This window comes from Pieris rapae, chromosome 9 (genome assembly GCF_905147795.1).
Source record: "Pieris rapae chromosome 9, ilPieRapa1.1, whole genome shotgun sequence".
NCBI lineage: Eukaryota > Metazoa > Arthropoda > Insecta > Lepidoptera > Pieridae > Pieris > Pieris rapae.
Genome location: NC_059517.1, coordinates 10,072,895 through 10,217,073, shown reverse-complemented (window position 1 = coordinate 10,217,073; position 144,179 = coordinate 10,072,895). Strand labels below are relative to the sequence as shown.

The window sequence follows — 144,179 nt, the reverse complement described above, 5'->3', positions numbered from 1 at the left end:
AATTGCTATGACCTTAAATGACAAATAATGGCAAAAACCCTCCCGCGTACTGTATGTTCAGATAATTATTTCCGAGTTGATTTTGTGTAGAGCAGTGTTGGCCTAGTGGCTCCAGCGTGCGACTCTCTTACCCGAGGCCGTAAGTTCGATCCCCGGATGTGCACCAATGGGCTTTCTTTCTATGTGCGCATTTACCATTTGCTCGAACCGTGAAGGAAAACATCGTGAGGAAACCGACATGTCTTAGACCCAAAAAGTCGATGACGTGTGTTAGGCACTGGAAGCGATCACCTACTTGCTTATTAGATTTAAAAAACGTTCATGAAACAAACTGGAAGAACTAAAGAAGTAAAACTGGAAGTATAATAATGTTTTTATCGTATTTTTATTTTTGGTAACATTTCTTATATTTATGATCATTTTCAAGAAGAAGCTTCTAACATTATAAAGTAAATATAATGTACTTTAACAAACAAAAAGAACGTTATTTATAATACTTATAACTATTTACGTTAAATATTCGAAATACAAAATAAAAATCTCCTAACTACTCTGAAACTTCAGAACATGAGAACGACACCAACTGTTTAAAAAAAAGGAGCATTCCTCCCCCAAAACCTGGCAACGCTCCCACTAAAATGGGTGTCCATGGGCTACGACTCCCCTTTTTGGGCGACCTATAGGCTCGTTTGCACCGCTATACTATAAGAAATGTCACTGAATTGCCGTTCACATACCATAGAGTTTATTGCCGGTTCTTCTCTTCCGTTCTACGCCCTTGATTTAAGAACTGTCTGTTAATGTAAAATTAGAAGTATTTTATGTATTTTTTTTTTGACGTTCATATTTCATCATTTATTCATATAGGTATCACAATGTAGTGTACATTGAATATATGAATAAATGATTTTTGACTTTGAGAAGTGTGGCATAGAAAATGGCTAATTCCAACTTCCTAGCTACTCTTTATATTTATTATACATCTAAACTTAAATTAACTCGTCGTTCACGTCTTCAGATGCTAAACGAGAATAGGAAGAATCCCCTATAAGCGTAAGAGCATTGAATATATCGTAACAAGGTCTGAACCTTGACCGGAATAGACTCGGTCCTACAAACATAATCTATGACTACTAACTACCTTTATTCATGCAATAGATTTTATACCATTGCTATGTACTTCTATACTTCACGGCTAATGGCTTATTGAAGATTCGCTTTACAGGGAATAAATTTTATCTAGGTATCTATACTTTTTATGTATTTTGTTAATAGCCAATGTTTAGGTTTTTTCAATCTATTATATTATATCTTGTGGTAGAGTCTGCATAACCCAACGTCAGCTGCACCAATTGAGATGTTGTGCTGTCTGCAAAATAGCGTGAGAAAACCGGTGTAAACAAAAATGGACGGCTGGTTTTACAGGGCTGATGATGTACTGGACAACGAAACTGATAGCAATGCTTTGTTAAACAAACAAAACAACATTGTCTAATCATTAATAAGTTTATCATATTTAAAAAATATATTTCTGATTTTTTAAGAAATCATTACTTAATATCATACGTATGATAAGCTTAATTAATGAAGTCATTTGTACTCCTGCTAATTTAATATCCTGTCCTCGATATTCAATTTTATCGATATGACCAAAGGTCGAACCTATCGAATCAAATTATATTGATTTTTGACCTACTATGTACGTAATAAGTAAACTATTATTCTACAATTAAGTATCAAAATTAATTCAACACAAGATATCATAACAGACCTTCCACGTAATTATTGAAAGAATTCACTATGATTCTGTTAAAAAAAATATGTTTAATATGGAACATAAGATAGACAGGTATCTCTTATTCCACGTCATTAAATTTGAACCTGTAGGCATCCCTACTCATCGCAAAGAAGACAGAGGGTGTAGGCCGAGAGAAAAAGCCGACGTAAAAAACTCTCGGTACTCCTTTAAAAAAGCAAATTTTCAAACAATACTTATTTTAAAACAAATATAGCAAATTAATTATAAGTAGTCTGCCCAGCACTAGTCCCAGGCCCTTTTACCAACTAGATTATCGCTAACTTTATAGTAAGCCTTTTTACACAGCTTTTAAAAATAAACTAGTACACGAATGGCGTTACGCGTTTCGCGAGATACGAGAACTTGGCTACATTGGTAATATTTTTATTTACAATATTTATGGGAGAGCCGGGCGCAATTTCTTTCGAGACCCGTTCTTTTAGTTATGTTTGCCGCATTTATATATTTAATATTTTTTTCACAGAACCGTTCCAGGCACGGTCTGTGCTTTGTTAACATGTCCCTATAGGCCGTTACGGTCTGCAGTCATCTGGATTTGTTGCTCCAGGTCGTGCCTGGACGGTAGGGAAGGGAATACAGGGCAATGTATAGGATGTTCTTTTCAATTGTTTATTCGCAATACTGCAGGCACATTTTATTCTTTGAGAAATAAAGTATCTTTGAACCGAACTGAGGTCAGACCATACGAGACTTCATAGTAGAAACTCTTTTTTTAGTAGTTCTACTGATTTATCATATTAGGAAACGAAAATTGTATTTTTAATTCTAAATAGCCCGATACAGCTAACAATTATTTAGTACTAAAATTAACTCTTACAATATAGAAATTAGAAATACCTGATTACTTACCAACCTTCCCGGAAATGCATTAGAGACAGCAGAATAATAATAATAATAAGTCTTTATTCATTTAAGTTGGTACATCTTTCTTTTCATAGTGTAAGATTTGGGAACCCTTTTAAGTAAATATACGTGTAAGTAATATACCCTTTTAAGTATATATAGAATAAGAGTGAACTTTTTTATTAGTAAAATTAAGGCTCATTGTCTATATAAAAATTTATGGTAATCCGATAAAAGCTCTCCGATGCGTAAAAACGGTAACGTTCATTTAAACATATTGTTTATATCTACAATATATTCTAAATCGTTTGTATAATCTGTAACTTCTTGTATAATGTATCAGTTTACATGAGATATTATAAAATAACGTTATCAATTACCAAATTATTTTAATTAAATTAATATGTATAATAGCAGGTTGATTTGCTAGCAACGATTTTTTTATTAATCTTCCTTCGTTTACACATAATAAATTTCTGAACGCACGCAATATTTTGACCACAAAATATATTGTATATGTATTTTATTCTTTTTAAATGACTGACATTTAAAAAATCTAAAATACGCCTTCAACTTAATATTGTGGATATATCTTGTCGATTTGCAACCTTTATTTAAATATGTTCTGAAGGGAGAGTTTACCGTATCAACGGGATGAACATAAAACGTTCGACAATTCAGAAACCCATGAACATTACGTATAGACTCTTTTCTTTTTCGTTAATTTTCTGTTTTTAGGTTCTCGAGTTATAATATAATTAATTAACTTTGACATAATTTAAACACTTATAAAATGGTATCCCATCGGTCCAGCTGTTCTCGAACTATGAGTATTAGAACAAACCTGACTTTGTTATAACACATACTAAAATTATTTTAATCAATTAAGTATTACAATTTTGATTAAAATTATTTTAATTTGCAGGTATTCGGAATAAGTCCATACATTTCTCGTAACATAAATTTTTTTTTTTTAAATAATTCTAAAACGAATGACACAGTGGTACAAACATTGACATACAAGCAATAACTAAATTACTATTTGCAACTAACAGCGAAAGTTACGAAACTACTATGTATACGGGAGAAAACAGGTTGATTAACCGTAGTTTATCACATTCAGGTTAACGGCATCCGTGATTAAAATTAATCTATTTTTTCTCTCCAAATGTCAAATTTTCAACCAGAAACCAAATTTATATATTTAGTAAACATTTACGGTGTACGGATCTGCATAATCAAAATTCAAAGAAAATATGTACTTATAAAATGTATGTTAGACAAATAAGCTTATATTATAATATCAAAAGTAGTTACACCGTCGAGTTAAACCCAACAGTAACTAATAACTGTATTAGTGCAAAAATACTGGCGAAAAGGCTTGTATCGAATTGTTTCACAAGCTGCCGAAGCTTCCCTTTTTTAAATTCGAACGTATTAATGAAAGAGATAGTAATAGTTTCTTAGCTACTTTTCTCATTTCGACACGCTCTTACCTGGTCTATCCCTTTCTGCACTATGTATGAGCAATATCGCTGTCTCGTTTTGTTTACTTCGATGGTACGCTTATAAAGTAGTACAAGGAAAAGTTTAAGATGTTCAAAATATTTATGAAAGTTGCATTTTATAATTGTGATTTACAAACTCAATTTTTCTAGTTTAGTCCTAAAAAATAGGTGTTTTTTTATAGTCATCAAGTATTTTTTTATCATAGTGTTAATTATTTCTGGCTACGATTTTAATTCACCGTCGCAAAAACAAAGTATAAGAATATTGGCAGAATGTTTTAAATAATATATTATGTACTACATGCATTACTAAATTGTACAAACTTTTATTTAAAATAGCGCTAAAGTTACAGTCTAGTCTATAGTTTTTATTTTTCTGTTAATTTTGTTAAATCATATTATAAAGTTGGATAATAATGGGAATTCCCAGAGCTTTATATTATTTAACAAAATTAAATAATCTTTGCAATTATAACTAACTAAATTACACCCTAAGTTTTCGTCCTACGATTTCTTCTTTATTTTATTAGATAAAACGATGTTACAATTTTTTGGAAGTCGGTCAATAAGTGACATTGACATGTGGTACATCCGAAAATCTTACATATACTATGTGTCCTCGTAAATCGTAGCGTAGAGGGGGCAGCACCTCTCGGCTCTCGCACGGTTTCTATTTTGCGTTTCTCGAATTCAATTCAGTTTTGGTCGCGCTGTGTGCTCTGTTGTCCGCGCGATTTTTTTTTTAGTTTATTGTTCACTAGTGGTTAGGGTAGATTTTTTAGAAGACAAACAGATTTAGACATAGTGAAAGCTTTTAACGAATTCTGTGAAGTGTCAAACGAAATTTGTGCAGTGCCGCTGCAACTGGATATCCGAAACGATAATAAGTGGCTGTGATTTTTGGAGAGATTTTGTGACAGTTGAATCAAAACGGGAGCTAGTGATTTACCGTAACAATCGCGTAGGTTCGTTAATATACTTGGTGAATTAGTGGGGAATGATATTTTTATTTGGTCGGGTAATGCATCAAAGCGCCCTCTAACGACTATTTATACTCGATGATTTGAGTATGATTGCAATTTGTTCTTGTTTACTTGAGCTTGATACAAAATAATATATAAAACTAAGAGGTTACGTGCCTTTATGTTATCATAGTCATGGCGACAGCCGAAATGAATCTGCCGGATAAAAAGCCTGAGCACGAATCGGGATATTACGAAGGAAGCGATCAGGAAGGCAGCATGGACTGTGCTTGCCCTTCACCCATTAGCTCAAGGAATTCATCGCATTCAGCAAAGCTCAAACACAGGCACAGTGCACATAATCATAAGAAAACACCTGTCAAAAAGTCCAGAATTGAACCAGTTAATGGTCATGCAAAAGACAAGAGTGTTGAAATTGTTGAGGTCTCAGTAAATAAAGTTGAGGAACCGGTACCTGGTCCAAGTAAGCGTAGCAGCTCTGTGGAGCTCATTGGTGGAGTTGTACCACCACCAGCGAGGGATTCAATTGATTGGAATTTAGTGGAGGCTAGTAAAATTAGGAAAAAGAATAAAGGTGAGTAAACTTAAAATTTCTGAAATAAGTATGTTAGAAATGCCAGAAGTCTAATAGGTACATTATATTTTAGGTATAATGGTAAGCTTGTATGCATAGAACATACAAGTTTGCCAATTTTGTTTCAGTGTGCCAATGGTAGTAATCATTACTTAGGACTTTGGCTTATATACTTTATCATATTCCTCGTGTATTAACACTACCCCTAAACTTATATTTGGAAATAATTTTATGTGAGTTTCAATACCAGGTCATATGATCAAGTTGTAATATTAGTCAAATGTAATTAAATAGCCTAGATAAAAGCCAAATTGGTTTTTACTAAGAATTAACATGCATATAGTTTGAGCAAACATGTTCTATACATCTGTAGGGGACTTTATTAGGTCAACAACAACTTTTCATTTTTGTTAGGTAGTAAAATGCTTTTATATTTATCAAGTTTAAATAATCATTATGTTTATAAATTTCATAAAATTTTGAGTGAATTGAGTTTTAAAATTATCATGTAATTACATAATAATGAGTGACAAGTTAAGACAGGACACCTGTTACAAAGAAAAAATTAAACCGCATGAAGAATGAAAAAAATGAAACCAAAAGTATTTTTATGTATACTGTATATTAACACAACTGGCTAGTGAACTATTGGTCTAATAATTTATCTTGTATGAGTCACACTAAGTCATTGTTACCTTTTAATTTGAGGTCAAAGATGTCAAAGGTTTATTGTTGTTATTTATATTGTTTCTTTTAATATTTCTCATTAATAAATCTATTATACAAAGGTAATCTTGACTCTATCATAATTATTGTATATATCTTGTTATAACTTGAATGTTTGTTTTGCTTATAGATATATGAAAATTATGAAATCTTTTAATATATATCTCTATCTTAAGTAATATGCCTACATATGCATCTTTCAAAATGAATATCAAAATTGAACAAGCATAATAATTTGGTTTCATAGAGTTTTTAATAATATACTGATTTATTAAAATAGGAGACGATGAATTATTTGATACCATTTTATTTTATTTAATCTAAGCGCAATGGTTTTCCATTAAAATAAATAAACATAGTAAAAAATTGAAGTGATTGACTCTTACATTAGTATCTATGATAATAAAAAGTAGTTGTATAATAATTATAATATTAATTAAATCTACATTTAAATGTATACATTAGTGTTCCCATTTTGTTTTATTTTCTGACTTAGTCTGATGAAATAATATGTTTAATAATTAGTGTAAACATAGCAATTATGTTCCTAAGTCTTTATCAAAATAGGAAGTAATGATAACTTATGTTTGTATGTACTGAATATGATAATTGACAAATTCTTGCAGTAAAAACTAGGCCCTATATTAGAAAACAAATGGTTTAAAAAGGGCTTATATTGAAAATAAAATTACTTCCTAACCTTCCTGTCTTTATAACATTGTAATGTGTTTTATATTTAAATAAATAAAAATCCTTTGTTTTGTTTAGTTACTACAGATTTACAATCATTGGTTTTTTGTCTTCATGCTAATATGTTATCACTGCCTGATAGTGGTAATGACAAAGCAATTAATTGTCATATTGTCTATATTACTAAAAAATTAACCTAGGTAGATAAATTTATAAATTACAAGTTGATTTTCAAAAAAATTAATAAATGAAATAATTAAAATTACTTAATGAATGTAAAGTCATTAGGAATAGAGTATCAGTAGACTTAAATATAAAATTAAAAAAAAACAATCAATAAAGACAAGTATTATATAAAGAACCTAAATAATCTCCAAAAACTCCACTTAAGAAATATATCTTGGTACATACAAAGATATATATAATTATCTAGTGTGCCAATAGCATTCATCTTGCTATCTATAAAGCATAGTGATATGTTTTTCTAATAAATCTCAGTTTGTGAAATTTCAAGGATTTTATGTTAAGTAAGTGAAAGCTATACATTAACGATATTGATCAAATCACTCTCGATAATTTGGACACACGATTGACCTCAAACATGTACGTATTTTCTACTTAATAATAATGAGGTTTTACTTAGTGGGTTATTTGCCCTTGGCTAAATGGAGTAGCGTATTCTATTACTTTAATAATTTGCTTATATCGTTGTTAGTATAAGACTGGGTTATCATTTAATAAGCCTATTAATAGAGTTAAATTGATATAGTTTAAAACAATCTTTGAACTTACCGAAACTTTGTTTATCATATATACGTATGCTCTTAATGCGGTTTAAGTTTATATTATATACCCAGATTTGGTTATAATTATTATTTGTATATATACATATATATTTTTGTCGTTATTTGTTATTTTTTTCCTTTGGTAGCTGCTTGCTTATGATATAATATAGAACTTATAAATAAATAAAGTAATTTAAATTAATTTAACTCGAGAAGATAAAAATTGAAACAATAGACGTAAAATGAAAAATATCAAATAAATATGGTTTCGTAATTTCAAACATTTATTGTTTATCCCGGTGATACTGCAAGAACTCCTTAAATTACAGAACGTATGTATTTAATTTACAAGATATATATATACATACATATATCAACTATATTCGGATAATATCATATTTAAGATATTTTAAAACTAAATATAAACTCACAATAAAAATTTGTTGTCAAATTTTTTTTTGTGCGTTCAGAAATGTATGTTTTTGTAAACAAAGAAAAATAAATTAATCTACTTAAGTAAACATATATGTTACAACATATAAAGTCATACTGTAATATGAGAAATTCGGTAACAATATTGAATTTAATATTTATTCTGTCTGCATCGTAGTACTTTTTTGAAATCATAAATTATTTTAATAGTTGAACTTATCAACTAATCTGTAACACGACTTTAATTGACTTACGCGGTACGAAGTTCGCCGGGTCAGCCAGTAAATCTATATTTTCTAAATAAGTATAGTTATCTTTAGGCGAGTTTGACATATTTAAAGTTTCTTTGACGGATGTAACCACAATCTCTGTATATATATATATATAAAGTTCTCGTTTCACATTATTCGTTTGCATACTCCTCCGAAAAAGCTCGACCGATTCTTATGAATTTTTTTACATATTCAGTAAATCTGATAATCGGCTGCTATCAATCTTTCGAACCCCTGAGTAATAAGGGTTGTCCACCCCAAAATATATTATTTTTATTTATTGGACATTTTTTTTGTTTTTATTTTTTTATGTTACAACATACAAAAATAGATACAGCTCTTAATTTTTACCCCTTTTCGAGTAAGTTTTTTTTCGTAATGCCTATTCTTATTTGTAAATTAGGAACTTGCAACTTGAACTCTATATTGAGAAAAATCTAAAAAGTTTTCATTCTTGAAAACCGAACAGTCTCTGGGGTGGCATAGCAATATGTTCCATCTCGGTATGTACTAAAAAGAAACGAAGTTAGCGGGGGCAGCTAGTAATAATATATATTTCGTTGACAATGGCTTGGAACGTCGAGATGTGTAAATAATAAATTATAAATACATCCGATAAAGATATATTTAAAATTCCTACATTCATGTAATGAAATTGGGCGGCTTACGAGTCCAAAAATAACTTCAATTACATCCATTGTTTTGAGATCATTGCGATAAACTAGGCCTTGTTTTTTGCAATTTTGTAATTTCTATTGGCTTATTGAATTGGGTATTGTCGGTAAAACAAAAGGGGTTTTGATTTGAGCTTTAGAAATAGGAATGCGTCTCATTCCAAGCCTGTTAGTTGAAGGTGTAACGTCACAACGTTTTCATTTAATACGTTTTATCTTTTACTCAATAATGGAAGTTAATAAACCGAAGTTCTACGCGTGTGGTAATAACTTTATTATTTCCTTGCGTCTCGTACGTAATGCAAACGTCATAGCTATTTACTACAGACCTTTTGACGTATAAAGTTCCTGCTTTATCTTTAGATTTGCGTATGTTTATCATAGCTTATGATTTTTTAAGTTAATTGAGTAAGTGAAAGGTTTTTGTTTTATGATCCTTGCAGTACTTTTGTGCGATACGGAAGGCGTCTAGGTTGTGTGTGGTTGTGTTGTATTGGAAAGGATTTTCAGTCAAAACGGTTTACAACATCGTTTAGAACAACATGCTGGTTGTATTGACCAAAATCAAAGGTTGAATTCCTCTTGTATTTGGTACTTAATAACAACGACATCGGCTGTAACGACTATCGGTTTTCACGATCGGAATATGATAAAGTCCCTTTGATGAGAATTTCGAATTGAAATTGTTTTTCATATAGATATTATTCATGGGAATGTACGCACGAAGATTTTTCATTCAGTTTTGCGTGAATATTATTCAGATATTCTACTCGTAAGTGAGATGTTATTATCATTGAGTTTATTAAATATTTTAGGAATTCGTCAAGATCAGTTGGTTTTTGTTACAGAATAAAAAATAACATTGAGTCGACTTACAAATAGTCCTAACGAGTTCAAGGGACCGTTGACTTTGTCGTTGTATAAATACTATTATTATGTAAATATTTACATATTTCTGTTTTGTAAATTACTTTGGAGATAGATTTTTGTGTCACGTTGGCCGATGCTGCATTTAATAAATGTTAACTAAACCAAATATATATATTAAAGTAAAGAAATCATACATTTAAATAAAAAATTGAATAGGTACAAAATAAAATATTTATTATTTACTTTTGGGTTGACTTAGAGTCCCATATCTCACAAGTGGGGCAGAGGGCATCTAGCGGGCATCTAAAGATACGATAATGTCAAAACGAATTAAGGCCCTATCCCAGCACGAATTGCTGTGTCAATGTCTCAGGGTGGACTGCGCTGCGCAATGGAGAGTAATAACAATTAGTTTTCTGAAATGGATATTATTCATGGGTTTTACTTGGGTTGCGATAAAATGTATCGTATAAATTTCAAAATCATGTTCTTTATAAATTTTCGTCATAAAATTAATTCTAAGTTTGAAAAATTTACTATGTTTTCGATTTGTTTTTTATCTTAAGCAAATGATTAAAAATAACCAAACTTATTTAAATCGTGTTTCAATCTTTCAAAATGGATACATAAACTACTCAACTGCACATAATATTATATATTTTCCATTCGCTCTACTTTAAGAATCAATGACAGAAATTGGAAAGAAATAATGTAGTTTTTTGGAGTTTGAAGGGATAGGTCCTTAAGTTCGTATCTTAAAATCAAAGCAGTTTTGATTTTTAGAAGGCTTTATATGCTGTTTAAAAAAAACATATTTTTATATTTGTTTTGTTTGTTGCAGTTAATCTTAACGGTGCTTCAAAAGTGGACATATCACACTTCGATCTTCTCAAAGTACTCGGCACTGGAGGTGAGTTTATATGTATTTAGTTTTATTGACATATGACATACAAAATGTATCATAATAATATTCATTAACATTTAATATGGTCTTTATTACTTAGCAAATAAATAAACGAGACATTTATTTAACATGTAGTGGGTTTTTGAATGATTACATTTATTTTTCGTCATGAAATATTTACAAGTGTTAAATGTCATTATTACCCTGTATAATGATCGTTTATCGAAACATCTACAGAAAGTTTTTATAAATTATTTATTAAAAGTATTCAAATCTGATGATTTATGTATGACAAAAATTTACATGTGATTTCTTATGAAATATCCCATCATGTAACGAAAGAGATACAATTACTGTAGTTAAAAACCGTTCCCCACTATCCCTATAAAGCGATATGGGTTTAATGACTACCACGTGGTGGGTCAGTGACCGAACCATCTGCACTCCACAATGCACATCGCCCCATTTTGAACTTAACCTAGCATTAACATTTCTAACCTATGTTCGTCATACAGTGCATATATGTGTGACACCTGGTGTTTCAACTGGGTTCGATTCCCGGCAACATTACAAGTTCAAAGACCAGTCTATGAAGGAAGAAGGATTAATTTAAATTTAGAATTGTCTACGCCCTATACCAAAATATTTACTCATGGTACATGGTTAGCGTATCTACAAGATCCGGAAGTCCCAGGTTCGAAATTTTGAATTTTAAGTTGACAAGATACTTAACATATTTAAAACAAATAATGTATCCGTCCTTGATAACGTCCTACGTTTATTCAACTGAATTTTCCGATTCTGTGAAATTTTCTGTTTTATATATATTTACAAGAATTTATCCTCGTAAAATGAATGGAAATCATTTTCGAACTTTTCTTGTTTAGACTATTTCTTAACTCTTGTTCGTAGGCTTTCCCTAACGTGCGTTGGGATCACGTTTTATATCTGAAAGCTTATAAATAGAAATATAATTGCTTTGTTGCGAACACGAAAAATTACGAAAATTTCCTTACAACGTTTATAATTTTAGATTGTTTTCACAATACAACAGTGCAATCAGAAAACTATAAACAACCTACTACAACTACGACTTTATATATAATATTATTTATCAGATAATATTATAGAAGAAAACACGTCGAAACAACACAAAGTCAAAACATAGACATTGATAAACAAAATATGTATATGAAACAGACAACTTAAGTAAATTAAGTACATAAATAGATAAAAGAGAGTTGAAATTAATAACGACCACTTAATATTTTAAAGACCTCTAGATAGTCAAAGTCCTCTCGCTTCTGAAATTTTTTCCTTATATCTAATTTGGTATGGTGGAAAATGTCATAAATAGTGTTATACGATATTGTATAGGAACAATTGTAAATATATTCTAGTGCAGGACAATGCGTCGAAAGTATTTATATTTAGAAACTGTCTCTGTCATTTTCTATTACAAGTATAGTTCCAGTCACGATGCTTGTTCATACATTACGTACGTATGCTAACGTAAAACGTGGTCATACACGTTCTTGTTAAATCCTACGCTAGACCGCATCACGTTAGATCGTAATGTGAGGCGATATTGATATAGATATTTCGAGCTTCTAGCCTGATTCTAGCTTAGTTTCTATTTAACCCTCTATTGCGAAATTTTTTATCAATAATTTTTTCACCTACATTGCAATGATAACATAAAAATAGATCAGTAGATCTACAACCTTTTTAGGTCACGGCCTTAGATTCCTATAACTGTTTCATCATAATTTGTAAATCTAATTGGCATGTCAGCCTCCTGTGCCTGACTCACGCGGTCGTCTTTTTGGGTCTAAGGCAAGCGGGTTTCCTCACGATGTTTTCCTTCGTCGTTCGATCGAAAGCTAAATGCGCACATAGAAAGAAAGTCAATTGGTGCACAGCTAGGGACCGAACCTACGCTCTCAGGGATGAAGCCACTAATCCAACACTGCTCGAAATTATAACATTAGATATAGCTCAAAGTATCCAGCTATGGAATTCCTTACCATTTGATATCAGATGAGCTCAGTCTTTAAATTTATTTAAAAATCTCCTCTTTGATCATTTTTATTTTGCCTCGTAATTAGCTTCTACTTATATATTATATTAATTGTGACTCACTTGGACAAGCTTTTACATTTTTGTTTATACATATTATTACTTACATATTTATATTTTTTCTTAGATTTATTTAATTTTTTAGTTATAGTTACATGTTTTTTTTAGTTTCTTTTAAAGTTAATTAATTATGCACTTCTTGTACTTTACCCTCTGTAAAGTACACTGATGTAAATTCATTTTTTTGTAATAATATGTAAATAGGTAAATAAAAGTGTATATTAAAATATTTTACGAATTTGTCGTGTTTGCCTTGTTAGTTTTTTTCGTAGAGTTGGCTGCTTTATTAATCTATTACCTATGCGTGGTTGCAATCATAACAGTAAATAACGATTGCAAAAAGGCGTGCGTAATTATCATAGTGAAATAGTTCCGCTGTGAAGGGTTATAAGCGAATAACCATAAGGGTACTTATTATGTGTGAACAACGGGCGATTCTTTGTTACAATGTACTATTATATTTGATATTTTGCCGTTTTTATAAACCAATTGTCTGTTGTCCAATTGTAGTATATGATTTGAGGTTCCGAATATGTCTTAGAGATTTTTAAAGGAACTGATTCATACCTAAAAGTACGTGTAAAATAGCTGATGTCGAGAATTAATATTTTTTTAAATAGAAATACCTGATAAATAGTAATTAATTCGAACTAGCGAGTAGTAGAGCACACCCTCACTGTCACACCACAGACAATAGCCGAATTAGGTATTACATAAATATGTATGTAATTTTGTGAGCTTTTTAGTAAATATAATGTATTACATAATTCTTTAGTTTAATTGATTTTTGTTGTATATGTTAACTGTACGATTACAAATAATTGAATAATAATTTAAAATGTCTCAGTTACGCAATATTAATTAATAATAAAATTAATGACAATAACAGAGAATTTAAAAGCAAATAAGCGTGGCGATTACTAGACCGGGCGCTGGATGGAGTTGAGTATGCAAAATGTGAGGACCGCATTCGGTTTATGGTTTTGAACTCAGAAAAGCATGCAAATTATGATTTCGAATGTTGCCAGGAGTTGTATTGGTCCAATTTTTTTTTACACCCCACCCCCTTAGACATCAAGTAAATGGACTGAACATATGCTTTGGTATCATTAAAATAATTGTATTAACGGCAATATCAATTTTTTTTTATAATTAAAGATACTTATAGCTAGTCAAGTGGAAAAAGAACAGAAAAATTAATAAAAAAAACAATAATTATTGTTAAAAAAATTATTTAATACAAAAAAGCAAATTCAAACATATCATAAAAATAAGTATAATCATCAATCTTTTTTATTTTGACAATCGTTATTTATGCATTTGCATAACGCAATACAATCAATCTGTAATTTTTTACAAGAGCAAGCCATTGTTTTACAATTGGATGTACATTTACAGGGTTGAATCAACAATTCCGGCAGTAGTTGCTTAGTCATTTGTCGTGGGTATAATTTATCATCTTTCCTTTCATAGCTATTTGATTGAGCTAAAGCTATATGCTTTGGAGTGTGTTTCTCAGTAATCGTGAAATACATATCATAAAACACTGATAACGCTCGTCGATTATAATTCTCACTTAATTTGTTATTCTTTGAACTGAACAATGCTTGCATAAACATTAGCCAGTTATTCGGTAATTGACCTTTTTGTAAAAACTGTTCAATTAAAATTTCATCACATAAATACCCATCTGGCATTACTTTGGTATTTAGTATTTCTTTTCGAAGTTGTTTAGCTACTTGAACAGTGTAGTTTGTTGAATTTACGGTACGAATATGTTCAATGACTTCATCCAGTGGTATATTGCCCATAAACACCAATGATGATTTTGATCTATCGCTCGGATATGAAAATAAAACATTTTCACCATACTTATCAATGAGCAGTGATTTCATAACGCGATTTTCTACAATTGCATCTTCTATTTCAGTGAGTTCAGCTAGTCGCTTGCCCAAGAATGACACTTCAAAAGAGTGAGATGTTAATTTATCTTTCATTTCATCGATTAGTTTTTCAAATGCCTCCATAAGGATGCCATGTGGTATTTGACTTGAAGGTCTGCCTGCTGGATTTTCAGAGTTTCTTGGTTGCCGTAGATAATCACGATAACAATGTTTATGATACCTCACTTCCATTGCAAATAAATCAGCTGGATGTTCGCAAATGCTAATTTTAGTGAAAACATAATCTTGTTTTTTTCGAGCAATATTTAAAATTTGTTCCGCTGCTGAAATTTTAGAACATAAAAGAAGAGTTTTGTTCTTATTTCTTGATTGTTTACCACAAATTAAACATTTATTACTTGTATCAATTTTTAATTCACTTCTTGATGACCGACGAACACTTTGGCTACCTGAAACATTTGCTTCTGTAGAGGAAGTGGGAACAGAGGCATTCTCCTGCTTTAGTAATGCTAATTCTCGACGCCTGATTTTCTCTTCACTAATATAAGTTGCAATACAAGCTCGATGCCAAGAACAATTGTGGGCAATAAAGTCTGTATCACTTTCTAATTTCTTACTAATGTCATCTTTTCTGCGATCTGCTGCTCTTTGAATAGTAGTAAACGTTTGTAATTTTGGATTTTTCACTAAATCACCCGTTTTATCACAAAACAAACACGACAATTCACTTACTTTTCGCTTCTTTAGATTTATCACTTGTAGTGACATTTTCCGCCCTTTTATTTAAATAAAACACACTAATAAGACACTCAACTGCAAAAAAACTTAAATAATATTACTTAGATACGTAAAAATAAACCGTTATGGGCTACGAATTCTCTTTTACTGACGTTTCCGAGTGCTATGACTCAGCAAGGCGCCGAGAGGAGAGAGGGGTGGGGAAAAGGGAAAAGGACCAGTACAGCTGCCGGCAACATGTGATTTTCTATTATTTATGGTCTCAGGTAAAAGAATTTGAGCATAGTTGCCGGTCCTCACATTTTGCATACTCAACTACCTTTGGCGCCTGGACTATACTTCCTTTTCACTTAAACGTCAGATTGCGTAACCGTTTCAATAATTGCATTTAGCTTGCGGAAGTGCAATCATTTGTGCAGTTTTGTACCTTATTAAAAAGGCGTTCGGTTTATATTGCAGTGTTATAAGCGGCAACTGTAGTTCTAGACTAGTTTTTTTAAACTTGATGTAAAGGTCATATTTTATTGTGTTCCTGTAAACATCTATGCAGGTACGTTACTGAGTAAAATCCTAAGAAATCTAGTTTTTAATACGGCCAAAAATATTTTGCTATTTCTTATTCTTCTAGTAAAATTTTTCTTATTTTTTATTTAACACACAAATCTTCCAACACTTTTTTACTGTTAGATTATTTTTCTTGTTTTTCGTCTGAGCCGCAAACTAACTGTTGTGGTCTCTGGCAGAATGATCAGCGGAGTGGTAGACATCTGTTCCACAGCATGATGCTGAACCGGGGCCAGTGACAACCATATCACACCCAAAATGTTCTCCGCCCCATAAAAAAAATATGTTATTTTTCTTTCGTTTTTGATAATTCTTGTTTGTGCTCCGTTAGAAATTACCACTTGCTAATAATGTTTCTTCATTAATTACATTTATTAAGACCGTAATGTCATCAATTACGTCCCTCTCACGTAGTACAATCGCACTATCGCTGGGCAAACGTGACCCAAGTCTCGCACGTGCGCAGCCGCATTCACTGAACGTTTCACAAGTGATATTGAACGTTTGAAAAACAGGTATTTTATGTTTGCTTAAAGATATTTCACCATTTGAATGCAGTGTTTTGTTTTTGGTTATACACCCTTGTGTCTAATCTCAGGTATGGTTTTCGTTTTAAACTAATACCAATTTAAATGAAGATAAGCGTTCGATATTTGCTATAAGGTTATACCCCATTCTTGACTAAGAATAATGAAATTAAAATTGCGATACAAAATTATTAGATGAAAATCTTACATTAAACACAGCTGGAGATGGAGACAATAAGAGTCATTATAGGCGCAATATTCTGTTGAAAATATAAGTTAATCGCTGATTTTTTGTTAAAAAGTTACGTTGATTAAGATGTTTGTGTTTTATCCAAATCATTATTTCTCTTAGTTACGTAGTAAGTTTTTCGTAATGTATTAAATTATTACGTCAAACGCGTACGTGCAGTGGTTTCTGGATTACGTGAATGCGAAAACTATCGATTTTATACAATACTACGGCATTCTGCGTCAGAAGGCGCGTATAATCGTAATATTACATTGACTTAACAATCTTTTTAATATACGACATAATGTTTGAGACACACTGTAAATTCACTTATGTACTTATTAAATAAAGTGAGATTCAACTGCCTAAACTATGTATGGCCAAATTTCATATAAAAAATGTAATAAAGTTAAACTATAAAAAACCTTATTCTATCCATTAATCTTTTCTAAGTACATTTTTTAATCATAGTACAATACCGCCATAGGCTTCACAAATAGGTCGCTCACTGGCGTACAGCCGAGACAGTTATTAAGCTGCGGGACTAAGCGGGAAATGGGAGCTCGATGACGCTTATGCATCAATAAATATTAATAGTCGTAATATTCGTACAAGTAAACGAAAAAAACGTTACAATTTACATTTATTTATACTATATGTAACTAATTTTGTAACAAGATTTCAGCTGTTTTTACGTTAATAAGAGCTAAGAATAAAGAGCTTTTTAAGTTCTCTTTACAACCTTGCAGAATCTGACAAATGTGCAATGGTTACCCATAATTTATTTGGGTTATTTGATCGATGAAGATACATTTTTGGATACAATGACAATACGTTTAGGTCATAATATATGATGTATAAATTCAAAAGAAATCACTATTTTACATAAATTCATTATACGGTAAAATATTTAAAACTAATATATTCTCTATATCAATACGTTATGTACATTTTAAATAACACCAAAAATAAAACAGTTCAGGCCCAAATTAACTCTCAGTCTCAAGAATTTGGATATGATGTTGATTTTTTTGCGAATAAAAAGCGTGGCCAAAGTACCAGGTGGACATAAGGTCGCGAGCAGTGTAAGGACGGGCGGGTAACGACCGGGCACCGCTACGCGCCAGTTTTCGGGGGTCGCTGACCCGGCGCGACGGCCGTCCTGTCAAATCTCCTACATTACCATCGTGCCCTGGTACCCCGATCGGATAGCATTCATATTGAGCTTTATTGGATTTGAGCTTTTTCTTGAACTTTGATTGTTGTACTTTATATTGAAAAAAGGTGTGTGTAGGCAGATAGATAAACATAGTTTTTAATATATATATGCGTTGCTTTTTAACTATGTAAGCAGAAAAAGATTTTTTGATGTGCGCACACCACAATTTAACTATGAAATGCGTTCTTGATAATTCGATACTGTATGTATATACATATATTGTGCCGCTATATTTTTTATTTAGGCGCAATGACCTCTAGTTTATTTCTATTATTCACCGTTTTAACTTATTAGAAAACACGATTTTATTATAAAAACTATGCTACATTGTCAAGACTAGACGCAGCCCTGTAATTAAATTCGGCTAAAGTATTTTGAGTCGCCGTATTAACTGTTATTCGTTTGACCTACAATAACCGGAAAGAGTATACATACGTACGTGGACGATTTTATTAATATCCTGTTCTGATTTTAAAAACCAGACCCGTTTTTGTTCAGTATAAAATTAATTGGCTGGAATATTGATTATACACTGTATATACTAATAGTATAACCTTCACAACAATTGTTGTTGTATGGTTGTTTTAATATACAAGGGTAATTCTGTTATCATTATAAATGTCTAACAATATTGCATTTTTTATGATAAGTAATGAGTTCTAACTTGATTTGTGGTCGTCATTAAGTTGCTTATTACCGGGGCAATTAAGTAACGGAAAATATTATTCAAACTTTTAACTATATAACCGGATACCTAATTGTAGTCTGTTAGATAAATATCCTGGCGCGAGACGTTTTTTATATTTACAAAGTATGGAAGCGATTTTCATACGTAATTAAATTAGTTGATAACAAGGTTGTTAACAAATTTTAATAGTGGATGTATAGTTACCCATTTCTGTGGCTTACAGATGTATGTGGATTGAACCAGTAATTCCTGTTGAAATGGTTTTATAGTGTGCACAAAAGCCTTAAATAATTAATAAAACAGATGCAAACCTGTCTCTGTCAAACTCCTAATATAAGCTTTATGTAGGATGAATTTTTCTCAGTAGTTTTTGATATAGGTAAACTTTAGCTTTGATATTTCAATAGCATATAGCTTGTTAAGACCACCGTTGACGGATTGGAATAACTTTGAGCTGTATCGAGTTACTGAGGGCGTAGCGATGACACGAGATGACACGGCCCACCCAAAACGGGATAACTATAGATTGGATATTTATAGATTTTTTAAAAGGGCTCAGTAATTGTCATATTGTTTTGGATAAGTATATATTAATTGATTACCAATAATAATAATAGATTTTACTTACTCTTCACAATACTGCAGGTACCATGCTTGTAAGAAGCCATCCGTGGCGGACAGAAAATATACAAAAACATAATTACATAGTATGACTAAAGTAACAAAATAAAACTGAATAAAAAGTTTCTGTAAGAATTAAATCAATTAAAAATTGCAAATTGTCTTTTGCATGGTAAGCAATATCAAGAAAGCTTACAAATTTAGAAACATATATTTTAATTTATTTTTATTTTGGCTGTAAATAATTAAGGGAATATATAATATGTATATATATGGGAATATGGAAGCGACGTTTAGAAATCGAAGGAAATATAGTTAAGCTACTATGATGCTTGTAATTTGCTCTGCTAGTTTTGCCAAGTATAAAATAACCAAGCCATGAGGTTACATGTGGACGTACTGGATTGTATAAACGAAATAAATCTACAATTACTTAAGCAATAAATTAACACAATAGAATTACAACCTTATTGAAGTTGGAAAACTACCTGGCTTTTGACCATTCACAAAGTTAATCCCGGCCTAAATTCAAGAACAAGAAATCCTAACTGCAAAGACGCCATCTGCGAAAGTGGTCATATAGCACATCCGTTGCGTGCGTACCTGAATTAGGCGGACACCTGCTCGAGATGCGCTTGTGGCAAGCGTTGCCTGTTGTCAAGCGCGGTAATTCTAAATTCAAATATTTTTGAATTTGGAATTTGATATAAAACCTTTTCGCGGCAGTTAGTAGTTAATAGTAGGCAGCTTTCATAAAAAAAATTTAATTAAACTGAATTCATTATCTCGTTAATTGTATGGCGCTTTTAATACTGAAAAGACTAAAACTTTGCAAATCCCATAAGTAATGAAATAGTAGTATTTTCTCTTCCGCTTTACTGAACCTATAAGCCTATAACCCATTCGTTACGGCCTTATGACATTTGTTTGACATTTGTGATTATTGAAACGTTCAGCCTATAGAGGTCGTGCACCGAGGTCCTTGCCTCTGGTTTTGTGAGAGCAACGCTCTTTTAAGGTTAAGGGTAGATTTACCCTCGGTTACCGATACATGATAGATTTATGTAACAGCTTCCGTCTGCGTGGGGATTTCTCTATCGTTACAATTTGTAGTTATTATTTGAGTAGTTTTAAAAGATATTATCTTATTTATATTCAGTTATTTCCAATTTTTATTATGAATTTTAAGTCCATGGGCGGCGGCATTACTGTGGTGAGCCATTTGCCCATCTGCCCCGTTATATAAAAAAATCATACCTATAGTATTATTTCCATGAAAAATCTACAAGCCGAATGGCTCGCAATACAAGTAATTTAATCTTAATTTTACTTTCTAATCATACAGCGAATGCAGTAAAAAGTAGTCAAACTATTAATTAAAATGTTTGCTATGAATCTTCATATTTATCGGCCATAAAGCACTGGACCCGCACGCCCCGCGTTGCGAACAGGATGCCGGCTCAAGTAACGTTTGTCGCTCAGCCAGGTGTAACGATTTTTTTTTATCCAGACAGCTGTTAGCCCGGGGTTACTTACCTCGCGTTTTATAGTTGTCGATATGGGAGAGGTTTAGTGTAAATATGGGATATATATCACATTTAGTATAATATTGGTTATTCTAATACTGTACTTTGTATATATGTTAGAAATTTGTGCTGCAAACTGATTTTTTTGTCTATGTATATTGGGTTTTGTTTTTATTTATTAAAGTTTACCACATCATACATAGTACTAAATCTACGGCATATTTAACAAAATCTTCCATCTAAAATGTATTACAAACAATATATATAAAATTGGGTTTGATTAATTAGTGAGCCGGAATATTCAAATTATCATTCTATTCATAGCAGACTATTTTAATGGACTATATGCGAGATACATTATATATGTAATCGGAGCACCGTATAAATAGTTTATTATATATATGTGAAGTGGGCGTATAAATAAACCAGTATTATATTGTATAAATGCGATCAATAACATATTGTTGGAACATAAAATATGTACCCAAAAGTAAAAGTTCAACCCCCAAATGTCTAGAGCCTATGAGGGCGAATACTCGAAGGGTTACGTGCGGTTCGTTCATCTCCACAAGGTCGTCTAGGCCCGTGAAAAGTTTAGGGTCATAGGCTCGGGAATATACGAGAAATAATTATATTACGATTAAACCTTGTTTGATTTTCAATTCTCAAGAGTATCCATAGGTAACCTTTGTTTTTGTATTTGTTGACCTCGACGCATACATTCCGAGAAATTGCTTCCGTACGTTTCTCTGGAATTGGCTTCAATGATTTTTGTTATGACATTTCCTTGATTTTCAGAGTGGAATGGCGGTTTTGACGCACGTTATTTTTATGAGTCTTCAGTTATGTACGAATTCAGGTGTTAAAAAAATTAGAAAATGTTTGATAAATTACTAAATTCCTTATACTTCAGTAGCTTTTCCTCGCGTTTGAAACATATTTTCATATCAAATATCAAGTATCCTGTCCGAATTTGTCTAAATCAATGCGATAAACTACCGAGCCACATATAGATTTCACCAATATATACAATATGCATATATAGTAAAAATTATTAGTCTAAGAACGTTACACGAAATGCGATTATGCTTCGGGTGGGAGCTAGGCTTTAATATAAAAGTAATTTTATAAGGATTTTTGGTTTCAACATAATATTGTTAACGTTAGACTGATATCGTTTCCACTCATTGTTAAGTGTCAACGCACTCTGTCAGGCCATTTGCATATTATCGTTCACCACTAATTCGGTTTATTACCTATATACGTTTTTAATTAAGCTTTGTGGTTGCTTCTAATTCTGCTATTTTAATATGTTATATATAAATCAAGAGGAACAAAGGCTCGCTTATCAATCAAGGAAAATGATATGGAAAAACATAATTGGTGGGTAGGCAACTTAGTAAACAATATGATATAAAATTGATAGATAGATAGATTGATGATCTGAGCCATCGAACTAAATCATGTACCTTGTTAAGAAAATTCAAATTCCAATGGATAATCATTTTTTTTATATAGGTAACACAATGGACACTAATGATCTTCAAAAATAATATACATTAAATGCTTCTAATTTTACATTTACTGCCAGTTCTCAAAACAAGGGCGTAGAACGGAAGAGAAGAACTGGCAATAGACTCTCCACCAAGTTTTATTTTGTTTTACACAATGTTTGTAAGATGCGCAACCATTATACCATGTTCCACATGAAATCTTAAGTAATTAATAATAATAAAATTAATTAAAAACAAAGATTTGTCCTCTATCATCAGGAGGAATGCCAAAACAACTACATATATCTTAATAGTCATTTAATTAGTTAATAATATTATATTACATTTTTTTTGATTGTAAGATTACGGCTAAACAAAGTAAATGTGAGACATATATATGTCAAGTAATACACGCTGGGATCCAAGAGAAAAACACAGTGTTTATGGAAAAGTGTGAAAATAAGAAAGCTGTGGCAACGTTCAATGCACCCAAAATTCACAATACTGTTTCCGGCCAGGTTTTGATCTAGCAAGGACGGTCGATGATCTCGTGTCGTTGACTTCTAACTCTGAGAAGTTATTCACTCCTGGTATAAGGACCTTCGCCAATGATAAAGCTTACGTTTTAGTAACATTTTTTATGCATATCCTAGTGGTAAAAGTGTACATTATATATATATATATATATATTAAAAAATATATTGTGTTCACGGTGAAGAAAAGCTTAGTGTAACAAATTTTCATAAAGAACACAAAATAATTATGAAATGAAATAAGTTTATATGTTTTCTGTTGATTGATTGATACCTTTATAATAATTGTAAGGTGATTAAATATGCGATTATTAAAGTAATTTTTAGCGTCACAATTTGCGTGTTATGCAATGAAAAATACTGTGTGTCCTTTTGTCGGGTCGTTGCTCTGCCCCAATGACAAATACGTTATCTAAATAAAGATATGAGGTAATGTTATTTATAACTATTGTGATGACTTTTGATTGTTCTTTCGTTCTAACCTGTGTTTCAAAAGTATGTATATATTTTTTTATTTAATGTTGTCCAATATTGAACTTACGGCGATGGACTTTAGACACATTTTCGATGTGGTAAATTTTTAATTTCTTCCAATTATAATTGCTTAGTACATATATGATTTATATAATTAATAAAAATCTAAAGATATTAGTGGCGCTACAAACATTTAGGACTGGAGCTCAGATTTCTGTATATTATGTTTCATTATCATTTGCCAATCTAATAGGCAAATAAATATCCGTCGAATTTTTGAATCTGAAGCAAGCCTCTTTTACGATGTTTTCTTTAACCGTTCGAACGAAACGACGACCTCAGGATTGAGAGTCGTACGTTAATGCCACTAGGCCAATAGTAAATAATAAATAGTGCACATTAATTTTTATATAATAGCTTTACTTTTTATTCTACCTTTAACGACACTACGAAGTACGATAGCTCGTTGACGTTGATAATACTAAATATAGATTTCCTTGAATTTATGTATTGCATAGTGATACAGGAAAATATTTTATGCTCTTAAATAGATTTTCATTTAATTCACTGTTTAAGGATAGAATTGAGTTTTGGTTTTCATTTGTTAAGCTGGTTATCTTTTGTTGTTTATCGCTTTAACAAACGAAGAAGGATTCTATAGTCTGGTTTAAGAGATGTACTACTACGCCTCTCGCGAGACTCGCCGAATGTTAAGTGATACCGCCACTATGGACATAGTCAATGCCAGAGGGCTCGCGAGTGTGTTGCAGGCCTTCTAAGAATGGCTGCGCTCTTTTCTTGAAGGATCCGAAATCGAATTCGAATCGAATTAGTTCGAATCGGTGAAGAAACCGATTGGTGTGGTGGAAACACAAACTGGACACAGTTTTTCTGTCCAACAGAACGTTGAACAGATTTTAATAATTAACTTATATACTAAAGCCAGTGATGATCAAACTCAGCTGCAGGTACCTGCTAGATACCACTCCTCTGAACACTCTCCATCTTCTAAAAATTTAGCCCTTCTCGTGTTTAACAGATAAGCAAATCTGTGTTTCTATTTCCCCTTGAGCTATGGTATTTTTAACGTCACATGTCAATGATTTGCCCGTGTAAACAATTTATCTGCGACCTTCCTACGTCTTCGTACGTTGAATCACTCGTGACGCATTATATCGCATCGTGTTGCTATCATATATCGGCTACGGGATGTGTATGAATTATACAACTGTGGTATATTTTTCAAGAAATATATTCAGGCAGGTTGTTGACATGTTCCACATTACCTTATCAATGAGGCTGTGAGGACTTTGACTACAGACGATAGCAGTGTTAAAAATTTAGTGTATCCTTTGAAATATTAGATGGTTTTTGATTAATGTTTAATTTCAGTTTTCTTCTATCTATTAATGCACTTAATTAATTTTGCACGTGAGGTTTTCTGTTTCATATACTTTGTTTATGAATATAATCTGTTTTGGCTATGTGTATTGTATATGCGTTTTCTTTTCTAAGTGTGAATAAAATATAACTTACTTTCTTTACGTCATTATAAAAATATGCGGAAATGAGTTAGTTCCCATCTTCTTGATATGATAACATTGAATGTTCCTGCCAGAACTCTACGCTCGCACAGAACCTTTCGACTTCACAGGATGTGTTCTACTTTGAATTGTGCCACTAATATCGACCCTCTTTCGCACTCCTTAGCCTTGTATCTTTCTTCTTTAATATCTACTATGTATTATGTTTGTCGTATTCCTATATTTTTAATTTTGCGCTGTCATATTTTGCTTTGCTTTTTATTATATTTTTTATCAGCGAAACTTTTGGATGTCTAATGTATTGATTTTATGTTTTAAATTTTTTTTTTGCAGGATAGAGATGTATGGGTTTATTTTCCTTAATTAATACATAAATAAGTGAACAGCTAGTTCTTAATAAATAAGTGTATGAACATATATCTGTACCATGGTAAACATTTCAAAACATAATTATATTGAGGTTAAATCGTAGACATATTACATTATACACATTGTATGTTGACACCTCACGAAGAGAACTACATATAACAATATTGTTTCATTATTACTTTGTGACTTGTAACGGCTATGTGTAAGGGTGTTTCATATTGGTTAGGTTACAAATGTTTTAATTTTAAGTACATATACAAACGCCGCGCCGGTTGACACGGTCGATATTTGTATATATGTATTTTTTTAAATAAAGGCCGATTTGAGTGTATCCTTGAAACAATATAGATTCGACTACGTAATTAATCATCATCGGCATCTAATTATTTAATATATCTTACGATGTACGATGTACGATGTCCAATTGTGTAATCTAACTAAGCGTGCGACATTATACTCCGAGGTCGTAGATTCGATCCCCATCATTTTTCAGAAACGTGAGAAAATCGGCTTCTCTTAGACTCAAAAAGTCGTCGTTTCATGTCAGGCACAAGTGACTATTGACAAATGATCACGAAACAGATACAGACATCCAGATCTAAAAGGCGACACTGATTTAATAATTTTTAATTATCTTAGAATGAAGTAAACATCCGTTCGCTGATCTGAGAAGTTTTCAAAAACAAACATTATCGAAAAGAATAATTTGCTACTGTGTGCGCGACCTTGCCTACAAGGTCTGTGATCTTTCGAGTAGGTCGTGAATAGGTGAACGGCTTTTTATCCCAAAAGTAGTTATGTTTAAGGAACTGATTGATATGTTGATTCATTGTAATATTTAATAGCATTCAATCATCGCTCAAATGCATATAAGTAAAATTTTCGCATACTTACTAATTACCTCATGTCTCGTTTCCTATATGAACATAATTATATTATGTTACGGAAATATGCCAATAGATACATCTAACGCCACGGACCAACTAGGCTCCAGAAGATTATTCACTCCTTATAAGGAAATTGTTATTCATTTTTACAAAAACTCTCCAGAGAATTATCACTGAATAAACTCAAAACTCTCATTAAACATAAATTAATAAGTGAAGATTTTTTATTTTATAAATTTGATGATAATTTAAATGATCATAGTCTTTGGGATTGATTTTCTCCAGTTCAAACAATTTGTATGTCTCAAAACTTGGCGATTAAAATGAGTGGAGGAGAGTTTGTTGAGTTACCTGTATAAATAAAGTTATTTTGAGTTTGAGTTAGGTATTACTATATAATTGTTTGTCTAGAGATTAAAAATGTTTGAAGCCGGATTTTGAAATTGATATTTGTTTGATTACCGGCCGATTTGTGGTTTATGGACGGATGTACGAAACAGCTGTAGGCCTGACGGTTCTAGTCCATAACAGGAGGTCTCTTATTTTAGCAGAGCCCTTGGTGCTGGAAAACACGGATTATTTTTTTTTTTAAATTTTAATTATTTTATCTACTTTTTACTACGCACAATATAAGGTAGTTTTGGCATAGGACATACAGCGTTGCATGGAACTTAGTCTTCTAGAGTACAACATACATATATATTTCGTAAAATACAAAATAAATATGTATGTGAACAGTCGGGTTACGGGTGCGTAAAAAATTATTATTCTATGGAATATGGATTAGAATTGAGTACGTTATGTTAGAGCTGGGAACTGTGACAGACTAGAGGTGTTTTATCCTGCATGCATAGATATAATTATAAAAATTATAACATTATAAAATATTTGATAAATTACATCGTATCTGATTTGCTTTGCAGATGCACATACAAATGTGTTTTATGATAGTAATTTATTTAATTCTATTGTTACAGCGTATGGCAAAGTGTTCCTAGTAAAGAAGAGGTGTGGAGTGGACGAGGGCAAATTGTACGCGATGAAATTGCTCAAGAAGGCGTCGATTGTACAGAAGTTAAAGACTGCGGAACATACGAGGACCGAGCGGCAGGTAGATTCACTTAATTATTTATTATTTAATAACTTCGTTGCAGAAACAATTGACAAAATTAAATTAACTGGCGGCCCTATCGCTTTCGAGCGATCTCTTCCAGTCAACCACTTATTGTTTTTTTACTTTACGTTCTAATCTAACTTAAAACTAATAAGTTATGTGAAACTAAAAAACTTCACTTCTCCCAATTTGAATTCATTAAGCCCGTGATAAATCGGAGAAAATATTATCTTAACCTTAAAACATCTTTGTCCTCTTGTGGCCTATTTTCTTTACGATAACAATATTTTCCTTACATAAGTTACACAGTACACATAAGCTTGGTATTACGCGTTGTGTTACTGTGTTATCCAATTAACGGCGTAATCTGCTCTGTGTCAACATTAAGCCTTTTACTTCCGATGTAACGTTCTAATTAGTAAAAATCAAATATTAGCAGTGATATGAGACTGGTGCAGTTGTGACCATGAATTTGGTTATATTCTGATGTCACCATATCCTTTTCCATTCCATCAAAAGGTTTAATTATTGTTCCTCTGTAACTAGGTTATTGTGAGACACGTCAGATCTCCGGATATGTATATCGTCAAGTTAGGTGGGAAATGTAGTTCAAACGTCTGAAATATATTTAGAACGCCATACCAAATAGGCTAAGAACACACAAAAAATATCTATGCTCTCTTAAAATATGGTGCTGCAAGTGCTCACCAGATACTTCAAGTGAGATAAATGTGTTTAACTAACCTATTTGTATCATTCATAGAAATACAATGACGTACGTAGTACACCTACGCTCTACAACGACAATTAAATAATAGAAAATACTTTTTAAGGTTTTATTATTTAAAACTGCGGAGCAGTGTACGTTATTTTGTCGCTTTATTGTCTTTGCCCGTAATAAACTCGACTATAGGCATCATACGTACCGAAGAAATCCGTTCTTTTGTTTACGTATTGGTTGGTTTATCGAATAATATTACAAGATATGAATAAAATTAGTAAAATGTGCAACATTTCTGGTACCGCAAAAGACGCCAGGCAAAAATTACAGGCTATATATATACGCAATAGCGTTCAAATAAGAATTTTGTTTTATGTCAATACTAACACTTGTCTGTAGTAAACCTTTTCTAATACAGATGTTTTCTCCATTTAACGACAAAATATGCACAGTTGTTTCAGGGTCGTTTTATACAGTTAACACAGTATAACCAAATATAGTTTAAATTTCCTGTTATATTTACTAGTATTTTTAGCCAGCTTAACATAAACCATTTTTACAGGTCTTAGAGGCTGTAAGGGCGTGCCCCTTCCTTGTGACATTGCATTACGCGTTCCAGACTGAAACAAAACTTCACCTTATTTTAGGTAAGTTGGAAAATATCGATATGTGTCTGAAACCTTATTTATCATATAAGAGTGTCTCCTTTTAATCTGGTCACCTATTGAATATTTATGCAAACTTATGTTTGCATAAATATTCACTAGGGTATAATAAAAAATGTAGTGAAAATAAATAAATAAAAGTTGTGTAACCTAAATTATATACCTATATTAAAAAAATGTAAAAAGCGCATACCAAATTATCGCATATTTGAAGCCAAAAGTTCTTTAATTTTTCACACACTCCTAATTTGTAATAATATAACATTCTCGTTCCCGATAAGTCCCAAAAATACTACACATATAGGTATTCTTTGTAGGTATATAACAGAAGTGTCATTTAGATTTAAGTACTCGTCAGTAAGTCAAGTTGGTTTTTGTTAATACAAGTCGCACTACCCCTTATTTTATGGTAGGTAAGCTCATGGTTTATAGAATTAAAGCCAGTTGAAAAACAGGTTTAAAGAAAGATTTTAATTTAGTATACATCCAAAACGTCTCCGAACATAACTCGTGGTATATAAAATATAACAGATATTTTCGCCAAAATAATAGGCTCTGTGAAGAAAAAGGCATATTCTCAAATTTTGTATTAGAATATCGTCTTAGTTCTAGAATAACTTAATGTTTGATAGTTAACGCAGCTTAGTTATTTCGACAGTATTTGCGTGTTCTTCTCACGAGAATGTAAGTGCGTGCTCCTATTTCACCAAGCCTACTGCTAATGGAAGACTATTAAACTATTTGTTTTTTGGTTTATATACATTTTATTAGTTAGGTTAATTATAAAACCAGAAAACTTGGCGACTCAAAAGAGTGGCAGAATGTTTGCCAGTTCTTCTCGTCCGTTCTACGCTCTTGATTTGAAAACTGGTAGTAAATGTAAAATTAGAAGCATTGAATATGTATTCTTTATTGACGTTCATAAGTGTACATTGTGACACCTAAATGTATAAATGATTTTGAATTCAGCATCATAATCAAAGAGGCTACAGGAACTGTAGAAATAGTATACGTCCCCATTCAATGCCAATGTTACCGTTATTTTATCTCAGATATGCGGGATTGTTGTCATTACCAAGATTCTCAGAATGTGTTTATATACTGTGCCGTCGCCTCTATTTGAAATTGTTTCTCAACGTTATCTGTAAGAACTATGACCACTGCCCGGTCTGATAGTTTCTGTGTTCTCACTAATAAATATTACATGTTTTAAATTGCACCTAGCTTTGCCATTTTTAAAGTAGCTCACCAGACATTTATATACCTGTCTCAGGCTTAAAATAACCTACAATATTACGTCTAAAACTATATTATAAATGAATTACAAGAATGGGTAGGAAACAAATCAAAAGCCGTTCACGTAAGAGTGACCTTAATCACCTGTATGTATGTTAATATATATCTACACGATATCTCTAGTCCAGGAATATTATTTTATGTATTATCTTTGTATAGATTCGGGAATCTATACAAAACCTTTATCCCACAAAACTTCATTAACTTACAAACGAATAAAATCTAAATTTGAATAAATCAGAAATACAACTGAAAATATTAAAAACTAAATACGGTTATACTGTTTAAATGCGCTCTGCTTTTTGATTTTTCTATAAAACAATTATACAGCACTAGTGACTAATCACTATGTTAGCAGCTGTCGTAAGACAGACTCGACACTATATAATTACGACCATACGACATATTTAGCGCTATGAGAGATATGTTTCCTGTTATCCTAGAACACATTTCAAAATAATATATATTTACTATTAAATATTATTATATGTATTGTGGTTTATTATCATTTGTTCGCTATTTTAAAATTTGATAACGTTTTGTCTATAAAGACACTTCCTCGTTTCATTATCACCGTAATGATATCATCCCGTCACAAGAATCTGGTAAATTCAATATTGTTTTCATATAAATAATCTTGCCTTAATGAATTATGAAGATATTTTAACCTGTTTGTTTCCAGGCTGATATAGGTGCATAGTCAATGTATTTGTGAAGCCTTGTTTTATGTACAAAAAATATAATCGATTTTAAAACAAATATTGTCTTTCACCGATATAATAATAGAAACAGAACGAATATAATCGTACGACCAACCAGGGTCCAGAAGATAAACCACTCCTTATATGGAAATTGTATTGGTTTTTACAAACTGCCAAGCGAAACTATAAAATTATCACTGAATAAATTTAAAATTACCGTTAAACGTAAATTGAATCAATGAAGTATTTTTTATAAATTTGACGATTATTAAAATGAGTCTAATCCCTGGGATTGACTTGCTCCAGTTCAAACAATAGGTATGACTCAAAATTTAGCGATAAAAAGAGAGTGAAGGAGAGTTTATTGCCAGTTCTTCTTGCCCGCTCTACACCCTTGACTTGAGAACTGGTGAAACAATTTAAAATATTTTCTGTTGACGTTTATAAGTCTACTTGTTTGTACAGTTATTTTGATTTTGACTTTGTGGTAGATCAGAAAATAGAAGTTTATATTACGTCTATTTTTAGGTTCACATATCAGATGTAAAATAGGCATTGTAAACGTTTTGAGCGATTAGATTCAGCGCACGGCTACTGGGTCAAGGCATATGGAATGTGGGTTAAAGATTTTGCGACGATCCAGTCAGCTGTTCGCTTTAGAAGTGAATTTTAAGAGCTTTAAGCTGTGTTAGTTGATTTCCAAATACCTGGCAAATTTGTTAGTAAATAAAAGCACATTTAAAACATATGCCTATAAATGTTTCATTTATTTTTTTAATCGAAGTGTGTAATAGAAATAGAGTTTTTGATGTTGTTCATGTTTGTCCATGTTTTGATAAAACAAAAAAAAAGTTAGTACATTAATCCCCCCTATAACGCGATTTCCGTCACCCATATACCGTATTATTTCTCCCCTGTAATGAGACCAAGAGATATTTCTGTAGTGTGAACCTGTTTCAACTGTGTTAAAAATTATATTAAATTGGTGTTCGGTTTTTGACCTAAAACGCGATTTCCTATAACGAACGCCGCGACTACTGCGTTACGAGAGGTATTGTATTTCACTGATGCGCGAGAAGAATAGTTTGACTCGTGGAAACCGTGATTTTCGGTCTGTTTTTTGCATTACGGTATTCAGGTAAACATTAGAGAGCTCGAACAATAAGATCCGACATTGCCAGTGGGCCAAGGCTGGCCAATGTGGGTCGCTGGTTTTGCCACTCGTTGCCCAATCATGAGTTTTTTAATGCTCAACTGTTTATATGTACAAAGGCTTTTTTTTTTTTTTTTTGTTATTCGAGGTGGAAATGTACAAAGGCTTGATATGAACATTTTAGTTACAGTCTTTGAGTTGGATAATTTTCATAAATTGCATAATTGTTTTTATTTATCGTTAAATATTTTATAAATAATTTTTTGTGTTAAAAATTTAGAGCGGTATATATAAGTTCTAAATAGCTAAGGTTGAAGATTTAATTACAAAATGTTTAATATATTAAAATTAATTGCGTGTTTTGCAATAAATAATAAATTGACTTATCGCAATTTTAAATTTATTTTTTTCTGTGATTATGAAAGGCTAATCCTTGGCCCATTATTGCTGAGAATTTTCAGTACATAATTAAAATTATTTGACGAATTACTTGTATTTTTATTGATAATTTAAATATTATAAATTAAAACGACGTATAGTACCTACAAAATTTCGATTTGGGTATATCATGTAAATAGGAAAAAGATATTAATTAAACGCAGTTTTTCAAAAAATTATATGTTATTTAATTGCTATACATACCTAATAGTTAACTAGAACAACACAATATTCTAATGAGAACAATTAAACGTTGCTAATCGGCGCGGGCGCTCCAAATTTGAGTAGCCTAGAAAGAAACTGGTCCCGATATTGATATATTCGATCCTTGACCTGATATGGGAAAAAAAAGCCTAATTATAATCGAAAATAATTTTATTTATTTAACAAAGTTGGCTACTGTGACAGAATACTCCAATGCGGTAACTTATACATGATATAAAACAACCCTACATTACAAATAGTAATACATAAAAAGAGTGGCGGTGAGTTTATTGCCAGTTCTTCTCTTCCGTTCTACGCCATTAATTACGAAAACGTGCAGTAAATGTAAAATTAAAAGCATTTATTATATATTTCTTTTCTGACTTGAGGTTCATAATACTGTGTTACCTAAATGAATAAATGATTTTGATTTTTAAAATATTTACAAAAATACTAAATATTACGTATAGGAACTGAAATGAAGCAGACCTGTTGTCAGTTCACTCAACGGACAATTAAAAAATGTCTGTTAATCTATGCAGTTCATTAAGATAACATTAATTATTATCATACATTGCGTCATGTGTTAAACCAATTTTTTAATGTTTTACTATAAAGATAAAAGTAATTTAAAACAAAAGACAGTCGTATTTCCGACTTTTTTGTATACTAACTGAAGGATGTCATTTGAGTTCATATTGTTGTGATGTTGTAAGTGCAGTAGCATGCGTTATGTACCCGTAGGATTACGATATCGTGAATTATCGTCCTTTTGAAATAAAAGTGAACTGTAAACACAATGTACTGTGGGCTTTTTTCAACTAGCCATGTATTGTTCGTGTCGTTGCACGTGTATTTACACCGGTGCTGGTGTGAATTGTAAGAAAAGGCGTATGAAATTTTCTTAATATGGTTATATTCAATATAGCCTATTAATTTCGACACTCCATTATATTTCAGAGTTTGGGGTGCCTCCTCTTACCCTTTCCACTGTTCTCTATCTTTTTTTTGAGCGATGCTATATATTTATGCTATGTTTTTTTGAAAGGGTACAAAGTATGTTTTACCGTAGTTAAATATGACACACGAATCTTATGACAGATGCCAATTTATATATAGTTTAAGATTTCAATGTATTTAAAATAAAATAACATAAAAAATATCAATTTAGAATATAAGATACTGTTATCACTTATTCCACGTCATTAAATTTGAATGGGCATTCTAACTTATCGGCAAAGAAGACAGAAAACAAAAAACCGGCGTAAAAACTCTCGGTATTCTTGACTTGCACCATCCCACTGTTTGCTACTAGTTGATAGTTTGTGTAATAGCCGTAGGGGAACGGAAACTTTGAGCGGTATTGTTTTACACTCTTAAAACTCCATGATATACAATTACCCTTTGAGGAGTTCTACGTTCTATTGAAAATTAGAATAAACCCGTAGACAATATACTACATATAATAGATACTCACTAAGTACCAACTGAGCGTTTTTAAGGTAGTTGTTTCCGCGCACCACTATGTGGAACCAGCTGCCCACTGAAGTTTTTCCTACAAGAAAAGAGCCAATTCTTAAAAGGCTGGTAACGCACTAGCGATCTATGTGGGTTAACATCAGGTGAGCCACCTGCCCGTTTGTTTGACTTTTGTTTTTGTCTTGTTGGGTACCACATACATCTATATTATAATATATTATGTACAACAGTCCTCGTGAAATAAAAATATATTTCTCGTGGATAACATTTATTCGAAAAGACATTGTTCATTGCTTAAACAATTGTCTTTCGAAGACACTTTTGCCAATTATAAATTGAGAAAGTTTTCGTAAAATTTCTGCAACTTTTCGTTCCGCAATTTAATTTCCAATCTCCTTTAAGATGTCAAAAACTTTCTAAACCACACGGCGAGTATCCGTTTTTATTTTAATTTTATTACTTTAGATGTAGGTCGTTCGTTTAGGCTTTGTATATCTAGATTATGGCTAAATATAATTAAGTTACAAAAAAATTCATTATAACGTATGAGCGTTGGCCTAGTGGCTGCTGCCTGCGACTCTCAGCCCTGGAACGTAGGTTCCATCCTGGGCTGTGCATTAAGAAATTTTCTTTCTTTATGTGCATTTAACATTCACTCGAAAGGTGAAGGAAAACATCGTGATGGCAAACCGACATATCTTAGACCCAAAAAATCGACGGCGTCTGTCAGGAACTAGAAGCTTTGCCTATTAGATTGAAAAATAATCATGAAACAGATTCAGAAATCTGAGGCCCAGGTTGTAGCGCCACTGATATTTTTTATTACGTGTAAGGTTTGGGAATCCTTAAGTAAAAACATCTGTAACGCCTCTTCAATAACAAAGTGAATATGTATACATATATTTTAGCTTTACAACAAAAGAAAATTCTTCACCTAATTTTTAACAACATACGTGACGCGTAACACGTAAGTGCATCAGTGTGTGTGTGTGCTTGAACGTGTGAATGTAAAGTCTATGTGATGCATAGGTTACTATATCTTAGGTATCATGTTAACTTATCTAACTCTTCGTAAGGTGTGTTCATAAGACGGCCCTTTAATAGTTTTTTGTTTAATTGAAGACTTTAATTAGTTTAATTATTGTAGATGTAGTCTATTGACATTTAATGTCTTACATTTCTCACAGAGATTGATAGTTTATATGCATTGTTAAACTGCAATTGATTCTCTAAATTATCATCAATCATAATCTCATTAGCTAATCTGTTTTAAGGGGAAGAAACACGTAATTATTAATGTTGTATCGATTGAAAGCCGAGGTATTTGGGTAGGAATGCTGGTGAAAGTTATATTATGCATTGTTACATACAGTATGTTTGTGGAAGACGTGTTTCGCTTGCTGATAGACATGCAGTACAGATAATCATCATTATTCATTATGTGTTTACAGACGTGGCTTCAGACGTATGATAGTTAGATGAAAACTATATCTTAATAATAAGGTTTTTGTTAAGTAAGAATGTATGCAAATCTTTTGAGAGTTAAATAATATTAATTAAATTTTTGGCACTATTTTTAATTGATTCTGGAGGACGGTTTGGAAATCATTTGTTTATTTTATGAATTATATTACAGATTACGTGGCTGGTGGAGAACTTTTCACTCATTTATATCAAAGGGAACATTTTAATGAAGATGAAGTTAGAATATACATAGCTGAAATTATACTAGCGTTGGAACAATTACATAAGGTAGGTTAAGTACAGTTTAGAAATAACATTGTATTACTCAAATGTGCAGGGGCTGTTTCAGCACAGAGGAATCAGTCACCCACGTAGTCCTGGAATTCGAGGCTGTGGCTAAACAACGTACAGAAATCCTGCGAAGAGCTTCTGTGCTTTTGGAAGGAGTTAGGCTGACTTAGTTAGCCAGGACTTCACGTATAACGGACCTATTAAGAGTCTAAGTGGGAAAACAGAGTCCACATACCATACCATACTCCAATTTAATAAGACATCATGGACAGATCTTGTTTAATTAGTTTCATAATCGGACGTCAAGGCAATATACCATCCGTATCACTTCGACCTCCGCCGTTCCACAACTGAGCGTTTTTTAAGGCAGTTTTTGCTGCACACCACCATGTGGAACCAGTTGTCAAATGAAATACGTATTTCCGGACCAATTTGATATAGGGTCTTCTTAAAGGCAATTCCAGCAATGTGAGTGCCCATGAGCGGCCGTATCATTTGACATCAGTTGAGCCTTCAGCCCGTTTGCCTCCTAACAGTTACATAAAAAATTAAACCCATAAATAAATGGGTGTAAAAATGTTTATATATAAATAAACCAATTAATAGTTAGTAAAAAAATCAGCAGCGCTACTCTGTAAAAGCAAGAAGATTTATCACCGTAAACCAATTTTGATACCTTTTATATCAGTGAATGTTGCCTAGTAATCCTGCTGTATTTAAATTGAAATATCAACACTAAAGTTGCCACCCATTCCACAGCTTGGAATTATCTACCGGGATATCAAGCTGGAAAATATTCTCCTCGATGCAGAAGGTCACATCGTCCTCACGGATTTTGGTCTCTCGAAGGAGTTCTGCGGCAATGAGAAGAGAGCATACAGCTTCTGTGGCACCATAGAATATATGGCGCCCGAGGTGGTGCGCTGTGGCAGCCAGGGGCACGATATTGTAAGTACCAAATTACACCTTAGCTTTTTTTATTAAAGTAATCCTACAGCTGCTAGTTAAACAATATTCAAACAATTATTTTAATCACAAAAGCCAAAAACAGAATACACATTCAAACAGTTTTACCTATTTATACAAATATAAAACAAAGTACAAATTCATACTAAATTATATGTTCTAAGTTCTAAGATGCATTGATCATTATAATAAATATTTAATATAAAGGAAGAATAACCAAGCCATTATTAATAAAAGATACCAGTTTTTTTAAATAATTTTTAAACAATTTTAGTAACATTTTTATTTTTATTTTTTTAATTTGTGTTGTAATCTGAAGGTATACGATACATAACTGAGTTAAGTAAATAGTTGGTTAAGAAGGCTCCAAAATTCAGATTCTAATTTGTGTAGTTATCTGGATATAAGTTAGTTTTAATATATCGCTAATTCATATGAATGTTGTTTAAAAATATTCTTAAAGAAGCGTTATGTTTTTTTATGAAAGCAACTATTTGCAATCGATATAACGGAGGTAATGTAATCAAGAAACCTTCACGGCGTATGGCATAGATATAGTATTATCGTAAATAGTTTTAATGTTCCGTAGAGTGCGATATTTATATGCGAACTGGTATAACTTTGACGAACACAAATTGTGTTCTTCAAAGCTGTTTTAGCTGATTTAAAAACTGGTGGTATTTGACAGATGCCAGAATGTTCCCCCTAGGACCAAGGTCAAATACACAAGTTTTAATTGTACACTCGGTTTGAGAGCTGATTTCAAAAATACATTCAAGTGATATACAATTTCGATTATGGCGTATCTCTGTCTTGAGTAATGTGGGGTCAGTCTGTATCTTCCACTGCTTTTACCACAGAGAATGTTTGGAGGAGTTGTTCGGGTTAATACCTGCTGCAGCTGAGTTTCAACCTGCCCATTAAAGTAGTCGAACCAATTCGACTTAGGGTCTTTCAAGGAAAGAGCAAATCAATTTCTAAAAGGCCGGCAACGCACTTGCGAGCTGTCTGGAATTGAATGTCCATGAGTAGCACCTAAAAACCTACCCGTTCTAATAGAATGAACTTGCGTTAAATGATCAATACTGGCACAGTATTTAAAATTATATAGAATGTGGAAGTCTTAAAGAAATCGGATACTTTGACCGGATTTTCTAACGCTGTCAAACAGTGGACATTTCTGGTGGGCCCTTTGTTCTATTTAAGTTGATGACATCTAGCATTAACGAAGCCAAAGACAAATGACTATCTTTATTTTTAACAATTATCTGAAGTATTTTTGTGACGGTTTTATATTTTGCTAGAAGAAAATTAACGAATTTAATGTTGCAATGTTCTGTCTTTATTTTTATCATAATTATATATTAGGGATACTATTTTTATATGTAAAAGGTGGTGGCAGGATAGGAGGCTCACCTGGTGTAAAGTAATACCACTAAATGACACTCACATTGCCCGAAGGCTTTTACGCACGCTCTTGAAGCATCGAATTGGTTCGGAAATACATACTTCAGTGGGCAGAATGTTCCACATAGCTGGTGCTCGGCAGAAATTGCCTTTACCAACGCTTAGTTGTAGACGTGGTGCTGTGGATGCTCTTTAGAATTCTGCTTTGACGTCCTATGATGAAACTCAGCTGAGGGTATTTGTTATGACATGTTCGAACAACTTCTCTGACCACTCCGTTGTAAATGCGGTAGAACATGCAGAGAGATTCTGAATGATGAATGCGGGTTGAGACATTCTCGGGAATTTAATTTGGAATTTTTAAGTATGTTTTTGTTTGGTTAGGAATCGAACGTTAACACCGGAAACTTTTTGTATAGTAAAATCTGCTTGCCTCATGTCGTGATTATAAGAATGTTAACCAACCGTCACAGTGAAAATGACTACTTTCACCTCGGACACAGTCATTGAGCGAACAGCTGAGTTTTACTAAGCAATTGTTTATTTTTGGTACAATACAGAGCAGTGGCTATTTCAGTAGAGGAATTATATGTTATATGATAATTATATGTTGTATAATGTATGACGAGGTGACTGCCAACCTCCAGTAATCGAGAGGCACTTCAAGAAGATGTTATCATAGAATAATAAAGTTTATTTGCCTCTGCATATTGCATTTTAAGGGTTTATATGCTGCTGATCCAATTGCCTTTGTGAAAGACTGGTGCCTTTAATAGGACTGTAGAAATACAGACCATCATAGACAGGAATTATACAAAATCATGACTACATACTATGACTAAAGCAAGAGTGGTTGTAGGTGTGTGAATATGTGTAAGGGGTGAAAGTTAAACGTGTGTGAAATAATATAATTTAATGTCTTCCTCAAATGGCCGTCGATAAAAAATAATTTTGTTGATTCAATCAAGTCCTTTTAGTAATTGAGACACAGTTTTTAAATGTGTATATAAATATATAATATTTAACTGTCGTTAAACATTTTTTATACCGCCCTCAATTATATAAGAAAAATAATAAACAGGACAAAAATTACATCTAAATAATGCATTGAGAGAAAAAATGACTTATTAATAATTATTACTTACGACCTTATTTTTATATGGATGAATTAATAATGCTCTTATAATAATAGTAATTTTTTTAATATAAATAACTGGATGAAGATGACAGCATTGGCTATACGGGGATGTTGAAAAAAATACATAATGATAAAAATAAAATGTGCAATATTCAAATCTCGACACAAATATAACAACAAATAAAAACTAATATCACTGCAAAAGTGCTCATTATTATTAGGTTTGCAAAAGCTATTTATAATAACAATATTGTTTATTATTGATCCTTAATATTTTACTAATAGATGGCGCTTTCCAATTTCGGGATATTGACGATGCTGTAACAGTTGAAAGTAATGTGGAGTATTTCTTGTGCTCTGCTTCGTTCCAGTTCTAAAACAACACTATATTATGAAGGAAAATAATTGGAAAATTTGACATTAAACTTTTATCACTCACTCCGTCTCGGTCTAACATATGGACACCAACTGTAGGCTGTCTCGCTCGGCCGTGACCCACTTGCCACGTACTAATTCGTTACGATTACAATATTTGTTCGTGTATTGTTCAATTTCATACCTTTGTCCTTGTTTGTATTACTCAAAATTTGGCAAAAATTGAATGGAAGAATATATATGTATATTTTTTCAGATTTACAGTGATTTTTATAAGTGAGTTGATGAGTATTAAAGCGGCAAGAAAAAAGTTTTACAATTTTAAACATTTTCGTAATATTCCCAAGACAAGAGCTCGGCTATTATGTAAAAGCAAATCAGCGTACAAAGAACGTATAAAGCAATGTAGACACAGTTATATGTCTGGAACTCAGACTCATTGTCTGCGGAGCTAAACGCCGAGTTTAAATTCAAGCGCTTCACTGGTTTAGTACTTTTAAAGTATTTTTATCATCAGTTTCTTAATCTTATGTAAAGATTATTTAGATATTTACACTAGAAAGTTATGCGTTTATATTTTTAAGTTTCAAATACCACAGATTACTTGATTTTACAGTCTAAGGGCTATAGTTGATATAGTTAATTCGATTTTCAAATTTCAAGTTTTGAGTGTTTTATGTAGTCTGTGTAAAGTAGGATTCATAGAAAGGTTATATATAACTTCCTATTTCGAATCATATTAAATAGCCATAGAATATTCATACTCGTGAAACGGTTTCCACAAACAATTAACCAACATTTCAGAAATACATTTGTGTCACCTTGTCTGAAAATAGAGCGAGACGCTATAATTAGATTGCCCGAGTGCGAGTGAGATGGATATGTTTGATTGCGTGGGTGAGATGGCTGGTTTGTTCAGTTAATAATTTATCGTTATTTTTCTTTAATTGGGACATTTAGACGGAATCATAATGTCTAGGGGGTTTCTAGGCAGTAATTTTGAGATTTTTTTAAACGCACGCTCCCAAACATGAAACTTAACCGAATATATATTCCAAGTATGGCAATAACTGACAATAAATAATCATTTAAGATAGAAATAACAGCTATTTTATACTATTGTATAGTTGATGCGTATTTGAAAATTACATATTAAAGTGTACAACTAAATGGTAGGGGTTCGTTCAACATTCTGTAGGAGATGGCAACACTGAATTGGAGTTACTATGAGATATATCGAAAGTCAAAGTTGACAATAATATTTTATATTGTAAAATCAGTCTCTTTTGGGTTAAAATCAATTCTATTTAACAAAACCTTGAAGCGGGTCAAATTAGCGGTTTCAAAATTATTTTCCTGTATTGTATCAGGCGTGTGGGATAATGTTTTTATATTAAACAAGTTATTTATAAAACTTATCTGCTATGTTAAGAAGACCAAACGATGGACTGGCTCACACGTCGCACACGTCGAAATTATAGGTCAAATAAACAGTCGTAAATTGTTAAATATGTTATGTTGTATTTATATAAAACCATCAACAACATTTCGATACGAATTCTAGTTATAGATAACTCCAATATTTCTAGGTTAGATATAATCTACAAATACCATTGATAACAAAGTTGTGGGCAATAAATTTTCAGTCCAAGTTTGAATTTCGAATGTTCTCACAAGTCATATAAAACTTTTGAGTAACGGGAACCTTCATGTTATTCTTCGACCCTGGTAAAATTCAATTTTGTAATTCTCTGGATAATTAATCGTGTGTATATTAATAATAATATTTTACATATTTGACGAGAATGTTTATGTTATTGTTGGCTATCCAGCTCGTGTCATCTAATTTATTTTTTCCAAGCGCTTGCGCCGGCAAAATGGCGGCCGGTATCAAGTATGCGGCTATGTAGGTCACGGCACTCGAATTTACGAAATTATTCAACACGACGGCTCTCTTTCAATGCGGATTTTTATGATACAATTAGTTTAAATTTGGGTAAACATACTGTTGACTAGGTTTAATAATGACTTATTTAACAAATCAATGATAAAATTGTACAAATTTCTAACCGTCAATATAAACTATAGTATTAAGTATATATAATAAATATATTGATAAGCCAGTGAAATTCTCAATGTTTCCGTAAAATCGTGTTGAATCAAAGGTATTTAGAACAGTTACACGTTTAAAAACGTGATTGTAATACAAACATTGAAAACACGTGAAAACATAATTACATAATTGCATTGTCAATTGCTGATAACTCAGCTATTTTCAATTACACAATGTTATAATAACACCAAACTAGTTATTTACCATTAATACAAATCATATTTCTAGTTCTTGTAGCGCTTTTAAATAATCTTTTATTTTTCTTATTCTTATATTCTCTTCCATAATCTATCCATATCTTGTTTTCTTATATTTCGGTCCAGAGATTCAGTTCTCTATTTGTTGTCTATTGAAAGCTTCTTATTGTGGTGCTTCTGCGAAATCTTCTCTTTGATTAGTCTTATCACTTTCCTCACCTAATTATATTGTATATTCTCATACATAATCTATCAATATGTTGGATTCTTTTTTACCCATCTTTTTATTATTTTTGTCACTAATTGTTATTGTTTTCGTCTATCTGGTAAACAAATGTAGCTTAACAATGGTCTTATCAAACCCACATAACACTAATGTGTGTTTATTGTAAAACCACGGGGAGTAGTGTTTATATTTTAGCATTGATATTGTTATCTGCTTTTAGTTAAAAGTCGAAAGTTTGTTTCCGGTGTTTTGCTTGCATATCTCGCAAAAGATTAGAAACTATTTTGGTAGAGCAACATCTGATAAAGATTAATGTTAATATTTATTAAAATGAGAACGGATTGAATATAAATAAGAGTTTGGTATGTATTTTTTTCTTTATGGAAAAATGTTGCTTGTAAAATATCCTCACAGTGAAGGCTTTAAACGTGCGAAGCCTATAAGCAAATTGTCATTGCAGAAACAGTTACTTGTTCCGGTCTGTTTAATAAATAATTTGGGCAGCTTTCACTTCTTATTGAACGGATTTTGGACGCTGTGAGAATAATGTTAATGAATTATTTTTAACAAGACAAAAAATGTTTACACGCTCTCGCCATAAAATATATCTCATTGAATAGCAACACTTGTTTTTCTATCACTTGGTTAACAAATTGTGGAATATATAAAAGGGCACAAAAATGATAACTTTCTGGTATTTTCTCAACTGTGACCTTTCTCGCGTTAAAGAAGCTTGTTTTTTTTTTACTAGTATTTCAAAGAATGAACTCAGTTACTCAGTTATAAAGCCTTTTTAGTATTTCTCCTTAGAGTAGGTAGTAAAGATATATTGTTCATTAAAAATAGATAACTCTTATTACTGTTTTTAAAAGAACTTGTGTTACGCTGCGTAGAAAAGAGACTGAAGGCAGATTTTACTAACAACTAAAGCAATGTTCTTGTAACAACAGTGTCAAGATAATCACTGAAAGTGTGAAGTGAAGACAAATAGTTTTGATCAATGTTGGCGTGAAACATGCTGTTATTCTAAGCATAAAGTATATAATGTAATGATTTTAATAAGGCATCTAAAAGGCGAATGCATAAATGTATTCACTTTCACCGATGTGAATTCCTTTACACTTTCGGATTTAAGCTAAGTCGTGAAAGTATCACGATTTAAACTTATGTCCTTTATCGTAAAATTATCTATTGTTTGGACTTTATTAGAAAGAGTAATGTCTACTCTAGGGAACGTTCCAACCCCGAGTGACCAGACTAATGCATCTAAATTGGTATCATTTTCATCATTTTTTGTAATACTCAACGAAGGCATCTGACCTAATTGCGGAAGTGGTAACTGGTACGCGAAGAATATTTGAGCTACCGATTCATACCTGATGTTGCAATATCGAACTTTAACATTTTTATAATACATAACTGTCATTAAAGCGTGCTTGAGGTGTGATTTGAATTGTAGCATTCTATATTTAAATTAATTATATTTGCAATAGTCCGATCTCTTGCGAAGTCGCTAACGGAATGAGGTCGACGCGTTCCAATTTTGAATTTCAACCAACAGAGCCGAGTACTTTCACTCTTTTTTTTGTACGTTATTGGCAGTTGATCTATTGTGATCGACTTCCGGTTACGATAATATCTACGTAACGCCGTGTTAATCTCTCGAAGGCAAGTTTATTAACTTTCATTAGTTCCTTGAATGGAACTGGTATAAGCTAGATTTGGTTCATTTACATTTTACGTAATTTTACTAACGGATTCTAATACTCTCGATAATTATTAACTCCAGAGGTTAATTTAAAATTACTAAGAGTTTAAAATATCAAGCAGTTAAAGAACAACGAGGGAGAGGAAGAGTAAATAAGAGTTTGATCACTAAATTCGTGGCTTATTATTTCATTATCTAAATATTTATTTAAAAATATTTATTAATAATAAACACATCAAATTCTATAGAGTAGAGAAGCCCATACTTCGATCCATCGCATGTTGGCAAGCAAACTACTATTCCTTCACCATCTAATTAGCGAGGAGACCAATTAACATTGATTTTATTGAATTTATATTAGAGTATATTTCAAGGGACAAAAAAATACAAATAGGTACGTTATTAGAAATGGCGTCGACGAAACAATTAAAAACTAGGAACACGAATTGGCTCTTGGCTTTTATCAGATTTGAGGTACACAGGGGCAGTTAGGAAGCGCAAATTAAACAATTTTTTCACTCCCTCCGTAACACTCCGTAGATTGTCAAAAAACCTGCGGCAAGTTTCGCCCTCCTGTCAAACCTGAGACTAGATCTGGAGCACTTGAATACTTCTAAAAGAAACGCTGTTTAAGTTATTATCTCTTTCTAATATAACAAAGAGCCAAGCCGAGCCAAATACGACACGTGCAAAATATGAGTAACATTAAAACAGTAAAAAGTAATTAGCGCGATACGCCCAAACTGACTTTGATGTTTAATTATATATGTACATGAAGAGGAGTACAGAAGTTTATGTATCCTTTGTTTGTTAAACCACTGACACTGAAGTATTTCCGAACCAATTCGACTTAGGGTCTTCAAAGCGTACCAATTTTTAGAGGATACTTGCGAACCATCTGGCATTGTCTAGGGCTGGTGTCACTTAACATCAGGTGAGCCTTCTGAAAAAAATAAATTAGTTGCTTTTATATCATTATGGAAAATTGTTTTGGGGCTTTGGTCAGTTAGGCGAAATAAAGACAATTTTTTTGCTTATAATTTTATTTTAATAATTTAATTTTAACTGATAAATCAAGTCAATAGAACGAGTTGTTGTTTGGAAGGTTCGAGGTAAGAATATTTGTTCTTACGAGGCGACATTGAACGCAAAATACAAGTACAAATACCTGCGAAATCTTGGCAAATATGTCATATGCGTTTGACACACTTTGACATTGAAATGCGTTCAGTGCTAATTTTCATCAGCGTCTCTTAAAGAATCATCCTGTTATTACATTTGGTAAGGTGCCACATTTTCTACATTACGCTGCAAATTTAGTTAACATTTAACTTCCGTATTTTTTTTTTGAAATTTGTGTTTAATTAAAACAAAGAAGTAAAATCATAATAATATTTTCCATTGTTTGCGTGAATACATGAAAGTTGTGTGTCGGTTTCTTTTGAACTATTGGTGTAGGTTTTATAACAAGTAGTTTTTGTTTCAATTCAAATATCGAATTTCCCAAAGCGAATCCGATTTTCAGCTTGCCCATCCGCGCGTAACATAGCGGTTCCCAACGTAATAAGTTTCACCGGTTAGCGGATGACACAAGATTACGGTAAGCGCCCCCACCACAACTTTCGCAACTCGTGCGCACTGATATCAACCAATCGCAGAGCGGGTTTGATTGATTCGATTTTCGAATTGGTTCAAGAAAATCTGCGCGAGTGTTTTATTTACTTTTATTATTGATTTGTTCAGGGTTCTATGTTCTTATAAAAATATTAAATAGCCAGTGGTGATTAGTTACCCAACTAACCAAATCACTAGAATAGTTCTATAGGTAATTTATTTAAGCAGAAAATCATTATGTATATATATAAAACACACACACACACACATGTGTTAACTGTTGTTAACCTTATACATAATAACATCTATGAGTACTAGCGTTAAAACTAGGCCTAACCTGTATCTTAAACGCTAGTTTCTTCCAGTGTTATTAAGAAATTGGTTAAACTGTTTGCGATTAGACGTATATTGGCACCATTATTCATAGTAAACTTAATATTAAGGTGTTAAAATTTGATAAAACGGTGATTTATCATCGTATAGATATATGCATCGAGCGACGTGCATTAAGGCTGCTTTCGGTGGCGTTACCGGCAGTGAAAGTAAGCAAAAGTGAAACGTTAGATCATTTGTTCGCGGACAATCTCAATAGTTTACTTTTACTAAAGAACCCAATACTTATTTGGATATCAAAGAATTGTGCACCTATCCTAAAGAATACACAGTTTACTGTTTCTTAATTTTTTATTTGTGCCATGCCCCCTAGCTTAGCTTGTCTAAAGTTATTTTGTAATATTATAACATACATAATGTAAGTATTACAATTGAAATTTTTAATCAATCACTTAAGAAACTTAAATTGTTTTTAAAAAGAAATCAATAGCTAATTGTAAACGAAACACAGTAAGTAAATGTTCGAAACATAATTAAAAATTAAAATTCCTTAGAATTGCCCCCTGTGGGGCCTCACGTTGTAGACCAAGGTTTTATAAGGAAATCATACTTAAAATTTATGATTATACATAGGTATGTATATTCCGTTATTTATTCAGTTTGTAAAATATTAAGATAATTTTAATCACTCGTGCCAGTTGTAAGCATAATAATATACAGAATTTTAAGAGACTACTTGAAAATAATATTTGTGCAGCCTTTTATGGAATGCAATTGGTGAGTTGTTGTGATTGGTCATGTTTGGTTAATATTTAGCGGTTGTTAAGAATATTATACAGTATGTAATTAATTAATTGGGAACTATAAGGGCTTCCTGTATGGACAAGTTATTTAAGAAAAGTAATAAGAAAATTCGTTTAAAATGTATATTATATACATAATTTATGTAACTAGTATTTAAAAATACGATATCAATTGTTTACGAATAGGTATATCAGATGTTTAACAAGTTAACATATTGTAATTTAAATGTTTAATATAATAATAGATGTTTCTGGGACAGTGAGTCAATGCAATATTGGGTTAGTGGCTCGAGAGGCCCCGCGTTACTCGTAGCTGTTTAGAGTATGATTATTTTTATAAAACGAATAGATTAAGTAATTAATTGCTAAAATAAAAAATCTTTTTTTAATCATCTACTGGAATAACTATGGAACCTACCTAGAATCGAATTAATTATAAATGTCGTATATATTAAGTTTACAGTGTCAGATAAAGGTAGTATATTTTAAAAAAGGATGTGTTTTTGTATCGGTTTTTTTCAAAGCGTTTGCCAATATAGGGCAGTATTAAGTCTTGCCTTAGATAGCATAGGACTATGCTAATAAATAATTTCATAACCACTTATTGATGTGTAAACAAGCGTAGGACATTGTTGTCAAGTACAGACGTATAAATGCACACTGCAATGCTATAGTTGTTGTATTATCTTCATAATTACACTCGGACATTTCAAAACATTTAAAACAGCGATGAGTCGATGAATTTTACGATTGAGAATGCGATTATTAGTTATATAAAACTAAATACAACAAATCTATTATGTAATATATATAGTTTCCTATCTCTATATGTGTTTAAGTTAACCAGGAAACGAAATTTACTCACAATGCAGTTGATGGTGGATTATAAGTTTATAAATGTAACAATCGCGATTCCATATTTGTAACGCGTCTCATATCCTCAAATATAATAGCCGTACCTATGTACTCCGCATCAATGTACCAGTCCACGCTCCAAACATTGGTGGTTCACATAGATCAATTCAAAATTTCTTCGGCATCAGCTTGATTGAAGTCTTCCAAAGTCACACATTACACAAGAAAAGACTTTCTTTTGCGAATTGTGGAGTTCCAGTTTTTTCAACCTCCGATAGGTTGCATCTCTCATCATCTCTCTGTTTAAAGTAAGAGTATAATATGTCCTCAAATGTCTCGTAGGCTTGTGTTTCCCCCTATACTATAAAAAAGAAAATCTATTTGTGAAACATAGATCTGGTTCCATACACCACAAACTTTACTAACGATTTTCTCTCTGTAATATTTGTATTAATTAAAATAATTTTTGTTTCTTCTAGTATAATATTAGGGTAAGTAGAGCTCCAAAATTTCTGTCTACATATTTTCATCAATGGTCAAATATTGCATACTTTTAGACAAAATACCTAACTTTTACTTAAAAGACAAATTTTTAGACAAAATACCGCCGCATGGGAACTGAGATAGTATAATTTACACCATGCATGTAATATTATCATTTTTGTATTTATTTTTTAAAAACTAAACCACATAAGTCGTAAAGAACGATATAAAAAAATTAGGAGCTGTTTTAAGGTGGAACCTTGATTCGACAAATTTATTTACCTAATTATTTATAATACCTTGGTTTTGGTGTCCTTTCTCGAATTCGATATTAATAATTAAATTCATTACGTGTTTTAAAATATTGTAAATGACATGGCGAAGTTATGTAGGCGCGGCTATTTCAGTCGTCTCGCGACGAGTAGGTCGAATGGTATAAATTTATATCGTTTATATGTACTAGGTGCTTTGATCCATGTTCATTTGATTACGTTGTAATGGAATATCGAGTTATTGCTTCAGAAAATGTCTTTGGACAATTTTAGTTACGGTTGATAATTTTTGGTTGGTTATACTTTTAGTTATTTATTGCTGAAGGACTTTGTGCTGCACAAGTTTTCTATTTCCGCTTGCAAATTTAACACATTAAGTGCTCTTTTTTCGGATCCGAGTGGAGCGGTGCCATAGCAGCGGTACCGCCCACTTGGATCCGTGCGAGTGTCTTTTTTCTTTGCCATCCCTAGTTTGCGGATCCGAGTATTCTACTGTATGCCGACTACTCCGAGAAATGTTATTTAATAAAATAATAATTTACTTAATCGAAATTTGCCATATAAAGTTTTGATTTCCGGCTAATACTTTATAGCCATTGTTTAAGCAATGTGTTAAGCCCGAATATGCTCGTTCTAGGGAACAAGAATGCATCATTTAGGTCACACACAATTTTATGAAAATATACTTGAATACTAAATAGATCAACAAACATGGTCTTGGGATACAATATTGCAAAGAAAATTAACATGCATTTGTACTTCACCTTTACACGTATGTAACCCACTTGATTATTCATTTAAATCTTTAAAAGAATCCATCCTACTTACAACACCGTAACACGCGATTGTGACCCCAATTCCGTTACAGTAAGGTTGATAATGTAGAATCGATAGGTTAAACGTGCCAGTTTGTACCGAGGCCGCGGAAAGGGGGTCAGTGGGACGGGTCCGCGCAGTTGGAACCAGCCCTGAACTTGATATTGTTATGTCATTTTAGCTGCATCTGCGATGGTGCCATTACATCTTGAACAGATTTTGAAGAAAATTCAGACATTTTTTTAAGTATTTTTTTTAAGTTATCAACAACACCGACTAACATGATAAATAATAAATGCAGAGGTGCTACAATATTTTTAGGTCTGGGCCTCAGATTTCTGTGATATCTAAAAGGCAATTGGTGATCAGCGTCCTGGGCCGGATTCGCTGTCGACTTGAGTCTAAGGCAAGCCGGTTTCCTCACGTTGTTTTCCTTCACCGTTCGATTGAATGTTAAATGCGCTCATAAAAAGAAAGTACATTGGTGCACAGACTGGGTTCGAATCTTTGACCTCGGGGATGTGAGTCGCATGCTACAGTCACTAGGCCAACACTGCTAATATAATTGATATTATTATACGTCATTCCTAGCTGTCATACGTTTATAGACGTGTACGTAAAATCTGAGATAACTTTTACCTGTAGACGTGCTGTTAATAAAGTTACTTTAATATGGCCTTGATTAACCTTCTATAAAATATTAGATTATGACTGATATCGTGACTTATTCTTAGGTAACGTCTCAATTAGAGATTGCTCAAGTCGCTTTATTGTCGCGTTTCAATCGATCAATCTATTGTTAATAAAATAAGTTCTTTTGCCTTTCAAATTTCGAAAGGTTATTTCGATTTTGACACAATTTGTGATTACTGATTTGTTCACTGTAGTTTTATTTATTTATTAACACTTCGTTGCAAGTATATAGAAATAAAGTACAATTGATCTCTTCAAAACAACGTCAGAGAAATAAATAAGATACGTTAAGCGCAAGAAGTGCAAAGCTACATAGACATTAAGACAGAACTAATGGAACGATTGTTGCCTCTCCATTACTGGTCGTTTCGTGGAGTTTACCCTATGCTAGGTGCAGCAACTCTTCTGCAGTCGCAATACCCGTCCACTCCCTAAGGTTACCAGGCCATAATCATGTCCTTCAACACGCCGTTTACCCTGAATTTTACCCATTATAATTAATTAAAGTTGGTGGTAGAGATCATGACGCGTGGCCCAGGTTTTATCCATTGTTTAAAGTTCACGTTCTGCATAGGTTTTTTCGACATTAAAATTCTAACACCTTCTTGATCCAGACTTTACGAAGAATGCGACAATTACACTACATCTCTAATGCTTCTAAACGCCTGCTGCTTTCGCAGTCGAACATTCTGTCAACTTTTAACACATTCTATTTTTTTTAACGGGGGCAAACGGGCAGGAGGCTCATCTGATGTTAAGTGATACCGCCGCCCATGGACACTCGATGCCAGAAGGCTCGCGAGTGCGTTGTCGGCCTTTTAAGAATTGCTACGCTCTTTTCTTGAAGGAAGTCGAATTGGTTAAATTTATGATTCATTTCTTTTAAATCGCATCAAAAGCAGGAAGGAAACTCAGAGACGTCAATTAATATAATTAACGAATAGTTAATAATGAATGACAAGTTTTATTATTTTTATATTAAAACTTTAATTACACGTTAATGTTAATGTTAAATAGAATTTGGTTTTTTGATATTTTAATTAACAAAAGGGATAAAAAACTTATTGCATGCATATTGCAGTTTGAAGATATGTATTGATAATAATTATAATCAGTTTGATAAAGATCAAGTATGATAAATCAAGTGCAGTAATCATCGGAAGGATTAAGTTTTTTATTAAAAAAATTGTGAAGGTTTCCATTTTTTTTATAATTTAGCTTGCTAATTGGGTAAATTTGTTGAAGCTCGCCTCCATCTTAAAATATTTCCAATTTCTTTCTATCGTTCTCTAGGACTTATGTATGTGTCGAAAGATCGCGGTATCATTAAACATCAAAAAAACTTAGTCAAACCACTTATGGCGCGACATAAGTCGACACTCAAAACCCTTCGAAGCACTGGCAGCTATGATATTAAATCGTCTATACCTTGAAAAAAATAAATTTAACCTTCTTAATATATTCAGCTAATAGTAAATTTCCATTACTCAAACAACAGATACAGTAGGCTTACTATGACGAAATAAAGGAGTTATATTAGATATAAATAATACTGTTCTCAGTAAATTTGCCACAGCAAGGCCTCATCGCAATACTCGTACCGTTACTATCCGGTTTCGACCGGCCGCGATTACACTAAGTTTTAGGTCAGTTTTATTATTCTAGATTTGATATTATGATAGGTTTATACGTGGATTTGATTGTGTAATTGGATACACTTACTTTACATGCTTAGGTTCATAAAAAGAGCGTAATCGAATGGCTGGCAACTTGCGAGCCTTCTGGCAATGTAAGTGTCCTTGGGCGGCGGTATCACTTATCATCAGATGCCTTCAGTTCGTTTGCCTCCTTTTACATAAAAAAGTGTGAGAGACCCAGCACCACAAGAGTTCGGGATATTGGGAAATTTAGATTAAAAACAATCCTTTAAGAATCTAAACTTTATTTACTTTTAGCGGCAAGTTGATTTAAATTGTACCCTTAAAGTTGAAACATTAATTTTGCTAAAACGAACCCAGGACCTACATATCGACTGCTCAGTAAATTTAATACTAAGATAAACAAAATTGGTAGGAAGATCTTATTTCGTCTTAATATTAAACAATACACTATTATCTGTTATCACATCGACCTTCCCTTGAAAAATCTGTAGCTATCCTTATTTAGTAAATGATTTTGAAGATTGCTTCCGGTGATTTTTTGTGCTTTTATGTAAGCTAATTTTAAATTTATTTCGTAGTTGAAAGCTTTCTCTTATGGAATAATTTGCTACAAAAAAGCAGTGTGATATTTTAAAAAAACTGTGTTTTAAACGTTCTCTATAGGAACTGAAAAAGTTTGCGCTCTACAATTGTAGATAACCTTTATACCAAATAGATTATAAGCATACGAATATCCGCAAAACGCAAATTTGTTACTATGAGCTGAACTTGCCAAAAAATCGAGTAACGGACGACCTGAATACGGAGAAACTAGCGATTCTCAACTCTATAACATTGTAATAACTCTGCCATATGTATGATATCAATATTTATTAATTGTCGTCTCTACTTACAAGTTTTAAGCTGGAAATTTTAATGCATTTTAATATAATTAAATTAAGTTAAAAACTGGTTTCGTTAATATATCTGTTTTGTTGGCAGATTTAGAATCCATGTTATAAAACTATATCAGATCATCTATCGGTAAGCTAACATGATATAAAATAAAAATCAGTGGCGTTTGTAGGTCAAATGAGCACATAGAAAGAAAGTCCATAGGTGCACAGCCGGGGATCGAACCTACGACCTCAGAGATGAGAGTCGCACGTATAAGCCACTAGGCCTTGGTTCTTCTATGTCACCTATTTTCTTTCGCTGATTTCAGAAATAGATTTAAGAAGTAATTAATGTGAATAAAAACGTTTCCAAGGTTTATATTATTGTTACTCAGATAAGAATGAAATAACCAATGATATTTTCAATGACTGTTTTTTTATAGAGATCAAGCCTTAATGTTTTTATATACATATATATTTTGGATAATTTCCCGCATATATATAGTTATTTATACTTCGTTACATGTATAGAAAAACAATAAACATATTATCACAAAAAATATAAGGGATGCAACGGGCGGTTTTATCTATTTATTTATTTATTTTTTATTATTATTATCGCTAACAAGCGATGTCATTCGTAAGGGAAAAAAAATAAAATGAAGTGCAAGAATTTCATAACCAATTATAAATATAGAATTATCAACCTTAATCTTAAATAATACAGGAATAAATTGTTGCCAGAGTCTTTAAATAAGTTAGTTATTTTTAGTTAGTTAGCACATATATATATAGATATATATCTACTAACATCTAAAATTCTCGTGTCACAATGTTCGTTCTCATAATCCTCCAAAACGCCTCAACCCGTTGGGCCTCCTGCCCATTCGCCGCTTATTCTATAAAAAAAACCGATTCTTTTTTTTTAAATTCATTTTCAGTCTGAGAACCGGCTACTATGTATCTTTCAAACACCTAAGTAATAATGTTTTTTTAATACAGCATACAAAAATACATTTAATTTTCCCTAAACCCTTAATTTTCATTTAGCCCCTCCGATCAACCCCTATTTTTTATTTGTTAAAACTTATGACGTGAACTCTGAGGTTCATATAGAGAAAAATTCATAGAACGACCTAAAAAGTTTTTATTTCGGGAAAACTGAACAGTCTCTGAATAGCATAGCAAAATGTTCCATGTTGGTATCAAGTTTTCATCGCCTCTGCGCATTGTATGGCCGAAATAAGATACAATTCGCAGTCGGCATATTATGGTAGACAGTAGGGATTAATGTATTGGCTCGTTTCACAGTCTACGGTATTATCAGTTAGCATTCGCCTCCAACATAAAAGATGTGTTGTTTAAAAACCCTTTAGAAAATCTTTGGATGGTCAAGAGTTCATTAATAAGGCTTTTTTGGTGGTTATCAAATTGTTGACCCCGCCAACAAATGCTTGCCTCCAATGATCCATCAAGTACATATGATTTACAGTTGAAATTAAACTCTCACTAATCAAAGCTAAAGTATATTTTCAATTGAATGGAATAACCTTCAATAAGTTCCTGGCCTCGTCGCTATCATGTTCATGGCTAAATTATTATCTTTGTGTAAATTAAACTTTATTTACCTGCAATTATAGCTCATTTTTATTGTTTCTTAACATGAACAATATGAATACTAATTTTAGTTGATTTTGAGTTAAGTATTTAATGTTTTTTGAAGGTTTTCTTTTCATTTTAAAGTGACTTTGATGACATTTGAATCGTAGGAATTTAAATGTACAGTAATCCTCCAATAAAATGTCGATTGGTATCGCTATAGCAAACGCGTTGTAGAAGTTTTTTTTTTAATAGAACACGGGGCAAATGTAATACCCTATTACTAGTATTATTTAGTTTTCTCGTAAACCAGTTTTTTTAACAAATAAAAATTGTTAAACTAAATGTTTAATTTTATAACAACACAATTAAAACAGGTGCAAAGAACTTGATTAATCATTGTTAATTTCACACTTAAGGAAAATTATTACATCAAAAATCCACGTTATAGGGGGATTAAGCTATTTGTATAATATTAGAACGAATACACACTAATGACAACACAAAAAATTTAGAACATCATATAATTGATTGTACCATAAATATATAAAAATTAATCAGGAAGTGAATTTATATGTATCAAGGCTGCTCGGCTTTATAACACGTGTCATATCGAGATGTTAAAATAAATAATCTTCATTATTGATTTTTATTATTATTAATGTTACAAATTATTACAAAACAGAACATTTAATTAAATTAAAATATCCTTTTTATATTTAGTATTTACAAGTGTACAACAATATAAACAATCATTATTATTACTTCCAGGCCGTGGATTGGTGGTCAGTTGGTGTATTAACCTATGAGCTGCTGACGGGCGCCTCTCCCTTCACAGTTGAAGGAGAGAAGAACACACAGCAGGAGATCACCAAAAGAATAGTCAAGTGCAGTTACCCGGTGCCTAATGACGTCAGTCCTGAAGTTCAGGACTTTATTAAAAAGTGAGTTTATTACTTTAAAATCCATTTCAAACTGATATATGTTTAGCCTCTTTGAACATGAAAGTGATAAAGATTCATTTGCCCACAACTGACCCTTGCCTGCCGTCTTCCGATTTTTAACACCATTGGTGGAACATTAATTGGTAGCTTTATATATATAAGGGGAGGTGAATATTTCTTAACTTGCTGACCTTACAAAAATATTTTCAATATTAAAGGTTAAATAAAAAATTAAATCCTCAGACTTCTGTATTTGCTTCATGATTAATTAATTAGGCAAGGAGGTGATATGCCTGTTGACACAAACTCAAACGTTTTTGATTTGGCAAGCTGGTTTCCTCATGATGTTTTCCTTCACGTCGAAAGTCCACAAAGCTATTTCAGTTAGCTCATACTTTGCTTTAAGAAATGAATATGTTATTATTATCCTTTCAGATTATTAGTTAAAGATCCACGACGACGCTTGGGAGGAGGCGAGAGAGACGCGGAAGAACTAAAAAGACATGCATTTTTTAAGGTACATAAGTAATATCACCATTCCAGTCTAGTTTTTTTTTTATAGAACAGGGGGAAAACGGGCAGGAGGCTCACCTGATGTTAAGTGATACCGCCGCCCATGTACACTCTCAATGCCAGAGGGCTTGCGAGTGCGTTGCCAGCCTTTTAAGAATTGTTACGCTCTTTTCTTGAACGACCCGAAGTCGTTCGGAAATACTTCAGTCGGCAGCTGGTTCCACAGAGTGGTGGTGCGCGGCAAAAACTGCCTTGAAAACCGCGCTGGTGTGGAACGGTGGACGTCGAGGTTTTTGGTGGAATTTCGTATTCTGCCTCGACGTCCGATGATAAAACTAAGCTGCTGGTATTAATCCGAACAACTCCTCTGAACACTATCCATGATAAATGCGGTAGTTATTATAATTAAACGAATATCTATTTTTCCATTTTTTTTATTGGAATAAAACTTGCCTTGGAATACGCCATTATTTTTTTTATTAATTTCAGACTTTAGATTGGGAAGCAGCAGCCCGCCGCGAAATCCCAGCCCCATTTGTCCCGCAATTGTCCCACGAAGCGGACACGAGTAACTTTGCGGGCGAATTCACAAGAATGAGGCCCACTTATTCGCCTGCGCAGGCGCCTAAACATCACGATAAACTGTTTTTAGGTGAATTGTGTTTACGTTTTCACACATTAAGTTTACACTCATTAGATTATTAATAATAACGTTATCGGCTATTATACGACTAAATAGAGTACTTTCGATGTCGCTATAACAGATTTTGGCTGTATATTTAAAATATATGTTGTACAAATAAGATTTGTTATAGGTTATTCGTACGTGGCCCCAAGTATATTGTTCTCCGAGAACGTGATATCAGACCAAATATGGATGCAGGCAACTGGCACCAAACACGACAAGCTCAAAGGATGGGTCGCCAAGGTATTGTATTTACAAATAAATTTATATATTTTTTGTTGAATATGGGAATATTTTTGTTGAGTATTTAAAATTTATTGGATCTACAAGAATGTCATATCATAATTTAGCAACTTTTTCATATCTATGGTTCCAAAACGAAATACATCCGATTCATATACGAAGTGCTTTGGTAATAGGCTTATACGAAGTTCGTCATTAGTTTAGATCCGAAACTTCGGCGTTTGTTTTTCCTAATAGACGTCCAATACGTACTTAATGTATTCAATACATGTAGAATAAAACAACTCTGAATGTATGCCTTGTCATGATCAATATTATGAGTTATTATACCGTTTTAAATTCATGTATTAAAAACTACATAGGCTTTATGTTGAAAATTATGTCGTACAAAAGGCCAATGGAAGGAAACTAATTAAATAATAAATAAATAAATAGGAATCTGTAAAGTATAGAAATAAAAAATAATAATAAAACAGTGGCGCACCTTATTAGGTCTGGGTATCAGATTTGTGTATCTGTTTCATGAACATTTGTCAATCTTATCCATCATCCACGTCGTTGACGTTTTCGGTCTCATGCAATCCTCACGATGTTTTCCTTCACCATTCGACCGAATGTTAAACCGGGGATCGAACCTAAGACCTCAGGGATGAGAGTAGCTAAATTAAGCCACTAGGCCAACACTGCTCACTAATTGAACAATAGACATATTTAGTAATATTTCTATTATACAAAAATATAGTTAGTAATTATATTTTCAGGACTCTCCATTCTTCCAAAAGTACGCGGTTGACTTGAGCACACCCTTGTTAGGAGACGGGTCGTACGCAGTCTGTAGGAAATGCATTCATCGGCAGACCGCTAAGGAGTACGCTGTTAAGGTAACTAAATGTTTTTTTTTAATGGGGCCGTTCAAGTATCCCCCCTCCCTCCTCTTGTCAGCCAAAGTAAGCAAAAATTTAAAAATAATAGTACATAAACACAGACAGACAGAAAATCCTTGGAAAGCATCGACAATGTGTGAAATATGTGTAAAAAAGTAAATAATTATTGTTGACGTAATCACAAAATAAAAAAACAAAGACACCCCTCGCCCCATAGAGTGCTTAGGTAATGCTTGAACTTATATAAAAAATGCTAAAAAATCTTTTATCACCTAAGTGAGAAAAGTCAGACAGATAGTTAAACGTTTTCGTCACTGCTTAGTTTCGATCAAAATGCTAGCGAAGTGATTGAATGTCGATACATATTTAATTAACTGTCTAGAGATTCAATTAACTCGCTGATTTAACATCTTAACTGCGACATGTATATGATGAAATATCTTTCTTTATGAAGTCGAATTAAAATCTCTTTGTTATCAATATACATAATATTAATTATATTTGAATTACGATAGATAATCTCAACTCAGAAGAAAGATGTCAAACAAGAAATTGAACTTCTGAAGGCCTGTCAGGGATCGCCCTACATCATCACATTGCACGAGGTTTTTCATGACTCGGTAAGTTTAAAATACGTATTACAACGACAGTTTTAATTAATTTTAACTTTTTTTTTTGTGTGTGTGTATTACCAATGCGCAATTGTATTCCGTATCGGAACTACAGATCATTTAATTATTTTGCTGTCACAAAACAAAACTACGTCAAATTTGAAGTTCTACAAATTAATCTCTTTAATATCATAGAAGAAAGTCTTGCATTTTTAATTTTTGTTTTACTTTTAATAAGTTATAAGAAGCTGAAAATTCTACTACTACATACTAATCTAGAAATCTAGAATTTTTCAATACCTTTAGAGTACTTTTAACTTTACTAATGTAGGACGCGTAACGTAAATTATGTAAATAATTTATTAGCTTTATTAGAAATATGATTAGATTAAGAAGGTAAGTATCTAATGATCTGAAAGGAGGCACATGGCACAAGATCGTCCTATGATATTTTTAAACCTATCATCATCAATCAGAGCTCTTTACACAAAATTAGTATTTATTTTTAATTAGATAATAATTATTATCTAATTAAAATTAAATATGTACTTATTATGAATAACGTATATTAAAATTAATAAAATATTTACAAAAGCTTCCCAAGTAATAAATTATTTTTGTTAAACTATTGTAAAATTGTACATGCAATTGTGCAAACATCAGCATTCTTTTAATTACTTTAAAGGCAGCCTTCTACCAGCACGAATAATTGATTTTTGATATTTGATTTAACAATTATTCATTATTTCCAGGCTTTCACATACATAGTAACAGAGTTGGCAACGGGCGGAGAGTTGGCATCACATTTGGGTTCAATTAGTGAAAAGATCGCTCGGCGGCTATTGGCTCAGTTGGCGTTGGCCGTCAAACATATGCACTCGAGACGAGTAGTACACAGGGATATAAAGCCAGAGGTAATTTAAAAGAGGTTTTTGAAGTGAAACTTCTTTAGAATCGTTGTGATTTCAAACCGGATGCAACGAAAAAGCGACAGTAAAAAGAGACAGAAACATTAATTCATATGATTTAACGTGGGAGAAAATGAGATAGATAAACTTCTTTCGAATCGTCGTGATTTCAAACCGGATGCAGCGGTAAAGAGAGACAGAAACATCAATTCATCATATGATTTAACGTGGGAGAAAATGAGATAGCAGGCATTATACAGCCTCTCTTTACTGCCGCTTTTTCATTTGATCGAATTTCAAACTTTCGATGTTTTAGTTTTTCCCAAATTAAAAATTTATATTAAACTTATAAATTAAAATTTATCATTAAAATATACTGTTTTAAAAGAACACACACATTTAGATAATGGAAAATGATTAATTTATATATGATTAATAATAAAAAAAATGTTTTTGAAGGTTTCACTTCTACCATGTGTGAATTGCACATATGTTTTTTTTTAAATCACGTGACCTCTTTTACAGATATTTTAAATATTTTGGCTGTTTTTCTCACATTGTCTTTAAGCTGTGTTGAAAAACGTAGGTCTAAAGTATAAAGTAATGCGACTTTTTTTTTGGCTCATAATGAGACTTATGAAGGTTTTGTTCTGTGATTTTTTATTAAGAGTTTAGATGTATTGTTAGAAAATATTAAATGACAAAAATAAATATTTTTAACATTATTTTGGTACCAATTACAGTAAGTCTAATAAGAGTAATTTTTCAGAATATATTGTTGTCGACGTCTCGTCTCGGCGAAGCGAAGGTGAAAGTTGTGGACTTTGGTTTCGCCCGACGCTTGCCCGACTGCGACGAACGACAGAGAATGATGACACCTTGCTTTAGGTACTTTGATATTTAAACTTTGGTACTCATTGAATTAACTTTAATTTGTTATTTTAATGCATTTTAAATTCATTTTTTTTCTGTTTTATATTTTTTTAATTTTATGGCAATAGTTAAAAGAAAACAAAGGGCTATGTTAGTTTGTTTTTATTTAAATTGTTTTAACGCAATAATGGTAACTAGACATTGGACCTTAATTTATCCCGCTTCACATTTGAATTACTACTATAAACACTTGTGTATCTACTACATATTACATTGGTAGAAAACATTTGGTCTGTTTTTATATGAATCCTTGGAAATTTCCAGTTTGCCGTACGCAGCCCCCGAAGTGGTGTCGTGCGCGAGGGGCGCGGCCACGGGCTACGGGGCGGAGTGCGACATGTGGAGTCTGGGAGTCATTTTTGTAAGTATACCTTCAAACTTAAGTACTTATTTGTTTATATAAAATCTATATACTTATTATTTTAATCATGGTTCCTTTATAGGCTTTTAGTTCATTATTTAATATATATAAAAAAGTGAGTGCGTACAAAGTACACATGTCAGAAGTGAAAGTTCTTTAAAATTAATTATCACTAAGCTAAAATTCCAATAGATGCTCATGTACTAGTATATGATTACTCCATCATATAATTGTATTCAGACTGTTTATACACTGTATTACGTGCGTATAATAAAAAATCTGCGTTTACTGCACAAGACGTTGTGCGAAATAATTTCCATATAAAGTTTTAATATGAAAATACTAAACGAATACATCAACCAATAGCCTGTACTTTTCAGGATCTCCCTTGCTCACTCTCTCTCTCTCTCAATTGCTCTCTCCCTTTTCGACAAAAACGGTGCATTTCTTTGTGACGTTCCGTAAAAATTAACTCAGAGTCTAAAATGAAGTTTCACTTCAAAAATGTGTTCATTTTTCTATAGTATAATTCAAATCCCAACACTACATATTATATTATCTATTGGGATTAATTGCTATTGTTTATATCCAGTACTGCATGTTATGCGGCAAAGCGCCCTTCGCCCCCGTGTCCCGCAAGGAACCTGTCACGTCTCTGATGGACAGGATACGAACTGGCACATTCTCCATGGAAGGTGAGTTGGTATTCCTGATGGCGCAATTTGTATTTAGAAATTAGAAGGAGTTGGGATAAGATTAAAATATTTTCTCATTTCAGGTGGTATTTGGAGCACAATATCGGAGACGAGCGCACGCGCCGTTCGCGGCTTGTTGTGCGTACGCGCAGAAGACCGCATGACTTGCAGTGAATTATTGCAGTTACTGGATATTGGCTTGGATCACGAAGAGGAATTCATCGGGTTTAAGTTGGCTGTGAGTATTTTTTTAACTGATAGGATTATTTTAGTGTTGTACTTTAGTTGAAGTTAGGCCTTCTGAAGCTTTCTAATTTCATATTTCTAGGCCCATAATCTGTTATTGGATTGTATGTTGATTTTGTTATCAATTCTTAATATTTTTGCCTTTTGCAGGACATGACTAAAGCGGACCTGTACCAACGGCGAAACAAAAATAAACAACGAAAATCCAGTTCTTCCGAACCGAGCACATCTGACACGCAACAATCCGAAGAGCAGAGAGAGAACTCGCTTCTAGAAACGATAAACAATCTCAAAAACAGAATGAACAAAAACTCCATAGACAACGACGTAGAACTCATTAAGGCTAACACCCAGGACACTCCCGTCAACGAGTCCGCGGAACCCACCTTCGAAGATACCGACGAAGTACCTTCAGTCAAACCCGTAGAGAAAACGTACGCCAAGTCCCGGTCGAAGCTGGACGACTACATCTACATCGAGAGCAGCCAGGGTCTGGAAGGGACCGAGGTCGCCTTCCCGAAGAGCACTCGGAGGAAAACGTCGCAGTCTCCCGTGCCGAGGAAACGGAGAAAAGTCGAAACGCCCAAAAAGGAACGCATGGAGTTACGCAGCGACGCCAAATCACCAGAGAAACGCGGAAGAGGCAGACCCAAGAAGGTTCCGGAAGAGAAACCCAGGAGCACCAAGGAATCGATCGAGAACGACAAAGTACGAGTCACCAGAAAGAGACGGCACGAAGAGACTACGAAGCCGGTGCTCAGAGAGAAGGGACAGAACGGGCGACAGAGTAAAAACAGTAGCGAAGAGACTAGGAAAATTATCAAGGCCAAGAGAAATGCGCCCAAAGCGGAGGAAGACAACGTCCGGATGACCAGAGCCAGGCTCAGGAGACTGGCCATCAGTCTCTCCCTGTCTGAAGTCAAAAGCGTTCTACCCAATCTTTCGATAGATTCCAACGATCAGGAAGACGCCGTGGCGAGTAGGAAAACCAAAGGAAAGAGAAGAAACGCTAAAAATAATAAAACCGATAGAAACACAAAAAATATCAAAATTAACGCGAAAAACATAAAAAAAGTTAGCAAAGTGAAAAATACGACGCGCAAGCGCACGCGGGCGAGTCGTAGGTGAAATTTTTCGTTCCTGTCTCAATCATCTCTCGTCCAGACTTCACCGATCGATTTGAAAATTTCCAGCGCGTTCAAAAAATTCCAAAAAAATCTTAAAAATGAAAACGCAAACCGGACGCTCGCTCATCTTTTCTAGTTTAAAGATTATTTATTTAAAACATTTAAGTTATTCTTACTCTGCGTACGGTCAAATGTTTTTTAAATTTTTATTTAATGTTACTATTACTTTAAGATACCTTAATACCACTAGTTTTAATTCATTAATTGTTATTTTCTCTTCGGATTAGACAATTATTAATAAAATTTAGTCTAAGGAATGTATTAGGTGAATTCGATGTGTGATCGCGCACTTCACGTAATAGTTAAATTGGTTATTTTTATTTATATCCCTGTCTGTGCGAAATGGGGTATGGGACACATAAACTGGCAACACTGACACGTTTGCGTGACGCTTTTATCTTCTCTCGTTTCTCTAATATTTCCGTTTCTCGTGTTGTTCAGCGGTGTTTTATCCTGTTGTTTTGGAAAGATGTTTCAATTTCAATAGTATTACAACGATAGTCCTCGGTGAAATACTATGAAAGTGATTTAAATATTCCTAACCTTTACGAGATCTCTGAAATATCGTTGTATTTGTATATATTCGTTTGACATAATATTTAGTATTTAATATGTTTGTATATTATTTGGGATTTTTCTTGAACAATTGTATCCAATCAATTTTTTCTATTCGCTTCTCTTCTCGTTTGAATCTTTTTGAAATTCTTTAATAAAACTGTTCCTACAGTAACATCCATACATATTTTTTTTGTGTACGGTGGTAGTGCCAAAGCGAAAACGAGTTTTGTACACTTATAATTATCACAAATCCACATATTTTTTCTTAGATGAATTTTTGTTGTAAGCGCTTTTACCAAAAACGTTTGTTTTCATTGTAAATAAATACGTTTGATTAGTACAAAAGTCGATAAAATATAAACAATGATTGTTTATATTATTTAGTACGCAGTTTCTGTAAAGTGTGAGGCATATCATTTCGCATGTTATGGTTCATAAAACGTATTTAAATGTGTTCAGAGCTTATTTAAAATTTGTGATTCAAATGAAGTATATCTGTTTCGATTTTTAATATTTAAACTTAACATTTTTATCGTTTGCCGCGTCGCCATAAAAGACAACAGACCAAACGTGCGGTAATTTGTCTCTTCCGTGATGACACATGGCAAACGATAAAATTGTTCTGGAATGTTGTACGCCATTTAGAGTTTAGAAATGTATTATCTACGTATTGAAAGTTTTCAAAATTATCAATATTGATTCATTAATGTTTAAAGAGCTTTCCTTCATTAGAGGACACTGTACTGCGTCATTTTGTGAATACATTTCCCATTGTTATTTCATGTGTGAAATTGAAAACGAAACGTGTTTTAACGTACCAAATTGATGATAACATACAATTTTTTCGGAAATTTTAAATTTCCAAACGCTTGATAAGAAATAAGCTGTCATTTGAAGTGCACTTAAATGGATTGAACCAAAAAAAGATTATATAATTTTATAAAGTGTTAGAGGTTATTGAAGAGTCGGCAATTTAATAATGTGCCGGCTAAAGATATTGGATTGTAATAAATATACCATTTTAACAATTGTCTATTCTTTAATTTCTTTTCACTTCTACTGTTAATGGCAGTTGAGCCTCGCATTCGCCATAACACCAACTTATTAACTTATTATTACATAACAACAACTTGGAGTGCAGTCTGAATTCTAACCAAATTAATACAGAAGTTTACTGTATCATGTTTCTCTGGTAAACAAATATTGGATCTAAATAGTTCTCTAGAGCTTGTCGGTTTTCATTACTATTGAAAGATATTCATATCGCTGATACGCCTCACTCATGGCGGAGCGGCAACGAGTAAAGACTAGAATACTGGAAGGGACGCAAGCGTTCTGTCCAATCTCTCAAGTGCGCTCTACACTCGCGGCGCGAAGGGCTGCGAAAGCCGCGAAACGCGAGTGTAGATGGTTTCGCGCGTTCGCGTTTTCGCTTCGCGCCGTTCCCCGTTCGGTGTCGGTTTTTTGTCCCGCGACAAAGGTTCGCGCTTGGTTCACAGCGCGCGAACGCGAACACAATCCACACTCGCAGTTTGTCGCAGTAGCTGAGAAGACTCCACAAGTGGTTGTGCATTATTTATTGCGTACTAAGCAATGTTCTTTTTTTTAAATGAGTACTACGTGGAATAATAAACTTGAATTAAAATTTATTGAGTGTTTTCAATCCCAACCAATACTTTGGCAGTCCAAACACAAGGACCATAAAGTTAAAAATAAGATCCACGATGCCAGGACGCGGATAAGTGACATTTTGGATATACCTGTGGGAGAATTACTAATGTCCAGTTATAGGACGCGATATTATCTCGTCGTCGTCGTCCATCTTCTTTTAGGCCGCGAACGAGACTGCGAAGCTTCGCGAGTGTGGATAGACACATAAAAACGCGAAGTTCACGGCGTGAATCGCGCCCGCGATTCACGGCCGCGATTCGCGGGCGAGTGTAGAGCGCACATTAGAGATGAGAGAACTTTAGTGAAAAAAAAAATATTTTGGAGTTGTCATTTCATTATTTTTGTTTACCGTTAATGTCAGGTTTTAAGGAACACGGGACTGCCATAAAGTTACAACTATTACCATTAAAAAAAAGGAACAGGGGGTTTAGTTAATAGTGTATGTAGGAGGTCGACATATAAATCTGTTTCTCAACTTGCAACTGCACTTTTGTTAAGCCGCCTTGATTAAGCCCCCAGAGAGATTGTAACTTAGACTGTAGAACTTGTATTTATATGATGTGGTAAACAACGACGATCATAAAACTCAACACAGTCATATTTTCGTATTAAATAGTCTATGGTGTAAAAATAATCTATCATTTTAAACGTCATTTCAGTCTTGACATTAACATTTACACTTGAACAACTTAAATCTAAAAGTCAAAATCGTAATCAGACATACGATACGTCAGTAAGATGAGGAGGGTGATGTCAAGTTTGTGTTGAAAAATTATTAAATTGTCGACGTTTTTGTGAAACAATTATGTGAATAATGAGATGAAAGTGTAAATAAATGTTTTATTAGTGTTTTCTATTGATTATGGCGCATAGTGGTGGTGTTTTGAGTTCCGATATATCAAGGAGGAATCCACAAGATGAATACGAGTTGGTCCAAAGGATTGGTTCGGGAACCTATGGCGATGTCTACAAGGTAGGGGGCTTAAAACCTTTATTTTTTCTCTTCATCGCCGCGTTTTAAAAGCCTTACGATAGGAATGTGAGTGATTCACGACTTTCTTTTAAAAGTAACGGTGCTTATATCACTTTCTGCATACGTTATTAAATGACCAAATTTAAAGCTAAATCATTAGACGAAATTTGCAGGAATCACAATATTTTATAAATAACACGTAGTTATTGCGCTATATAATTATTGACTTTTTTGAACTGAACTACATTCACACACCTATATCTTATATTTACTTAATTCACATTTTAAGTGTAATTATTTAATGAGGCACTTCCATGCATTCATTTTTGCTAATAAACTTATATATTTTATTTTTAGTTTTGCACTAATGTGAAAATTTTTAAAATTCACACAAGTCACATCAATAAGGACTTATTTATGTTTAAAATTATATATATGGTTTAAAATAATATAAGTACTTAATAGTATAATATATTTAATAGAAATATCTTAAAAACCCTAAAAAACATTCTAATTTTTTTATCCAAATTGAGCATTTCAAATGAAGTACCTTTTTAGCACCTAAATGGCTTGATTAGATTCATCATTGTGTAGTACTAAATAAGCTTTTATGAACTTATAGAAACTAGTTTGTAAATAAAGGTTACCTATCTATTTTCCATATTTGATTATAAATTAGGTCATTTCCTCTTTTCAATTGTTAAATTTTAAGAATATTATTTCTATTAGTAGAAGTATTAAACAGTATAGTAAAATATAGTAAGTAACTTATAAGTATAAATGATATAAAATTTATAAAATATTATTAAAATTATGTAATTAGATAAGAACCTACATGCATAAAATCATCACATGATATGTTTTTTGTTGTGTTCTAAGTCTTATAAAGCATTCAATTAATATTATAGGAATTTTTGTTTCTGTGATGAAAAAAGTAAAAGAACAAAAAAAAATATAATAATTAGTTTGATATGATTTCAAAAGTGGGCTTCTTATGTCATTACATTATAAATAATATTATGCATTTATATACTACTGATAGGCTTATATCAATAATGGTTTTAAACTGAACAAGTACATACAGTTTCCAGTGCCAAGACTGCAGGGGAACAATTTAAAAGTTAGGTAGTTTGATCCTAATAAGATTTGTAATATTTTTAAATGTTACTCTGAATTAATGCACCCATTATTTCTAAAAGAGCTGTCATAGGAAAATAAATAATTTCAGCGAAATATTATCATCTAAGCAGTTTTACCTCATATCCAGTGGCTGTGTTCAGTAGACCATTAAGGCATGATTCATAATCATTGAGTCATGTTGTCTTCTATTTGTGTTTGTAATCACACTTTCAGTCTTGCACTAGATTTTTGGCTTATAATTTTTAATAACAACCAAATGAATAGGCTTCAAACTTATTTTTAAATATTACTTATTTAAGAAATATTCTAAATATAAAATATATTTACTTACTTATTTTTGGTTTAAAAGAGAGTGATTATTTTTTATGTGACTATATATATAAAAAAGGCATAATTTGATATTATTACACATATGTTACAAGACTGAAGGTTTTCTTACATAGAAAAAAGTCTTCCTTTTGGTTGTTGTAAGCTTATATTTAATATGTTGAACTTGTGAAAACTTGTTTTGACTATAATCACTCTTGCACGAAGTCTATAGATTATTATGTTGATTTTCCATAATACTGCTACTTTCACTACTAGTAATGGTTTATTATTCATAAATTCTCATCAAAGCTTTTTTTTCAAATAACAGCTATTGACACTTGTTACAAAGCAATTCTTGTTTTATTAAAAGACTAAGAATGCGTCATAATAATGTGTGATCAATCAATCGTGGTCTTGTCTCGTGGGAGAAATAATACAAGGAAGTTGATATTAACGCTTATTTCATGGTTTGTTGTATTGATTTTTGAACAACATTAATAACTTGAAATTTAATAGTGTTAAGTATTTATGCCACTTAAAAATCAATGCAAGATGTATGAGCTATTTCGTTTACGACTTGTATTGAAAAACAGTTACAATCCTGTGACCTGTCAAACCTCATCAAAATCAAATCAAATCAAATCAAAATCAGTAAGATTAAGGGCCTGTTTCACAATGTATGGATAAAGTGTCAAATAGCTATGCAACACATAAATTATTCGAAAGATAAAAGTTCCGAATAAGATACTAGGCATTTCATGACAAATAGCGCTATCTGACAGTCGTGAAACGCAAAAATACTGTTTATCCTACAAATAAGTAACAAATAGCTTATTTGGAACTTATCCGGATATTGTGAAACAGGCCCTAAGACTGATAAATGTTTTAAGATATAATATATGCGTATATGTGAAATACGTACTTAATAATGACTATTGAGTACATAATTATAAAAGGCTGGATATTTTTGACGAAAGTAACTACTACACTAGTAATCTAACAATTTTATTAACAAGTCTTAAGACTTGAATGATTCATATCAAACTGCAGTTGTAAGTCAACAATTAAGAAGGGTTATAAATCTTATCGATCAATTAAAATAGTTGTACGACCGGTGAGACACGCTGCTGCCGGTCATCGAACCTGCGTACCTTAACAACTGGACCTATGCGAGCACTTGTGTAGATATACATATAAAATAGGCACAGCATCTTTAAATAACTCTAGATAAATACCACTAAAATGGATTTAGCTACTGACGACTGAATATTGCAAAACAATTATTATAATTATAAAGAAAAGTATTATTGTAATATAATTAATAATTTAAGTTTTTGAAGTTGTACTTCTTTGGCCTTCTTGTAACAAGATAAATATCTTTAAAAAATATCTTTCGACTTTTGTAGAACAAAACGTCACCAACAATTGCTAAAACTTAAATGTTGACTATAGCGAACTTCAGGGTGTCGGTTTCTTGTGAAAAAAATCTCTCTTTATTTTCCCCTAACTTGCCAAAAGATGTATAACTAACACGTGTATATAAGTGCACACATGTTGTTTTCTATAAAATAACGATACCAAACACTAATAATAAATTAGGTAATGCTGTACCAATCTATAACTAAAGGATGAATAATATAAAATTCTGTATTTTTTATTGGTTATACTAAATCTTTTAAAACCTTGTTTAGGTACTAAATTAAGTTTAATATATCAATTATTGCACCTATCCTTTCAAACGTATCCTAATGCAAACACTTAATAACGTATAATGTGCGACGCGCTAATATCCATTGCACCGTGCGAGGCGGGCTTGGCATTAACAATTCTAACAATTAATTATAGTTATTAGTCAGTGTATTTCATCGAATTTACATGAAACCTTGACAAATAATATGTCTTATCTCAAAACGTTTTAAAATTGATCGTAAACATACATACATGCTGAGGACGCAGAGGACTAAATAAAGCTCTAAAATATTCTAAATTGTAAAGACATGTAGCCAAAATATTATTCTTTCAGAACATCCAGCTTAATTAGATTTTATTAAAATTATTATAAACTAGCGACCCGGCCCAGCTTGCGCGGGTGGAAATTTATTTGTTAAACATGTTTTTTTAAATATTGGTTTGTTTTTAATTTATAATTTAGTGATAATGTTGCATTCAAATGGTGAAACTTTTAAAATCGGTCTAGTACTTTTTGAGCCTTTTCGTTACAAACATACTTACATACAAATCTTTCCTCTTTATAATATTAGTATAGATCAATGATGATGGACATCATGTTTAGTTAAGCAACAAGTAACTCTATATTTAGTTTAGAACCACTTATAAGGAATTTTAATTAGTTATTCCAATTAAGATCGATAGAGTCGTACTTCTTGACTTAATATTGTGTTATATTCGTCCCACTGATAGGTTTTTGGCTATTAGTAGTGCATTGTGTATAAGATGAAGTCACCATTTATATACATATATAAAATATATCATAACACTATAGTTGTGTTATCATAATTTTCACATTGAGGCAGCATGCTGAATAAACATATGAAGAACTTTTGACGAAATAGCTCTGAATTTCTCGAACAAAAAATTGGGTAAATTTGTCACACCACGGCCTTAAAACAGCTCAAGTAATATTATATGTATATAGTATATATTATATGCATGATGTAAATGATCTTGTAAGTTCCCAGTGGGATCCTCATGTAATTCACAAAATTTCAACAATTCAAAGAACGATACAAGAAAGGTTAGGTAAGGTTAGGTAAAAGCCAAAAATGTGTACCTTTCATTCATTTTACAAATCACGATGTTTTAATTAATTTCTTTGGGTCTAAAGGGTCTTGGGTCCACATTGTTGCATGGTACACCATTGCAGCGTGATTAAAATATGTAGAGAAATATTTGGAGCTGTTTTAAGGTAGACGACAAATTTACCAAAACTTATTACCAAGTTGTAAATCGCGTTTAATAAATAACTTAACATTCTCACGTTAATAACATAAGCAGGCTTAAATTAAAATTGGCAGTTAATATTCTATAATTTTTTAACTTTACTTTTATTTTCGTTTTTCCTCGTTAGGGTTGGCTGAAAGAGATTGCTTGTTAGCAATAAAGCTACCTAATAATCTATGTTATTTTTTTTCGTTTGATGTAATAAAGTTTAAATGAATAAACAAGCTATCACAGTAATTTAAAATCTAAAATTACATTTTAACGCGGAGTTGAATAAAACATAATTATTAAACCTCTCAATAACATAAGTTCCTAAAAGTCGTATAGCGTAGAAGAGGAAATTAAAGTCATATTATAACGATATAAGACCTTGTATATAACGCAATGTATATAATAACACATGCGTAGCAGACGTGTCCCGCATGTCAAGTGTTTTGTTCTTATTGTTAAATTCCATTATTACGTCAATGTGTTTTTTATTGCAGGCTATAGTTTAATAGTTGTAATGATAACATAGTATATTGTTCATAGTCAAGGAGGATGATATATGACTAGTATTTTTTTTATCAACCGAACACATCGCCACAGAGTGCCATTGAAAAGCATAAAATGTGCCTGATTCAAGCCTGGTGCCACAGGAAAAATATGTTGGACGATGCTTTGTCATGTAGATAAAATTTAGGTCTAAAAATTGTTTGGATAATAGCGTAGGACAATCCGGTTTCCAGTGGTAATGACTCAAATGCGATGTCCAAGGTCGTGAAAGGTTGTTTTACACACTGACTCCGCTGGCTCTGCGATCCAAAGTGTCTTCGCCTCCGAAATGAACAACCAGCTCCCAGTCATGTACCGCCTCTCGCCAATTGCAGCAGCAATTCAGGCCTCCACTCACTCCTCCCCACACATAGCAACAGAGGTTGCCTAATATAATAAAAAGCTTGAATTGTTTCTCTAATTACTAATACTACCGTAATGAGTACGTACTACACAAAGTAATGGAAATAAATAATGGAGATAACTAACGTACACTAAGTATAATTATTAACGTTATATATAATATTATGTACGTGTGTATGTCACTGAGCATCTTTAAAACGGCTGGACCAATTAGAATGATTTTTTTTGTATGCGTTTGGATGGCGCCCTGAATGGTTTGGATTCACAAATCAGCTCGCTAGATGGCGCTGCATTCGGTATCTTAATTATTTTTCTATACAGCAAATAAACAGCTGGTATACATTATAGATTTTCTGTGCATGTGTTCGTAATTAAACTCCTAAACGGTTCAAAAACATTTGTGTGCTGTGGAGCCGATAATGATTTACATTATTAGATATTTTTTTGATTGTAAGACGTTTACAGGAGAACGTCTATCGGATCCATATACTAACACACAACATATATTAATATATGTTGCCTGGCCTCAGTCCGCCGAATAAGTCCACAAGTTTCACCAATATGGTTAAGGTATTTATCCCATATATGAAAATAGAAGTTCGTTCAAATCTTATGTTATAAATCTTCCTGTATAACTAAACTACTAAATATTCTTCTCTAGATGAATATAAACATTGAAGGCTTTATCTAGACAAGTATTCTTCAAGCCAGTGATCCCCAAAGTTGATGATAGATGATAGACTTGCGAATTACATAATAACTTGGTAAATGTTTAAAAATATCGAAAAATATGCTAATTAAATAGTAAGGTTGGGTTATGTTTGAGTTTTTTAATGATAGTGAGACATTACAAAACTTAAAGGCAACGCCCTTGAAAGCCTTCTGGAAATACTACTTACTTTTAATATATTTTATAAAGTAGATAAAACTTTCATTCATCAAAAAGGTTTTTTCTAAAAGTTTATGAACCTGTGTACGTTAGTAGATAGTATAGTCTGCCCTCGCAATATTCAGATTAAGAGTCATCGAGTCTGTTGACGCAGCGCAGTCTGTAGGGTGTAATGCCACTTCAGACGGCCGGCGGGTGCGCTGCGATTAATGTTAATGATGTACTACGATATGCTTAAAATTTTCTAAAAAGTAACTTTAAAAACTTAAATCGTGTTACTGATTTTAACAATGAAAACAGCGAACGTTTAGATGAATGTTAAATACTTTTTACTACAGTTTTTTATATATGACACAACTATTAAATGTGTATGATAATTTATTATCTCTATGAACATTAATGTCGCTTATTCTACTTCTTGAACTGCCTTTTTTCTAAATAATCTATCTATTTTTTAACAGTATTAATGGCGAAGGTCTCTGTAGAAGACACCAACAGCTGCTGAACGGTCTACTTAAAAGATAAGAGTAATCTGATATGGGTATTAAGGAAGCTATAAACATATGTTCATTAGTTTTAAGATTTTTTATTTATAACAAGAAATTACTTTCCCCCAGAGCACTGAGATGGTAAAACAAAAGACTGTGATTAGTTTACAGCTAGTCTTAACGCATCGTGATGTATGTCAGATTTTGTCCTTGTCCCTTTATTGTATATCCTTGTATGTTTTCATTTTTAACTTAAAACTATTTTTAGTTGTTTAAGGTAGAATTTTGTTTGGCATGTGTGCTAAAGTAATTAGACTAGTTAATATCTCCTTCGCAAAGTTCATTAATTACTGTAGGTCGTGCTTGTCTTGAGCCTAACCGGTATCGGTACCTGCCTCCACGCTCTATCCTCAGCTTGTGTCAGTGCTTTAGGGAGATCCATATAACTGTCTTTGTTTGGTCAGACCCTGAATTTTCCTGCCATCACTCCTCCCTACCACTACCAACTTATCGAGACTTTTTGGTTATGTTTACTTTAATTGTCATGTATTTCAGAAAAGATAGCTTGTAACAACTGTATATATTATATAAGATGTGGTTAACTTTGATAAATAAATATGTAAGTCCGTCCTTCCTCACCTTTTATGCATGTGTATCGTAACATAAGAACAGTTATCGATTCGTACGCGTTGACAACGCCGTACATACGTCGCGACGCTTTGACGCGACCGGTGGAGGGTGTCAATAGAATTCAATAAAATATGGGTGGGTGGAGAAATATGTCTGGGGTTTTAATTAAAATTTCACAAGCGGTTTTGTTAGACACTAATTTTATAGTGTACTAGCTGCCTGACCTGACTTTACACGTAAATTTTAAGTATTTCATAGTAGTTTACACAGATAATTTAGCATTTTTTATTTATAGGCTTACGAGCCTACGGGTTATTAAGGGTAGCCCATGGAGACCCATTCTACGTGGGTGCGTTGCCGGCCTTTGGAAGAGGAGTATACTCTTTTAATAAAGGGAGGTCGTATCTCCCAGGGAAGACCCCCCACTGGGAGTCATTGACATTATTCATGATATTCACGATATTTTTTCTACATTTTTTAAAATTTCATATAGAAAATAGTACAATATAACTAACTACTACTAAAGGGTTGTTGCCTTGCGTAACAATTGGCATTGTGTTAATCCCCCTGCAGACTTGGCTGACTCAGCGAGTTCAACGCCTCGCATTTACTTATTAAATAATATTTTATTAACTGTTTGTAATTGCGTCTCATTCACGATAAAGATTAAACTTATGGGCAAGGCTATTCTGAATGTCAAAATCTAATAAGTTTTTGATGTATGGAAGTCAGTTCTGGAATTTTGAGTTTAAAAAGCCAACGTGATACGAGATTTCATTTATTTTTAGTTTATTTTTTAAAATTTACAGCTTCGACGTGGGTCTCCTCTTGGTCCAATCGTAGCGTTCTCCTTTCGTTCTCTCGAATCCTTTCTTCTATCGTGCCTTCTCTATATTCTTATGTATGCGTATGTATGCGTGTTTAAATTTTGTTTTCATTTTAATATTTTGTATACCTTTGTACTTCTTTCCATACTGTTTTGACAAAACAATATTTTTGCTAATAACTTTGAAATCCAGTCATGTAAGGGATTTAATTACTCTATCCACTGAGCCTAAAGTACTTTAAATTAACCTAATTTGTTTGTATTAAATGCCGTCTGCTTAAGCAAATAACACGTGCAAACAAATCTAGACCCAATTTTAATAGAACAAAGTCTATTGTAGCTCGTATTTACTGTGGCGTGTGTAATGAGTTAGTGTATATAGGTTAAGTGAAATTCGTGCGAGCAATTATGTAATTTTGATAAAAAATTTAAGTATGCTTCTAATTGCTACTAAATTATGATTTTTAAAAAATTAAATATTACATCTTTTGTGTAGTTTATTTTTTCATAATCTAGGAGATCTAAACAAGTCATCATAAAGAAGAACTTCACCGTCAATTCCAGTGTCCTAGGTCGCAAATTTTCTTTACATATATGCAGTTGATTGATTGTCGTTATTTATCTTATATGGGATATTTTTTGTACGTATTAAAAAAAATATAGGTACATAGAAGTCTTCAGGACAGCGATTAAAGTCAGCAACCGCAGCTCATAGACACCCATTTTAGTGCGTGCCTTGTTGGCTTTTCAGAGATGTGTAGAAACTCTTTAAAGTAGAAATTTTCTAGTAAGAAGAAACGTGTCACGACCTACTTCTATATAGATAGATAGAAACCTCAGGTTGGTGTCTGTTTCATGAATCACTACGGAAGAAGTAATCAGCATTTTTTGTCTCATTTTGAGAATTTTCGATCTCACTATGTTTTTCTTCAGACTGAAAGTGGTAATTGTGCATAATAAATCCTTCATCATACACCAGCACAGCACAATTCAAACGATTAAATCCACTACCTTTATATCCTAGATATGTACCTTATTCGAATAAAGGACAAAAGATATGGTTGCTATATGAAAAAGCCTCTGTAATGAAACTCGAATTGTAAAAATGTAGGACACTTTGAAAGTCAACACGCTCTTTGTTCCAACATTCAGTTGAAATACTAGACGGGATTATAGAATAAATTTAATTGGAATTTTGGCTTAAAAGCTTGTCAAATTACTTTTTTATTTGTCTAAAAAAACAGTTGGGCATTATTCAATGCGGTTTTAAATAGCTACAACCTTTGGTCTGGGCCTCAAATTTCCATATGTTTGTTTCCCTTCGGTGCCTGACACACTCCGTTTTTGCGCAGGCAGTGTTTCCCAGCTCATATACCATGCCCCACTTTTGCCTTTCTAATACGACGATCAGTCACTCTCTGAGCGTAATCACTTGGATGTGGGGTCTCTCTGCATCTTCTACCGCATTTACCATGGAGAGTGTTCAGAGGATTTGTTCGGACTAATACTTGCTGAGTTTCATCATCGGACGTCAAGGCAGAATACAAAACACCATCCGTATCACCTTGACGTTCCACAACTGGGCCTTTCCTTTTAAGGCATTTTCATCCATGCACAGTACTACATAGTGTAGGGTCCTTCAAGAAAAGAGCGTACGAATTCTTAAAAGGTTTGCCCTAAAAGCCCTCTATTGCGAGTGTCTGCGGTGACCTCCTGCCCAATTGGCATCCTGAAATATTTAAAAAAATGGTCAAAACAACTCTGCCAATATTATCTCATTCGTGACATTTTATCTACTTTCGCTTATCGCGTGCATCGTGACCAAGGCTTATCTAAATCCACGTAGAAGGTATTATATTCTGTCCAAGGACAATAGGGTTGTCAGTATGACCTTGATTCAGAGTCGGCGTTCGTAGAAGTTTAATTGAACTAGACATCGAGTTTTAAATTGCCACCACGCCTTGTAAAAATCTTGAATGACGATGAATATGTAATCTTTAGTTTACAACAAAACAAAACAAAAATATCTTTATTCATATAGGTAAACATATATACTTATGAACGTCAAAAAAATTAAATTAATTGTGAATTTACATTTACTGCCAGTTCAAATACAAGGGCGTAGAACGGAAGAGAAGAACTGGCAATAAACTGTCCGCTACTCTTTTTAATCGCCAAGTTTTTTTAGACAACTTTTGTAAGGAGCTGCAACCATTTCACCATATTCCATATGACATCTTGAATAATAAAGAATAATGAAATAAATTAAAAACAAAAATTTGTCCTCTATATCGAGTCTAAGGCAAGCCGGTTTCCTGAAAATATTTTTCTTCACCGTTGGAGGCTGGAGCGCATGGTAAATGCGCACAAAGACAAAAAGCACAGCCGGGTATCGAACCTACGACCTCAGGGATGAGAGTCACACGCTGAACCCTACTAGGCCAACACAGGTCTAATGAATTCTCAATTGTTAGTACAAGTATAGAAAATCCAAAAGCAAATACAGCTACAGACAGACAGATATTTCTAATAAATATCTTGCCCTATTATAAAAGGACCTCGGACTAGTGCTAAACGGGCTATTTCTACTTAATTTGCGATATTTGTTTTAAAATAAGTGTTGTTTGATGATTTGCTTTTTTTTGTATAAAATGCTTATTTATTTAAAAGAGTACCGACAGCTTTTTACGCCGGCTTTTTTCTCATCCTCTGCCTTCTTTGCCGATGAGTAGGGATGCCCATTCAAATTTAATCACGTGGAATAAGTGATACCTGTATCTTATATTCCAAAATAAACATATTTTATTTTTATAAATTGTGTGTTTAACACTATCGTAATCTTAAAACAATAATCTTTGAAGAGGAGTCGTAACTAGTAACTACTCGTATAAAGTAAATTGGTGCATATGTGGGTCACTGACCTCGCTCAATTAGATTTGCGAATCCGACTCACCGTTATATGACAGTGACACATAAGTACTTATTTATAATCCACATATAGTATATATTAAAGCAAATAAATTATATATTATTTATAATACATATAAATGTATTAATACAGACTATTAATGCGTTTACTGCACAAGACGTTATGCGTCAGAATTTCCATCTAAAGTTCTAATATGTAACAAATAAACGAATCGCTCAGTCGGCCTCAATAGCTCCTTCCCTTTTCTTCGACAAAACTATGATAGAGAGAGATATACATCTTCGTGACGTTCCGTATTCCGTAAAAAAAACCTCATGCGCCTGAAGAAGTTTCACTTCAAAATTAAAATTCCGAAAACTCAAGGAAATTTGCTTTCAAAGTGTGAGGGGAGAAACTATGGATTTCCAGACCCAGCTCGTTTATCAGAATGCTCAATCAGAATATCGGTGAGTTATGGCCAAAACCCGTTCTTCTGAATGGGACAAATGGGATGATGGGAAGCCTTAGAAGTTTGGGGCAATCTACGTGATTTTTAAATCTTATAAATAAATGTTTGATATCTTCAGTTATAAGTCTTTAATTATATTTGTTTCACTGGGATACGAATCGACTGTCAATTAATCTATGTTCATAACATCACGTATCCATCGACCGTGTAACGCGAACGTAGCGTAGCGTAGCGGAGCGCAATTTGGTCACAGGTTGGAGCGACGATCGAGCGTGTATAATGAGTGATTGTGACCTAGATTTTTACCAATTTGTTCTATTTTCAGTTATATCTAGGGACTACCGTTAAGTTATTTAATGCATTGATTAATTTTATGTAATATATTCAGCACACTATATATAATAATTAGATAAAATTTTTTTTAGAAAAACTTTTATAGCTCAAACTAGTAAGTCGAGTCTCAGCAGTCACCTGCTTGTTTATAAATAATGCTATATCGTCTCTTTCTCATTTTTTGTTTAGATGATTTGATAATGATGATATGATACATAGGGATAGAACTAGTCTTACTCAACTATAGTAGAGTAAGACAAACTCTTTTCTTATGAATAAGAGGAAGGTTTTATAAAAATGACATTTAATAATAATAAATTTTGTTGAAACCGATTAATGATAGGCTTCTAATAAGGTGATTACTCTATTTCAGAAGCCTGTAAAGTATATTTTAGTTTTTTGGTGATAAATATTTAATACGAAATTGTGATTTCAGGCCAAACGCCTCAATGGCAACGGTGAACTTGCTGCCATCAAGGTGATCAAGCTGGAGCCGGGTGACGACTTCGCCATCATCCAGCAAGAGATACTGATGATGAAGGACTGTCGTCACCCGAACATCGTAGCGTATTATGGCTCCTATTTGCGCAGAGATAAGCTCTGGATCTCTATGGAGTATTGTGGTGGAGGAAGTTTGCAGGTGGGTAGTTAATAATGATTTGTAGCTGATCAAATAAGAGCTGGTTGAAAAGGGCTTAAGAGAAAACACTAAGGCTATACAGAAAGTCAAAACAGATTACATATTTATGTTTATTTAAACAATGTATATGAAACATAAAAAAAATTGAGTACTACATAAAAAGACAACTATAGAAAACTGTAATTTACCCATTTGAACAACAAATGATACAATATTTCCAATTACTACCTAAACAAAATCACAGTCTTCCCGCCTCTTCAAGTACAACCTCACATCTTTTTTTGTGAGGTGTAAAATATCAATATCTAGATAGTTGGTGTCATAGTTCGATCAAACTTATTTATTTCAGACTTTCCGCCAAGTAAACATTCCTATACAAGGTTAAATCTTTATAAATTATTTTCAGGATATCTACCACGTAACTGGGCCGCTGACTGAAATTCAAATCGCATACATGTGCCGGGAGACGCTAACCGGCCTCTCCTATCTGCATAGCATGGGCAAGATGCATAGGTAATTGCTTCGTGCTTGCATAATTAAATTTAAAGAGAAATATAACGCCAGTATCATTTCGTGATTTATTATTTCTCACAATCTTTCCGAGTCTCACATATGTGAAAGGATATCTTTTATTGAATTAATGCAACGTATTAAAATTGTATTCGTTTATACAACAAACTACCAAGCGAAGTTTGACGTTTATTATTAAATTTAACTATTAATCATAAATTAATCAATAAAGCGTTTTTGATAAATTTTATGATTATTTAAATGATCCTAATTCTTGGGTTTTATTTGCTGAAACAATTTGTTTGATTAAAAAGAGTGGCGGAGAGTTTCTTGCCAGTTCTTCTTGAACTTGATTTGCGAACTTGTAGTTAATGTAAATTTAGCTTTTTATTTAACATCTTTTCTGTTAAAGTTCATAAGTATACTTATTTACCTATATAATAAAGTTGTTTGAGTTTCTGAATGTTTCTTTAATAATACAGTTTAATGTTCAATGACCCTTGGATGGGGCAGAGGGAGTTTGTTCTTGAGACTTGAATTTCACCTCGCTCTCAAGTCAGAGTCTTTGCCTCTTGTAGCTGTACATCGTTAGGTTTGCTTCACTACCCTTCCATTTTCCTTGCTGCTTCCGATCAAGCAACACGATAATCCGGCATGATTCATTATTATGTTGTTTCCTGTTTATGTCTCAAATGTTATTTCCCCAGCCCAATATTTCTTCAATAAGTGCTCTGAGTAATAGAGCAGCTTCTACACTGTCTCTGCCTTCCTCACTCTCTTCAGTGTCACACAAGTGTTGTAATTGTTTACAGGATACCATAGACAAACGCTTAGAGAAAGGAAAACTCCCTTCTGAGAATGGAAGAATCTCCTTCCTAAAGAATCTTTTAAATTTAAAAGTTGAATATAATATTGTGAATTTACAGGGATATAAAGGGCGCCAACATACTTCTAACGGAATGCGGTGATGTGAAGTTGGCCGATTTTGGAGTCTCAGCTCAAATCACGGCAACAATCAACAAACGAAAGTCCTTTATTGGAACTCCGTACTGGATGGCGCCTGAGGTAATCTTTTGTTTGGCTACGCCTTATGTGACTTTAAATTAATAATAATAGGCGTGCAGATGTCATATTAATTATCTTAATGTCATAATAATAAGAACAATAAAATTATTTATAATTGTTGGCAAAACGTATGGTCTAAATACTCTTCCTATAAAGAAATCTTGCTTTTTATTAACTTTTAACTGAAAGAAATCCAGGAATCAATAATATCTTGGAAGGTGATTAAGAAGTTAATACAAAAAGATTGTCTTCAATTTTTGGAAGGTAATATAATAGGTATATAATAGTCTATTTGTCTCCCAAATCATTTCACTCTCTCAATCTACCTGAATCTGTCAAAATTGCTAGAAAATAATAATATACAAAACAATGTATTCTATGTGCGAGTTCACACACAGTGTGTTTTTTTTTTGCATTGCCCAAAAAATATATTTTCAGGTGGCAGCAGTGGAACGGAAGGGTGGTTACAATCAGCTGTGTGATATTTGGGCCTGTGGGATCACTGCTATTGGTAAGTTTAGTTTGAAAATAATTAAAAAGCTATTAATTATTGGAGGCTTGTTCAATGTTCTATACATTAAAATTTATGGCTTATCAAGCTTTTGTATGTAATATATATTTTCAGAGTTAGCAGAGCTCCAGCCTCCGATGTTCGAGCTCCATCCAATGAGGGTGTTGTTTCTGATGTCGAAGTCGGGGTTCAAACCCCCGCAGCTTAAAGAGAGAGAGCGCTGGTCGCAACTATTTCATGGATTTCTCAAACTTGCTCTCACCAAGAATCCCAAGAAGAGACCCACCGCTGATAAATTGTTGCAGGTTAACAAGTTTTTTTTACACTGCAGAGGCAACTGGCATGTCTGTGTCAGACATTGAAGACAAAATTTAATGTCTGAAACAGAAAGCTAAAATCCTTTACAAGGTAAAATCAATCAAGAGCCAAAAAATGTCAAGAAATTATTACTCATAAAATATTTTATGGGTAATAAATAAAAATAAATTGGATTATTTGAAGGCATTTAATGTTCGTTTGAATGAAGGAAAACATTTTAAATAACCGGCTTGCCTTACACGCACATAGTCGAAGGCCTGAGTTAGGTACAGGTGACTAATCACCTACTATCTATTACGTTGATTGAAACGATCATGAAACAGATACAGAAATTTGAGTCCCAGACCTAAAAAGGTTGTAGCGCTATTGATTTATTTTATTTATATATTAATACCAAATTTTAATAGTATTGAATTTGTATATACATATATAGTTTTGAATATATAAAGTCTATATACATATATCTGTTAGTAATAATAAAAATAACCAATTGCAGCACCCTTTCTTCCAACAAGAGATGAACAAGAGACTGGCGATAGATCTCCTTCAGAAATATTCAAACCCTCCGTCACATTGTAATAATCAGGAGTTGGACGAAGATGGAGTACGTATTTTTATTAATTGTTCAAAATTTTTTAATTAAAAAATCCTTAATTTTACTTTTTAAATGTAGGGTGTCTTTTAAATTTCAAAAAACTTGGTGATTAAAAAGAGTGGCGGAGAGTTTATTGCCAGTTCTTTTCTTTCGTTCTACGCCCTTGATTTGAGAACTGGCAGTAAATGTAAATTCACAATTAATTTAATTTTTTTGACGTTCATAATTGTACTTGTTAAACCTATATGAATAAAGATATTTTTGTTTGTTTGTTGAATTATTACGTAAGCAAATTTACTGAAATTTATTCCCCCCTTCGTGTTACCAGCAAAATAAATAAAGCTGTCAAAAATATTACATAAACGTTTTTTTTGTGGGAATCCCCGAAATGCATTTTGTGGGTAATATCCCTGGCAAAGGCCGGCAACGCACCCACTAAAATGTGTCTCTCCAGTAATGGGTGTATATGGGCTGTGACGACTTCCTTTTTGGGCGTCCCGCTCCTTTTCCCACCTATTATATAAAAATAACTTGAACGATTCCTTCCTTGTTTTAACTACCTAAATAATAAGTACATAATATTAAAAATCATAATTATTCTAAACATTATTTACAGGCGATATCCAATGTGCCACAACGTATAGCATCGAAGCACACGGGGCGTGGCGGAAGGCGTGTCTTGGCAGACCAGCCTCCGAACAACATTAGGCCTAGGAGTTTGGTTGACGACGACATTATGACAGCATCTAGAGTTCGGTAGGCATTCAAGAAAATGTTTTTCTTGGTAGCTTCATTGTGAGACTCTCATCCCTGAGGTCTTAGGTTCAATCCTCAGCTGTGCATCAATGAACTTTCTGTGTATGTAACATTCGCTCAACGGCTTCTGTCAGGCACATGTGGCGTTTGTGACATCAGTTCTCATCAGTGAGAATTTTTCAAGTGAATTAATTTGTAGGTTAATGGAGGAAAGTCGCGATCGTCGTAGCGGCGTATACGACGACTCACCCATCATAGACTTGGACGCGGAAGACGACCTCAGCCTCGCCTCTATGCCTAAAGTTATCAATTTCGCTGCAGACCTCAATAACAGCGGGGATACTGTTAAACGGAATGGTGAGATTTATTTTTATTAAAATATGCAGAATAATGCTGAGCGAGTACTCATATAAAATGTACTTATTTATTTATTTCCATATTTTTCTGTTTTAATAATAATTATTTTGTGCGTTTCTGTGTGTATGTTTCGTTAAATGTTATGTCAGTTAGCAATAAATTGACTTTTACAGTTGTAAAATTTTAGTTAAGTTTACTTTTAGGGCTTTAACTGACAGAAACTTAGGTTATTAGCATGACCTGTATGTATATCTTTGTTGGAATTAAATAATATTTAAGATAATAAATTTAGGATTGCGAGACAAAACATACAAAAATAATCTTTGTTTACAAAGTTATACATATCTCCTATTAGATTCTTTCCGGCTAACTATTTTTAAGTGGTTTTGTATAAATAAAAATTGTAATTAGACGACTTCATTTCTTTAGTTTTTTTACGATTACTTTAAACGTGACAGTAATTAAAAGCCAATTAGTCAATCATGTATTTAGACGTTTATACCTACGCCAGAGTTATATATCTGTAGTTGAAGAGTCTTTTGTCTATGTCATATCCTACTATCATACATACATACATATTACGTAACCTTGCAATGATTGCCGTACACGAATTTTCGTTTTTGTTTCAACTATATAGGTTTGAAGTTGTTTTATTTTATATTAGTTTAATTCTTACATATTATTATAATATTTATATTTGTATTAGTTAGGATATTATGTTATTTCTTTTTTTCCTTATCTGTACTACTCTTTTAGCACGGTTTACCTGGAAGAGACTTTTTCTTTTTTTTTTTGTTCGTCCTATAGGCAATTTACACGTAAATAAATATAAAATATTTCCAGCATACCATAGACAAACCAGTGAAGAGTGGAGCGTCGCATCACTAATGACGTGTCCCAAACACAATCCCCTTACTCAGGAGTTATCTTCAGACTCGATATCTACTAGTGAAAAGTATGTATTGATTAAACTTGTACAAAATAAATGGAACATATATGTATGTATTTATTATATTATTTTCTCTTATAGCAAGTGGTGTCGGGTGATCACTGGGGATGATATTATGAGAATGAGTTTGAGGTACTCTAGGTCAAAATCCGTTGTTTTTGACATTTGCGTTGTTTTTTTTTTCGAGTGGAATTGGCAGTTTTTCGATTTGGTGTGGTGTTTTCAATCTTATCAACTAGTCTAGACTAGGCAATCGGTATCTGTAGCTTTTGATTATACAATATGATGTTGAATCATAAATTTTTATATATACTAGAAAACCATACATTTTTCGTTGACATTTTGTAATCGATTAATAAGTGCAAGATTAATTGTAATCGACTTCATGGTCTTGAGAAGTGTTTCCCAACGTCCCACGCCCCACACGCCATTTGATTCTTAAAGGGGGGATTTTAATACGAAAATTTATTAAAATTAAAGTTTTTCATTATATGTTTTACTTTCTACTGTGTATCTTATAAATTAATGTCTTAACAATTCTAGTAATTTCTTCTTAAAAAGGAAATGATAAGTATTGTTTTTTCAATTTAAAGATAAAAAATTAAAAACTATGTTGAAGAAGGGGGGGGGGCATAGTAATTTTAATAAGGCTAAAGTGGGTACATAATATAACTTTGGGAAACACTAGTTTAAAATTTAAAACGAAATGGCGCGATTTATTGTGATTGGTCAAAGTAAATGTCGGTCAGTGTCGAGCCTCTATGATTGGTCGACAGCAAACCAACCAACGCGTCGTTCCAGTTTACGCTGTCATGTTATTATTTTTATGAAATTAAAATCTACAGATATCATTTTGATCGTACTGTGTGGAAAAGCATTTTTACAGACAAATGTGCATGTTTTACGTAAGGGGAACTTATATTCAGGAGAACTTGAACATTTTCAAATTAAGTCATTGCATTGTGATGTATAGCTTTTGTTCAACGCAAATAGAATTAACATATTTACGCTTCATATTATCAACTCTAATTTATATTTGATTTTTCTCAACTCAATTTTTTTTTAGTTTCATACGCAATTAACGAAAAATAATAAAAAAATTTAACAAAAATAATAAAATGCTTACATTTAACATTAATTTCTGACATTTTATTTATATGAATACAAATAAGTCGTCTACATATATATGTTTACGAATCAAAGGCTAAATGTGCTTTTGCAGATGTTTGTATGTGATTTCTCTTGTTTTAGGAGCCTCTTACAGTATATTGACGAAGAGTTAATGCTCAGGTAAACGTTGCATGACCTGTGTGTTTGGTAGATGGTTGCTACTTGCTATGTAACGACAGATTTTTAGAATTTTAAAACTTCTTTGTAGCCTAAATTTTATGTATAACTTTCTGTTCAAATATGTATTTATACAGTCAGGATAACTAATAGCTCCCCGTTTTGTCATTAAATCGTTAGGTATACATATGTCTATGTATGTGTGTATGTACTGTACATATGTCCTTTGGTTGGGAATTCCAAATTGATTTTTTTTACAGCTATTTACGCGTGCATTTGTTTTTCGAAAACAATGATTCATATAATCTTCTTTGCGTCATACTTTAAAATGGAAAACATGAAATATCTATTTAAAAAAAATCTTGTATTTTTTCCACATATACGAAACGCCGTACGTAATATTTTAAGAAAAAAAAAATATATCTTAAAGTAACTTTTAGGATAAAGTTATATTTTGAGTGGGAAGTTTACCTATCGCAAGCTAAATCCACATTAGGTCACAATCCTGTTAATAATGAAAGACTTATTTATATAAATCTATCCATTTATCAGTTTATTTCCGTACAGGGAACGTAACATATTTTTTTTTAAATCTTTTCATTTGAAAAATCTGTCGTTTAGTATTATGTGAATATTATAGCTACCAGTAATTTGGCAACGAGGTTTTGCATTTCGATGTTTGTAGTATATGTTCCTGAATTATTTTTGCTTAATACATATATAATACAGATTGGTTACATGCTGTTAGATAAATAGTTCTATATAGCGATAATTGTAAGCTGTATTTTGCATGTACATAGCACTATCTAAGTGTTTTAGTATTTAGCATGGTAATATAAAATGCTGCTTAAATTTGTCTATTACATAGACTATGTGAATGTATAGATTATAGAGCTTTATATATAAATAGTTCTGGAGTTCCCAGGTATAGTTTTAACATAGTTTTACCATTTTTTATACGTTTCCTGCACCACTTGTTATTTAACGCCTGAAGTGTCTAACATAACCCTAGCTTTAGCTAACAGCACTCCGACCATGGCCTGAATTATCCGTATTAAAACCACTTCCATCCAATTACAGGGCGACACTACCTCTAACAGCAGATACGGCAGCCATGTCGCAGGCTGGCAACAATCTGTCAATACACGATCACCACCTCTCCCAATGCATACAGCTGAAGCAGAACTTTTTAAATAATTCTTCAACGAACGTCTATCAAAGTTTAACGAGCTTTCAAACGCCCATCGGCTCCTCTTCGGCGTCGATAAACGAACAAATGTGTAAGAAAGACGAAATAATGTACGCCGATCATCAGGAATCGGAAATTCCAATCAACTCGAATTGTGAGTGTGGGCTGTGCCCAAAACCCGAATCAAAAGACGTGAACACTCTTAGTGATTTGCAACGCTCTGTCGCACCGAAGTGTTCCTGTGACTCCTGCAACTCGAACGGTGACATCCTAAGCTATTATCGGCATTGTCCGAACCAAAATCAAGACTCGGGGATTGTCATCTGTGAGGTATGCAAGAAACAAAAGATTTCTGTAAGCAATTTTCGCGCTCTGCAGATCGCAAATCGTTTACAAATATCGGATTCGGGGCAGATTGAAAATGGCGGTTCGGATGATGAGCTGTGTCGGAAGATCGATATAAGTTTGAACATGGATGTACAGGAGCATAGAAAGAGGCATAATAGGCACAATTCGGATTCGGTCACGGCGGGGATAGACTTGAATCAGTTCTGTCAGTGTGAATTGGAGGGTAGTAAGCGGAAAACTTCGTCGGTAGACGAGATTTTCAAGATGGCGGAGGACGGTGGGTCGAGCCAAGAGTTGAAGGATGATGAGGTGAAAACGAGCCAACGGCAACGAAGCTTATCAGATAGTCAACGGGACAAGGCGAAAGTTGATGCTGAAGGTGAGTTCTGTATCTAAATAACAATGTACGTCATTTATAACTCTAGAACGGCCGGACCGATTTTGATGATTTATTTATATATAAATATTTGAGTCATAGACAATTTGTTCATTTGTTTAACATATAATACAGTCAACGTCTTTTTTGGGAATAATTTCATTGCGCTGAAACTAAATAACTTTTATTCATATTACTGTTGTGATATTTGAACGTAAACATAGATATAAAATCTTTAAATGTACATAAACGTGTTTGAGTTGGTCAGTTTTACCATTTCCGCTATGGGATCTATACAGACACGCGTTTAATCGACAACAACACTACCACTGGCCCCTCCTAGTACGAATGTTGACTGATTGCGCTGGTGAAAAAAAGGAGTTCTTTCACCAGTGAGCGATGGGATCGTGACGTCCCGACGCCCTAAATGGTATTTTACCCTAGCAAGTGGAGATCCGTCGTCTATGGCATATAAAGCTACTCCGACAAACTTACTTACTGATTTGACTCAATATTTCTAAGTTCCCTGAATGGCGAAGGAGAGTGACTAGAAAAAATTGGTTCACTTGGCATTTGGATCTCGAAACTCTTGAAGCATTGTTATTATTATAAAAAAATATTCTACCACATTGCGTAATAAAAAGGACATATAATATCGTATATATATATTTATATATATATTCTTCTTTGACAATCACACAATTGTACAGTAGCAAGATCCGTACACATCGGTTGGATTATATTTGGAACATAGGCCATCAACTCTTTGGGGTGTACAAACTTGTTGACATTGATCTCTGCAGTCCAAGTTTGAAGCACAAGTGGTTGTTGCAAGACCTGTGAAAAGAAATCAATTATTGTTTATACGGCCAGTGCTAGTTGTTTGATAGGTTACCATAGATTAAAGATTAGCCTAACTAAAAAAGTGTTTTCTTAAGCTTTGTACTCACAGTTGTACTATCAATATCGCAAAAGAAGATATAAGAATAATGAAAAAAACATTACATATACAGAATCAGCCAACAGAATGGTGTAGGGTGATATATAATCTCTCTGGATGAACACGCATGATCGGAAGGATATGATAGAGTTTTTAATAAAACTTGAAACATTACCTTCGCCAGTCACAGATACAAATGCCGTAGCGAACATGACAACGCAGATAAAAATTGCTGTGAACTTCATCTTGGTTTAAGATTGTTTTGTTGATTGTTTGCTCTCCCATCAGTGTTTACTGTTTATATACATATGATACTGTTTCGCTTGAATTAATTTATTTTTCACAGTCGTGTGTGACTAATTAATTTGGAAATAATTACCTGAACTGCATAAGAATCGTAAATTTTCTAATTTCACACTGTTTAGTTTTAGACGTTTTAATTGGTCATACATATTCAAAAATTGTTTAATAACCTTGTGAGATTAAATTTATTGAATAATAAAATATATATGAAAACTTTTTCGTTCTGGATTTAATTAAATTTACTTTTACAAAATCTGGAAATAAAAGTATCAATAATAATATGTGCAGGTAGAAGGCGGATGGTTCGAAAAGTTTTAAGTAAAAGTCACTGGGTGTTCGAGATGTTCAACATTTTCGATGATTCTATGATTATAATGCACGAGTATGAAACTTGACTAAGTAGAAACTATAAAAAAAGTGCGTGCCTACAAAGTACACGTGTCAGCAGTGAAACTTTGTAAATTAATGATTACTAAGGTAAAAGCCCCAATAGATGATCATGTACCAGTATATGATCAATTCATGCATTTGTATATCTATATTCACCCTGTATACGTGCTAATGAAATTATAAATGCTTAAAAAAAATCTGCGTTTACTGCACAAGACGTTATGCCACAGAATTTCCATCTAAAGATCTAATATGTAACTACTAAACGAATATAATATATTCGTTTATATAAATACCAATAGCGTGTATTTTTCTCGATCTCCCTTTCTCTCAATCGCTCTCTTCCTTTCTCTTGGACAAAAACGCTGCACAGATTCGTGACGTTCCGTAAAAAATTTACCCTCATGTTACCAAAAAGTTTCATGCATCAGTGATAAAAGTAATAGTAACAGTTTGTGTGACAGGTAGCAGTACACCGCCAGTACCTCCTCGGCGTGCTCGGGGTAGACGAGGTCGAAGCCCAGTGCGACCAGCGCCCAACGGACTACCGCCTACACCCAAAGTGCACATGGGCGCTTGTTTCTCTAAGGTAACTTTGACAACTACCCTCACCATTTGGCGACTACCCTCGTATGATGATACATTAACGTATTATCTGATTTTTAAGTTATTAAAACAATTCGTTGGAATAACTAATATTAAGTTAAATATTTGTTGTATAATAAATGTTTTGTATTCAAAAGGTTCTTATTAGATCGATTATAGTCTAATAAATAAATAAAATACTAATTTCATTTCAGGTATTCAATGGTTGTCCGCTTCGGATAAACTGCACAGCATCCTGGATACATCCAGACACCAGGGATCAGCATATTCTCATAGGTAAGAAAAGTCGGAAGCCAAGAAATAGATTTGTGGCAATGCATCTTATTTATATGTTACTTTTAAAGTGAAACTTTTATTGCATCGTCTCAAACTTTTTGGTCTGTGTGGCGCATGTCGCGTGACGGTCGGCCGCGGAGTAGGGATAAAGCGAAAGGCGTTCGTCATAGCAGCCAAGGCCAATATGGCGGCGCATATAGTTCGCAGCAGCTGACCGTGTAGTGTATAGACTATTATTTATTTGTGCCAGTGTTCCACGCTATTTTAATATGTGTATATAATCTAAATAATTGTTAAGTATTATGTATGTCACACTCTCTAAGACACAGGATTCAATAAAAATATTAGTTGGAGACTTAGTCTACTTTTATTAGTCCCATTATAATTCCAATTATAAAATTAAGATTGATAAAGCGATTTTATACGCTTAATGGAATATTATTACAAACATTTTTAGCTAAATGTCTATAATGTGAAAATAAGTTTCACTTTTACCGTAGTTTCATAATTAAATAATATAATAACCACACAATTACTTTATATATTTTATTACTTAAATTTTTAATTGATCGTATTGGTTTACTATACTATACGAATAGTGTATGTATTTGAATAAATAAATAATTAATCTCGCGGGCATATGATACGCTAAAATATATAAGATATAGTACGGAACAATTGCTCACCTATCTAAGTCGGTTTTTAATAAATTCAGAATCTGTTATAACGACATTAAAGGCATTCATTTTTTTTTTAAGTACAGGGGGCAAACAGGCAGCAGGCTCACCTGATGTTAAGTGATATCACCGCCCATGGACACTCAATGCCAGAGGGCTTGCGTTGCCGGCCTTTTTGGCCGAGTTCATCCGGGACTATCGATTTTGGTCAATATAACATCGTAAACGGATTTGACTGTATATGTTTTCCTGTGCATTTAGTAAAATAGGAGTCACAATTATGTTTTTTTGTTTTATACAACAAACATCATATTGTATGTCGTAATAATACAATGGTTTTTGACAAATTTTCACACGAGACGTATTCGTTTTTTTATGCTGTTGTGCGAAGATGGGAAATATATATCCATCACTAGGAAAATGTAGTTTTCGTTTGTTTAATTTCAGTTTTCTTTTTTTTTTTTTGTCTATGTCTACTTATGTTTTCAGTTTCATATTGTTTATCTATGTTTTGTCTTTGTATATTGTCCAAGTGTTTTGTTTTATAATATGTTAGCTGTAAGATTACATATAAATAAAGAAGTTGTGATTTGTAAGAACCTAATACGAAAAACAGTACAGTACAGTATTATCCGGTATTTGAAAATCTTTGATTTGTTCAGGTGCGGAGGAGGGTATCTACACGTTAAACTTGAACGAGCTACATGAGACTGCTATGGACCAACTCTGTCCTCGAAGGACGATTTGGATGCACGTCATTAAAGATGTTCTCATGTCGCTTTCTGGTATGTACATAAATATATGTTTTTCATTGTTTATTTATATAAAATTGTGTATAATTCCAATATTTTTGACGTTCCAATAAATGCATGAAAGTCGCCTGCACACACGGAAAAGCATGACTCATTGTCCTGTTACGCTCATTGTACGGTTGCGCCGCATCTATCTCTTCCAATTGATTGGCATATGCGTCCGAGGATTCAGTTCTTTGCATCCATAAAATTCAATAAAAATGATACCATTTTATTCATAGAAGTATGCTATTTAGTCATTTCATCAATCTTTTGAAATGACTGATGAATAATGTTTATTTAATGTAGTAGTAGACTAAACTTAAAGTAGAAACAGATATCTCACTTATTGTGGTTTATATTATGTGTTTATAACGCACCCGTTTAGTTATCGTAACGATTAACAGTTTAATTTCAAACAGTATTCAATATAGAAAAATAAAGAAACAGCCTGAAATATAAAACTAATTTGTTTAACAATGTTATGAGAGACCATCTCTTTCTGTCACAGAGTACAAACTATTTGACGGAACGAGACGAAAGTGTACAATATGTTTTTGAATATTTAACAAGTGGTATGTCAACAGGTAAAACCCCCTGCCTCTACCGGCACGAGCTGTTGGTGTTAACGGGCAGTGGGCGGGCGGGGGCGGGCAGATCCCTTCGCGTGTTGCCGCCCCGGCTTCTACCCAGGCGGTTCGCGCCTTCCACGCGCGTACCTGACACCAGGGGTAATATTAACATTATTTTATTTGTTTTGTGTCTCAAATTTCTTGTATATCAACTTATGCTAGTATTATAGCGCCAGACCAATGTGAGTCGCAGTATGCGTTCTTTCCCGCTCTAACGCGTATTGGCCGCACCTATATTACATCATCGTGTGTTAGGTTTATTTTCGTTACGGAATTTATTGTTTCAGTCGCCGCGCTCAAAGCCCGCGATAAAATCTATGCAATAGCTTAGGAAACCTCAGCTCAATACTTATTCTTATGATTTATTTCCAGGCTGTACAGTGTGTGCAGTAGTCCGTAACCCATACAATGGATACAAGTACCTGTGCGGGGCCACACCCGCTGGATTATTCCTCATGCAGTGGTACGACCCTCTACGGAAGTTCATGCTGCTAAAGGTACTTAAAACTGTCATACTTGAGGCTAAGTAGAACGATAATTTTATGCATTGTAAGCGTAGCGCAAAAGGCCGTGTGCCACATTTAAATAAATTAAATTATAAATACTTTATTGTGTTAAGTACTCTAAACATATTTTCAGCTAATTCTCATATGGCGAAAAACGAGGTGGACTGGCAAAAAAATCTGTCGTTTATTTTAATCATTTGTTTTGCACATAGTTGACTAAGCTAAATTGTGAAATTTTCAAAAATGTATTAAACGAAGACTAAATAGGCAACTAAATCTCTGGGCCCAAATACATTGAATTCTTGAAGTAAGCAAAGAAACACAACTTCTTCAAAGAACTTCTTTGGCGATCTTTTGAAGATTTTATTCTACGTTTTAGAAAAAATAACATTAACAATAGAAAAAAGTAAAATGTTAACTATAGCTAACTTCAGGGTGTCGGTTTTTTGCGAAGATGTGCGCGCGCATCGTAAACATTACTCATCATCATTACTCCCTAAAGCGCCAAAGGAAAAATCTAAATATAGTTTTGGCTTTGTGTATTGTATTTGTATTTTGTATAATAATATGTATTAAGTAGCTGTTAGATTACTTATAATTAAATAAATAGTTCGTATAAATTTCAGAACATCGAATGTGTTCTACCATCGCCGTTACTCGCTTTCGAGTTAATCATAACTCCGGAACTGGAGTATCCACTTCTTTGTGTTGGCGTCACCAGGAAACCTATACGGCTTAATCTAATTAATATAAACTCGGGTAAGAAAAATATATTATGGAAACTCCGTTCCCTGATTACCAATTGTAATTATAAAAAAAACTCTTTTTAAATTTAAGACCTACGATCAAAGTTAATTTAATAAAAAAGATTTCAGAAAAAAATACGCTGTTTTTTCTGACCGTACTCTTTGGTATTAAAAAAGTCGCTACTGTAATAATTTGCTATCGGTACTTTGGAAAGTAACATTTAATGTTTGCTGATAGAAATTCCTGTTTATATTGAAGGTGCGAGCTGGTTCCACTCGGACGAGCTGGAGGTTCGCCCTGGGGGCTCCAACACCGTGATACCGAGGCCTGAGAGGCTTCACACGCTTAGGGCTGTGCATCAGCTGAATAAGGATGCGGTGAGTGTCGTTGCTGACCGTATATTGACCGTAAATTTGCCTTTAAATAATTAACTCTGTAACAATAGAAAAGGGCAAGAATATTTTTTTATCACTTCTTCTTCCATCTTTTTTAAGTATGTCTACTCAACATGTCAGTAAAAAAATTCATACTGATTAAAAAAGTAGGCTTTTAAAACGTGACCTGTTACATAATGTGTTCCGTATGTTTGTCCACAAATTTCTCGGAAACATATCATACGCAGATGGTATATCTTACTTTTGAATAAAAACATTTATTATAATAATCGTATATAATTATTAAAGAAACTACTTGAGGTATAACGAGCATTTGAAAGATTTCATTAAAATTCCAGGTACTAGTGTGTCACGAAAACGTAGTGGACATAATCCCGGTGCTTCCCGGGTTCGATTCCCGGCGGCAAGACGATAGACGGAGGAGCAAGTTGCCGCAAAGACTGCAGTTTGACTTCCAGATTGATAGCATATGTGAGTATCATTAAAATTGTGATTTTATTTAAGAGGGAAATTCATAGAAAGTCAATAAGAGCATAGCCGGGAATCAAAGCTATGACCTCAGATAAAACTATTATTTTATCGAACTGTGGGCAAACGGGCATATGGCTCATGTTAAGTGATACCGCCGCCTATGGACACTCAATGCCAGATGGCTCGCAAGTGTGTTGGCGGCTTCTTAGGAGTTGGCTCCCTCTTTTCTTAGAAGACCCTAAGTAAAATTGTTTGGAAACACTTCAGTGGGCAGCTGGTTGCCTGGTGGTGCCTTAAAGAAAGTTCAGTTGTGGAACGGACGTTGATGGTATATTCTGCCTTAACATGTAATGAAACTGGTGTTAATCCGAACAACTCCTCTGAAGACTCTTCCTTGTAATTGAGTCGCTGACATTAGTGCTTTTAGAAAATACGAGTTGTTTAATATTTTTGACTGTTCAGTGTGTCTGGCGGACTCGGTGCTGGCCTTCCACCGCAACGGCATGCAAGGTCGGTCCTTGAGGAACGCTGACGTCACTCAGGAAATAGTCGACCACTCGCGCGCATACCGACTAGTCGGACACGACAAGTTAGTATTGACGTATACCATACGTATACATTGCTTTGTCATTGGGACTTTTTTTTTTTTAATTTATGGCAATGGTATTGGGAATAACGTATATTTTTAGTGTCGTACACAAATTATTATATATAATAGGCTATTTGACAGTATCGAAAATAAAGTGTTTTTGAAAGTAATTGTTAGAAAACATATAAAAAGCGGTTTTGGAGTAAAATAACGAGTCACGTGACCCAGTCACAAAGTAGTCGAATCAAAGATGAAAGCTTTTAGTGTTTCATCGTCTTATTGAACTGACTTGGAGTTTAATTTCTTCGATGATTGATTTTGATTGTAATAAAATATATGTGTTATTAAAAAAATGTTTAATTTATACGAAAAAAACATAAGTTTGCTTACGTACTAACAAGCATCGTACGTACGCGATTTGGCTAATTCTTGTAATTGTGAATATTTAATTTTAATTTTTAAAATCAATTAATATAATTAAAAATAAATATTTAAAGGGTATAGTTCTGTAAAAAATAACTGAAATGGTCTTTAAAATCTTGTCAAATAGCCTTTTTTACATATAATTTCCATATTTCCATATTTACATTAATATATATTTAATTACTTTAACACACTTAAAAGAACACCGAACTAAACAAATACTTAATTTTTCTATTATTTTCGGATTAATGTAATTATTTTAATAATTTATTTCAGAGTTGTAGTACTAGAATCGCACGTACTCCAAAACAACACGCTCTCAGGCGAAGACGGGAACGATCTGTATATTTTGGCCGGACACGAGGCCTCGTACTAGTTACCCATAGTTGCGGCCAATCTCTATAGCGTAGTTATATTTTCAGATATTCAAATCAAATATATTTTGATGGAGTTATAACGATTGGCCGTTATTTATTTTAATCGAAATATTTTTCTAATTACCTGCGTTCCTAGTAGGATTCAAAAAAATTATCCTACCCCGTATTAAGATAAAAAAATCAGTTTGCCATTCACCAGTGACGGTGCCGCTATACTCCAATTTATATTTCCGTAGAATTCTGACAGCTATCATTTTTTGACATGTCAGAGATAACAACCTTTTTGGCCGGGCTATTTCAATACGAGTCTGAACATTTGCGTTCAACATATACGAGTCAAAACATACATGTGAATGTATCTATTTTGTTAAATGGCTCCACTTTAAAAACAGTTTTACGGCGAGTGATAATTACGTTCCTTTTCATCACAAAATGTAAAAAACGCACAAGTAAAGAAAACATTTTACTTTATTAAAAAGGTTTGCTAAACCTGGAATTAATGGGCAGCATGCAAAGAATAAAATGAAGTAATTAAAGTTTAATCGATGTTCTGGATATTAAAATTTTGTTATTAAACAGTTTTATTTTTGTATCATCTCACCTGAGTAAGTAAATATTTAGATTTAGAATTCTGACGGCTATAATTTTTTGACATGTCAAAGATTGCAAACTTTTTGGCCGGGCAATTTCAAAACGAGTCGAAACATACATTTTATTTGTTAGTGAATGTATCAATTTTTCGGAGGAGAATTTTTAACTACACACAATAGCAACACCTATGAAATGTCAGAATTCTACGGAATTGAAAATCAGAGTATAGACTGTTTTTTATGAATGGGGTATTTCTATGTAACCATAACCTGTGTTTTGCACAGATAACATAGCATAGATTAAAATGCCGCAGAGGTAATAAAAATATGTAATTATCGTATACCTATGAGTTATAGGAACGCAGTATTTAAATCTTTATGTTTGCAAAACAATTAACACATATGTTATAGCACTGCCCTACTCCATTCCATGGATGACATTGAAGCAATAAATTATAGAATATTTTAGTTTATTCGCAAACTTGTTGAGATTACGCAAATTTTGAACCAGTGACATAGTTTGCTATTCTCATAATTAAAGCATCCTTTTCTCAAGTTGGATAAATAGTTTTAAGATGAGATGACAAAAATTTTAAACTTAAAACATATCTTGCAAAAAACTGTTTAATCTGGTTTTTTCGTTGTCTGTAGGAATTAATCCAGTGATTTTAATGAATTCTAAAAAAATACTAATGCAATCTCCGACAAGTTTGCCTGTTAGTGAATATTTAATGGGAGTTTAGCTAATTTAACAGATATTTCTGTCTCTATCACACACGTATACATGAGAAGGACAGGAATATGTTTGAGTTTCAATCGTACACTACGACAATTTATAATGAATTTATTTAAAATTAATGTACTTCATTTTGAATTATTCAATAAATGTATTCTTATATAATAAAAATTAATAAATCTATATGAATGTTATTAAAAGCGTTTAATTATGTCGATTTAGGCTTTCTAGCTATAACGTTGAAATAATCGTTATTTTCATATGACGTTACTGTGATTTAGATGCGACGGCATTTTAAAGTATTTATTGATATGTGATTCATTTAAAGCCAACAATGTATGAAAAAGACAAACTATATTTTGACATTTGTGTCTACGATAACGCGCAAGAGACGTTTTAGGAGCAGCTAGCCTCAAGCAAACAAAATTGTCATTGGCCATTTTTTTAATACACAAGTGTCAGAATGTAGGATCGTTATAATATGAATAGTTTATAGTAACCGAGAAAATATTAAATTGCTTATTTTGTAAATATATAAAATTCCAATTAGTGTTAGTCAATTGTATTATAGACTAGTTTAGTTCAATTTTAGTTGAGTGAACTAAAATGTTACATTTTAGTTTGTTCAACTGAAATGTATTTGGTGTAACGAGGCTTCGACTCGATATGGACTGTTTATTTATTAACTGTGTTGTTTATTTGATTTGCATGTTTAGAAATCTGACGTTCGTTACGGGATGAATACATTCGAAAGTCAGAATGATTTATGTAATGTCATTATTAATAATATAATACAAGTAAATATGATATTCAACATCTGTCAACTTGACAGTTGACGTGCGTCGCTCTACAACTGAGCGGGTGTTTTGGAACCAGGTGCCCACTGATGTATTTCCGAACCAATTCAAATTAGCATCCTTCAAGAAACGAGTTTACCAATTTTTAAATGCTGGCCACGCACTCGCGAGACTTCTAGCATTGAGTGCCCGTGGGCGCCAGTATCATTAAACATCAGATGAGCCTCCTAGCCCCCTTTTCTATAAACAATAATAGTAAAACAGCGCTTAAAGTTACAGTTCCATTTATCTACATGTTAATTAATGACTTATGGCAGATTTAAAAGTTAGTTTAATCTTAAACATGACTTCAAATGGAATTAAATATAATTAAGGCAAAAGTGTCTTAAAGCCAGTCTAGTTCTTAGTTTAATTCGTCATATTTATACCGTAACAACTTCAGTTTTTCCTTCGTGAGATTATCTCTCTGGTTGTATTTTAGCACACAGCACTTTCATTTAAGATGACACTTGAATAATAAAACATACCAAAACATATGAAACATTTTTATGGATAGTTGTAGTACTTACCACTTGTAGTACCGACAAAGCTTATTCTTGCAAAACATAAGTGTGGTATGTTTTATTAAATTCTTAATACAATGTAATGCTTTAATCCAGTTAATTTACTCTTGTAATAAAATTTTAATTTGATTTTTTGTTTTTTTAATTTCATTTTTGATACTCCTTTAGTTGCACGGTTAGTTATTTTTAAATTATTTGAATTATTGGAAATTTTCTGTTTTCTTAAAACCACCCAAGTAATGTTTGTTTCAAGTATATTAATTATGGCACTTGCTAGGTCTTGAAAATGCCTATATAGCTAAGTACACATACAAAAATTTGAGACTAAATGAAATAGATAGTAACTATTCTTATTCACTTACATTACCGATTAGTTTAGTCTATTACAAACAGAAACCATAGTATAGCCATACTAGATCTCTCTTATAGATCAGGCTTTTCAAAATTTTCGAATTAAATTACAAAAATGTAGTTTTATTAAAAAAAAATTAGAAATATACTTGCATTCTGCTATACACTTCTGATATTGCCAAATTTCACTTAGGGCAAGTGGACTGAAAAATTGGCTGTTATCTGTAAAATTTAATTAGTAAGGAAAGATAGCTTGTAGTTTTTCGATTTCAAAATTTTAATAGGTGTAGGTTTCGAAATTATTAGATGTAAGAAAGAGAACACCAACCTTTAACAAATTTAAGATATATTATATAGTTACCTACCTTGTTTTATTTTTAGATTAAGAATCACAACAAATTATAAGGAGTCAAAATTATTTTTTATGTTGTGTCTTGGGAATAGCTTGTAGCCATTAAATATGGCATAATAACTGTTGTAGCTTTAACAAGACACCATTCATTTTATTGGAAATATTGATGTAAATAATATATTTAATGGTGAAATCTTAATTATCTGAATGTTGAATACAGAAAAATTATTTTGCTGACAAAATAACTTTGGTGACTCAAAAATTGAAAGCGAAAGTATTTAGTAACACTTTTGTAACCTATGAATTGGATGGTAATTAACAATATTATAAAAATTGTGTGACACCAAACCCATTTTAACAATTTACATTTTTTAAATTAATTTGTTTCTAAAATGTATTGTTTAAAAATATAGTAAAAAATAAATATTTGGATATTAAATCAGTCTAAAAATAGTATCAATATAAACCAATAGTATATGTTTATCATAAATATGTAAATCAATTGTAGTTCAAGAATTTTTATGTCTTTATAGACTCAAAAACAAAAACTCAGTTTAAACATTGTCAATCTCGTACAAAAACTAGTTTTACATAGTGACAAATAACAAGCATATACATATTTTGTTTTAAGTAATTCTTATGTAAATATAGGTGTAGTTGCAAATTAAAGGTAATTCAAGATTATGTCTGAAAATTTTATTCATTAATAAAATAATTAAATTAATCACTATCTTTTATTTCACTTGATAATACTATTTGTAATTGCTTACACATAGGCCAGGGCAGTTCACAACATTACTACCATTTAGAATTTTATCCTGCTTGATCTTCAAATAAAATAACTTCATTATAGAAAAGAGTGAACAAAGTTTAACCTTATATTTAACAAATCACCAATTTGTACAACTGCACATTTTACAAAATGACCCAGTATCACAATTCGTCTTTATTCATTTTCACAATTTTAAGCTTCCTCATCTACCATCTCTACATCTTCGTCTTCTTTCTTCTTGCCGGCAGATTTCTTTGCAGAAACGTTTAATTTATACTGTTCTAAGGCCTCTCGTAGTGGTTCAACAAACCGTTCAAATTCTATATCAGCCATGGCCTCCAGGACATCTTGACCTGTTAAAGCTTTTCGTTTGTGATGTTTTACTGTGTTCGTTGCAGCTGATGTCACGTATAGAACGAAAACAGATGCAGCTTTTGCTAAACCAGTCCGAGCCTCTTTCGAAATAGAAACACCCTCGGGTAGAACCTCTTTAACTATTCTCCCGACCACTGTAAGTGGCAGATTCAGATCCTCCAATTTCTCAGCCATATTAAAAAAAACAAATAAATAGAATTAAAAATGTAAGAATAATTATTATTATAAAATCCGTGGTCAATGCGTAATATTTCGCAGCCAGCGGTGTTTGCAGTTTGCGCGGTATTGTAAATTGTAATTTGTAATTTATTGTCATATTACAATTACATGTATAATGTCAAAGCAACGCCGTCAATTGTACATTGTCAAACTGGCAGCGATAGCCGATTGTACCCTGAAACTTAAAAGCTTTCTAGTCTGTATCAGTATGTTTTTCAAATCAAGGAGGAGCGGTCTTCGTTTGCGTTTCTATCGATTTGTTCGTTTGATTGTGTTATTTCAATGTTTATTCTAAAAACATGCCGAATATGACACAAAACTAAATTGTTTACGTATATACCTTTCTTCAGACTTTGCTTTTATGTGTTATAACATAAAAAAATTTAAAACATTGCTTTTACGACAGTTCGAATCTTGTAATAAAGGTGTTGTGATTTTAATTGTGAATTGTAGAGGTACGTATATATATATATATATTTATTTTATTTATGTTTTTAAATTTCGCCTAACCATAGGATATATAGTAAATTATTTCTAAAAATGTATATGTGTAGCAACAAAAACTTTTTATCGCGTTATTTACATAAAAAAGTAATAAAATGCATTTCGATACGAAGCAATATATTAGACGGTATTTTAACGCAATGTGTGAATTCGAACATTATTGATCGATTGTCAAGCGAGCCGAATTTCATTAGAATTACTTCACGGCACGAACCCAGCATAATTTGAATTAAATTAGAATATTATTGTCTGTGCTCTTAAACTTGGTAAACAGTTTTAAATATTGACTTATCTTCAAATAGAACTAAATATTATTTACTACTATAGCTCCAAGTTTTAAAAATGGCGTTGCTTTATCATCACTTCTCTTCTACCATAGAACCTTCATAATTTCATAATTAGTTATAAATGCGACAGCTCGTTTATAAAGGAAAGTCCGTTGAACTCTATGGTCGGCACTCGAAAGGGTCTGAAACTGCTCTGCAGCTAGGTCACTAGGTCAAGGAGTTTGTTACAACAAAATAAGCTATCGTGCATGCAGATGGCATACCCTTACAATAGCATAGTCCAACAAGCATCTGACTATAATCATTTTAGCTCATCATGCGTAGGAAACGCATCTACCCTGCGGTATTTTTGATCACGCACTTAAGGTGATATACAAAAAAACAATATAGCCATTTTTTACATTTATAAGGAGAAACCATTTCATGGACAGGAGGAATAACCGATAGAAATATTTGTAAATTTGCAAATTAAGTGAAAAATGTTCGCAACTGCGTAAGAAGAAAATTCCTGTGCTATATAATTATGTTATTTACCACTTATGTATAATGAAAGCCTTGTATATAATGTCGAGGATGACAAGTTCATATTCGAACAAATTAATATAATGACATGTTCGGGCGGTCTTCAGTTCTTGACCTTGGATGTCGGACCTGTTTGACATGGTTGAACATAGATACTGGCCATAGATTTTATGTAGGTTTGTTAATAGTTTAAAAAAATACATTTATGCATAGAGTAGAAAATTAATCTACCATTGTAATATTGTTTTTATGGTCTGGTAATGTAATATTGTTTCATGTATCGAAATTTATAATTTATCGTTGGCTGTATGGACTAAAGTCCTTTGCCTTTCCCATTAGGGATAAATTGAAGAAAAAAAACTATAATTTATCGTGCACTTAAAGCTCCAAATATGAAAATTACAAAGCTGAATCCAAAAAAAATATATACAGTAAGAACAGAGTCACAACACTTATAATAATTACGAAGTTTAGTGATAAAGAAAGCACTTTTATTTTTGTATACCGAATAAAATTATTTCATATTAAAAAGGATGTGTTCGGTCATTAGTAAGAAAAATTAATTGAATGACATTATTTTATTTAGGTATACAATAAAATAAAAACAAAATTATTATTACGATAAATTGTATGTCAAGGTGATTAATAATAATGAGAAAACGTGTAAAGTGTAAACACCGAACCGTGTGAACTTTGACTGATAACAACAAGACAGACAGCTGCGGTTAGTTACCACAGGAAAAATTAATTTCCATTCTCAAAAACATACCTATAATTCTTTCAGCTTCTTTTACTTGATTCCAGAAAACTTTTACTTAGGGATACTGAAATGTTTCATTGCACGATGTGTGTATGTGTAAATATATCAGTTTAGTCAGTTTTAACAGATTAACCCTTGACAATGCAACGCACATGACATTGACAGGTACAACTTTAATAATCCAATTCGTGAAAAATCGGATGATAATTTAAAGAGTCGTAAGAATCAGTGGGTACGTATATTAACTGTGTGTGAAACTAATAATATCGATGTTAATTATCGACTATAATTAATACAGGCCAAGGACTTTCCATAACACCTAATATTCATTCAATATAAAATAAAGCAAATTTTCTTGGTCAAATAAAATATAAAATTTTTTTTTAACTAAACTAAACAAAAAATGACCAAGAGAGATAGCAGCAGAAGTAGGGCTCCATATACTCGTTGGCTTGACCGAATAAAGATGATGATGATCTCTTTTCTGATGCTCTGAGACAAGCTGAAGAGTGGTGCGGAGGCAGCAAGTCGACGTATCGCTTAGGGTTTTTCAAGGCAGGCACGACCGTAATGAAGACTACGAAAAAGACTCAAAAAAAGAACAAAAAATTGGGCTTCTATCAATACTATTTATTTCTTTTATTCACATTTCGCTACATTAATACGAAAAGAAATAACATAATATGTACATGTCATTTTTTTTCATCCTCTTTGACTATATTTGCAGCACACATTCAGTCAATTCTATGTCAAATGGCTTAAAGTTACATTAATAAAGTTTAATAATTTTATATGGTGGTTAAGTAATTTGAAATTTTCTAATTTTCCGCGCAATTTTCTTATTTTTATATTTTTTCTCCTGATAATAACGAACAGAATAAAAAAAGAATTAGCGAAATCGGTCCAGCCGTTCAGGCGTGATGTCGTGACAACGGAAAATGGGTTTCATTTTTATATATATAGATTAATAACGTTCAAGTTTACATTAATACAGTAATCAGATTTACCTGCAATTCATCCCCCCCCCCTTGTAAAGCAAAAGTAAGCAACGCGCTCAAAAATGTAAACGTATTATTTTTTTGCAAATAACAGCACTACGTTACGTTTATATTGTTTTTATCGAAAACAAAAGCCAATCAATTTAGCAACACTATATTAGCAAGTGTATAAATTCTTTTGTTTTTAATATCATCCACGCGAAAGGTTCCAGTCGCCTGACTGAAAGACTTGTCGTCGCCTGGCTTTCTGCCATCCTGTAGACACGAAATATCGATTTTCATACAAACCTTAACATTTGTGACGCGGTGGTATTATTTTATTAAAAATCTAGTGATTTCTAGTGTTTCGGCAGGATCCTTGGCGACAGCAATGTACATATATTTCCGTCATCCTTATTTCATAAAATATATTAATATGCTTGTAAGTGGAAGCATTCCATTGTTGACTTCGGAAGTAGGCAACTAAAAGCGACCACTAATTCCTGGAACATTATATATTTTATTCTCAAAACAGTAGCAATGTTGGGACAATGGTAGTGAGTATAAATTGGCACGTAATTCGAATCGGCAGTAGCGGACTTAACACGCGCCTATTAGGGTACAATTTGCTTTATTGCCTCTGATTTTAGGGCCGCGTAGACGATTTAAGAGGTAATATCATTCAAACTTATAAAATCCTGAATGGCCATGTTCCAGGAATTGAAAAACTTTAAGTGTGAACTCAAAATTCAAATTTCCTGACTTTCTCCCAAACCGAGTAGTGGCTGACTGTAATAAGTATCCGGAAAGTGTGCGTGCATGTGTGTGTGCTTCTGCACACTCATTGAACTCACTTAAAACAGGCTGGATATTTTCTCAAAATCCACAGATATGCTGCGTTTACGTTCATAAAAAAATCTGTGGTTACTTTTTAGTTTTATATCTACATCTTATGATTATCTTTCATTGTTATGGGCAAGTAGGTGATCAGCCTTTGACTTTTCAGGTCTTGATAAGCCAATCTCCTCACGATGTTTTCCTACACCGTTCGATTGAATATTAAATGCGCTCATATACAGAAAGCCCATTGATGCACAGCCGGAGACCAAACCTACGGCCTCAGGAATGATAGTCACTGTTGCCACTAAGCTAAAACTCCTCTATAACGTATCAGAGCAGCATCAAAAATAAATAACAGTTTCTAAATCTCACCATCACTCAGTTGAAGGCTTACAGAAGACAGAGGAGTAGACGAAATTGGCGACATTACGACCTTCAAATGAGCGATGTCGCTAGAAGGGCGTACATAGTCACGAAGTAATAAAAATATAATCGTATGTAATAACGAAAAATAAAGGTTAAGGCCGGCTCGACTATTTTATAAAATTAATATAATTTACTAATGTACAAGGTTTGTCCTTTATGGACGTCAACTTTTACAAGTAATTTTGTTAATGGTATCCATGTTAAATTAAATGTTTGATTACTCGCGTTCTTATTTATCTTTGACACACGAAGTTATAGTACAAGATCCGTCTGCAGGTTTAGTGCACTCATCGCTTATACCTTGATTAATGGATGCATAAAACAAAAATGTAAACATAATATATTAAGGATTACAAAACAGTGTGGTTATTATGTGAAAATCCGTCGAGAAAAGCGTCACACACGGCATTCGCTATCCGCGTCTGACAAATGTTGTTATGCGTTAACTCTCTTTCACTCTACCTTAAATATTTATGAAAATTAATAGAAAAAAATATGTATGAACGTAGGTATAAATGTATCGAAGTCCTGTTTACACCTGGAAGAAGTGCGGCCACGTGATCAATGGCACCCGTAATTTTTATGTTAATTGCTATAATGTAAACGATATTTTATTTAAATAAAAAGTGATCGAAATGTTTTCCCAAAAATCAATTAAAAATAACTTCATTAAAAATAGTAGCGGCTAAATTTGTACAGGCAACTTGTTAGACATTCTCCTAATTAAAAATGTAATTAAAAATTGGTTTATGTTAATCCTGCAGCCGGATCTTGGACCATTATGATTAAGAATCTAATAATGTTGCACACATCACTAACACATCTTTACCTAGAGCCTACAGAAAATATACTATATGTACTACAGAAAATATGTCTAAAACACGATAATAAATTAAAAAATATATTTATTTAGTTAAGAAACAATTAAACGAAATAAAAGACTGCTCAGTAAACGTTTATTGATGCTAATTTTAATTACTAAGCGATATTTTGATAAATTCAGGTGTGACGTCATTCGCCAAAATTTTATTACGTGGTCAAAAATGATGTCACCGCGAACTGGGTTGGTATTTTAGGGTTCGTCTGACTGAAACATACTTTTATTACATACTTTACAATTTTCTTTAATAAAATATATTACCATCACCTTACTAAGATCTCTAAGAAATAATTATTAAATAAGGTAAAAAAAATGTTGTTGTAATCTGTGGTATTTTTTAAGGCGCGTAAATTAGACAATGTGCTAGTGGGTGTGTGCAAAAGACAGGCTTCAGATCGTTTTGCAGATTCCCGGTGGGAGACGCCAAGCCCTTTAAGCAAACAAAACTCTTTTTAGGAAAGGGAAGAAAATATAAGACCATATCAATGCATAATTTCTATATATCTAAGTTTAGCAAGCATACAAACGCACATCGGATACTAAATTCAAAAAGATTTGTCAATCCCTTGCATTCTTGGTATGTTATCTTATCAATGACATTTGTTATCTCACCTTATCAATCAATGTAATGTTATATACCTTTCAAAAGGTTTTCGTTAAACTAAAATATTGCAAGTATTGTAGTGTACTTTTTTGTTAGTATAGTTAGTGTTTAGTCAAGATGAATTATGAAATTTGTGACACGACTGTAATTTTCATACAAATTAAGTTTTTGACTTTTATATTATACCCCTAAGTTTTTATTAAATGCTTAAGCTTAATAGATAATATTAAACAACTTAGATATGTATACGTTTAACACTAAGTGTGACTCCTGTATTTCAAGACGAGTATCACAATTAAAAGACTTCATAAATTTAATATATATTTTAATATTGATGTGTTTTACAACAGTCTTTAAAGTTACCGTAACCTTATCATGGTTTTAATCAGGTTTATGTTTTTATTTAGTTAAGATTATTATTGTTACTTTTTTATTATTTATTATTAATTTTCTGAATTTTAGTTTTTAATGTGTTTGTTTGTTTTAATTTTCTGCTTTGGAAGATCATTTATGTTCTAATATAATTTATGTGTATTTGTGTTAAATTTGTTTTATTCTTGTATTTTTATGGAAGAAGCAGTGTTGGTCTAGTGGCTTCAACGTGCGACTCTCATTCCTTTATTTCTTAAAGGTGATATCTGTAAAGTCGAATTCTACATTCTTCAAATTAAATTAAATTTTAATAAGTCGGGCAAGGGCGTTGCCATGGTGACATGGTGGGGCGGGCAGCTTTCCTCTCTCTCTCTGCTCACTTGAGAATTCTAAAAAATCTTAGTTATATGTCCAGTCATGACCAGATGAAATTTTCAATTATTACGTAAAAAATAATTCTAATATTATAACTAACCTTAAATAATAAACCTTATAACTAAAGGCTCGCCCATGTATATTGTAAATAAAAATATTGCCGATGTAGCCGGGGCGTATTTCCCGACGCGTAACACATCATTCAGTTTTAGTGGGTGCAATGAAAAACATTTTTTTTTATTTGTGAGATAGAAAAAGTTCCAGGACACGATGGCAGGGTAGTACAGTAAATAATAATAAAAAATAAATATAAGAGTCTTTCCCAATGACGATTTTGTTCCCAAGAGTATCTACTTTTTAGAGTAGGAGACTCGTGGGCCGTGGGGTTTAAGTGCACAAGCGCTAATTAAAGATTTAAGTTGGCGATTGGTAGATAGCATCGGCGACCCCAGAGCTGGTGTTTTTCTCACTCAACGAATAATTATCGGAATACATCAAAGAAATGCTGTTAAAGGTATACAGGGACTAAACTTTTTAAATTGTTCTAGTGTTCAGTTTATTAATTTTTTCATTATAAAGAATTATATTTACCTACTATGTAGTTTACGAAATAAGAAAATCACAAATAATTTTTGATAAGCAAAGATTTTTAATAAATAAATTTTATTACTTCGTAAGTTAAAAAAATAGCTCACGAACAACATCAATTTACCGGAAAGCTAATTATAAATACAAACATGATTTTTGAGTTACTATCATTCATAAATTCTCAGGCAAAGCAAGGACAAATTTGTTAGTAAAGTTTTCTTGCTAATTCATGAATCATCTGAAGTGATAAGGCATGGTTTGATTTATTTAACTAATTACATGAATGAGGGTGTTGTTATGATAGGGTATAGATCCTTTAACAATAAAATGCCTGTTGTTACCTTTATTTTGTGTGTTAACTTTGGCTGACACACGCCATGATTTGAGTCTATAGTCTGTAATTAATATCGTTTTATTCGCTGTCAAATATGTCCAAAATTTCACAATATGGTTGGACCTTTTATTTAAGTTTGATCGCTGTTCTAGAATATGAGACTAACGCTTGTATTACAAAAGGTATCTCAGGACAGAATCTTCGCTTGAGCTCCGACAAATATGTCGAAAAGACGGTTTATAAGTTCTAGAAGGCAGATTTAATTTTAAGTGACATTCTAGATTTAGTCGAGGAAACTCACGATGTTTTCCTTCACCGTCTGAATAAGTTTACCTGCACACCAAGGAAAAATCTTTTCACATTACTACTACACTAACCTAAAAGAAAACCGTCTGGTTTTTAAAAACAATTCTTTATTTCATTTAACATTCGCTGATTTATTTATATTTATATTACGTTGAAATCTACTTTGAATTAAGCAAATTTAAGGTAATTTAAAAAGGGTTTAATTTAGGAAAACAAAACAATATCATTAGTTAACGTTGTTATAACAATATTAATCGTAATCTTCAACTTTATCCAGGCCATCCGAAAATAATCCTTAGAGCTCATAAAATAAGTTATAAATTACCGATGTTTATAAATACTAGCCGATTTTAGTGTTATACCAGTGTTTCCGCGGATTTTATATCGAGTGGTTGTGTGCGTGCATTTTTTCAGGTATTCTATTTTTTTTAAGTTTGATATCATAGATTATATTTATGATATAAAAATTGTTTGTGGTTGAATTTTATTCAATGTGTGTGGTTGGACAGACTGCGCTGTGTTGTCTTACGTGGAGTTCAGTTTTGTTTGGGCCTCATATTTGGTTAAAATAATTTATGTACTCTAAATTCGTTAAAAAGTTTTGAGGTATGGAATCTTTTTGAAGACACAATCTTTCGAATTATTTTTTCATACAATCTTCTAGTCTATATATGACTCTATCAGAAGAAAGTTCGTTAAGCTGAATATATCAAACTTTGTTTGGATATATATAACTTATAAAACGCGGCTCGTACAATCAGCAAAAAAGTAATAAGAAATTGCGTTTAATTTTTTTTTTCAGGCCATGCAACGCTGAATTTAATATTTTGTACAATAAACACTCCCAGTATGTATATATGTACTTCTTAAATGCTGGTTTGACGGCACAACTTCTAGAGATAGAGAGAAAAATCACCTTTACTTCTAAATTATATGATATACATTTTGTGTTTATAGAATATTCTAGAATTCTATTGATAATTTTTTAAGATTATTATTATCAGTATATAGGTTAAGAATAATGTAAATATTTTTTATTTTTGCATTAGAAATAAAGATAATTATGAATAAAATAATATTTGCAAAAAAGTATCTACATAAACATACTTTCATTGTAAACATACAATCAAACTTAGATTGCAATGAATTTTGACCCGTCACTACTCGCGTATGTCCAAAACTTATTTGACAGTCCCATACTTCACTGAAAATCAAACTTAAATCAAGTTCTCAGAACTGTCAATAATTGTTTTGATGACTTATTTGCTAGTGCACAAAAACTAACTGTGACTAAAACTTATTTCTCAAAATTCCCAGATTATTAACAATGGAAAGGACATTTTTAAGCTTATTGTTTTGCGGACAGTGTCTTAAAATATGGAATAAATCAGTACACATAATGTAATAAATTATGCTCATGAGAGATTCTTCTCGCTTCGTCGATTCGATTACCATTCATTAATTGACGTTAACATTGTTCGAATAGCAAGGTTACACGTAACTGAGATCACTTTTATTTTCCCCTTTATTTGTAGCGAGTAGTGTTGATGTAGTGGCTTTAGCCTGCGACTCTCACCCCTGAGGTCATAGGTTCGATTTACGGCTGTGCACCAACGGACTTTATTTCTATGTTATTTATTAACATTCCCTCGAACGGTGAAGGAAAACATCGTGAGGAATCCGGCTTGCCTAAGACCCAAAAAGTGACATTTCGGCGTGGAACTTGCCTTTATTGACAAATGATCATGATACAAATACAGATCACTGAGGTCCAGACCTAAAAAGGTTATAGCAAGCATTTTACCTCGTCTTCTATATTACTATATTATGCGTACCAGCAGTCTTAACTCTTGTTGAATTAACACATATGAATAACAGAATAACAGAATGGGGAGCTCCTGGAGACATTTCATTGATAACCAGAGTGTTATATTGATATAACAGTTATAGCATATCAGTAATATGTAGCATAATAACAGAGTATAACATTTTTCACAATATTTCTTAAAAACAAGATCTTGGTCATATGACTGTACAACTAATGTGAAAGGGTTTTATAGTTTTAGCCGTGAAATTTATATTCTTAATGATGTCATATAACGAATGTCAAGAACGAAGTGAGACACACTTTGCTTTAAGTAAAATTTAACTTTAATAGCTTGGTGAATCGAGGTCTTATTCCTTACAATATATTTTTAAAGCTTTTATTAGTAATGATAACTTTTAGTCTTAACAGTAGTATTAAAAATAATTAAAAATGACTATAAAAAAATATAAAAAGTTTGGTGCCTGTAGTAGTATACTTTAAATCCTGGCAGCATTTCTTGAACTCACCACCCAAGTGTCTCTACGCCAAAGGTTACCTTTTGAAGTTGCAGGAAATACTTATACTTGAGCCCTTTATGATTTGCTTAGCGGCAGCCCCAGTTGGTTTTCTTGTCACTAAAGATTTTTGTTCACTATTAAGGCAACACAGTTTGTAAAGTAACACAAATAGTGTAAGATTGTTATTCAAAATCTAAATCAATTTTCGAATTAAACCCTACCTTAACAATCAAATTGCCCCCCTGTGACGCGTATGGCCCACGCGTAAGGAAATACTGCTGTATAATGACCTATAGGGTATGGACCCTACGTAGTCGTATTCAATAATTCAAATTGGTTTACATCCCTACTATGAAGTTGAAAATGTTGCGAGGGGTGGTGAACAACCTATGTCCAAGAACTTCTCTCGGTCTCTGTGTACCTAGTGGATATTATGTGCGAACGGAAGCCAAGGCTGTTATTACCAAAGGCCAGAACCAGTCTGCTGTTGTCCAGATCCCGTTAACAAAGACAGTGCACACTGCATGAAGTCTCCGACACTATCGACATATGTTCGCAGAATGAGTTCACGGTAGCGATATTGAGTATCATTTATTTAATAAAAAAAATCGACATTATCGTACTGGCGTATCGGTGTGTATACATACTTTATGAATAAATAAATTTTACGTTCAAGATCATGGCAATTCATAAATTTTAAGAACATTTTGGATACGGTAAGTCACGGCCTATGATTTTAACTGTGAAGACAATGACCTCGACTCTAAACAATTGGTATGTTAGACGAGCTAACCGAGGATTTTTATATAATATTTATCACGAAACATACAGAAATCTAAGGCGGAACCACAGTTATAACGCCGCTGGTTTTCATAGAGGTTTTTTTTAAACTTGCTCAGATAGCGTAAAATATAACGAATCGAAACGAGTGAGATAAAAATAACCGAAAGTTTATTTTTATTAATATTTTTTCTTTAAGTAAGTTTGAAATGGCATAGATATCTTAAAGGAAGACATGACCACGACCCATGACACATGCTGTGTAATATTTTATATATATATATAATATATTTGTTAACCACATCATATATAATGTATAACTGATATATATGACAATTTCGGTAGACATAAATGCTACAAAAAAAAACATCATTACACTTTCAGCTTACTAATAAGCGATTGCTTGATTGAGAATTCGAATGACTGAACTCCTAGATTGGTTTTTGCAGAGGGAATTTGGAAATGTATACAGATTTTTTACTAAACTATTTGACTTAAGATTACAGAAGGTATTTTTAAGTCACAAGGCTTCCCGCTCTGAATTACTTCGAGAACATCTAAAACTAAAGCCTATAAAACAAATTTTATAGTAGCCATTATAAAATGACATGTTTTGTATTGTTAATACAATAATGTTGCATCGTTGACAATTGGCCATAAAAGTGAAATATACGATTTTATTGCACTAATGGTGCTGCTTTTACAACTAACTATATAGCAACTACTTTATGTATATCTTCGTTATATTGTTGTGGATAAAAATCTTCTACACATATTCCGCTAGCCGTCATAGATTGGGGGCAAAACATCATACATGACGCCCTAAAAAGATAGTCAAAAGATAGCTATCGGCTTTGGAGGGAGAAGTTAGCTCTCTTTTTAAACAAATGGGCTTATATCCCAAGCAAAACCGGGAGTCGAATCCACAGTCCGAAAGCTCGGAAAAGAAATTCTAGTGAAGCGGGCAGTTGAAGACTTCCAGCCATCATCAGCGGATGAAATTGAGTTAATACGGCTCTCATACTCTTCAGAACGCATTCCATTGTTCACTTTGTAGAATACGCATAGCGAATGTATCTGTGTAGAGAAAGAAAATCAAGCTAATCAGTATCGAGCGTAGCACTAAATTATGCTCGGATATATCATTTTGATAAACGTACCAATCTTTTTGGAATTTTCCAGATAGAAGCTTAGTTCTTTATATTAATACTAAGTAAGTATTTTGTTTGCTTTGGAGTAGAAACTTATTAAAGATTTAAGTTGGCGCCTGGCACCGTCGAACCCAGGTCTAATGCTTTCCATGCTTCACGTATAAGTATCGCAATACATCTATGAATTGTTGCCAGCATGAAAGGTACACTGCCATAGGAACCATTATAATTTGTTTTAGTTATCAAATTTTATTGAAGAAGTAAAATTTGTAGTTATACCTATAAACTTTTTGCTCCTCTATTTAAGAAGTGTAGAATTTTTATTGCTTATTGTAAACTTTATCAATATTTTCATGTATGTATTATGGAATATATAGATTGTAACTTGTAGAAAAATTATTATATACATATATGATGAGTTGATGTGAACTTCATAAAAATAAATCAGTGACGTTCCAACCTTTTGGTATCTGTATCTGTTTTATGATCTATCTAATAGGTGAGCCTTCTGTGCACACGCCGTCGACAGCCGGGTATCGAACAAACGACCTCAGAGATGAGAGTCGCACGTTGATGTGTTCGAATTTTTTTCGTCAGAATTAAACCACGATTCTTAGTTCTAAAATTAAGAAGTATACGTGATTTAAAATTTATTTCTTAAATGCAATAAATAATACAGACACAATTAGGAATTACATCACCATCTGACTCAGTGACCCACTGTGACCTCACTGTATGTTAATGTTTGATAAAACTGTTCGGAATTTAATTGAGCTAAAAAACATGATGGTCCAAAGTCTTAACCTTGTTAAGTTTATTATGTTTACGTATTTACCTGTGGTTATTTTAACGCACAAATATAGGAATTTTTTTTCGAGGGCGAGGTCCGTGTTTCTTGACTTTAAAATAAACATTTTTATCTACGAATTTGTATTCGTTTTTACAACAATCCCAAGCGAAATCAGAACATTATCACTGAATAATTCAAAAATTTTCGTTAAACGTAAATTAATCAATAGAGCCTTTTATAAATTCGACGATTATTTAAGTGATCCTATTTCTTGGTATTGATTTGCTCCAGTTCAAATATTTGTGGCTGGTCTTTCTTAAAAATAAGTTACATTACTCAAAACTTTGCGATATTAAAAAATGGCGGAGAGTTTCTTGCCCGCTCTACGCCCTTGACTTGCGAACTGGTAGTAAATGTAAATTTTGAATCAATTTAATATCTTTTCTTCTGATATTCATAAGTGTACTTTATAGTATGAATAAAGTAAATTTGAGTTTAATAAGACAAACAAGCTAAAGAAAAAAATAATACCGCAACAATTTAATTTGTTAATATTTTTTTTTCTTTTCTTTGCAGATTATGCAGTGATATAAAACCTCGGAAACTACAAGACGAACGAACGATATAATCTATGTTACGTTCAGAAATGCATAGATTATAGAGAAACACCGTAATGCAGTTTTAGAACGCACAGAGTGAGAAACGAGCGAGACAGACAGCTGAGTTCGAAAATAGAACGGTCAAAAATAGAGAAAAAATGTCTGGCTCCAAGTCAGTATTGGGTGGTCATTCGGCGGATCATCACGCCGCGTGGTGGGAGGCACCATGGAAAACTATGGCTGACCTTGCAGAAGCGGTGGACGATCTCATATGTAGTTTCGACCATATGGACACAGCCATGGACAACCTAGTGATGCTTATATTCATATGGATTCTATTCTCAATAGTGTTACTTGGTATCGCGAAGTGGGTTTATGGAAAGTATGGAAAGAAAACTGAGGAAAAGGTGGAAAAAAAGATAAACGATGAACCGAAAAAGACAGCGAACGAAATTATCACTAGCGCAGATAGTGTGCTAGCGACTAGTGCTAAGATAAAGAGTGGTGCGTTCAAACCCAGCAAACCAACGAGCTTTGTGCCAGCAACCCCGCCGGCGGTCAAGAAGCGAATGGGCCGCATGTCCCCGGGGCCAGAACAACTGTCAATAAGGAAGCATCAGAGCATCATAGTACCGACTTGTACGGGCCCAGATGCGCCGAGCGTTCAATGGGTGAATGAATTATTGACGTGGTTATATAATGATTTGGTTATTGTGAATGAACTTGTGCAGCAATGGATTGTATCCATGAACGAGTTCTCCAAGAAGTCGGTGGAAGAGGTGAGTTACTCTTGTTTTTCAGCGTAGCGTCAACTTTCGTGGTAGGATTTTTGCGTGTAGACAGACTCAAGAGTGATTGTTATTGCTTCGAGAGATATAAACACGAACGGTTAAAGACGTGTTGGCCTAGTGGCGTCAGTGTACGACTTTCTTGAGGTCGTAGGATCGAGTCCTGGCTATGCGACATACCAATGGATTATTGATGGAGATCCAAATAGTCAACGGCGTATGTCAAGCATAGAAGATATTGATCTTCTGCTTGTGTAGTACATTGACAATTGATCATAAAACAGATACAGAACTGAGGCCTAGATTTGAAAACGATGTACTGGTTTGGTTTTCATTAGAGCGTGGCCAAATTTGTTGTAGTTTAGCAATTAAATAAATAAGTCAATTAACATGAAAACGGAAGTATATAAAAAATCAAATCTATCTCGCAGCTTAAGAAATAGGTCAGAAACACCATATGACTTCAATCAAGTTGAACGAAAATATTCTTTAAACTCATACTATAAGAACTAATTTAATTTTTTTAATGGTCTTTGAGCATTTGGGTCAAGTATTATGGGGATCGGCTGTATCTTGAATAAAGTATATTCGTTAACCCAGATGACATATATCTAGTCTGTATAGTGAGTAGTTCAAATTTCATTCGCATCACCTTGAGTCTTCTATGGTCATTTATTCGAACATCATTAGGCATTTATTCGAACTGTGAAATTGATTCCCTGGGAAATACGACCTTCAATTGTTTCAAAAGCGACCTTCTTCCTCTCTCAAAGGATGTGTTAACTGTTAATGTTAATGTTAACTGTTAATGTTTACAAATAATATTTCTATATAACATGGGGATTAAAGTTTTAAAGGCTAGGTATTTAGACCATAAGTTTTTACATTATGATAATTTTACATACAAAAAATAAATTATTTTTATTATTACTATGTATGTAGGTTAAAAAGAATTGTAAATACAGTATATTTGATGGTTATGTTAACTCATAAACAATAATAATATGACAATTGCATTCCAATTTTTATATGGCTGGTTTTTTAAATGATTTATAATATCTTCGTGATTCTTTAAACAGTTTCACATGTGTAATGCAAGTAAATATATATATCTGTTCTTTTCAACATAACGTTAACAATATTGGAAAGACAGAGACGAAAGAGTAGTGAAATTAGAGCAAGCGTTTTGACGTATATAAATGAAAGTCAGAAGAAACAAAAAGAAATATTTTTTCTGGTATCCACCAGGTTACATTCCCCATGTTCATCAAATAAACATACGATTATATCCGAACAAAACAATGCCTAGTAACAAACGAATTGGCAACAATACAAATAGTTCCTGTATTACAGTAGATACAAGAATTTTCTTAATTGCTTATAGATAATACTCGTATAACAATCGTTATTAAAGGAAAAAAATAGATATTTTTACTGAAAATTAAATCTGCCTTCACTTAATGATAAAAAACCAAAAATTATCGTGAGACTTGTAATATTTTATTTATTAATATGTTTTGTAATCCTACAGCTAACATAAATTATATATAATAACAAATAGATACACTGAGAATATATCCAGAGATGGAATACATAATTTAACAAAAAGTTTCAAAAATTAACAAAAGTAAACAAACCAACAAAAAATATTCAATGCATCTAACTAATCAATACCTAACTTGGCTGTGTTGTGTGATGGTGTAAAAGCGAGGGTAAGTACGTGAAGATGTGCTCATGGTGCAGGTGATACTCCTTTTAACCATATTCTGCGATAACTTGAACAGTTAATTCAAAATATTCTTCTCGCTGTGAAGCGATTCCTCTCACGTTTTATATCCACAATAATCTGTTACATTGTTTATCTAAACTTTGTTATATTTAGCGGTTTGGATGAGGAAAACGTACCGAATATTTATTTACGCTTTCATGATTATAACTTGGCGTTAAGGCTACACTTGTAACATTGAATTGTATATAAAAACTTTCATACCTCAAAAAAATTTTAAATCTATAAAATGAATGTTCTGTTTTAGTCAGTTACATTCATTCTTAAGAAGATTCGTTTGACGAAAAAAGAGTAATTTTTAGAAAAAAAAATAAGCCTCTATTGCTGTAATCATCTTGTCTCTGGACAAAGGCTTCCTCTAACATGAACCCTTCAACCCTGGCTACCCTCATGTCGTTACCCAACGCCTCGCCTGCCTTCCATGGAGACTTTTACCTATCTTCTACACTACTACGAAGAATACTTTCCGTTTAATAAATATATATAGTTAAAATGAAAGTTTCTGTAAGCACTGTACCTACCTACATAAAAAATTAGTTATCTGTGGCCTTTTTACAGTACTATTTTAGTATAGTAGTTTTTTTTATTCTAGGTACATGGTCGTCACATATAATTATCAAACCAATGTACACAAAATATTGTAAGAACTATCTAAAAAGATTAAGTATGGATTTCTCGCCCATATGAAACTACCTTTTGGAAGGGTCAACTCGTAATTCTGACTTTCAAAAGTAACTTGGCAATAGGCTTAATTAAAATGTATGATTTGACTTTGGCCTCTGTAAGAAAAAAAGCGTTGCGTTTTGTATGTGAAATGATAAAACATATTATTTATAACCATACCACATTATATGCATTTCAACCTGTCCACTTAACAATGTAAACAATTATATCATCCATGTAAACAATGTTTAACAAGAAACAAGTCGTGTATATAAAATCAATTCAATTTCAAAAATTCTTTATTTAATGTTCAATAAAAATTAAAAGTGCTACATGTCCAGTGTACATTAATTCCTGGAATGTAGCAAACTTATAACTAACACGTTTTATTAAAAGCCGTATTGCTTTTTTAAAAAAACTTATGAGAAGGAACAGATAAAAACTAAAGTTATAATAATTCGAGATTTAGCATTGATAATAAGGTAAACTATGCAATCTTTAGCTGAGATTTGCGATTTTTGACATATCTAGATTTAACTAAATAATGAATTATAACTAACAATAAAAATAGGGTATAATTATAAAAATAAAATTAAAAATAGGGTATTATAGCACCGAGAACAAAGGAGCGGACGGCAAGCAATCATAATAGGAACAGTCACCCGCTAAGGGCGCGAGCATCGATAACGCGACGCACGCGCATTCCGGCTCTATATCATTGATAATAAGATCGGAGGTCGCGCGCGACGCGATGACCAATACTCGCGCACCTGCGCAGGCCTGTCATTCATCGCACTAAAGAAACAAGTGATGGGGTAATTTGTATCGGTTGTATTTATCGATGTAAGGTAAATTTTTCTTCCGCGTTTTGCAAAGGTTATTAATATATTTATTTATACTATGTCGGTTGTTATGTAAATAGAATTTCTTAGATTGTTTGTATATGAACTCGTAAATAGTGGGAAACTTAATATTAATATGAAGATTTAGGAGGTTTGTTCGAAACGGAGTATTAAATGCGTATTTTAATGCTTTATTTTGGACAACTTGTAGGCTGTTTAAGTTAGTAGGGCATGTACTGCTCCATACTGGGCAGGCATATGTTATGCATGGTCGCACTAAAGTGCGATATACACTTAGCTTAGTTTTGCTACTGAGGCACGATCTTCTATTAAGGATGGGGCTCAGTGCATTCAAAGCCTTCATGCTCTTGAGCCTAATGTGTTGCGTGTTGAGGGTCCAGTTGAGTTTATTGTCCAATATGACACCCAAGTACTTAACAGAGCGACTCCATGGAATCGCATAACCTTCAATGTTGAGGGTACGAGATGGTAGCGACCTAGTCCCGGAGAACATAATTGCCTCTGTTTTAGAGGCGTTAATTTTTAATTTCCACGTCTTAAAAAAATTAGTCAATAAATCGAGTGAAAGTTGGAGGCGACTTATTATCAAATCCAGGTCTTTGGAAGAGGTAAAGGATGCCGTATCATCGGCAAAACAGGCGAGATTGGTGCGGGTTTGTATAGGTATATCGTTAAGGTATAGTAAAAAGAGCTGGGGACCAAGAATTGATCCTTGGGGGACTCCGGCTAGGACCGATTTGGGGGAAGAGAGTGTGCTATTTATGTGCACCTTAAAAGATCTATGGGTTAAGTACGATTTCATTATTTTAATTATTGCTATAGGTACGCCAATTTTTAGTAGTTTGTGGATAAGGGCTTGGTGCCAGACTGTGTCAAAGGCTTTCTCAATATCAAGGAGGAACATGCCTGTCGACTCACGCAAATTGAGTCCATGAGACACAGTCTCGGCTACTCTAGCGAGCTGTTGGGTAGATGAATGACCTTCACGGAAGCCAAACTGCTCATCAATTATTATAAGCTCTGTCACTCGGCGAAGTCGGATGCATAAGATTTTTTCAAAAAGTTTTCCTAGGCATGGTAGGAGGCTAATTGGACGATAACCTGCAGGATCAGATGGATCTTTGCCCGGCTTGCGTATTGCGATAACTTTGGCTACTTTCCAGTCATTAGGGAAATATGCAGTCAGTAAGCAGGCATTAAATATTTTTGTAAGCAGCACAATACATTTTTGGGGTAAGTGTTTGATTAAGTGATTCGAGATTTCGTCCGGTCCAGCTGCTTTACGAGTTTTGAGAGAGGATATAAATTTAGCTACTTCAGCTGGTTTAACCAGTTGAATTTGATAACCATCTTGTTGGAGGCAGTCTAGAGAGTGCCAGGAGGCATCGACAACAGACTGCTCGTTGCTGGGCCAGTTATGGGTGAGCATCATATTGTTAGAAAAAGCATTAGCTAAAACTTCACACTGTTCCTTGATATTTGAGGTAGTGGAACCATCTTTAGTTTTAAGTGGGGCTAAAAGTGGGGTAGAAGTTGATTTCAGCCCTTTGGCAATGCGCCATAAATCGGCACAAGGATTGTCAACTTTTCTAAGTTTACGAACCCACAGGTTGTCATGGTGATTTATTATTGCAGCATTGATATCTTGTTGGAGGTATTTCACTTTACGGTTTATAAGTTTACGAGTTAGAATATTCGTTTCTCTAGCGGAATAACGTCTGAGACGATTTTTATTTCTTATTTTTCTTTTAATACTTCTTGGCAGTGAGGTCTCCCAAGGTTTAAGGGTTGTTACCGGAATATTGAAGTTTTTTGCAGAAATATATCATATATATAATACAGTATAAATATATATATATATATAATACAGTATATAAAATCAAACGTATGCATGTCTGCCTCGCGTACGGGTATCACATTTAAAATGACAGTAAACACGTGACCATGCTTTCCGGTGAGACTGCAATATATATAAGTTATATGTTTTTATTTCCTGAATATACCGTATTTACAATATTCATAAAAACGATGTCTTCTTTGACATGAAAGTATATACAGTATATAGATATCATATACCAAGTTCTTAAAGGTAGGCTTATAGTTTAAATAATATATTTATTACATTACTTTATAGTTATGAGATAATCTGTGCAAGCTGGAGGTTGCGTCTTGTACAAATTATGGACACAGACCACACACTACAAATGACGTAAAATTGTTTGGTTTACGTAAATATTGTCGGGTGCCAACTGGCTTCAGTGACAGCGAATGGAATCCCCAAGGTCATAGGTTCGACTTTCTGTGTTTCTTTCTTAACACTCGCTCAGGGTGAAGGAAAACATCGTGAAGAAAACCGGCGTGCCTCAGACCCAGTCATCGATGGCGTGTGTCAGGCACAGAAGGGGGATCACCCACTTGTCTATTAGATTGAAATATGATCATTAAACGCATACAGAAATCTGAGGCCTAGATCTAAAAGTTTGTAGTATCACTGTCACTGTCAAATCAGTTTTTGCAATTACATTTAATAAAACTTTATAGTTTGTAGCATATCAACGATATGAATATAATGAATGAATACGAATGTTTTGATAGTTAACAGATTATAGATAAAGATAACATGACAGTGACGTAAGCAATGACGTCACGCTCCGTCATCGGTCGTCGAAGTCGTGTCATTGGTCTATTTATAACGCATCACTCATGATGTGAAGAAGAAATTAAGATCAGATGTGGATCGATCATATTATAAGGTTTAATGTTATTCATTTTATCTAGTAAATATAATGTACGTTTTATATGTATTAACTTTGTACGTTAAAACAATAATAAGAATATTATATTCTGCAGCGGGCGGGCTCTCTCCAGACAATCACTTTTAAAATTCTTAAAATAATTACAAATAAAAAATATGCGATGCCCGGAACTTGGTTCGAAAATTTGTATTTTCTTTATAAGCTTATTTCATTTGTATATTATAATCAAATAAACAATAATGTCGACCTTATGCATGCCTATTTAGATTCCTTCCTTATAAATGAACTGACAATAGAATTAATTTACGTTTTTAATTCTCAAAAACAAAGAAGATTACATTTTTCATTTCACTACAACTAACATCAAAAGTCAAAACTGAGTAAACGCGGGAATTTAGGTCGATTGGCGGGAGGTTTAAATTTAGAACGCGATTTTGATTCGTGTTAAAAAGCGGTTTTATTTGTTTGTTTATGATTTTTTCATTCGTTTGACGTTAGAAAGAAACGAATAAAATATGTTTTGTAATCCACATTTATCGCATAAAGGAAAATTGTACCTATAACATAAATAAATGAATTAAAAAATGTTATAAATAGCATAGGTATCTATTTAGACAAAACATGTTTAGCATTGTCTAATCATAACTAGTTATGGTCTTTGCTTATACATACTTATTCACGTAATAAAATATCGCTTCGAAAGGTAGTTTGTTACCGTTATTTTTAACGGTTATGTTTCAAATTCCTAAGACAATATTTAATGTAGATTGAGAATGCAATGATGCTGCGGCGTTTGTTGTCATAGTTACAGTGTGCATAGCATAAAATGGTAACCATAATGACAACTATATTAGTCCAAGTTACAATACGGAGAGCGATTTTTGGCCTGACTGAATCAAAGTCAAACACATTTTTGACATACGTATTTAGTTATACATTGCGCTAATATTCCGGTCAATTTAGACATAAAAATAGTGGTCAAAAACAAACTAACCATTTGCGAGAGAAATCCAAAAAACCTAAAGTTTTGAACTTTAATAGCACAAATAGGATCGATGGAGATTTTTAAAACTTTATTAAATGTAATACCCAACTCTCCACCAGAATTCGGCCCTCCGGAAAGTTTTGTTATTTCAAATCTCTATATTGACCGAAATGTAAGTCTCGACTGTGATCCGTAGAGCCCCGTATATTTTTTAAATAAATAATTTTAAAAATCCTAGTCATTTTCATAATAAGAATCTGAATACAGGTCTTATAAAACCTAACATTATAATATAAAGTAAACCTAATGTAAGCAATTATCGCACACTTGAAGCCAAAATAAGCCCTTTAGTTTTAACCACATTGTTATTTGACATTCTCGTTTCCAATAACATAAGTGTCATCTAAATTTGTAAACCCGTAGATAGCCAAGTTTTTGTTAGCGACGCAACCCCACTACCCGTATTTTAATTAAAAGCTCATATTTTAAACCATTAAACTCACTTCAAATTTAGTGGAACATATCCATACATTTTCATCATATTTTATTCTATGCTATCTGTGTCTCGAAAATACGTGATGTATGACGCGAATAATACTGCGAGTAGTAATAATACAGTGTAAAAAAACATGGCATTAATAGTTTTTATTCGCTAAACCTGTGCTGCTGCCAATAACCCCTGACTGGCGATGTGCCACATGACAGCGATTGACTTCTATCAGATCAAAACAGATAATAATACTGTTGCTTTACATCTGTGTTCACTGTAGAGTTGCCAGTTGCGAAATAACCACTCACGTCCAGCAGTTTAAGATTATTTCACTGACATAATGATGACGAAGTAAATTTTATCAGCATCACGTTAATAGCTGGAATTCTTCACGTTCTGCTTTACAAGACGCGTATCAGGCGGTCGTCCCTGGGAGATACGACCCTAATTGTTTAAAGAAAGAGGATACTTCTTCCTCAAAGGCCGGAAACGCACCCCCTAAAAAATTCTTGTAAAAGGAATTTACGTTAAAACTGGAAGTGCTAGGTTAGAATCCGGAGTATTTGTTTAACTTTTTCATGAAACATATTATGTATAAGATTTCTTTTCACGCTTGATTTTATCAAACAGATCATTATAACCTTGAAGAGTTACGTCCGTTTCTATAAGTCCATATAAAAATCAAATTCAATAGATAATGTACCTATAGCTTAAAAGTTTTTCTGATTTAATACGGTCTGTTAGACGTAATAAATGGTTGGACATTTTTCTTTATCGCTTCACTCACGAATTGTGACATCATCCTTTGATAAATCAACGTCTTAATAATCAGTATTTGTGTGCGATATACTGTGTCAAATGCTTGAGTTAAAAGCATATTTTTACACCTTGCAGTCCTCCAGGCCCATTAAAAAAGGATAAATAAAATCAAACACACACACAAAACAACATTCTGCTCAACTAAGTGGGAATTTTTGTAATCTCACTACCTATAAGTATAGAATCAATTACTGCGGTAGAAGCACTCCACCTGACTCCCACAATATATAAAAAAGTGCAGACAATCTAGCAATATTTAAATTAAGATTTTAATACCATCCCTTGAGTGACTCCAGTTGTCTACGGAAATGAAAGTCCACCAAAGTTCTACTTCGCTAATTCACTCTAGAAACTCTTCATGACCCACGACGTGATAAATTGTATCTTTAGCTTATAAGTCCTCTATTATGTCAATAAATGTCTTTAAACCTAAATATTTTTGAATTAGTCCTGAAGTGTTTAAGGTTCCTTATGAAAAGACCACATTTTGTGTTGTACATACATAACTACATCAGTCTTATCTAAAGTTTTTCGCGACGTTCTCTCAAATTGTATTTATGCTTTGTTAGAAAGAGATAGATAGATTTGATTTCATACAAAATATTCGTTGTACCAAACGAAGTTGCGCATATGTAAATTATTCCGTATGATTAAGCGCGCTTGTCAACAGCCACAGATGTGTGGCAATATTTAATGAGAAACGAGAGTCGAATCGTGCTAATCGTGTTCAGTTACCATTAGGAGGTTGTGTTGCGTATCACATGACCGCAGGAAATGTTGCACTCGGCTTATGTAATTCTTGCGTGTGCTGCCTATATACAGTTATATTATTTATATACATCCATTTCATACATATACCAGGTTTTTTAATTAAAACTGAAGTTTTGAAATGATCGAATAATTTTCATAAAAACTAAGAAAGTATTGATACATAATGTATCCTTTAAAATATTTAAAATATTCGTGCAACACCATACTACGTTCGAGAATTAGCGTGCCCTCAAAAAGAGGCAAAAACGGCTAGTTTAAACTATTCAATTTTACTAATTAGTTAACAAATTTTGAGGCATGGTTAGGTTAGGTTAGAGCCGAGAAGTAGGCTTGAATATTACCAAAATTTATCCATATTTTTAGTGATAACGCCTATCATCCATTTATAACTATGGTACTATTTGGGGAAGAAATTCGAATTTACACGTATTTTGAGACGTTTTAGTATCAATAGATAATTGGACATTGGACAGTCGATGCGTAGCAAAATCTTTCTATTTCTCTTCCTTTTTCATGTTGTCTTCTTTATCCTAAGGTTTCCTTTAATTTATGTGGTGGAATTTGCGTGTAGCAGTAAAAAGAACCAATATTTAATAATGTGTTAGTACATAGTCCGCAAACACGATAAAATATACAGCTTTAGAGTAGTCCGTGAAATAACAACATTGGAATATCCTAGGCCTTTTATGTAATTTATCAATTAATGTATAAAATCTGAAGATAATAAATTAAAAAAATGTTTTATCATTATAAGTCAGGATTCCTTTAATAAAATTAATAAATGTATATTTTTAAGTTATACTTATTTTGGCGCGTTACGAAAAAATATGTGAGTAAATTTTAACGATGATAGCGCGCACAAAAACCCATACCCTGAAGTAAGCTATAGTTAACATTTTAGTATTTTACAATTGTACAAAGACAAAGTAGTTACTTTACTATCTACGTTGGTTTGCGAGAAAACTGACGACTGTATTCACGATATTGATTTATTTCAACAAACGTAGAATATGGGAAAATATAACATCATTGAAAAGATTTTTATCTTGTTACAGAAGAAGTACTTCTAACGGAAAAAATTAAAGAAGTTTAAAAAGTTTGGTCCCTGTGACAGAGTAAGTTTGACAGCATTTCCTCTCTGTATTGAGATAGGTATTTGTTTAGCGACGAAAGCACTCTGTGGTCACCAGTGCTATCTACCAGGCGCCCAAGAGTCTACTCCAAACGAAACTATATCAAACTCGATATGAAGTCTTTTATATGAGTCGTTTAGTTTCAACCAAAATATCTAAAAAGTAATTAACAAAAGCTTAAAATCCAAAAGTCAGTTACAACGCCATTGTATGTTATTCCAATTTCCGAGTGTATGAATTGTGTCGTAAAATAAAATTACGTATCTCCCAAACGTTTAGCTAAAACATTGTAGCTTATCGCTCGGCATTGTGTGCTATTTTCGTTGTTGCGATGTGTCTCACCACAGAAAACGTTAAAGATTGCACAGAGATTGATTTGTCATGTTAAATCATTAACTATATCTTTATTGAGAGTTGGCCTTGGTTTATTCGTGATGTTATGTTTGCAACTTTTTGTCACATTAAATCTTGTATTTTATTTTACTTGAAGCAATATATCAGTTGGAAAGCTTTAAAAAATGCTTAATCATCCAGTAGTTTAAAAGTAAAGTAGTCAGTGTCTCGGGGTAGTCTGCGCAATAACAATTATTATTAGTGTTAAAAAACATAAAATTTATGTAATTTTGTTATTTTTGTATTACCTTACCTGGCTTGCGATAAAATATATGGTGTAAATTTCAAAATCATGTTCTATTTAAATTTTCGTCATAAAATGATTTTAAAGTATCAAAAATTGGCTACGTTTAGATTTTTTTTCTATCGAGTGAAGTTATTTAAATCGTGTATCGATCTATCAAAATGGATATACATATAAACTATTCAACTCAACCATATATTATCATGCTAAAGTAGGGTACTTTAAGAAGCGATTATAAAAAGGGAAAAGAACTAACTTATTTAGAGATTGGCAATAGGCTACGTCCTTAAGGCCCTGTATCCTCTGTTATGTATAAAATCTTTATATGCGCTTATCAATGAATCCATTCATAAACAATAACAAAATGTATCTGCCATCGACTTATTAATTTCTCACATCTGGCTTCGCGCCAGACTATCACTTAAACCTCTTGATGCAGTATCCACTAGACTTCAGCTGTTTTAGCCATTTTAAAAAGGCCTTCATATTCTATCGTATCGCTTTTGTTATTAATGGTTCAGGTTGATATAGGATCCCTGAATTTCCAGTACGCCTGGTTCCCCGTACTTTGCATCCAATGCCTTCCATCCCTCATCTGTCAAGTTACTTGGGCCAATCGTTATCGAGAGGGGTAGCTGTTTCTCTAACCGCTAGACAAGTTGAACAAGGTTGACTAGGGGTTCTCGTCTTGTTGGTAAATTGCCAATTCTCATGGATGGGTCAGGTACGGAATGGAAAATAAAAATACTAGTTAAGTGGTAAAGTCTGTCGGTAAAACAATCTAATCCTAAGCAGATAAAACAATATTTTACCTTGTGTGGTTTTCAGTTTAACATTATCCTCTTATTAATTAAAAATAACATGCTCCCATATTTCAAAACTATTATTATTTTTAATAGTGCTATGACATACTAAAACTATAGCCCATGGGATTTGTCTAGACGTTTAGACAGAATTACATTATCAATATCTTTAGAAGCTACCGAAGACAATTGATTTCACCTTAACCTTCAAGGTCAAATCGGGTCAAGTGGAGTAAGTAACGAATGTGTCACTAATTTAATTGGTTTTTGTGTGTCACGTGTCTATACTTCATCTAGATAAAGTTACACTTATGAACGTCAATAAAGAAATATATACGAAATGCTTCTACATTAACATTTATTGCCAGTTCTCAAATCAAGGGCGTAGGAGATGAGAAGAACTGAATATAAACTCTCCGCCACTCTTTTAATCGCCAAGCTTTTTTTAAAAAAATGTTTTTTTTTATTCGCAAGATTGTGGTACAAAAATAATTTGGTGGTTACAATCTTCTCATATTCTGCCACAAATAATGGCGTATATATTTGTCTTACACTATTAAAAGGTAGAATTTTACATAGTAGTTCTACATTACATTATAAAGCGTATAATAATTTGACAAGGTATTGTTTTATCACATTATTGAAATATATGTATGTAGTATTTCAATAATAATTAATATGTAGGCAACATTATTAGGTGCACTTTATGACAATGTAATAAATAATCAATAAAATAATAATATATTTTTCTAAAAGTATATTAAGATGATTTTTAACGTAATAGGAAAATGTTTATTAAAGGACTTGGGTTGAACAGGTTTTCGTTTCTTTTTTACTTAAGTCGAAACAATAACAGTGCTCGTCACTCTAAACTCTTAAAAAACGCTTTTTAAGTATTTTTTTTTACTTTTTTACTTTTTACTTTACCGTTATATATAATATTTAATTTATAAAAATAAGTAAATAATTGATAATATGATTGTTTCAGCAAGGTATCGGGGTGGAATTGGTTCGTGCTTTGGATAGTCATCCCCCATCCATCTCCAATGTATTTTGCGAGTGTGACTCCAAAGATGACGTTGTAAGTATCTTTCATTTCTCTAATATAAGTTTGACATAAAGAGGTGGAAAATTTTCGTATAGCTGACAAAAATTATATACAAAAAAAACAATTATCCTAAGCATACGGCCAAATACGAAATACATAATATATACAAGAAGATTCAAATATTTACGAAAGGAGAAAGCAATCCAAAATAATAAATACATTTAAACATTAATATTTATTTCGGCTCCGTTCTGTGTATCCTACACTTAAAGAAAAAAGCATACCGATTTTTAAAAGGCCTGCAGCGCGCTTGCGAGCCTTCTGGCAGTGTCCATGCGTGGCGGTATCACTTATCATCAAATGCTTCTTCTGCCCGTTTGCCCCCTGTAACATAAAAAAATAGATAGGAATTAATTTATAGGATGTTGTCTTTGAGTCACTTGTCATATGTCATATGTACATATGTCTTCACTGACACATCATGCAACATTACGATCCAGCCAAACTCAAGACTATTAAGCAACCTAATCAATCACTGAAAACATAAGAACATACATACATAGGAACGTGTCCATTATGAGGACTTACAATCTCTATTAAGGGGACACACTGTTCTTGTGTTGTATATACCCATCATATAAGCAACATTCTTAATCAAATTGAGTGCAACAAAACAAATCGCTTACGTCCGGCAATCTATTTAAATTGAATTGAATACATTGGATAGCCTTTGGAGCGTCTATTGGATTAAATTCCACGATAACAGCTGTACTCAGAGACCTAAATTAAGAGTTAAAGATCATCTTACTACTTAAGTAACTTAGTAACATACTGAATGTATTGAATGCTATGTTTTTTTTATTTTGTCACTATTTGCCTTTAATTTCATAAAAATTCGTGCATTTTCTTTGCATATAGGAATTTGATTTATCTTATTCCATTTCATAAATTTGGAGCAATGTCGGCCTAATGGCCTCAGTGCTGAGGTCGTAGGTTCGATGCCTGGCTTTGTATCAATATGTGCGCATTTATCATTCGCTCGAACGTTAATAGACACATCGTGAGGAAACTGTCTTGTCTTAAATTCAAACAGTCGATGGCCTGTTAGGCACAGGATCACCTACTTGCCTATAAAATTGAAAAATGATCATGGAACGGATACAGAAAACTAGGGACCATACCTTAAAGGTTGTATGACTGTATACTGATTACTTTTTTAAGGCTCATAAAATTGTGTAATTTTGAAAAAGAAAAGATCGCGATACTAATAAAGAGAGCTCTTCAGAGGAAAACAGTCTTTACGAGGTATCGTTAGTAGTACGGTGATCGATTCAATCATATGAATAATAATTAAAATTAGTGAGGCAATTCAAGAGCGAATACAAAAAAAACATGTTTTCGTATTGTAAACTTGAATATCAGAAAGAGAAAGAAAATAAAAATATGATTTCATCCAAGGGGACACCCGGGTTTGAACCGGGGGCCTATCGATCTGCAGTCGATTGCTCTACCACTGAGCTATATCCCCGTTGTGATATCCTTTGAAATAACTAATCATATATCATAATATTATTGCGTGGGTAGTATATACTAATTTTAATCTTATCCGATTGGGTTTTGGGTTCAAAATTAAATTCAGATATTGCAATGACTCAGATGTGCATTCCAAACTAAAATCTTACGTTTTTATCTGCTTCCTTTGTATAATTTACTGACTGGTTATGTAAGTAGTGCGACTCTCATTTCTGAAGTCAGGTTCGATGCTTGTCTGAAAACACTTTATTTCTATGTGCGCATTAGACGAGAGATTATCACTTACTTGCCTGTGATCATGAAACAGATTTGGAAATCTGAGACCTAGACCAATGCTTTCGTGGATTATTAGGTACAATATACATGTCGTTCGATCGTTATGACCCTTATATATATATATATGTAAATAAATTATTATAATTGGTTAAATTTGGTGGTTTCCCTTTTCCCGAATGAAGAAAAATGACCGGTCCTTGGAAATTCGTTATAATGATTTTACACTGTATTTATTATAGCAATTTACATATATTTTCATATGTCCCTCAAGGACTGATATGTATATATTCATTTTCAGACGATCACCTGTGACTGCGAAGCCACACCAGCCTTCCAGCTTAAAGCTTTCAGCCAGAAAGGGGAGAAAGTGGAAGTCTCCCACTATCGTGTCAATGTTAACAGGTAACTTCTAAATAATTTTGCTCCCTTTGAAGATGAGACTCTTGGGCCTTGGGGTTAAAGTGCACAGGCGGTCATTAGATTTGAGTTGGTGCCTGATACTGGTGACCCTAGAGGTGGTGACCCTAGAACTGGTGCTTTCAAAGCGAAGAAATGAAAAAATTCAAGCTGCTCTACACCATTATTTTTTGAAAAAACCAACGAATCACACTTTTAACCAAAACTTCTATTATATTGTTTTATATAATCGTGATTCTAATATGTACTTATTTGCGTGCTCCTATGTCACCGTGCCTCCTGCTGAAAGTGGACAAATCTTTGTTTTTAATTTGAACTTGGTGATTAAAAAGTTCTTCTCTTCCGTTCTACGCCCTTGATTTGAGATCTGGCAGTAAATGTAAAATTAGAAGCATTAAATGTATATTTCTTTTTTGACGTTCATGTTCCTACATGAATAAAAGATTTTTGAATTTGAATAATTTCAGATTTCGTGCCCGATTACATATTACTTGTATTACGGAGAAGCTGATTGGTGAATTGAAGTGTGACGGATGGCCAGAAGTCAAAATCGCGCTTGCGCCGGTTGGACCTCTGAAACCAAATGCAGCTGAATCTGACCTGCAACAACTAGTCAGGTATTATCAGTTCAAAATGTGATTTTTACACCCAGATAATTTAAGCTTCAAAATAATTAAAATTTATTTATATTTTACGTTTTCAGCGATATAATAGTGACGGCACTCCGGAGCACGAATCTCAAGTTCAACTTGTCCCCATACCCCACGTGCCCCAGACTGAGGCGGTACATCCCCGAGTCCACCACAAGACTGCCGGTACATTATGACTCCATGGTATGTCACATTTAATTATTGAGAGGATATGTAATAGATTTAATAGTTAAATGTTTTTTTATAGTTTAACAATATGGCGATGTGATGCTGAGGGCGTGTTATAATATATATGTCGATTGCCGATCTTTATCTATATACTGATATCAATAGATTATAGACTAGGTATGTGGAACCACTGGAGTATTTCCGAACCAATTTGACTTTGGGTTCTTCAAGAAAAGAGCGTACTAATTATTAAAAGGCGGCCAACTTGCGACCCTTCTAGCATTGAGTATCTATGGACAGCGGTATCACTTAACGTCAGATGAGCTCCTGTCAGTTTGCGCTCGGTTATTTAAAAAAAACTAGTCTGTGGTTATCTTTAACAACAGTACATTGTCAAACATGTAAGACTTAATACAGATAATCGTTTGATATATAGTAGATTAAAAAGTTACGGTTATTTTTGTTAAAAAATATTATTAAGTAAAATTTAAATCGGTTTATATTATTTGTCCCTTTCTGATAAACTATGTTTACGCTGTTAGGAAAAGAGACAGTATTGTATTATCACTGTTTATTCGTGCCAACTTGATTTCGCTGGTTCGTATCCGCATGTTGTAGGGATGGCACCGCTTTTCGTGCAATTAGACTTTATTTTTTATAATTATGAATTTTACAGCTCCAACAAGACAGACATATGTACACATCAACGCCCAATTCAACTGCGGGCTGTATACAACTGCTGGGTGATAAACGGTTGTTGGTGAAAGTTGTCAGCGCGAAAGATTTGGGAGGTAAAGAAATGTTTTATTTTTGTCATTGAAAATAAAATAGAGGGCACGGCCCTGTACCATCCTTTTCTCGAAGCATTTCAAGCCATTTAGGACCCCCTATTACTTTGTTGTGGATAAAACTAGAAGCCTGAAGTTTCAGTTACTAAGTACACGACGTGTTTAACAGGGAAACACGGTATATTTGAACTAGTAGCTTAAACGTTAAAATTTTAATTAAAACCATTGATTTCATTTGATTAATTATTTGGTTTTTAAGACGACTATTATTGGTAAAAGTCTAATTACTTATAAGATATTAAAATTCTAGGTAAAACCGGGTGCATAGCGCCATACTGCGTGGTGGAGATGGACGAGCCTCCTCAGAGGAACCAGACTGCTTTCAAGAAGGACACCACCAGCCCCCAGTGGGAGGAACATTTCCTATTGTAAGTCCACATATAGATATACAAAATTAAGCAATGCCTGTAATCTTTCTTTGGTCTTTATACGTTGCCGGTTATTTTTAATACATAGTCTTTTCACTAAGACATAATGGAACATTAACTGGCCTAACTTAAGACTAATAAGTATATGATTTATTGATAATTAACTGTAAGACTTAATAATTAATTTTCACCCGTATCACCGACGTCCATCGTTCCATAACTGGGCCTTACCTAGGGTAGATTTCTAGCATCTGTCGATGCGCGGCTAAATCTGCCCTGCCCCCAATGCAAAAACAAACTAAATACTATTGTATGTGGAACCTACCTACTGAAGTAATTTAAAACCAATTCGACTTGGGGTCCTTCAAGAAAAGAGCTTATTAATTATATGATGATACCATGAGCGTCCAAGTATGATAAGTATTCTTAATCTTAGAAAATGTATTAAAATTACGTTATCATTATTTACATTAAAATGTAATCGTTGGTTTTCAGCGATCTATCTGCGCAGACGGCGGAACTGCTATTCGAAGTCTACGACAGGAGTGGACTGCCTTCACCCGGCGGAGGGGCTTCGCAAAATCGGTTAGTGATCTGTGCTTTATAATGGTCAATTGTCAAGTATTGCATAGGAAATATACAAACACATTTATTACAAACGAAACACACATAATAATAATAAAAAAAGATAGATAGATAGAAAGAATAAGATACATTTTAAGTGTGTGATGTGTGTGTGTCGTGATTGTAACTGGCTCAGTATTATTCTGTGGGGCTGACGTGTTCCACAGCGCTGTTCATTCTGCCAGAGACTACAACATTTCGTTTGTCCCATAGACGCAAAATAAATAATGTTATAATAATATTTGTAAGTTTATAATGTTAGTAGAAGTCTTATAAAGGTGTTCAAAAAGTTTTAGTAATAAAAAAAAAATTTAAAATTTGTTACTTAAAGTACTATAAGAAATAAATATTTTTGTGCGCTTTTAAATCATTTCGTGGGCTTAACGCGTCTGAAATATAAAACTATTTATTAATTCTGAACTTTCATTTTGCACATAAATGTTTCTAGATTACTTATAATAATGTTGAATAGAATTTATATAAATAGATTATGTTTTTAGGTTTCTAGGTCTGGGTCTTGTAGGCATAGACGAACTGTTGGCGGCGCCTTCCCAAAGACAACAGATAGCTCTACAGACCAGGCCTATGGAGGAACATGACGTCAGCGGCAGCCTTACTGTTGAGGTGACAGAACCGAAATATTTATCTAAAAAAAAATTAATCCATAATTCACGTAATGTTATATAGTTAAAGTGTAATTTAAATTTTTCACTTGTAGATTGTTAAGATTAGATTATGTCAAAAGTCTAATTGTATTTCCAGTTCCTATTCATAGAGGGCGCTGACATCCCTGATCTGGGTTCGAAGCCTTTGAAAATCAAGGAAAGCCTTCGCACCGTTTCACCACACGGCCTGATGACCACCACCACCAAAACCACATTCAAACAAAATGGTATACTTGGATATCCAAATTAAAATCTCAAAATAAACAACCCGCGAAAATGGAGGACACCGTGAGCAATTTCTGCAAAAACCCTACATCTTTTAGTCGATACCAACTCCGGGGAAATAAATACAGATAACACAACATTTTCTGCAGCTGTAATACTTTTTGACATTTAACACCTTTGTCTTCAGTCACCGTGACCACGCACGCTGTAAAGCACGCGAAACGTCGGTTTAAATTTAAAATTATGTACAAATAATTATAAGTTTAAATATAATAATACATATCTATAATCCGTTAAAAAAGTGTTTTTCTTTAAATACTTGGATTTCTTTAATTTTGTGTCTCTGTCTTTCAATTGCAAATCTCATTTCTGAGCGCCGTGGTAGGCAAGGAAGCACCTGAAGTGGACAATCTGTTTCCACCGGTTTTTTTTTATAGAACAGGGGCAAAACGGGCAGGAGGCTCACCTGATGTTAAGTGACACCGCCGCCCATGGACACTCTCAATGCCAGAGGGCTCGTGAGTGCGTTGCCGGTTTCTGTCTCTCTTATGACAGTGTTTTGACGACGATGAGTCGAATTTTTTCATCTGTCCATCTGATTCGTGAACGACCACGTGATCTGCCTTTTGTATTACCAATCACGCTCAGTTCCTCATTAATAATATAATAAAATACAATTGGCTGTCGGCAAATGGGTTCCAAAAAATATCTGTTAATTCTTGTTGTATTTTCCATCAGGCCATGAGAACTCCGCTTTGACGGAGACAGCTCTTCGTGAGCTCGAGCTGAGTCCATCAAACGCAAACAAATCAACTTTAATAATACATTCTGTGCAACGGGTATGTAACATTAACATTTTGTGATTCCCATTTTTTAGTGTGTCATGTTTTGTCTCTTAATTTTACGTACGCATACGCACGTATACGTTTGGTGACGTATACGCGTACGTGTTTCTTTGGGTTAGGTAAAGGTGTAAATTACGTTTACTTGCTAAATATGTTTTTCTTTTGTGTGATTTGTAATTTTTTTGCATGTCTTTGATCAGGAGCCGACGAAATCTATAAAGGTCAGTAATTTTATTTTCTTGCTTGCATTTTGATTTTTGCATCAATTATGTCTATGTCGAAAAGTCAATCTGTCTGTCAATATTTTTTAATGTTTCTCGTTAATTTGCACGACAACTATCTGAAAAAAACTTAACTGCATTTAAATGTAAATATTGTGGACTTAAAGCATGTTAGATGCCCTGTTTTCTTTTGGAAATTCTGTGATTTTAAACGCATCGATTAACGTTCTTGTCACAGATCAAAAATCACTTCTCAATATACATACCAAAACTTAAATCACAGACTATTCCAATGTGTGTTGCACTAACAATTCCTTGTACAAAGGTGGAACTAACCGATTCCGGGAAATTCATCGAAGTAGAACGCGAAGCGAGCCTCAAAGAGAGTCCAGAAACGCAACTGACTCTAGAAAATACCCAAAAAAATATTGATATACCGGAGAAGGTGGATGACAAAAACGGAAGCACCTCTGTGACGTCAAGCCCGAGTCAGTCTCCCGCCAAAAGCGTGAGGATCAAGGAAAATGGCACCAAACCTAATGGAAAGGATTTGGTAAATGGCAACACTAACTTGCATTTGAGAATGTTGTTTTGTCTTTGTTATCAGTATTTTAGAAGAGTCCGTGCGGAAAGAGAACTGTCATGGCGACTGTAATTCTTATTTGCTTATAATTCTTTTAAATTTTCCTACTATAATGACATAACTTGGCGATTAAAAAGAGTTGCGGAGAGTTCATTGCCAGTTCTTCTTTTCTGAGAGAGAACTGGCAGTAGATGTAAAATTAGGAGCATTTAATGTATATTTCTTTTTTGACCTACGTGAATAAATGATATTTGTATTTGAATAACAATGTTTTCAACATAACAGAAAATATAGCATTGCAGCTATCTCCTACACTGTTTTCTTTTCCCATAGACTTACATAACATAAAATGCCGCAACTTGATGTCTTTTAATCTGTGCATAATAAAGTAATTGACGCAGGATTACTAAGTCTTATTGAAATCGTTTAAAAATGATTCCAGCAAGGTGACTATGTGAACAACCAGGAACCTTCTCCTCCGGAGCCAACCCCTCGCCAGAAACGCAAACGAGACTTCTTTGGAACCATTAAGAGAAGGTAGGACTGTTTCATTCAATATTATTAGTACGTCCTTATTAACAATAAAAAAAAACATACAATATAAAGGTTTCGAAAACAATTGGTGACTTTCAGCAGTATAATACTCAAAACAGAAGCAGAACAACCAGGTTCCAGAAGATAAACCACTCCTTACTTAGATTGTTTTTTAGATTATGTGAGAATTTTATAAATTGTACCAATTTACAAACAATTTGTATGTATCAAAACTTGGCCATTATAAAGAATGGCACAAAAATAATAATTGAATTTAACTTCTTTTCTGACCTTCGTAAGTGTTAACTCAAACTTAAAAGTTAATTAACGTCTTGGCAGCAGCGTTAGATATCACTACATATTATAAAACAAAGTCGCTTTCTCTATCCCTACGTCCCTTTGTATGCTTAAATTTTTGAAACTACGCAACGGATTTTGAAGCGGTTTTTTTTAAATAGATAGAGTGATTCAAGAGGAAGGTTTATATGTATAATAACATCCATTAAATAGTGGAGAAGTACTGTTATTTTTAAGGTTTCTAATGTGATGTCGTAAATAATTAAATTTTTTCCGCTTACATTGAAAACGCAGGCTGAACCCTACGAGTTTTATCAAAATAATGCACTAAGTATTGTACATATTGAAAAGGTCTACAGAAAAGTCCATGATGGTATATGTCTATCTCTTATGGATAACCCACATTTTAAATACAACATTCACAGATTTTCTGTAGTGTATTTCGTATCAGCATTGCACCCGTGCGAAGCCGGGACGGGTCGTTAGTTTAATAATAATTATTTTACTTTTTTAAAACTGTCTTCTGACTTGTGTAAACGAACTTATCAATGAATGTTGAATGAAATATTTTCCAGACTGGGCAGATCCCGCACTCGCGGAGCTTCAGCAGGCCTTCCAGACTCGGAGGTAGAGAACCAGCATCTACGCAGCATCAGTGCTGAACGGAATAGTACTGGTGAGATCTATTTAATTGCCAATGTTTGATTTTTTTTGTATGGACTATATATACCAAAAACATACTTTGAAAAATGTCTTTCACCGCTTTTCAGTTTAAGATTTGGAGTTGGGGACTAAAAACTTTTGTTTTTGCAGAGATTTTATTTATTACATTAAAGTATTGATGTCCAAAAGCTTAAATTATATAATAATAACAGCCAGCAACGCACCAACTAAAATGGGTGCCCATCGGCTGCGATGGCTGCCTTTTTTGGGGCTTCCCGTAAGCCTTCCCACTATCCAAGCGACTTGCACACAAGTTGGAATTTGGAAGCGTGCAGGATTACCTTGTAAAATGAATGCTAAGAGGGAAACAAAGAAAACAATAATATTTTTATAATATTTCTTTTATTTTAATATTTACCACAGCACATCTCACTAGATGTACAGCACTCACGATAAACACTAGGGAATTAACTTGTTTGCAAGCTGCAAGTTGAACAAAGTCGTGTTTCCAATTCAAGTCACTTCAATTCAATTCACTTGTGTGACGTCATGCATGCAAATAGACCCGTGTGATAGGGTATCCTATTGAAAAAAAAATAACAAACCTTACAATTTTCAGATAAATCCCTCGTGCCTAGCAGAAACGTATACTCGGCGGGAGCGTCTCCCGCGCAGTCCGGCGACGAATCCAGGACATCACGAAGGTGAGACACCGACTATGCTTACCATCTATTTAAATATTTGATTCGATTATGTGTTTTAAAATAAATTTTAATTATAGTTAACATTTAAAATTTACGCATGGCAAGACTAAATAATATTACAGTATTTAAACTAAATGAAATAACGCCGTCTTGCCTTTGCCTAGCTAAAAAGTTGAGCCTTTGTATTTTATATATGGTAACACTAAATATGTATTTTCTCTCTTTCCATCTCGACATTCACGCTGGGGCCAATCGCACTTCGTAATGGTAACATTGGTATTTTCATACTAATTTCTTCCTGCATGCTTTTAATAAAACGCTTACATACTTCATTGGCTTTTAAATGAACTGTTTTTTTTTTAACATTGTCACTCACATGTGGATCTTGGATTCCATTCTCTACATTTTCCAAATTTTTGTTTGTATCTGTTTTATTTAAAACTGTTTAAATTGTCTCCTGTTATCATTATTTTATCACCCTAAATCTGAGGCAATTTTTTCTGTTCTTAAACTCTGACATATCCCTAAACATAAATTCCTATATCCTTCCAACCCTTTCCAAAAACCCCGAAAACTCAAAAATTCACGAACAAGGTCCTCTCTCAGCGAAGTCTCCGGATTTAGTACAGCATCGGCTCGTACCTTCATCCACGAAGCCTCAACCCTGGTCCTGGAGACCATCGAAGCCGGGATAAAGAAGCACTACCTGGTCCCGTTGACCGTCGCGCAGCGGTCCAGATGGCGGCGGAAAGGGGTCAAACTGCATATTTATAACGAGCACACGTTCATCGCTAAGCACATCAGTGGGTGAGTTCATCTTTTGAAACCTCTGCGACCCTGGTAGCGACGTCTCTAATCCCATTTTATATAGGCTGGCAACACATTTGCGACTAATCTATTATGTTATTTACTGTCTTATGAGTAGAACTAAGTATAAAAAATTATTTTAACCATAGATACATTCAGAGTACATACTCAAATATCCAAAATTATTGAATCGGCAAAAACGTATGAATATTCAATTAAAATAAAATTAAGAACGCATACTCCTCCCTCAAAGGCCAATAAAACCGGGTGTTTATGGGCTGACTGCCTTTTTTCGGCGTCCCGTAGACTTGTTTTTCCTCTTCTATCAGTTTAAGATATTATGATAATTTCCTAAATGTTTTGGTTCAGTGGAACAGTGTGCGAAGTGTGCAATAAGACGGTTGCGCGGAGACTCGGCAAACAGGGCTACGAGTGCCGAGACTGCTCTTTCAAATGCCACAAACACTGCCACGTCAAGGTCAACACCGCCTGCCCACACTCCACCGTTCCCAATATGGAGCTGTGAGTATATTCTTTCAATATATGTAATTATTTTCTTAATTATACGAGTATATTATAATATTGTTGGGCTAAAAAGCTCATAGGCTAACACAGAAAAATCTTTTTTTGTTAGAATTTTATTTTTCCTTCGAGAGTGATACAAAGCTCATAAAAATTTTGTACATAAAAAATTTAGTTAATTTAGCATTAAAATAGGTAAATAGGCGTGAGTTGTATCGGTAATATACATATAAAAGTTTGATTGGTATATATATATGTACAATGGACTCCAATATATTATTCATATATACTAATAAAAATTAACTGTTCTCGCCATCCGCTGACAGACAGCCTTCCCAAGACTGTCTTAACTGGTAACCAAGCTATTGTAGTTTTAGTCTCATACTCATACACGAACATACATACACTTACTTATAGGTAAGTCAAGAAATCATTTACAGACATTCAGACATAGTAGATAGGCTTTGTGATTATTGTTTTAATGAAATCTTTGATATAAAATGGAAGAATTGAACTTGCAGGTACAATCTGACTTCTTCAATATTTAGAAAAATAATGAACGTATTATAAAAACTTTGTTTAAAAAACTATTGTAATAGCTTTATTACAGATTAGCTTAAAAGGATATTTTAACATAATTTTTCAAAACAATGTTTTATTTTTTTTTCAGAATAACAAATATTTTGAACATCTTAATTATGTATTAACTCTTTTTTTTAATCCCTTAATCTGTATGACATAAAATTAGGATGTTGTCTGTTTCCAATTCATATAAAAACCAATTGGATTTTGCCTTATTAATTTCAATAGACTTATTGATTTCGGCATCGTAATAAATCCAAAAAACGACATTAAAGATTTCATTACGCTTTCAAGCCGCTATTACATAGGTGTATTTTCTAGGCTGGTATATTTTAAGCTATTTTATATAAATATGGTATTATATTTTATTAACTCATTGAGTTATAGTATCCTTCTTAATTTTGCATAATGCTTATATATTCTCTTTATTTCTACGCTGCAAAGGTCCCATTCATATAGTTTTGGAAATGGAAGGTATTATGTAAATCTTTGTAATACGCGTTTTTTAGTTGAGTCACGTGTTGTTTTGTTATTATTAACTAATGGTTGTAGAAATGCTTTTCAAATGTCGATCATTTTCAAAGCATTGCTATAAAAAAATAACGCCAAAACATGATGTATTTTGTTATCAAAAGTGCCCCGGACTGCTGATATATTTTGTCAAAATGACAAATCCAGAGACAAATTTCTTATCTGTAGTAAAATTCAGTAGTAAGTTTAAGCGTGAACGGACTGTCATCTGATAATCTGTGTTTATGGTAATTATTCAATGGAAAAAAAATAGGAAAAAGAAATGTTCGGTCTTAAATTTATCTATTGAATTAACGTCTTAATCTAACCTGTCACGAAAACTTCGGATCGTTGATTGAGTTTGCGTCATTTATTAAATATATTTTAAGCGAGAATATGATCTTTGTTTTCACCGAGCTAAAACTAACAAAATGCACTTCTTCAATATATTTTACTGATTGGCGTTATTTTTTTTTGATAAATTGTTTAAAACATCAACATATTGAAGACGTCTTTAACGCAAGGTTTATATACAAATATCTTTTTTAGATCCATGCTCCCAGTGCTAAATGAATAGTCAAGCTATAAGAAGACTGCAAGAAATTTATAAAAAAATACAAAAAAATCAGGTTAAAATAAATGTAGTGTTAGTTTGTCTGCTATTGTGTAATGAATGCAGCGTTTTTGGTTTAACACATACAATTTGCACACAATTATGCACGTTTATTATGGCATGGTTTTAATATTTTAAAATCAGTTTTTTTTCTAATCCGCTTAAGGAATCGTATTTTTAACTCAATTATTTTTTGTGCTTGTTTTTTGACATTGAAGACAATTTTATTGTAAAAGTTGTCTTTGGTCATAGCTTATTATATTTCACCACGAAGTTGTCCCTTTATAAAAAAGCCAAGTAATTATTTACGATAGTCGACGCATTTTAAACTGAGCCGCCGGTAAAAATGTCACTAACAATGTAGAAGCAATGCAACCCGTAATCTATACTTATCTATGGTATCTACGTGCGCACGCACTTTGTCTATGATTGGTCGTTGTGAGTAAGAGTTGTTGTTTTTCTATAAGTATAATTTTGTTATGACACACATTACATTACTCATACGACGTTGTGCAATAAACACAATATATATATATATATTTAAATAATTTAGTATATTGATCGTACCTATTTCCTTATTAATATGCACCTTTATAGATAATTCACTTCACCATAAGACCTGTACGTGCGAGCGAGACAGTCATATAAATATTAACCCAAAGCCTCAGTTCATAATGCATGACTAATTGTAAGAATATATAAAACATTTTTTAATTATTTTTTTCTCTTCCAGGGCTTATATCTCATCGCCATATGCGGATAAGAACATAAGGATGTTGTGATCTTTGTAATAAACGATAGCTTACGCACAATTGTTGTCCTGTTATACTAAATTATGTACTTACACAATTATAAGTACAATATGTAGGCTTTTTATACATATTTATCTATGAATTATAGCAACTCATAGAATAAGTTATAGATTAAGCTTAAAGGTAGTTTGAAATTTTAATTACCCAAACACAAGTGTATTGTGTATATTTCCTCTGCTTGCTAAAACTATATTGGCTATATAGAGTAGTTTAGCGTCGCTAGAGCCCACCTTAACCCACGTTACCACTGACAAAAATTTCAAAATGGCTACCTCATTCACCGGAGTTACCAGCTGAATTATTTCAAACATTTAAATTTTGTATTCGCACAAACTCTTTTATATTCTGTGCACAAAAAGTCTGATATGTGCAATAACTTATAGGATTATTTTGAATCGTAATTAATAAATTAAAATAGTTGGTGTTCAGATTTAACAAAAGAAATACTAAATGCTTCAAGATAATCCTGTATTTTCTAATTTTATTCCTCTCGAATATATATTTATTGATGTATGTGATTAATCACGCTATTGGCGAGAATATCTTTTTACTTTTAATCAAGCTAGACAATACATTTGAAATATTTTACACTGTTACCAGTCATTAATATTCATGACAATGTACTCTTATGAATTATAATAATAAAAATAATATACTTTATATTAAGATTGTTGCATATTTATTTATGGTTAAAAATAATATTGTTTATAAATGTTGGAATTGTGTTTCTGTAATTTTATTTCTTCTTTATTAAAAGAATGCCTTTTTAAACTTTTTTTTTCTTGTCCATCCTCTAAAACATAATATGGGCACACACGAATCCGGCCCGCTATAAGATATGATCCAGCCTGCGAGGTATTTCGAAAAATCTCAACCAAAAAATATTACATTAGATACTTATACTCATGACACGTCAAAAGATTTATTGCTTCTAAATTTTTTTCAAGTTTATTCGTAATTCCTTAATTTTGCCTATGTATGAGGCTGGCACGAACGCTAGTTCCGTTCTATTTGAGCTACCAATGATAACTTGGACAAGCGATATACTAGCGAATTGCCCGAGCCGTCATCTTGCTTTGTGACTTTGTCTGCATCTTGAGTGATTACTGTTATTAACATTATTGAACGAATATTAACAAAAATGTTGTCTGGTGGAAAAACATGGAAGACTGGTTCAAAAATATGGAAGACTGTTCAGTTAATTTGCTACTTCTTTAAAATGTTATGTACAAATGCTCCAATACACTTACAAATGGAATTGATCGAGATTCAAGAAAACTTACTTCTAAAATTTGAAACGTAGAGTTGTGCGATTTCTACAAAAAAAAATCCGCAGCTTAGAAAATTCGAAAGAAACTTGATTTGTGCGATTGTCAGTAGGTACTTATAAATGCGAACAGTTTTTTTCATTGATGAAAGTTTTAATTTTTTTTATTTTCGTTTAACATCGTTGCAGATATACCTACCATATTCTAGTATGCTGCAGTCTGCTGCATAAGGCATGAAAAGTAAATTACTAGAAATTGAGTTGTTTTTGAGCAGTGAAAATATTGACATATTGTGTATTACAGAACACCGGTTAAAGACATGTTAACTTATGTTCAATTTTTGTAATCATCAGATTGGTAGTTCGTTCTGCAGAGGAAATGCAATACTCAATGACTCATTAATATTGCTTCATAAAAAATTAAAATTTAAAGAAAGGAAGGACATAGTGAGCCTCTCTGGAACGCCTTATTGAAGTATCTTGTGTGGAGCTGGAGCAATTCATCATTGTTAGTTTGTATAGTCCTCTTCAGCTCAATAATAGCTTAGAAAAATATTAGAGCAGGTTCTGTACAAATTGCAAAAATCCAACAAAAAGTTGGCCGTTAGTAGATTAGACTTAGAGTAAATTTGCTTGACAACTGTAATTCAAGTACCTAAACGTATGCTTAATCTGTTTAAATAAATATATCTATAGTAATATAGTTCCTCTCAACGCCTGTATTATCTACAAACTTACATCTGACCACTCCGGTCAATATTTTGAATTTCAAAATATACTTAAGTGTAAAGATCCAAAAAAGACAATAAGTATGCACAATTTCTATAACATATGATCGGTTAGACAAAATTTGAAAAAAAAATGATATTTAATATGCCATTTTTTGCGTAGCAACCAATGCCCTAATAATTTATACAACACATTCTTTGAATCATTTATTGACGAATTCAAAAATGTGTTCACTCCAAAGACTAGAAGTAGCCTCTGCATTTGAAGAGTTTTCTACTAATATTCCACTAAATACAACCAGCGTTCTAAATTCTTCGCCATCAGCCGCCCTTTTATTATTGCAACAGAATGTTCCATCTGTTCAAAACTCACGATTGCATTCATCCAATAAATGCAATCGTGAGTTTTTAGCCGCATTAGCTGCAATGATATTATAAAAACATTTAAACAGCTAAAAATAAAAAAAACTAAAGATCTTTGGGGTGTATCTGTTTTCATTTTACAATCAGTAATCGATGCTATCAGCTCAGAGTTGGCTATAATATTTAATGAATGTATAGATTGTGGAGTCTTCCCAGACCAGATGAAGTTTAGTAAAATCACACCGTTATTCAAAACGGGCAGCACTTCTGACCCCACAAATTTTAGACCCATATCTGTGCTGCCTGCATTGAGTAAAATTTTTGGAAAAACATATTCTTGACCATACATTTTATTAATAATAAACTTGTGCATAGCCAACAGTATGGTTTTACAAACTACCACAGCCGATGCTGGCATTAAATTAATTTTCGAGATTTTAAATGCTTGGGAAAACTCTCATTGGCGTTTTTTGCGATTTATCATAGGCTTTTGATTGTGTCCATCACGAAATCCTTATCAAAAATCTTCAACCCTATGGCATTGGCGAAAAAGCGCTAAATGTTATGGAATCATACCTGAGCGATAGAATTCAAAAGGTAAATGTAAATATCACAGGGATCGCCTGTTACTATGGGCGTACGGCAAGGCTCCATCCTTGGTCCCTTCTTATTCCTCGTCTATATAAATGACCTACCATTTCTTGTAAAAGGAGCTTCACGAGATAGTACTGTTGGCTGATGACACTTCGCTTTTTCGCGGTTCACTGGTTTAGTATAAATAATCTTAAGTTAAACGAAAAGACAAAATGTATTAAATTTGAAACTACAAATGTAAAATTCTCAAATAATAATTAATGACGAGGAAATAGACTTTGTTGATAGTGCGGTGTTCTTGAATTTTTGCGGTGTTGTTGAATTACTTTAGATAGTAAACTCCAGTGGCCAGTGGGGCCAACACATAGAGGGTCTTTCAAATAGGCTAAGTTCTGCAGCGTTCGCAGTGAAAAAGGTACGCGATCTTACGGATGAGAATACAGCAAAGCTCGTTTATTTCAGCTATTTTTATAGTATCATGTCATATGGTGTTATTTTGTGGGGTAATTGCTGACATTAATTGGATATTTGTAGTGCAAAAACGGGCTATAAGAGCGATCTGTGGGTTGTCCCCACCGGAGTCAGTCCGAAGAAAGTTTAAAGAATTACATAATATTTTGACTTTGGCAAGTCAATACATTTATAAGAATATTTTGTATGTGCGGAAAAATATAGATATCTTTAAAAAGAATAGTACCTTCCATAATTATAGTACTCGTAATAAAGACATAATTAGCGCACCAACCATAAGGCTGCATAAAACGAGTAATTCTTTCCAAGGCCTACGTTTTTTCAACAAAATCCCTAGTGAGATAAAAATAATGTCAATAAATAAATTTAAATCGTACATTAAAGTAAAACTGCTTGCTAAGGCCTATTATAATATAAATGAATACTTAAACGATCATAGTGCTTGGATATGAATTGCTTCAGTATAAAAAGGTAACGCGACTGAATCTCTCGGCTGCATTTTCAGACTATGGGGCGATCGTCGACAACTACGACTTAAATGTAAAGTGGGAACAAACCGTGATTCATGAAGAATCAAATTATTTCAGTATAAATAGTATTATTACTATTTTCTTGTGTAGCCAAAGTCACAAAAGCCAAGTCCACATTTCAAGGATCGTCATGCTCACTTAAATGTCATTCGAGGAGTCGGGTTCTCTCTCCCTAAAATATGGCGAGGGGGCCGATGGCTGGCCAGGCGTCATACTCGTAAACGGGTGCTACTTGTGGTGACTGGTCGTACTTGAATTCGTGTATGCGGCGATATTAGTTGTTTATACTACTTATTTGCGTGTTGTTCTCACGAGTATGTAAGTGCGTGCTCCTATTTCACCATAGAGGACAAATCTTTGTTTTTAATTGATTTTATTATTCTTTATTACTCAATATGTCATATGGAACATGCTGTAGTGGTTGCAGCTCCTTACAAACATTGTGTAAAAAAACTTTGCGATTAAAAAGAGTGGCGGAGAGTTTATTGCCAGTTCTTCTCTTCCGTTCTACCCCCTTGATTTGAGAACTGGCAGTTAATGTAAAATTAGATTCATTTAATA

The 144,179-nt window shown here is 33.0% G+C and overlaps 4 protein-coding genes, 1 long non-coding RNA gene and 1 other non-coding gene across 17 annotated transcripts; 3 read left to right on the top strand and 3 right to left on the bottom strand.

The window, feature by feature from the left end:
* The first annotated feature begins 4,831 nt into the window (after positions 1 to 4,831).
* LOC110999388 (ribosomal protein S6 kinase alpha-4-like) lies at positions 4,832 to 63,993 on the top strand. The gene is made up of 18 exons (XM_045629664.1): positions 4,832 to 5,727; positions 11,018 to 11,086; positions 27,513 to 27,646; positions 28,933 to 29,017; positions 35,943 to 36,058; positions 36,821 to 37,009; positions 54,967 to 55,139; positions 55,575 to 55,656; positions 56,142 to 56,304; positions 56,468 to 56,580; positions 57,342 to 57,461; positions 57,980 to 58,084; positions 58,828 to 58,989; positions 59,753 to 59,871; positions 60,181 to 60,277; positions 60,870 to 60,972; positions 61,056 to 61,210; positions 61,369 to 63,993. Exons 1-18 carry the CDS (start codon positions 5,328 to 5,330, stop codon positions 62,344 to 62,346), a joined length of 3,363 nt encoding a protein of 1,120 aa, XP_045485620.1. The 5' UTR covers positions 4,832 to 5,327; the 3' UTR covers positions 62,347 to 63,993.
* A 1,355-nt stretch (positions 63,994 to 65,348) lies between these two features.
* Positions 65,349 to 97,296, top strand: LOC110999385 (mitogen-activated protein kinase kinase kinase kinase 5). 6 transcript variants are annotated; one of them, XM_045629670.1, is made up of 23 exons: positions 65,349 to 65,607; positions 77,894 to 78,097; positions 78,504 to 78,610; positions 79,534 to 79,672; positions 80,111 to 80,183; positions 80,298 to 80,488; positions 80,998 to 81,105; positions 81,713 to 81,852; positions 82,052 to 82,209; positions 83,053 to 83,164; positions 83,240 to 83,290; positions 84,410 to 84,448; positions 85,526 to 86,361; positions 88,456 to 88,580; positions 88,792 to 88,873; positions 90,213 to 90,335; positions 90,929 to 91,072; positions 91,346 to 91,470; positions 92,106 to 92,238; positions 92,485 to 92,603; positions 92,960 to 93,092; positions 93,555 to 93,681; positions 94,381 to 97,296. In XM_045629670.1, exons 1-23 carry the CDS (start codon positions 65,497 to 65,499, stop codon positions 94,478 to 94,480), a joined length of 3,480 nt encoding a protein of 1,159 aa, XP_045485626.1. In that variant the 5' UTR covers positions 65,349 to 65,496; the 3' UTR covers positions 94,481 to 97,296. The 6 variants fall into 6 exon arrangements, with proteins under 6 accessions (XP_045485626.1, XP_045485625.1, XP_045485628.1 ...); XM_045629669.1 differs by having other exon boundaries at positions 88,444 to 88,580; XM_045629672.1 differs by lacking the exon at positions 83,240 to 83,290 and having other exon boundaries at positions 88,444 to 88,580.
* On the bottom strand, positions 87,009 to 87,708 carry LOC123689473. The gene is made up of 2 exons (XR_006750449.1): positions 87,474 to 87,708; positions 87,009 to 87,195 (listed from the first exon to the last, which is right to left on the bottom strand). It is a non-coding gene; the product is annotated as an uncharacterized LOC123689473 (long non-coding RNA).
* A 1,255-nt stretch (positions 97,297 to 98,551) lies between the features above and the next one.
* On the bottom strand, positions 98,552 to 99,311 carry LOC110999377 (DNA polymerase epsilon subunit 3). The gene has a single exon (XM_022268399.2). It carries the CDS (start codon positions 99,189 to 99,191, stop codon positions 98,835 to 98,837), a length of 357 nt encoding a protein of 118 aa, XP_022124091.1. The 5' UTR covers positions 99,192 to 99,311; the 3' UTR covers positions 98,552 to 98,834.
* A 136-nt stretch (positions 99,312 to 99,447) lies between these two features.
* On the top strand, positions 99,448 to 140,318 carry LOC110999376. Of its 7 annotated transcripts, XR_006750404.1 has the most exons (21): positions 99,448 to 99,691; positions 112,634 to 113,435; positions 126,139 to 126,231; positions 128,306 to 128,409; positions 128,892 to 129,041; positions 129,128 to 129,257; positions 129,919 to 130,033; positions 130,341 to 130,458; positions 130,954 to 131,043; positions 131,583 to 131,706; positions 131,845 to 131,974; positions 132,711 to 132,811; positions 133,018 to 133,038; positions 133,364 to 133,591; positions 134,064 to 134,158; positions 135,028 to 135,128; positions 135,735 to 135,819; positions 136,414 to 136,626; positions 136,996 to 137,148; positions 138,790 to 138,869; positions 139,587 to 140,318. XR_006750404.1 is itself a non-coding variant. In XM_022268394.2 (20 exons), the coding sequence occupies exons 2-20, from the start codon at positions 112,815 to 112,817 to the stop codon at positions 139,633 to 139,635; spliced, it is 2,709 nt and encodes a 902-aa protein (XP_022124086.2). In that variant the 5' UTR covers positions 99,448 to 99,691; positions 112,634 to 112,814; the 3' UTR covers positions 139,636 to 140,318. The 7 variants fall into 7 exon arrangements, 6 of the variants coding, with proteins under 6 accessions (XP_022124086.2, XP_022124084.2, XP_022124088.2 ...); XM_022268394.2 differs by lacking the exon at positions 138,790 to 138,869 and having other exon boundaries at positions 136,426 to 136,626; XM_022268392.2 differs by lacking the exon at positions 138,790 to 138,869.
* On the bottom strand, positions 127,655 to 127,726 carry Trnac-gca. Its single transcript has one exon. It is a non-coding gene; the product is annotated as a tRNA-Cys (tRNA).
* Positions 140,319 to 144,179: the final 3,861 nt, after the last annotated feature.

Coding starts and splice junctions, on each gene's coding strand:
- LOC110999376 (XM_022268392.2), top strand. CDS start 112,815: ATGTCTGGCTCCAAGTCAGTATTGGGTGGTCATTCGGCGGATCATCAC. Junction 131,975..132,710: donor AACCACATTCAAACAAAATG/GTATACTTGGAT, acceptor ATTTTCCATCAG/GCCATGAGAACTCCGCTTTG. Junction 135,820..136,413: donor GAATCCAGGACATCACGAAG/GTGAGACACCGA, acceptor TTCACGAACAAG/GTCCTCTCTCAGCGAAGTCT.
- LOC110999388 (XM_045629664.1), top strand. CDS start 5,328: ATGGCGACAGCCGAAATGAATCTGCCGGATAAAAAGCCTGAGCACGAA. Junction 58,085..58,827: donor ACGAGGTTTTTCATGACTCG/GTAAGTTTAAAA, acceptor CATTATTTCCAG/GCTTTCACATACATAGTAAC. Junction 60,973..61,055: donor TGGCACATTCTCCATGGAAG/GTGAGTTGGTAT, acceptor TTCTCATTTCAG/GTGGTATTTGGAGCACAATA.
- LOC110999377 (XM_022268399.2), bottom strand. CDS start 99,191: ATGGCTGAGAAATTGGAGGATCTGAATCTGCCACTTACAGTGGTCGGG.
- LOC110999385 (XM_045629669.1), top strand. CDS start 65,497: ATGGCGCATAGTGGTGGTGTTTTGAGTTCCGATATATCAAGGAGGAAT. Junction 65,608..77,893: donor CCTATGGCGATGTCTACAAG/GTAGGGGGCTTA, acceptor TTGTGATTTCAG/GCCAAACGCCTCAATGGCAA. Junction 86,362..88,443: donor GGCGAAAGTTGATGCTGAAG/GTGAGTTCTGTA, acceptor TAATAGTAACAG/TTTGTGTGACAGGTAGCAGT.